This window comes from Clinocottus analis, unplaced genomic scaffold, assembly GCF_023055335.1.
Source record: "Clinocottus analis isolate CAN_PGR_092001 unplaced genomic scaffold, fCliAna1.0.p SCAF_23, whole genome shotgun sequence".
Taxonomy (NCBI): Eukaryota; Metazoa; Chordata; class Actinopteri; order Perciformes; family Cottidae; genus Clinocottus; species Clinocottus analis.
The window spans coordinates 5,601,717-5,723,612 of record NW_027175965.1 but is presented as its reverse complement, the minus strand read 5'-3'; the positions used below and the strand labels follow the sequence as shown (position 1 = coordinate 5,723,612).

General features: G+C 41.1%; 2 protein-coding genes and 1 long non-coding RNA gene across 4 annotated transcripts in view; all 3 read right to left on the bottom strand.

The window, feature by feature from the left end:
* Positions 1-355: 355 nt before the first annotated feature.
* Positions 356-26,225, bottom strand: znhit6 (zinc finger HIT-type containing 6). The gene is made up of 10 exons (XM_068589481.1): positions 26,041-26,225; positions 25,590-25,655; positions 23,995-24,101; positions 23,795-23,880; positions 22,273-22,376; positions 13,269-13,337; positions 12,972-13,052; positions 9,280-9,360; positions 4,112-4,236; positions 356-2,030 (listed from the first exon to the last, which is right to left on the bottom strand). Exons 1-10 carry the CDS (start codon positions 26,199-26,201, stop codon positions 1,660-1,662), a joined length of 1,251 nt encoding a protein of 416 aa, XP_068445582.1. The 5' UTR covers positions 26,202-26,225; the 3' UTR covers positions 356-1,659.
* Positions 26,226-26,864: 639 nt separating this feature from the next.
* On the bottom strand, positions 26,865-93,252 carry LOC137793784 (collagen alpha-1(XXIV) chain). The gene is made up of 60 exons (XM_068590140.1): positions 93,191-93,252; positions 92,971-93,041; positions 86,595-87,925; positions 83,510-83,563; positions 79,089-79,142; positions 75,115-75,168; positions 74,768-74,821; positions 72,054-72,098; positions 71,326-71,379; positions 70,825-70,869; positions 69,581-69,634; positions 69,342-69,386; positions 68,434-68,487; positions 67,908-67,952; positions 64,138-64,191; positions 63,780-63,824; positions 63,352-63,405; positions 62,981-63,034; positions 62,237-62,290; positions 60,100-60,153; positions 59,939-59,992; positions 59,087-59,131; positions 58,859-58,912; positions 57,914-57,958; positions 54,873-54,926; positions 53,267-53,320; positions 51,545-51,598; positions 50,463-50,516; positions 48,765-48,818; positions 48,472-48,516; positions 47,264-47,308; positions 44,957-45,010; positions 44,258-44,311; positions 44,060-44,113; positions 43,710-43,763; positions 43,022-43,075; positions 42,694-42,801; positions 41,969-42,022; positions 41,505-41,612; positions 40,231-40,284; positions 39,332-39,385; positions 39,136-39,192; positions 38,403-38,456; positions 37,571-37,624; positions 37,237-37,290; positions 36,965-37,018; positions 36,279-36,386; positions 34,300-34,407; positions 33,807-33,914; positions 32,229-32,282; positions 32,024-32,086; positions 31,693-31,746; positions 31,468-31,503; positions 30,823-30,858; positions 30,549-30,575; positions 29,636-29,701; positions 29,304-29,472; positions 29,057-29,166; positions 28,446-28,682; positions 26,865-28,305 (listed from the first exon to the last, which is right to left on the bottom strand). Exons 1-60 carry the CDS (start codon positions 93,250-93,252, stop codon positions 28,159-28,161), a joined length of 5,139 nt encoding a protein of 1,712 aa, XP_068446241.1. The 3' UTR covers positions 26,865-28,158.
* Positions 93,253-119,405: 26,153 nt separating this feature from the next.
* Positions 119,406-121,896, bottom strand: part of LOC137793685 (uncharacterized) — a 2,558-nt gene continuing 67 nt past the window's right edge. The window contains exons 1-3 of one of the 2 annotated variants that reach the window (XR_011078236.1): positions 121,793-121,896; positions 120,078-120,721; positions 119,406-119,969 (exon numbers count right to left, since the gene is read on the bottom strand). The exon at positions 121,793-121,896 is cut by the window's right edge and continues 67 nt beyond it. This is a non-coding gene — a long non-coding RNA (uncharacterized lncRNA). Of the gene's footprint in view, positions 120,722-121,792 lie in introns of both variants that reach the window. The other variant, XR_011078235.1, reaches the window with a different exon arrangement.

Here is a 121,896-nt window from a genome sequence, read left to right as displayed (position 1 = left end):
AGCACATGGTCTAAAACATATGGCAAAACCTGAACATGGATATTAAATTGACACAAAGAGGAAAAGAGTTCGGGGTCTGTGTGACCTCCCTTTGCCGAGGGATGCGCAGTCAGATGTGAGATCATTGCCTCTGACTGCAAAAGGATGGAAAATGCGTCATCACAGGCCAGACATCAAAGAGCGCCCGTCCATAGGGGTTAACATCCAAAAGAGGTTAGCAGAGGTTATAAAAACACACCTATAAACACAGGCCCCACCAATAAGCCGTACTGTCAGTTGTTACTGGCACTCTGTTGTTGTAATAAACTAACATTAGGTAAGAATACGGTACGTCGAGGCACCGCATGCGCAACAACATTCACACAGGGAGACACCCCAGAGGTGTCAGAAAAACGAGCATGTCAACATTAACTTTTATTAGCTGATGGAAAAATGAGACTAATGGTCTAACTGAAGCTTGACAGAAAGGAAAAATGAGTTGAACTTCAAAGGTGATGAGGCACAGCGAGGGGCTGCTTCAGCTTTCAATTAAAAATAGTCAAAAGAGGGACATATAACATAATGAGTGTAAAACACAAAGACTTCTCTTTAACTGCTGAGCTTTATAATTATAGTTTTTTTATAAAGCGTTTTTCAAGATGCCCCGACTCTTTACACAACCAGAAAAAAAAGAGATCTAGACAGCTAAAGACACACTGAAGGCACAAAGTAGCAGAAGACATTAAATCAAACATGAAATCAGTATAATTACATTAAATAGCAGTAGAGTACTTGAGCTTTCAATGACATCACTTGATCATCACCAGCAGATGGAGTTTGCCAACTCGGAAAAAAGTCGATGCGCACGCTGAACACGATAAAAATCTCATGAAAGTTGGCTTTAAATTGAGTTTCAAAGTGTACTACTGATCTTGGAAGCAATCCTGTCCATTTATTAGGTGTTCTGAAGCTTTCGATTATATCTCATAATGATTATGATGATTGAAAGTCCAAACGAGCTTATAAATGTACCTCAAGATAAGGATTATAGAGATCAGAAGATAGCTGCTATTTCCAAGGTAAAGAATGAACTTTGAAAGTTAACTAAAACATACAGATGAGATTACCCTAAAATTTTATTTTTGTTGCGCTTGGTAAGATACTAGTTTCAGCATCTGCCACACAAGAGCAGCAGTAATACACAAATGCCAAAAAAAGAAGAAAAAAAAACAAACATAAACATTAACAATGACTTGATTCGATCTACAATGATAAATTGGTACCAACCACTGTTTGTTTCTCAAAACAATCTCTTTAAAACAACTATAAACACTGTCAGGTTGCATCGGTCCACCATATACTGACACAAGATTGATGACTTCCTGTCGGGCATGGCTGCCTCCTCTTTCATTTCACTCTTCACATCTGGGCATTATCATTCCAGTCCACAGCCGAGAGCAGCCTGAGCTGACTCATTTTCATCATGACAGTGATGGATATGAACAAGCTGCGACTATTTCCCAGCATCATCCTTCGTCATGCTGACCTCAGCACATTTTTTCTTCTTCTTCCTGACAGCTCAATTGTCATCAGAAGGAACCAGAGACGTTCTCATGTATTCACTGGTCCCTGCTGCTGTCACTGTGTTAATGAACAGCCTCCACAACATTAACGTCCACACTATCTTTGAGTCACACTATCTTTGAGTTTGTCTTCATTTACCTCCATGTCGTTGGCAGGGCTTTTGGCATCGTCACAGCTCTTACCACATGGAGTATTTTCTTCAGCCTTTCCTTTCTCCGACTCTTCTTCATCACTACTGTCCATGAGCTCCCCCTCCTCTAGACCCCCCTTCCCTGCTTCGCTCTTGGTCATTTTCACTTGTGGACGTTGAGTTTCGGGGCTGGTCTCTGGGGTTCCTTCCCGGATGTCGGTTCCTCTGAGGTTGCAAGCTCCTTGTAGAGATGGTGAAACTCGGATGGCACCCTCCTTGTCTTGGTCCACCCCCTCCTTCTTTAATGCAAAACCTTTGCAGGCCGAGGCAGGTTCAGCTGAAACAATATGACCCGTTTGTGTATGAAAAGCGAAACGAGACACGATTCTTGCAACACAGTAAACTTCTACATGTCCAAACATATACACAAGAGCGGTCAGTTGCGCAAACATCGTTAGAGCACAGCTGGGGTCAGGCCGAAAGCGGAATGGAGAGGAAGAGTAAAGACAGTTGGGAGTGATGACGCTATGGTTTGGCTCCATGCTGGTTTTCAGGATGAGACAGCGTGCCAAGCAATTAGGTATGCAATAAAGTAGGGTGGACACATGTGAAAGAATGGATGCAGAATAAATGGCTGTCAGAACAATAACATTAATTATCAGCAATTACTCCCCAGTACGATCTCTCCACAGTCTGCAAATTTATAAAAACGCATGAGCCTATTTGCATGAAATTCACTTGAAAACGTGGACACTTTTGCCAACACATTTTGAAACGGTTATCCAGCTGAGCCTATAATATGAAAGATTAATGTCATTCAGCATTTATTCTTTGTGCTGCAACATGAGGCAATTAAAAGCCATGCCTGCATCCAATTAACCATTTATCGTCGACACGGACCATTACTTATAGAGTTTCAAGGTCCATCATTTTTTAAATCATCAATAAAAAAAACTGCTGATGTAAGCACATGTTTTTCAACATCAGAATTTTTCGCAAACTTAGGCTTAGGTGTTGTCTCGTGGAAATCTTTTTATTCTGCATCTGCATCCCATTTTCACAAAAGCGCTTACTCCGTCCCGCCACCCAGGTGGTTGGCAGTTGGGATGTCTTCGCTGTTACGCATGGCTATAAGACTGACACGGTGTCACGTGGTCTTCAAACGCCTCTTCCCGCTTCAGAAGCAAAGCCGATTGTTTTACCTAAAACAATAGTTAATATCTTTATCGTCCTAAGACTCAGGCATTGCTTTGTTGAGGTTCTGACTGCTTGCACTAAAGGTAGGTTTGACCCGTGACGTCTTTGCTTCATCGCTAGCATAAGTAGGTTTGCCTACACCTAGCATGCAAATAGTGAGAGAAGCATGCAGTCACCATTTTGTTCATAACTTATTACTTCAAACCTTTCTCTCCCTACAGAGCTACAAAATAGCAGCTACATTTGGAATGGTAATTTAAGGTGTGTCATCAAAGAGATGCTGTAAGAGCCAGCCTCGACTGCTTGAATGTAGTTTTAACCTGATTACTGACCCTCAACAGCACTGTAACCAAACGAGATGTGCCACTGCCTAGTGTCCAACTGCTGCTTATCACTTCCTGCCCACCTTTTCAGGCCACGGCAATTATCAGGACGTTTCTATACCTAACATTAAACCAAAACAGAGTGTCACCAAGGCCTTATCAGTGAAAACACTCACACACTGAGACTAAAATGACCTCATTCGTCATTCAGCTCGTCTGGGACTGACTGTGTAATGATACTGGGTTAGTGTGGTCTTTTGTGACCACACTAACCCGACAGATATACACAGTTTGACCACTGTGCACATTTGAATGTGACCAAACGGCGGTGTGGTGTCTTAATGATATGCAGTCCTATTTTGTCATGATTTCTCTTGCCCTGAACATCCGGCACTTAAAGAGACACACGGGTGAGAAAAGCCACATCTCCTGTTTTCATTCTCGACTGTCATTTCACAACTCATGAGATCACTGTTCAAAAGTAAGCCCCGTTTGATCCTCTCTTTGGCCACTGTGGCTGTTGAGGTGAAGTTCGTGTGTGTGATGCTGTGCAGAACACCCTTATTTCCGTTGGGGTAGCATGTTGCCATAGTGAAAAATAAGGGAGCGGGAAGTCTCAAAGTCTCAGCTGGAGAAACCAGGACATGATACAATGCTGTTGGAATTGGGGAAGTGCATAGGGGTTGACGTTTTGGGGCAGTGTCGGGCTTTGACTCAAGTCCACCCTTTTGTTTCGTTACAGGAAAAAAAGAAAGAAAAAAAGCATAAAGCTAAATATAGAGATGCCAAATTTATAATTTATTCTAATAAAGCATTAGTTGGTTAGTGCCGGTGCAGAAATTAGTATAGTGGCAGGACTGAAGAGATTTATGAAATAAGAAAAGATGGTGTTTTTTACCTTGTCCTTTTAGTGGAAACTCCTTCCAATGGTCTCCGAGTACAACATGCAGCACAGGATATTCAATTAGTGTTTTGTAGCTCAGGTTGTCCCTCAGGGTTTTGCGAATGTCCAACTCGTGGTACCTATTTCAAATAAAATTAAAGCACAAGAAGGAGTTACGCAGTTACATCATGCTGGGTAAATGATGTGATATTAGGGTCATTGTGGGTAATTTCACGATTGCTAAGTAGCCAGAAAAGACGAAATAACCAACAAATAACCACTGTTGTTGAAAATATTTAACTAGTAACTGCTGCTTTTCATTTCCAGCCACATGGGACATGTTAACGGCGGACAATTAATCCGGATTGATAGAGATTTGAGTCATGTATTGGCACATTGAAGATCCTGCTTGATGTTGGTCCCATGAGATGAAACTGACTAAACCAAAAATCAACAACATCTCTCACATAAAGAGGGTCTCTCACCCCTCCTTCAGCTCTTTGTGTGAGATGACATCAGTCTGGTCTTGTCTCTAAGTAGTCCTGTCATGCATTAGGGATGGTCATAAATAACCAGACTAAATAGTTAACTGGAGTCTTGGGAGACGAGGCTTGCCTCGACACCAAACCGATTCAGGACCATCCAGCTTGGGCTGTCATCACTAAAATACAAGGCATCATATATTTTGGATATATACGGTACCTGGCACCACCCAAAACAACTGTCAAACCTGTGCCAGACTGAAGATTGTTGAGCCATTGTTTGTTTTGCTGAAAGTATAAGCAGACTGTGAACCGCCCAGGTAGACACCCACTCCCAAAGGCAATCAAAGCACTCTGCCATAGTGTGACATTTACAGGTCGTTACTGGCGGGCTTCCAAGTAGCCCTCCCTCCTCAAAAAGAGTTTTCTCTTAGGTGGGCTGAAGATCATTTTTGCACAATCCCACAAATAAAAAGCAAAATGTGTTGGCACTTCCTGCAGGACAGGATAAAGGAAAAGAAGGATAGCCTGTGGGTCTCAACACACACACAGGACATTCCTTGCCACAGTGCACACTGCAACACATGGTCACAGGGTATTTCTGGCCAGTCTCCACATCAGAAGAGAAGAAATAGCCTATTTAAAGACGGATTCTTGCATGGAAAGAATAATGAACCGGCAATAGGGTCAAAAGTTAAGCATTGAACCCAGTCGGTGATGTGGCTGCTGTTTGCGCAAACTAATTAAAGAGAGCAGGATATGGACAAGGACTGCATCCATTAGCAGTGTGCATACCAGACATAACCATTTCCACTTAATTTGTTTTTGTGTGTAATAAAATGAATATGTGTAATAAATGTAATCTCCCTGATGTTTCTTTTATTTTCGTGGATACACAAACTAAACAAAAAACATAAGTGTTTGTAAACAACACTGAGCGGTACATGGCAGAGCATATTGTGGCTCCCTGTGGTGTTGATGCAATTGTTAAAGTTCTGGCCATTTCTAGAAACACGGCTGGATGGCTCAGCCAACAACACGCACACATCTGGTCTCTATATAGTGTTCTAGTGAATGAACTGAGCAGAGGGCAAGGCTGATGTTCTCTTCACAGAGGTTCCTTTTATTTCCCTTCCACTGCTGAGACCTATTAGCACGGATATAGCAGTGGTGAGTGGTGAAACGACAAAGAAACGCTGCAAATACCTTGATGCTAATAATAATAATTTAAAAATATTGAATTAATTAAGTTTGAAAACAAATTGAGCATGTCCATGGCTGCTAATTGGTACCAGCATTGCTTTGTGAAATTGCTGTTGCTTTGATCAAAAAGCCATTCACCACTATCCATAGCATTCACCTTTTTTAATATTTAGCAGGCATGTGTTTCCAATGTACACATGAGTGAACCACCAGGCCTTTAAAAAGGTGAATTTAAGATATTATGTAAAATCGAGAAAATTACCTTGAGAGTCCAAAGGGTTAATGAGAAACTGTGCTGAGTGTGAGCTATTATCTCCATATTCAACAAATTATCCCTTCTCCTCTTCACTTCACTTTGACCGCATGCTTTTCGCCTCAGTGTGTGGGCATTCAGAACACATGCATTCACATCCCCACAATCTCAAATATGGCACTGAGCAATTCCACAATTTATAATCTGCTTGCTATTTTAGTAAAAACTCCCAAAGCCAGTCCAGCATTGCAGGAGACTTGAGGAAGCATCTGCTGCACAAAAACAAACTTGAAAACATCGCTTTGGGGCGATCTGAGGGAGAGCAGATCGACAGGCTCTGGAGGGTTTGCCACAATTATGTGAGAAAAAGGAACGCTGGGACAGGACAGAAACATCACTGTCTGACGGGTGCACAACACTGATTAAAACAACTAAACGCATGCACACAACACACCCCTCCCCCCCCCCCACTTGTCCCCTCGCCCTCTCTACTTCTGACATGTCAACAGAGTGGCTGAGAGGAAGTATGAGATGGGAGGAAAGGGCATCCTCTTGATGCAAGTAGTGGGCAGAATAAAAAATAAACATAAAAAACCAACACAAACAAACATCCAGACGGGTGTGAATGGTTCTCTTGATGTTCCTTTCCAGTAAAAGAGTGTTGACTGGTTACACAGCTATGTTTATTTTAGCACAAGAGCTCCTTTATTGGAGTGGGTTGATATTCCAGTAGACGTTCAACAGCAAAAACATGCAGCCATGCCTTTTGTGTCCGACTTAGCAAACGGCCTCTAAGTAGCCATGGCTACCAGTGCCCATAACCTCATAACATTAATAACACGTTTGAAAATGAGGGTCTTTTTTTTTTTTTTTCTTCAACAACGTGAAGGCCCCTTTTGTGGTGGCAATGCTTTGACCTCGTATTGGACCCCTAATGTGACCTCTTCTTATTAAAGCTATAGTCTGAGGTCATGGTCCTGTTATGCAACTGTACTTATGCAAGATAATTGCTGTTGAACAAGCATCCTAATTTTACCCTATTCATCCGTCCTCAATATAATGTTGACAATAAATGCTTACCAAGAATTACGGACTTAAACGTCCTTCATTATATAAAGCCGCACTCTCGCTATTGAGGTATGACAGGTAAAGGATGGAGAGGGGGAGATTTATGCCACTGAATTACTCATTATCGCAGACTTGACAGAACACAGTCAAAATAGTCTTTCTCCAAAGTCTGATTTACGGCTGTGACTGTACATCACTAATAGATGTAAAGAGTAATTTTTCTCTGGCAAGTGGTAACAGGTGGAGAATAACAACTGTTATGACTCAATTATTACAACTTTCTGAGGAAATGTCTGTGCCTATGTACCACTCCACCTTGACACGTACTAGAAGCGGGACATGCTTGGCTATGAAAGCCTGAAGCTAGATGCAGACGGCATTTTGCCATTCTGGGGAGCGCCCATGATGATTTCAGTGGAGGATGACGTCACGTGCATACCGTGCATAAGGATGCTACTTTTAAAAAAACTTAGGCCAAGTTCAGATTGCTGTTATTTGGGCTCTCATTGGCTGTAACTGCCAGACAGTCTACAATATGACTGTGATGCCGACTACATCTTTTAACAGTTAAATTGCGTCTGTTTTCTTGTCAAGGAAGTCCAAATAAGGTCGGCGAGTGCAAACTCAGGGCTTGAATCCTGTTGTTACTACAATCATTGTCCATGCCATTATGATTGATAAATATGATATTAATATTGATGAAAGATCCCAGGGATAAGTTATCTACTGTCAAGCCAGTATTCATTGCGACGTTTCAACAAGAAAGAAAGAAAGGAAGGGCACGCAAGCTGGAATTCAAATGTGGTGTTCTGACAGAAAATGCAGTGACTTTAACATAGTAAGAGTAGACAAGCTATACGAGTACGGAGAAATCCACTAACTGGTCGGCTAATTTATGCAGTGTAAAATGCCAAAGGCTTAAGCTAATGGAGGTCGAGAGAGATTTAAACTACTCAAACGTTCATTACATTCACGTGATAGTTAAAGCTGGCAGTTTGACAGCTCATGCTACATCTTTGCGCGCATGTCACATCTTGACACTCGTCGATCAGTAATTCCTCTCCATTAGCGGCCATATAAAAAAATCTACAGCTTAGAAAGTGTGTGAGGCCCACCCCACTGGGCAGAACAAAGGGAGCATATGTGTGTTATAAAGATGAAGGATGGGAGGTTTCACCAAGGGGCAATGATTATGAGCCCTGAGGATAATCATTCACTCTATGACTAAGAGAGAATGGAGGACAGCTAAAGAATACAAAAGTAGGGGAGGCAAATGGGTGCCATCAACACCATCCCCTGACACCACACAAGAAAGAAACCACGGAAAAAGAGAAAGTGAGTAAGAGAGAAGGGAATGGAAGCAACGCTGGAGGATGTAGAAAGGAAGTTACGAAAACAAGAGTATTTTTTTGATCAATGGCATTTCTCAATGTTGGCATCAAAGTCAAAAGGGGAGGAAAAAGCCCTCCTAAGGCCTTCCTGACAAAATTCTAAGGAGCTCTGCAGGAATTTACAAGTCAGTGATGTCATGTTCCTAAACTAATTATTCCGATTAGATACCCGCTGAGTAAAACAGTCATGAATGGCAAGTCCAACAAAATGGTCACACAGACCGGATGCTTGAGCAATGAGAGGATTCTGGCAGTTTCCTTTTGTTTTCAAAACTCATCCACTCAGCTGACATGAATATGAACTGTGTCTATTTAAATTATGTACTGAAATATGTGCCAGTTGTACTACTATACATATCACCGGTTGATGTAGCTCAGATTGAACAGTATTAGGGTCTACTGATAGATTCCCAATATTACAGCTGTGCCAAAAGGGCTTCAACATAGAACAATTTATTTTTTAATTATACTATGTTACAAATGACAAAATATGTCTCATTCTGTGCAGATCTAATTCAAATAAAATTCATAGCACTTTTCAAAATGTATAGTATTTATGATACGTGTTAAGTTGAAACAAACCTTCACCGATATATCAGGTTATTTAAGACCCATGAATATTGGACTCAAATGTATTTATTTTTTAAATCAATTGAGTGTGAACAACAAGTGATGAACAGCTGATTTCAGCACATACAATGCAACAAATGGCCTAGAAATCAAACACACATCACATTATATTGATAAAAAGAAACAGACAGGTGACGAGAGGAAAGAGCATCTCACCTGACAGAGTTGGCTTTTCTCCCCTCCGCTTTCATGAAGACTTTCACGTGATCAAACGGAGTGCGTACATACACCTTCAACCTGGAACAGAGATCCACATCAACACAAGAGGTTAGAGTCTCAACTGCAACCGAAGAGAAGACACTTAAAAACATGTGTTTCTGAAGCTGGTTATCATAAAAGGTCAAAAAACAAAGAGCTCATTGAGTGTAGCACAGGCGAGACACAAATGTACACTCGTCTGGTATGCTGACTGATGTATGTATGGCATCTGACTGAGGCTTCTTGTATAAGGAACAATCCTTGATGCAGCTGACATCCACAGCACCTGAGCCTGCTGTTAACAGCCAGCCAATGAGCCATGGAGCGTTGAACCCCACACACTTGGATCTCGGCTAAGCACAGGTTCTGTCTAAATTGTTAGCACTGGACATTCAATGTTTATTTTTAAATGTTTCTCTGGAGAGCAATACGCTCCGGCTGTAGGTTTTACAGTAGACGGTTTACTGCTGACTGTTATCAGTACGTTGGGTCAGAGGAGTCAGATTGCAGATCCGCTAGAGGTTCCGATTAGAAATACTGAATGTTCTCCAATCAAAGAGGCTCTCTTGTTCAAAGACTGCAGTTCATGTTGGGAGAAACTTGAGCCTGGGAATTTAAAAAGAGAGTGACGCAAGAGCAAAATTACAAAGATAAATGCAGTGAAGTAAGATTGTGGTAATTAAAACAGAAGATGGAGAGACACCAGGCGATTGCTGGGTGACTGAAATTAGATCGAGTTGGGGTCACGACGTAAGATGACCTTTGAATAAGAGTTTTTAGGAATTCATAAACTTAAATTTCCTCTTTGGTTACATTGTCTTGGGATCATGACATCGCATATGAGCTTTTTGTTATGTCTAAAACTGTTTTCAATAAAAAAAATAATTGAACCTATTAAAAGTAGCTTATTCATCTGCTCTTTGGGAAACATTCACATTCAAATTGAGCACAAAGTGTGGCGGAACAGATCAGCTGTGTTTAATTCATTCATACATTGTGTTTTGGCTGCAAACATATAATATTTAAATAAATAAATAATATTACTGTACCGCGATAAAACACAAAATAGAAAATAGAAAACATCTTTGAAAGTTGCTTCTTATGTAGAACTCTTGTACATCAGGCTGATTGTACTCATTGTGTAACAGGCATAATCTCTCAACACACTGCTGCCAAACTCAAGTACACAGGTCTTCAACATCAAAGCTGTAGTCATGGCTACAAACACCCAATATTTTTAGATTACAAATAGGGAGGATAGTGAATAAATCTGGAATACAACAGTTCATTGTATTTTTGTGTTTTAACAGCTGATTCATGTCAGCAGCAGCGACGCTCAGGCGGCATCTTGACAACACACTTTTAGACAGAACAAAAAGCTCATATGCAATGTCATGATCCCAAGACAATACGAAGCATTAGCAAATGTGTGTAACCGCGTCACACTGGTGTAGGTTTAGGGGTTGTGTGCTTTTATGCTATGCTTCAATAGTGTAGCGATTTATCCGTATCTGCGTTTCAATAGCAATTATTGTGAGCAATTCAATTAGCTTCGTTTCCCCCCGTCTCATTCCAAGTTGGTATGAACATGAGAATCCAGTAACTGAACACAGCTCCACTGTTGCTGCCAAGAGCAGAACTGTTCTTTTGAACTTTTTAGGAGAAAACAATGGGCTGAGTAACAGTCATTACTCTTATTCTTAGAAGTCCTTCAAACTATATTTCAAACTGGTGTTGACTTCTGGGTCTATTATCACATTGTTAAGTTCCTTACTTCTCTCCATGAGCCCAGTTATTTCTTTGACTGAATGCAGCACGCTATACTGGGGTTTCTGGCTTTGCTTCAGCAGGAACTGTAGTTCAAGGCACTATATTAAATCAATATAACTAAACAGACATGGCAACAACGCTGCATACTGAGTACTGTCTATAATGCCCTTGGACTCGGACACTATGGAAACAGCTTTCACTTCAACTGCACACATCCTGTAGCGAAGCACCTCTCACCGAACATTATTCCCTCATTCATCAATGTGAATTAGCTGTGTGGTCGTACTATGCCATAAAACATGGACAGAGTGTGAGATGGAGGCACTTTCCAAACCGAGTGGGTAAATATTAACAACCACCACTGACCCACACAGCTGTTCCCTGCTGTTTGTACGGGCTGTCCATAATCACAACCCCTGTAATACTACAGCTACAACTGTGTGTGTGTTACATGGGAGGTATACCTATGGTATGCATGTTTTATACAAGAACATGATGGTGCGTCTACCTTTTAATGATGTAATGTATAAATCATCTGAACTAGAGCTCCACCGATTGCAGATTTCAAGGCTGATTTTTATTTCCGATTTTTTTAAAGTCTGATCTCCCAATTCCAATTTCTTTCCGAGAACTGTAATTTACTGCAAGGCTGTTCTTTTTCACCCCTTTGAGTCATCTACAGTGGTTGTTTGCCCACAATAAAAACACACATATTTTGAATGATTAGGAACTAATTATTGGATTTCATTTAAATATTTGTTTGGATTAAAAGAGCATTTTTGGCATTAGCAGTTTTAATTATGTATTATAAGCTGCTTGGATCGCAAATATCTTGAATAATTCAAATTTCTCACCAAAAACTACATTTGGTCATAGGGCCAGCATGATGGCGTGGCTGTAGTTCCTGCACAGCAAGCGGGACCCGGGCTACAGCGAACCGGATAAGTGGTTACAGATCATGGATTGATAATAGTTATAACTTACCTTCGCCTATTACTCAATTATACGGAGTAGAGCTTAAATGCATCATAAATGCATCAGTCAATACAGCTGTTTTAAACTGCGCCGCCGAGTGGGTCCCTAACTAGAAACAGCATGCATGAGAATGAATTAGAATATAATAACTGCTCGATTAAGTTCATTTTTTTCAAATGTTTTTAAGATGTTCCTCCGCAGCTTATTTTCGATTGCTTGCAGCTGTGACAAGTTGTGAGCTTTAGGTTTTCTTCACTCACTATGACGAACTTCCACACCAACGATGTGTGGCTGTGACGTTACAGTCCATGCCATTGGGGTACTACAAAACCAATAGGAAAACCGGCTTGATTCTTTACACTTGTCACCTTCACATATCACTTACATTCTACCTTAAAGTACTGCTGACATTGTACTTTATTTAAAGGTATTTTAACTTTAATTTTATATCTACTGCATACTTAAGATTTAATTGTAAATATTATTGCACTCCATTTAGTGTTAAATGTTTATTGTCTAAATATTGAACGTATGCACCTCCCACAAGGAAAAATTCCTTGTATGCGAAAGAATACATGGCAATAACTGGTTCTGATTCTGATTGATTAGCCGCTGCTGATTGTTCTTTATATCAATAACGGTTTTAAAAGACTCAAAAGTGTGTTGGTGAATACATATCTCCACTTATTGTCAAGAAGTGACCTGTAGTTACAAACTCACACAAGCCTACACGTAGCTGCAGGAGGTTTACAGATTTTTCATTCTGGAAAGGAAAAGAGTACTTGTATCAGATTGGTACTCTGCTAATGCCCCGAGTTTGGACATCTGTATCTGGTAAGAAGATGGATCTGTGTGCCGTGCAAACATATTACATGAAACTTAAGTGTTCATTTGAAAAGACTCACTTTTGGCGCGTCACAGGGTCCGACTCTGTAGGGTGGATATAAGGAGTCAAGATCTGCTCCACGGTTTGCCTGTCGGACACCCTAAAACAAGACAGAAATGTAAATGTGAGGGAAAATACGCTATTGTCAACATCCAAATCAAGTCAAATTATAATAAATAATGTCTCTGTGTGGCTGTGATAATCCTGAACAACCACATGCAGACATTTGTGACATGTGCTTTTATTGATAAGTGTTGATAACTTGCTCTTAGATAGGTGTATTATTCAGGGAATTGAATGTTGTTGCGTAACTCACCTCCTCTGACTGAACTCTGTGCTGCTCTGAGGAAAGATGACCTTCAGGTGCCACAGGAACATTTTTTCTCTAAATGAGACGGAGAAAAACTCATTTAGTTTGAGCTTGTAAAACGCAGTATTGCTTGATTCCTGTTTTTCACAGACAGATGATGTCACCGGTGCTCTCACAGTATTCCCTTCAGAGTCAAACACAAATGCTCTTGTTTTAATTCACGGCATGAAACGGATTCAGCCGTAATCCGTCCAAGACAATATGCCTGGCTGCTTCCAAAATCTTGTCCATCTGTGTGACTGTGTGTGTGTGTGTGTTTGTGTACATGTGTAACTGAATAAACCAGAGTCACCATGGAGACCATGACATACACACTCAATACTAGGACACCAGCTGGTGGATATCACATAATGATCACTTCTTCTGGGGTAATGCTCTGGGCAGTAACTATTAAACGTGGTTGGGGTTTTTTAGGTTGCTGGGCGTGCTCTACAACCAAACATTTATCCCCTAAACAGCCACTGTGTTCATACCTACTAATGGCATCATGATTCAGAAAAAGCCAAGAAATGTTATATATCAAACAGTTTAGTAAATATGAAAAACAAGATGCATTTCCACCTTTATTTTTTTTTATAGTAAAGGTTGCATTACTAGTGATTTAGTTAGCCTAAACACCATTTTGACAAATTAAAATTAATCATGATTAAAGCATTATTAACTCAGACATTACAGATAATGATTCCAAGTCCAGAAGCCAGGAATCGAGTGAACTCCTGGGAACACCATGGAGTGTTTTGTCAAATTTGATGTAACTTGGACAAGCGACAAGTTCAATAGTGATGAAAGTTGAATAAACAAGCACACAGTGGTCTGTGCAGCAAAGCTCCATCGCTCAACAGATTTAAGTTCAGCATGTCACCCGCAGCGGGCAGAGCACATTTATTTACTGCAGTTCATTTTAGCTGCTTGCCTGAAAAAGAAACAGCACCATTATGCCTTTGTAACCGGTAACGTTTCTGTCAGGTTGAGTACTGTTTTCCCTGAACTAAAAACAAGCTGTTGGGGCCTTTTGGTTGGAGGCTGTGCTGTATTGAAGACCTGAAACTAGCGATTGAGACCATAAACTCATGTTGACTGAGATAATAAATCCAGTGAAAAGTAGGATCATTTTCTCAAAGACAATCAGACTTCTTTTTGCAATCGGAGGAACGGCTACTACTGGCCATTTGAAAGGATGTAAGTTTAACGCACTTCTGCATTGGCTTTCAGACCCAGAGGTTGCAGCCAGCTCAGGACCCAGGAAAGCGCAGTGTTGAGTGTGAAGATGTGTGTATGAGCGGTATTGAGAAAGCAAAAAGCAGCAATGCCACAGACCAAGCATCCGACCAGTTCTGAACAGGCATGTTTGAAGCGGGCACTGCACTAGTGTAGATAAAACCAAAAAAACATCAAAAGTATATTTTTTGCTGCCCCCGAGAAATAGGATATAGTCTACTGGCACAGGCATCAATAAGTCCTGCTCCCCAATAAACCCATGTACCCCCCCCCCCCCCCCCGCCCCCCGCCATACTGAGTTAAAACTTAACATCAAGGACTCGCATTGACCAAGACCACAGAATTTGCCATATACAGGGTGGAGCTGATTCATCAACCCATTCTCCATCAGGATAAAAAGACATGTTCTTGATGGATCTGAAGGATGAAGATGAAACGAAAAGCATAATTGTAAGGCACGTGTTGGAGAACGTGTTATTAGTGCTCACCAAAAGAGATCCAAAGCAAAACTTGGAGGTCTTTTGATATTTGTAATATTAAGATGTTTAGATATTTTTGGGGCTTTCTGCACAGTTACAAGGAGATAAGGTACAATCATTTGTGGAACGAATGTATGCCAATGTGGAGAGTGGTTCATCTGGGTTTTAAAAAGTGACTAACTGTAAAATATTTAAAGAAACTTCAACGTGTTTAACTCCAGAACAGAATTTGGTGGGGAAGTAGGTGGTTTATTTAGGTTATTTTCTTTTAAATGTTGCCAACATCTAGGATTATGCAATTAACTAATATCTCTCGTCATTCAGCATTATACAACAAAGGGCATGTTGTTTCCTTAAAAACAGGAACAGGATGGGTAGTAGGAGTTCAAAAAATGTAAAAGTATATGCAGTACTGGCACAACACCCAATAAAAGGTGGTTATGAGTTTCCACTTGGCTGTAAGGAGAGGGTGAAGGGGTAAATCTGTAGGTAGTGAAGGCAGCTGCAGGCATGTTGGGAGTGTAAAAAAGGTGCTGGGAGGTAATTCCCTCAAACTGTAGACGTACCTAACACCTATAACCCCTTAGTCAGAGGAATTTATGCGCTTGCTCCCTTTTGGCGAAGTTTCTCTTTTAGTGCAACAGTGTGTGTGTGTGTGTGTGTGTGTGTGTGTGTGTGTGTGTGTGTGTGTGTGTGTGTATGTGTACAGGTATGCATGCGTTTGTACGTGCAAGAAAATGAAGGTGGAGCACCAGGTGTGATGCCGTTATTCTGTCATGACAGCAAATGGAAAATATGTCTTCCAATGGAAAAAGGGCTTGCCCAAAGATGCATGCAATCACTTCAGGCAAGGCCAGCAAGCATACCTGGGGTAAGTGCCATCATTCATTGTCGGGGAGAAAAGAGGAGAGAGCAGCATAAAAAAGTCAAAACAGAAGCATCGCTGGGAGAGGACGACTGCTTTGAATACCAGAACCGTCTAACAGATATGGGGACGCATGGCCAAGTCCTTCAATTTATTACATGCCCGTTTAAAAAGATTAAGCGCTTAATGCACACATACACTTTAAAAGCGTTATCTGCTCCATGGACTGCATTAAAAGGTATTTTTTCCTTCGTAATTATTCATCAAACGGCAATATAATTGGTACATGACCAGACAAGAGTGGAGAAATTGTTCTATAATTAATTGTGTTTGCCTACAGGCTATACAAAGTGCTCCATTTTACTAATGGTAGGCACAAGTCAGTATATATTTTTTTTTATCAGCTTTAAAAGTAATTTGGTGAAATTGTTTTGTTTTATTATAAAAACACGGTGTCCTGAGTCAAAAAAACCTTGAGGTTTCAAATCATTTTCTTGAGTTGCTTAAAGCGGATGGATGTAATCATCTCTGCTTCCCAAGCTGTTGTTTCATCTTTCTTATATTGGTAGCAGAATACTTCAGTATTCACAATGCTACACAATGTTAACACAATAAAAAATAGCTGACATCGCTTGTCCGGAATTCTTACGAAACAAAAATACTTCCCAAAATATTCAGGACCAAGTTTTTACTTCCACATTAAAAAACGATCTTTGAGAGAAGAGGTCATTACAGCTAATGTTTAAATTTCTCATTGTTGCCCTGACGAGCTGGCGAACGCTGAGCATTTCAGGATGCAACTAGACCTCTATCTAAACTTAGGTCTGAGCAACTGTCAGCACTTTGCATCCGTGAAGGAGGCTGAGAAATAAAGCAGACGCAGAGTGGGATGGATGAATTCATGAACAAAAACACACGCACCCTGTTGATTAAGTAAGCGATTGGAGTCACTTTTGCCATCAACACTTGAGAGCAGGAAGCCTGACTGGCGGTCTGGCAGTCAGAGCAGATCCATCTGGCTGGATTAACAATTGGACAGATCCAACAAAAACGGTGCGGCAAAATGAACCATGTGTCTTGTGTATGTGCCTGTCAGTGATCGACGCCAGGATTTGGGTGGCAAGTGAGTGCCGGTGGACTGAGATGACAGGACTTTGGAGCCTCTCTACTGAGATGCAACAAATAAATCCACTATCCAAAGCCACGCACAACCTCAGAGGGTGGAGTGCAGAGAGGCTGAGGAACCAAAAAAGGAGAGAAGACACAAAGATTACAGGCAGCTGCATCAAAAGACTCAGTCTTTAAGTTCTGGCTTGAGCCTGAGTTGCTGGACAAATGCCGTCATGTTAAGTCACAAGTCTGCTTTCTCTGAAAAGCTTAGAACACATTTCTGAAAATAAGATATTAAAGTGTGGGTGAGGGTTTGAGTATCTATGTGTACGTAAATCTATCAAGACAAGTCTACAGTCAGCACACCATGAGGCTGTAATGATCATTACTTGGGTGAAAAAAAAGACAGTTGACAGGATGACAAATGGAGAGACATTTTTGCAAGCCTTACCACAAATGAGAAAATAACCAACACGGGTCTGATGTGGATAGTCATTAGCTTTCGGTATCCTGACACAAACTGACCTGTTGGACTAATGGAACGTTTGACCTGTGCTAGATGTAAAGTTAAAAGACACCCGAGGTTATTGAGATCAAACCTCAGGGTACCATGGAAATGTTCTTAAAGTTTGATTGAAATCCATCCAATCATATTTTTTTGCCAACATGGCCACCTGTAGATTCAAGTATTAGTGTGATTTAGAAAATACAGAGTTTCATGGCCAAAGTTTCAAGTCATTAACCTTAAGGTGCTGCTGTTATTAATGTACAGTTAATGTACTATGTATTACATTTCGGGCACCACATGAGAACCTAAGCATTACGATGTAATGCTTCCAATGTAATGCTTCCTAAGCATTACGATGTAATTACGATGTAATGCTTAGGAATTAAAAGTCTTCCACCAGCGCATCCTCGGCTTTCATTACGAAGCAGGCAAACGAATGGACTGTTTAAGGCTGGAACCTGCTTCTCCGGAAATGTATGTAGGACAAGATTATTTGACATGTCAATCAATCTCATTTGAAGGCAAAAGTGTGTCAATCTTTTCCCAATAGCCACACCGATAGGCAAAGTGGAGTGTTTCTAATGTACAACCCCCCCAAGCCCTAAGTGTGTCTGTTCACACCCGGAATTACAATGCATTGTAATTCGTGCCGCTGACACTGCTGTCAGACATTACAGCGGTGTACAGAGCCTCAGAGAGCCGGGGGATGAGAGTCAAAAGATGTGCAGCTTAAATTAATTGGTTGACCTAAACCGCCTGTAGGTGTGGATGCGAGCAAGAACGGTTGTCTGTCGATGCGTCAGCCCTGCAATAGTGTCGCGACCTGTCACGGGGTGCACCCTGCTTTTGTCTCAACGTCCGCTAGGATCAGTCAGCTGTTTAAATATCAATATTGCAGTCGTCATGTTCATTTAACGGTGGGAAGCCAGAATCGTGATAGCGATTAATATTGGAGCAGTAGTTAATGCCAGGTCTGAGAACATATCGGTTTCCTGTCACGCAACAAAGTGTTTGTGTGTGAAATGATTTCATGGATTGAGCATTATGTAGCTCCACGAGAAGCCGTTACAGCGGGACGTGCATAGTTTGACAACCGAACAGAAAACCAAAGAAAACGTTGACCATTCTTGGGCCAGAATTACATTCAATGAAAGATGCGGTGCAGAACGTGCATGAGAGGTTTGACTACCAAGAAGCCCTCAGAACCTTACATGACGCACAGCAACACACAGTGTTGCCTATGGACAACTCATATCAGTTCGCTAAGTCAGAAATCTAGTTGTAGGTGATTATAGCCACTCGATTTACAAAAGCAATAATTAGCACTTGATTTTTATCTGTTCCTCGTTTGTTCAACACCTGTATATATATATATCAGGGTACAAAAAGAGGTCACCTCAAACCCAGAGAGCTGGGTTAAGTGAGGCTGATAAACTGTAGGCTGACATACATGGCACAAATCCAAAGCTTCTAAAATTACTAATTATCTCAATTATAGAAATATGTGGTTATTATCCACAGTAACCGCCTCTGCAATGTGTTGTCTAGTCAACTCAAGCTGTTCTTGAGGAAAATGGCCTGCCATGCCAGGCTGAAGCTGTAGAAAACACAATTCCACCCGAACACAGCTACTCCCAATGTTCTGCCAAAGGCCAGCTAGTATATACTTACGCTCCAGGGGCTGGACTCAGAGGATGCCTGTGACTCTTTTTCATTTTTTTCAAGTATTTGTGTCTAATTTCATAAATTAGTCAACGGCAAAAGGTGGAAAGAAAGTAGTTACATGGCCATTATTTAACAAGCAAACATTCAATCAAAGAGATACATGCTCAAACTCCAACACATACATTCACACTTATACAAGCACACACACCATTGCCAGGCATGAAAGCTCCCTAGTCAGCTGTCTGCCAGTAATGATCCTTCTCTGGCAGCTTGAGTGCGTAGCATGAATATGTCGCTAACCAGCTGCAGTCAAACTGCTCACACATCTGCTTTTTATATTATGTACTTGGTACTTTCTGAAGCACATTCTCTCTCGCAATGTATTGTATACCTTTCATCCCATCCCTTGTGTCCATTCGCTGGTCTCTGAATGGGACACAGTTGCAGTGACATCTTCACAGTGAGACACGGTGATACTAACCAGACTAAACAAAGACATGCTGTGCAGCTGGCCAAAGATTCCTCTCCTGAAAGTGCAGCAGCAAATATATAAATATTCTTCTTGTGTATTTTGCTGGAGCAGTTGTGGGAATTTTGCACATTTCCAACATTGATGAACCGTTACAAAAAAACAAAAAAAAACTATTTAAAAGACATTCTGGTCTCATCCTGCAAAAAACATTCCGTCACCATCTGACAAGTGTTGAGTTGGGAGCGAGGACTTTGGAGCTGGAGGGTGGGCTGCTACAACCTGACATAATGTTGCTGCATACAGAGATGTGAGACGTGCACATTTAACTCACCAGCTGCAAAACACCACAGGCAGACGTGACAGACGAGGGGTAGACTTTAAGGACGGAAAAGAGGGTGGTGATGGGGAAGCGAACAACATCAAACCATCTGGAGAGACTGACAAAGGATTTTTTTTTTCTTCGTGGCAATCCTAATTTGGCACCCAATGTTGTCCCTGGGTATTTCAGACTTTAATATGCAGTTCAATAACCATTTTCCCCTCGCCCCTCTTCTATTCTTCCACAGAGGGATTAGAGTGGCGGAGTTCAGGCTAAAAAAAATGTAAATGGTAAAACGATTGGCGGTGGGTTGTTTAAGCAGAAATAAAAGATGTCAGATACGACAGGACCACCAGTTGAAGCAAGCAAATTGTAAAAGTGCCCAGGCAAAAGACTTACTTACGACTTCAGGTTGTAAAAGGAAGTGACACAGCTCAATTAAAAGTTTGCAGAGTTGATCATACTAAGTGTATTTCTCCCAAAACCATTAAACTGCAAACGGGGGAACAGTTAAATAACAATACCAGCCTTGTTGATGGTGTTATAATCTGTGTTAAGTGTAATTTAAATGATAAAATAATTAGAAAAAAAATACCATTGTACATTTTTCTACAGTTTGTTCATTGGCCACAAGGAGTCTTTGTCCATTAAACTTTATACATTTCTCAGTAAGTGAAAGTCTGATTTGGTGAAAGATCTTTCACAATAATTACTGGCTTCAGTCAACAACACTAGGGCTATTCGGCTCCAACACAGGGTAACATATTCAAACACCATTTCTGAAAATATCACACGTTTTAAGAGTGATGCAACTAGCAACCGACTAATTACAGATGAGGTCAACAGCGCATAAACAGCTGGAGACTGACCCTCTCCCTGCCAACTCTCTGAAAACTCGGGACGAGACTGTGCTCATGTACTTGTAAAAATACTCTGATACAACCGCACCCGATACCACTTTACAGCGGCGGTAACCTCTCGTCAGTTGATAATGAGTGGCCCAGCTGCAACGACAACCCCATGCACAAACCTGTTAAATCCATCATTTTTCGCCAGCTGCAGTGTATGTTCTTTGACCATTGGCCCTATACCGTCCAAGCTTGAAGATCAACATAAAGATGCTCAAATGCATTTTGAAACTGTAATAAAACAGCATGCCTTCAAAAGGTTTATTGACGAATGACTACAATGCGTTGAGTATTAGGACAGAATACAGTAGCCTAGATGTGTTTTTTATTCATCTAATCCTGCAATATTTTTGTGATTGTTCCTTAAAACTGGGGTAAGAAGAAGAAGATGCACTGCCGATGCCTCATGATGGTTTGGGGGCGGCTGTATAGCTCATGGTTAGAGTGGTCGGCCTGTAACCGCACAGTAGTCATTTCAATCTCTGGTCTTAATTCCTGGTCTCCCCAGAGTTTGCATGATGAAGTGTCCTTGAGCAAGACACTGAATACCCCTGTGGCTCCCTGAAAGCTTCACCGAAGCACACTCCAAGAATATTTTAAATGCAGAGGCCAAATGGCTTGTATGCATGTAAAAACATGCCTTATGACGAATGTAATAAAGTTTAGGTTTAAGTTTGTCTGCAACATAGAATATGGTGATTTTGCTCCTGAGCAACAAGAGTGCATGTGTGTGTCTGTGTGCTGGTTGGAAGCTCCAAACATACTAAAACTGACCCCATCTGACAAGGGCCAACATAATGGCAAGTTACAACTGCCGTACGAAAAGCTGAAGAGATCCAGTGCTAGATACAACTGCTGTTAGGGCTTAACAAGAGTGCCATCCTGTGGTTAAGTAAAACATCACTAATCAGAAGCTCATTTGCTCAAGACTCAGCAAGATTTAAGTTCACCGGAAAACTACGCAGCGTTATCTTTGACTGTGACTGAGTGCATCATTAACGGCCGCAAGATGTTTTGGTATAGTGGCACTGCTCCGATGGAAATCGTAGTACAAGTGAAGGATATTTAAGAAAATAATTATCTACTTCATCATGGTCACAATTTCCTCAAGACAGTAATAAGACGATAGAATAATAAGAATAAAAAGAACAAATAGTTTTTTAGTTAGAAAGTATATTCATCTGACTTTTAACAGGGAGAGCCAATGCTTTAGAGCCTAAAATAATTCATATAATACTAATAATAATATAATAATAATTACTCTGCAATATTGACTAAACGAAAAATATATTGTTCCAAAATATGTTTGCAGAGAGCAACAAACAACTACAGCTAAGGACAAGACAATTAACAATGCTCTGTTTAACGTAGAAAGATATTGTTTGTATGCGAGTTATTTCTCTTACTTGGTGAAGAAGACGGTCGAGTTTTCTTTGCTCTTAGTGAAGGTGATGGGGAGGAACCTCAATGTGAGATTCATCTTTCTGCCGTTGGCTGCCAATCTCTTTGCCTGTAAAACATAAAAGTAAAGACAGCACCGTACATTATCGAAGTGTTAGAATTTATATAAAAAGGATAAAAATCAAGGCAACAGACCATTGACAAAAATCTCACATCAGCATACTTCGGATAAAAAAACAGTGTTCTGCGACACAGCATGTCGCCGAAAGCTTCTATTCTTAGCCTTGAACAGATTTGTTGGGGCCACAGGCAGGTTGACATTCAGAGGAAAAGTCAGCAAGGTGTGGGGGTTGATCTTCTCTCACAACAACAACAACTCATTAACAATTAAACCAAAAAATACTTTTTACTTGGCTCAAAATTGTGAATGTCTTTCCATTGTTGCACTCTTGTAGTTCCTTTTAAATGTGAGCTATGAGGATATATTAGACATTAAGAGAGAGGTTTTAAAAAGGTATGGCTCTCCACAAGGCTACAAACAAATTACTGCACTTGAAATGTTCTGGAGGAAACAAATCCCAAAGCTTATCATGTGCCAAGCAGTTATCTCTCGCTGGGAATAAGCTCATTATCGTGATTGATTTGTGATCGCTGAAGCAGCCACTGCCTCAACAAATCCCATAAAAGAACATGCATTACTCGAAGCTATCAAATATTATGTTGTCATAAAGAAACGGTGCAGGTGAAAGCTGTCTGGAAAGGACACTGAATGTTACATAAATGAATGTCTGTGGTTTGGAGCAGCAGCAGTAAGCATTGCATAACCACTGACGCAAATTATACCAAGTAAAGCAATAAAAGCAGGAGAAAAACATTCAGATGAAGCTGTAAAGCTTGGTGAATTAGGTTTTTAGGAAAACATCTTTTCAAGAGTAATGTGTATTAGGTATTTAATTTCATAGAACACGTGCACCTCAACTTCTTATATAATCAGGTTCTCTCTTAAAAAGGAGCCATAATAAACAATCACAAATGAATTGCTTGTAAATAAATATATATATATATTAAAAATATATATATATATATATATATATATATATATATATATATATATATATATATATATATATATATATATATATATATATATATATATTTATATATATATATATGGATTTTAGACTCTCTCATTGTCTCAATATTGTATATTTTTTTCATTTTAGCCAACTTCATATGTTATTCCTGTTATTACTATACATCCTAAACAAAAAAAATGTCATTTGACTTCACACGGTATGGTCAGTGTCCCATCCGTGTGTTCTTGCTCTGCTCAAAAGTGAGTCAGTTTATGAAAATCTCTCAGCTTATGAATCAACTCTTCTGTCTTTGGTAAAGTCCATTGCTGCGTTTCTTGCCATGTAGCAGCCGCCTGTTAATCAGTTGTATCAAATGTGTGCAAAATAAACAATACAGGGACAGAACAAACTGTTCTCAACACAAAGCAAATACATTAAATCAAGGACGTACTCTTGAAGTGGAACGGGGAGTTTGGATAAGTTTGTCTCTGGTGGCCCCACCAGCAAATCGTCCTGTATCCTCCAGAAGCCTGTAGTCTACAGTGCAGGTAAAGAACACATCGTAAACAAAAATACAAGTAAAAGAGTACCATTAATTTTTCATTCACTATTCTTCAGTTTTTCAGTCATGAAAGTAAAGAAGACGCTCACCACTGAGAAGTGCCATTTCGTCAAAATCTTTGAGGGTCACAAAGGCGGTTTTATTTCTGACTCCGCTGCATCCCGTATCGTCTTTGTGTTTCTTCACACACAGCAAGCTGGAAAAAAAGAACAAACAGAATTTGTTAAGTAATGCTTCAGCCGTCTCAAGGAATTCAGTTTGGCTGCTGTCGTTCAGAGAGCTGCACAGAGCAAAAAGACCAGCCTCGGTCAAAGAGAGAAGGGAAACCAAATGTTTTTTTTTAAGGACTGCTGGTCTGCTGAACTGAGTCCTACAATTATAAACTATGGCATACACCTGAGACAAGGTGGACAACCACACCTAGATTAGCTAAAGCGGTTATGATCATTCCAGAAATATGTTTGTTTAAGACTCACATAAAACAAGCTGATGTTTTGTTGACTCATACTTGTGTGGACAAAATCCATCAACTGCTAGCTCAGACATAAACACAGCCCCAAAAAGAAGCTGACTTTATTCAGAATCCAAATCTTTCCGAAAACCAACTGATCTCTTCGGTCCTCACAAAGTTTTTACTCGAAGCAAATATGAAAGTGTGAAAGCAGGATCAGACAACACATTCAATGATAGTGATGATGAATCCGAAAATGGTTTTGGAAGAAGGATGAGATGTCCAACACAATTATGAATCAAGTAAACATGAATGTAAAACGATAGTACAGTAAGATTATTTAAATGGGAACATATGTCTACAATCATACTCACTAGTTACCAAGCGCGTGGACAAAAGGAACTAATGCAAGTTTTCGGGTGAATGTGCCAGTTAAGATAATTGTGTTTCTCGTCTACAGCTTGGTCGGACCTCACTCTTTGCGCTTGCTTTACTTCCACGATCCATCGCCTATATTATTTTAGAAATTGCATAGGCCACATATTTTTCTTGCATCTATTACATCATCTTTCCTTACATGTTGCATTACTTCAGACTTGCATGGAGATTGTTTGTGGCTTTTAATGAAGCTATGTTTTTCCAAGTAATACAAGTTTTGCAACAGGGTGTTTCTTTAATTAGTATACGCTTACACTTTACTAGACTGTGCTTTTTTCCATTTGAAAGAATAAAAAGAAACAGGCTGCAGGCTCATGGCGCAGTCAATATTCAATGTTAGAGTGCCAAGGTGCACTATAGAAAGGAAATGGGATTTTTATTTTTTAAGGAACGTTAACTTTTTTTTGTCACTTTCTGTACCCTCTGCAGTTCAATTGCTTCATTATTAAAAACAACAATGATTATCTAAGCGAGGTGTGCAAAACAATTGGCTGAAGAAATATAAAATTGTGCTGTATCATTAATTAGTGATTAACTACTCACGGAGACCATTTGCATCAATAAAACAGAGATTTTATGTTGATACTCACATTAGCTTTTGGCCAAAACAAACCCTGATATGAGTGCGACATATAGCAATATGATACAAGAACCAAAATTCAGGAATCATTGTTATGTAACACTGATCATTTTGTCTTAGTTTTTCGAGCTTGTGACGCTTCAGATTTGTTTAGGGACCCTTTGGCTTGTCATTTGTCAGTAAAACCACTCCATTACTTGTTCAATTAATCTCACCTGCAAGTATTCCCCAGACAGGCTGGACATCTGTACTTCGCCTCTTCTGAGCCACACACACCACAACTGCAGGACAGATAACAAGTTAGCACGGAGCACACATAATAAAACACAACTTCTCTGAAGAAACACATACACGTCAACACACAACACTCATTCAACGTTAGCAGTTATTATGTTATCAACGTTTAGGCGGCATAGCTCATAGGAACAGAACATGACAGGACGAACTCAAGGAAACATGATGTGTGGAAGCTAACTTACTAGCATACTTGCTAACTTTGTAGCTAAGCCAACTAGCACACGTCGTTAGTTGACGTTGTAACGCCTAACGTCACTGCTCTTTATATCTCTGTAACTTTTACAAAAACAGAGCTCGAGCTAATACGCTAATGTTAGCTCCCTTCAATTTGCGCTTAGCTCCCGACTTCCTGTCTGTTAAAACACTTACTTGGAAAGAGCCATCTTTCTTTTGGTCCCTTTCATCGCCTCCTCCGGACCGTTGTTTTCCATTTGGCTCTCCGCAGTTGACATTGAGTCCGTTGTCGGTACAATTACAGAGCACATGACAGGTGAAGAGAAGTCCACGTTGGACTTCAACGGTGGCGGCATCAAAACAAACCCTCTTCCGCCGGTGCACGCGCTTACCATAGCTGCACGTGGAGATGAGTTCCGGCTGGAAAGCTGCTCATTAGCGCCTCTCGGTGTCAGTGGAGGAGAACTACAGCGTCATCCAGTCGTGAGAACCAATGAAACGCTCAGCTGATAAGGATGGGGGAAATATGTGTCTGTAATAATGCAGGTGCTATTGGTAAATAATCACACAGATCGTATAAAATGCAGAGCTTTTGTTTGTCTGTAATTAAAAAGTGGGATTCTGTGCCCAGCTGCAGATTTGTGTAACTCTAAGTGTAGATAGTCTATGATCGATACAATAATTGAGGTGTTTATTTGCAAGTCTGGATCACTTGTTCACACAGTCATTAAATGTTTACACAACTTAAGCAGTCGGGTTAATGTCCTTTGCTGTTGGCCATCTTTGATGTGTTAATGAGGAAGGGACTCTTTCACGATCCCCTTCAAGATTAATCCAGCAGGTATCAAAGTGCTTCTCTACCTTCATGCCACCACACATCTAAAATAGATGAGGAAACATGATGTATATGTGATCATACAGACATTAAAAAGTAATTGTATGCCAACAGATTGTATGACTTTGACATTGTTTTACTGTCTTTGAAAAAGTACAAACCATTTGTGGATAAAATGCTCCATTTATTTGTTTGTCATCATATTATTATTATTTACACATTTGAATCCACATTTATCCTGCACATACTTATATAATTACACTTTGTTCAAGGTAACATAACTTAAGAATATGACTGTTTTCTGTGTATTCTGACTCTGGCCTCGTGTAGCTGCCAGTTCACCTAATCACCACTGAATTAACTCAAATAACAGTATGATAAACATACAGTCACAGGGATGAACACACAGACACACCTTTTAACATAAATACTTCTTTAGACTGAGCTGTGGTTGACCAAATAGTTCTCTGAGAGTATAACTTACTGTGTTTCAGTAATGTGAACAACAAAAACAAAAAGGATATAAATAAACATACAGTATGCTGTCAATATATACACAGGAAAGGTAACAACTCACTGATGACTCATTCTATGCTGCAGCACCAATGATAGGTTTCCCCTGAAGAACCTACCACTTAGAAGGAAAAGCTACAAAAATATGTAGTGTATCAAAAAATGGTTCATAAATTAGAAATGACCAAATCAACATAAGTACTTGGACAACAAAACAGCTCTTGATGTAACCGGTACATACAACAAAAAGGCAAAAAAAAAAAAAAGACTAACTTGACATGAGCAACTATTCTAGAAAGCAAATGAGCAGGTAGAGGTAGAGCACCATCTGTCAAGATGTACCGGTCCGACTGGGCAGGACCAAAGACAAAAATATCATGAAAACAACGTAAAATAAATCCTTTGATTGAATTGAAATATGTAAAGCAGTCACACATCATCCGCATGCTATTGCACTCATAAAAAAAAAACGTTTAGTTAGACAGTGCTCCTATGGAGAGGCCTGGCACGCTCCTTCGAGTTAGGCCTCTGCTTAGGATAGTCTGGGTGTGTTTGTGGAAGAGGGGGGAGAAGGAGGCGTGAGTTTTGGGGGTTTGGATAGGCTGCTACTTAGTGACATCCTACCCTGTGATCAGGGAGTAATATGGGTCCATATACAGCCGACCTAAGCACCGTTTGACTAACAATTATGAACAAAACAAAACTTTATACAATTTTTGATAAATATTGGTATACACTCTTATCCCTTGGCCTTCTTGGCCCGGATTTTCCATCAAGATTGAGTTCTTCCATGCAAGTCTGCCTTCGATTGGACATGGGGCAGTTGCTGCTCCGACAGGTCCCATTACCGGTATCCAACAAATGCAACAATCTCTTTGGTAGGCAGCCATGTTTTTTGTTTTTTTTGTAACAGCCTTGTATTTTAGTAGTTCATGTAAATAGGTTACAGGACGGTGATGTTGGTGTCAGAGGAAGCAGACCGGACTGATTTCTATATGGAGCTCACTATTGGACTGTGATGTGGGAAACTCCTGGATGTCTACAATAGGGAGCTGACGACTGTCCTGAGTATGGAAGAAGAAACGTGACTGGTGCCAGCTGCCATCTTGGACCTAAAAGAGAAAAAGAGAAGAAAAAAAAAAAAGAAGAAAAAGTGATTCATGTTCCAAATTGATATGACATATGTTTCATGAATATTCCAGACTATGCTTAAAAAGATATCGCTGAACCAGTTCTCTGTCCTGCTCATTACCTTGCACTCGTCTTGTAGCACATGTGGTTCAAGTACTGTGTCTTTCTCAAACATCTGTTTGTTCCAGCCACGAAACCGAAGTGTGGTGTTCTCTTGCGGTACGGATCCGGTGGTTCTGAAGCTGTCTGTGGTGCCGTGTGGAGGATCATTTAGGCAGTGGAGTGTGATGCTGTGACTGGCCTCAGTACTCAGTAAATGGAGAAACTTCATTTGGACTTTCCCGACATCAAACACCATCTGTGGGAGGGAGCGGAGTCAGTAGCGTGATGACTTTGCCATTACAAAACGATAAAGACTCACAATTCAAATGTTTAAAAAGTGTGTGATAGAGCCTCCTACAGGGACAATACAGAGGATTGTCACAGTTAAAGTTTTAAGTGAGTGCTCTATTGTTGTGGGAGACAATGTGAACAAGTTCATGGAATCTGCTGGCATGGATGGAGACATGAATGACAGATGACAAACTTGTGTCCAAGATCTTAAACATAACATAACCACTGTTTCTATGTATTCATATTCAAATGTTAATAGCAAAAACAACAAAGAGTCGTTGTTTTAACTAGCATCTTCAAATATTTTCATCTTTTTACCACTTTAAGAGGCCATTTTACCTTATTAGAGGCCACTGGGTGTAAACAGGTCTGCCCTCCTGCGGTAAAGTTGCAGAAGACCTTGAAAGCATCAGAAGTGCAGCCCAAGTTTGGATCAATCCAGAACCAACCTGAAAGTCCCCAATACCAAGGCAGGACAGGGACAGAGGGAAAGGAAGGGCAAGTATTTTATAAAGGCCCATCCAAACATCATCATGTGCCTTTTGATCCTGCATCTATTCAGTATCAGTCTCGATACGACTCTCACCATCTCTGAGCCTGTGATGACAGTCAAGCAGATCTTTACAGACACGAGCCGGGTTCTCCCTTGTGCCCAGAGGCTTTTTGATGCTCTCAATTACACTGCTTAGGTAACGTAGAGTCTTAAGTATCTCCGTGTTCTGATCTGGCAGGCTCATCTCTGTGTTCTGGAAACTCTGGTGAAGAAGACAGCGCTGTCAAACTCTAAACTGAATTGGGAAGAATGTTGCCCAAGAGTTTAAAACCACTTCCCAACTATCCATTAGACTTTCCATCCGCTTTTCGGTCACCCATGCTACAACCCGCCCATTGACCCCTTTCAGTGGATTAGTGCCTTACCTCTGTCCTGAGGGCAGCGTCAGAATCAGATAGACCATAGACTGCTGAGTCAACATAAATCTGCCTCTGTAGAATCAAAATCAACGTATTCAGTTTCATGAAAACATAACACATTCAGTGCCCTGTTCATTATTTAACTGAAATATTTTAATCCGTAGGCTTTTTTTATTGGTTATAGAAAACATGAATGTTTTAATACACACATGGTTTACAGAGAAATAATAAGAACACACTTTAATACCAGAAAAGCTGTAAAATGAGTCTTGCATCAATAAACTCTGACATTCCTGACTTCAGTAGAGGAAAGGATAACACATTCCACTCGGCACAAACACTACATTTTATCATATAATGTGTGTAAACATAAAAGGGATCTGATATAGTTGCTTTTCTGGGTTCTTAGAAATGTTCAAACAGGAAAAGGTCATTCAGATAGGAGAAAGCTCCACGTTATACACAACTTATGACAGATACTAGATGTGAAGAAGGCTTCTATCACACTGGAAGACAACTCTCTCACCACTGCCAATGCTACTGAACTAAAATGTTCATTTGGATTCAATGGAGCATCTTTAGTTTAACGACTATACGCAAACAAGACATGTTTGGCCATCGTGGCTTTGCTCTGTTGTCGTTTCTTTATTTCTCTGAAAAGCCTAATGAAGCTTGAGCAGTCACAAAGCTTGGGTTTAGGAACAAAGAGTGATGTCGCTGTGTTACTCTCCAGAGAGACTGAGATTACAGGGTTCAGTGAAATGTAAATTATAAATATATATTTGTGTTAGCCAATAGCTGGGCATTTTCTCCTGTGACTTCATGGGCCAAACCTTTCTTTTGCAAGTCTTTTGCACGACACTCAAAACATGACTCCTGCCTTGTAGTTGTATAGCAACATGTGACATGAGGCACTTACTGTTGGACCCGGAGCACCAGGAGGTCCCTGAGGTGGGAGGAAAGTAGAAGACAAAATGAGTCCCATTTTGGACTGACCAAATGTATTTGAGTTTGTTTTTTTTTATTTCATAGTATAAATATAAAATAAACCATTTGAAATATCATATAGCAAAACCACCAGTAATCTCACATTGTCCTGTTTCCTTTTTGTTTCATACATCCAGGCCACAAATGAATATGTGAGTCGATATGTGTACTGTAAGCTGAAATCTGATAGTGATGTCAGCACTTACGCTAGGTCCTGGACTTCCCTCTGGTCCTTGAGGCCCCTGAAAGTGTGAGAAAGAATATCAGTGTTGATCTGGATGAAATCATGCATTCAAAATGTATTCTGTTTGTCCTGTTTGCTCTGGAAATCATAAGAATTTAGCAGCCCATGTAAAAAAAAGGGGTTTCAGGTAGTTCATGTCCATGTGTGTGAGAGTATATGCACACATTCTACACATCATCAGTATTTGAGAAAAGGCTTGTATGAAGTGTGCACAGTCAGTGTGGTCGTGTTATAATGAATACGCAGACTGCACTGCGGTCTGCCATGCTAATATTTTGACAAGGCATTTCCTTAACAGTGTTTACACAAGAGGGTCTGAGAATACTGGAAGGCCCCACGGCGAGAGACTGAAATCAGCTACTTTGACGATGACGCAGCCCCACCGATCTGCTCTCACTTAAGGACCGGCCATATAAACACAGCCTTCGTCATCGTCAGTCGGTACTTTTTACACTCACAAACTTGCTTTGAGGTGGCACCATAATCACTGGCCCAGCAATGCTTATTCAGTCAGGAATTTCAGTAAACATGTAATCATACGTAATATAAATCAGTATCACATAATCAGTCTTTTCAGTGTTGGTTACTGGTTTGAATCAGATCGTACCATTTCACCGCTGCTCCCCTTCAGACCCCTTGGCCCCTGTGGAAAAGATGTACAGTATTGTTTTCCCCACTCTGTATTCTATATGAACTTGAATTAGCAAAACACAGTGAATATACAATACCAGTTAATGTACTGTTTTTTTTTATTTTTAAAAAAAGGTAATTGTCTTTTGATTTCCTTGTAATACAACTCGCATTGCACACAAACTCAAACACAGAAACCTACGGGTTTTCCCATCGGGCCAATCGTTCCTTCAGGGCCGACAGGTCCAGTGAATCCCTGAAACAAACAGCAGGGTTGAGGATTAAAACAATAAGTCTGACTGAATGTACACATTCTCACGAGTGAAAAAAAAGTGTGTCAAGAGTGTCATAAGTGATTACAACAGAAAGTGTGTGTTCTCTACAGAGGAGTTGAAGAGATCTGTATGAATATTTCAGAATATTGTATTATTTTGAATATTATTCCACGACTGGAATAATACGTTTGAATCCCTGCTGTGAAGAAGTACTTGGTGTGCTTTACTGTTTTTTTTTTCTTCTTCTGTTAAACTCACCAGAGTGCCCATTGGGCCTTTCGGGCCAGGGAAGCCTCTCAATCCCAAATCACCATTCGGCCCCTTGAAAGGGAAAAGAGGTTTGGGTACTCTGTGTGTCATTGTACGGGAACAATCTGATGCTTGCTTATTTCCTTCCTTCTGTTCTATTTTATCATCTTTCACACTCTAAATCTTGGTTGACTAATGTCTCTTAGTCTCTTACCATTGGCCCTGGGAAGCCCTGTAAACCAACCATCCCCAGATCTCCAGCTTGCCCCTGAAAGCACAAAAATAAAGTCACATCATAGCAACAGAGGAGCTTTGCATTTCACTCACTTGCCATTTAGTCTGCATTTGACAAACACATCATTATCATATTTTTTACATTTATTTGTTTATTTTACAGGGACAATGCACACTGATCAACAGTACAACTGTAAGTGAGCCAGAGTTAGCGAGAAGGCTAATTTTCATATGCTGTCCCTGTCCAATTTTTTTTATGGCAGCCTGAAAAACAAACACAAAACAAATTCACAAAACTAAGTCAAGATGGATATATAAAACACTAGAATATACAGGCAGGACAACCAGTACATTAATGCTTGCACATCTGATGGGCAACAAGCCATATCATGAGTATGATGCGTGTCTGTGCATGTGGTGTGCACGTGTGTAAGTGATTGTGTCATTCATACCCTTTTATAAGTGTTTTTTTTTTTTTTTAAATGTCCTTGTCCGTTTCAAAGGAAGACAAGGACACACACAGGGCTTTATGTCTGGATCTGCAGTGGCCCCGGCCCCTATACACACACCCTCCTCGAAAGTCTGGGGTTTGGTGTCTGGACCCTATTCTGTGTCTAAGCACTGTCTGTTGTCTAGAGTGGCAGACACACTATGTTTGTACAGCCAGTCGTCCACATCCTCTCTAGACAGCTCCACTTTCGGGCCAGTGACTTTGACCGAGAAACTCTATTGACTGAAAAGTGCAAAGGGATCTGACCCAAGGGCCCGAGTCTGCTCTCTGTTTCACGAGCATCAATGGAGAGAAGTAGTGGAGGGAGAGGAGAGCGAGGGATTGAATGTTGTTTCTTTTTTCTTCTCTTTGAGGAGTTACATAAGTAAAGTGGAGCACCTTATTGTCAGGTCTCTGGAGGGCGAGGAGCTTACATAACTTGGCCTGAACAGGCGGAATGTTTCCATTCCTGGCCTTGCCCAGATAATTTGTTACTCCACTCTGGGTGGAAAAGTGTCAGGCACACAGATTGTCTTCCTAACCCCCTGAAGCTATATTTAGAGAGGTATTAAATAATGTATATAAGCTTATAAAACCCTAAGGGGGGTATCAATTTAAAATGAGCAACGGGGTAACCTAAACTTTCTAAAGTCAAGAAAATATTTCATCTGTGAAAGACACATTTGTGACCAATAAAGAAAAAAATGATAAATTTGAGTTCCAAAGAAACATCAGGTGTAGAATAGAAGAAAAGAATAGAAGATGTTTCACATGAAATATTTACCTCAAAAGGAGGAAGTTCAGTCACATCTAGTTATATATACCTTGCTATGCAAACATGTTGGAATAACTAGTTTTTGTGCAAATAGCTTACTTTTACTTTTACTTATTTACAAGTTTAGTTATTACTGTATATGTTAATGCTCCTGGCAGATCTGAACCTAAACATGAGCCAATATCCCTAAAAATTAACATGCCACAATATCGAATACACTATTATTGCTACGGAAATGAACTTATCCTACTTTAGGATAGATTTTCTTTTCTTTAAAGCCACCATATACTCACTGGTTGTCCTTTGGGTCCCAGGTCACCTTCCCTGCCCTGGTCCCCTGTCACTCCCTCTCTGCCTTTGGTTCCTGAGGCTCCCCTGTCCCCGGGCAGTCCCAGGTCGCCCTGATCCAACAAATCAAATATATTTTGCACATTTTGCACACTGTTTACATTTGATTTAATGTAATGTCCTTAATACTCCACAGTTAGTTGTATTCCATTGTGTGTGTGTGTGTGTGTATATATATATATGTATGTATATATATATATATATATATATATATATATATATATATATATATATATATATATATATATATATATATATATGTAAATGTATTTTGTGTGTTAAGTTTATTTAGTTTATTCCATTTGGTGTCTGTAAAGTGTGTTTGGCGCTGCTACTATGACAACAAATTTCCCCTTGGGGATTAAAAGAGAACATATGCATCTATCTATCTATCTTTAATTTATAATGAATTATTTCAATATTTATTATCATTTTCACCTTCTGACCAGGCGGTCCTCTTTCACCAGATGGTCCAGGAAGTCCAATCTCTCCCCTGGGACCCGGACGTCCAACAGATCCCTCCTGTCCCACCGAGCTTCTTTGACCCTGAAAGAAATTTGGCCAATGTCAAATCAAAGGAATAGAGTTTTGTCTTACGATGATAAATAAATAATTCTTATTATTTTTAGAACCTGCGTCGTTTACATCCATGTCTACAGCAAGCATTCCTCTTTTTCCCAGCCTTTGCTGGAACAGCAATAAAATAGCATGAAACCATGGACAGTTTGTGTGAGCGTCCTTCATAAGATACGCGCAAAACCCAAACCCGCTCATCAAAGTCTTTCTCCATAGCGAACAAATCCCTCAACATGGTACCTGAAGGATTCATTGGAGGTTGAAGACGCATAATGGTGCTTAACAAAAAAACACAAATTGATGGACAATTCTTGCATTTCAAGTTCGCAGTTGACACTCATACTTCTAATGTCGGAGCGTCCTTAAATGCACCAACAAGGAAACGCTTTAAACAGTCAATGGTTAGGGTAAACATAGGCCAAAAAACAGCTGTCGAAGCTGTAATGAAAACCAATTCATTTCTTCAATCATGTTTCAATTTCAATGTTCATTTCAATATATACAAACACATTTCTGAATTCTTTTTTTTTCTCACAGCTGCCACAGTAAAGTCTGCTGACCTCTCCTGGTTATATTTCTTGGCAGTTCTCTGAGCCTACCCATAAAACTGACTGCATGTCACTGAGTTGCTCTCACACACCACAAATCACAGCGGTTAGCTGCTCCATGAGCCGTGCGGTGAGGCCGAAGGAGCGAGTGATATTTGAAGTGAGCGGGTCGTCGCCTTACACATGGCTTCTGTTCCTGGATCTCTGTGCGGATAAATCCGGAACCAGATGTTCTGGGTGAACTCCCAACCTGCAGGTGCTATGAAGCTATCTATATATAAATACACATGGATTAAATCGCCATCAATGCAAAATCAAAAATAGGGACCGTTGAATAACGTTTTACATATTTGTTTTGACTTACTGATTTTACAGTTCAGGAATTCTTACACCTCCATATATATATGTATATATATAAGCCGTAAGTGTTTTCGAGAGTTGTTGATACAGATTAGTTACCCTCAGAGTTTTCTTATGTTATCGTATGCGTATGTGCATCCTTCTCATTTTAAATGGCTGACCCAAAAGCTGGAGCCTCCAGCAAAAACACCTGTCTAGTTCCTGAGTCGCTAGTGAAACGTTGTCAGTTGAATTTCCTCTCCTGCCAACAGAGGAGATCTCCTGCTGAGACTACTGAAGCAGACTGGCTTAGAGAACCTGCTATTTTTAAAACTGGTCACTCATAAGAAAAGCTCTCTGTGAATAAAACATATATTTCAAATGTACAGTATTTTGTGTGATTTAAGGGCGGTATAGTGATGGGGCTCACTCTACCATAGCATGTCAGTTAAGGTGAAAAACTACAGTAACCAAAATTAGGCTTATTACACATTTAAACAACGGCATTATATAAATGAACGCCAGACAGAGAAACTGTGTCTTTCTAACTCTTGGCTGAAAAGGCCACTCATGCTAGCTACTGCAAAACTTAGGCATACAGTACGCTCTGTAATATAATCAACATATGTAAGGAATCACAAAGAATCCCCCTTTTTCCATTTTCTAGCAGCATTTTCTATAATGCTAATTGCCCATAAGCAGTCTGAAGGGCCATGAACAAGATATTGTGAGGACTTTAACACACACTGTGTGTTAAAAACCAGATGAAAAAAAAGAGGTTGCAGCTATAAAACAGGATGTGCTTGTAAGATATTACCTTGAATAAATGTGGTAAATGGACGAGTATCCATTAATTTACTCATAACTTTTTTTTTAAATCCCAGTTTACTTTGGAATAAGTCTAAATGTGTACGCCATTGAAATGACATTCAATTATGTGCCGTTATTGATTACCTGGCGTCCACGTTTTCCTGGAAATCCTGATAAGCCGGTAAGTCCTGGAGGACCATCCATTCCTGGGTAGCCCCTCAGTCCCACGAGTCCAGGTGCACCAAATGGCCCCTGGAAAATGTCCAGAACAATCTCAGAGGGGCATTTACAGACAACTCATGAGCCCCATATCACCACATCTACCAGACCAGGTTTCTACAATCAAACTCTACCTCTAAATTTCGAAATAAAGAGATACATTCTTGAAAAATCCTTTTTTTCTAGCACCTAATTATGTAAACATTGAACTATTTAGACACTTGAAACTGACACTTATGCAATACTGTGGCCACTGATATTTTCTTGCAAACACTTGATCCATTATATTATCTAACAATGGAAAGCAGCACAGCATTTTTTAAGTCACATGATCTAATTGCCTTCTCTCTTATATTTTAAATGGAGTAGTGTTAACCAACTGGTAAACAAGCGATACTTTGATAACACCGACACAACGGTACTCAGCTGTTTCCCTCTACCCAAATGTATCCTCATCACACAGCCAATGACGGTGGAAAGTGCTCTTAATGAAGTACTTTCCTCTGCTGTCCCACATATAGTATGGTACATATGTGACATATAGTGAAATTGTGATGCCACTGCTGTCTCTCTCTGAGCCATGCATTTTGTTGAGGTGACGTCATACTCACTTCAATGCCAGGAGCTCCACTTAGCCCTCTTGCTCCCTTTTTTCCTCTCGTGCCCTGGATGAACGCACACATGAAGAATAAAATAAAACATACTACATATATACATACATACATACATAATCAGCATTCACCTAAACAAAGACTATGTACAACATGAGTCTTATGGAGGACCCAAGATCGGGCTTTGTTTATCTCGCTCAATATCTTTGCTTGATAAATGAGAGAAATGTTGTTCATAGATTTTCCTTCCATCGGCATTTGCATTGACTCACCACAGCGCCGATGTCTCCTTTTGGGCCTGATTCTCCAGGGATGCCTGGTGATCCCTAAACCAGACAAAGACAAACACACGCACACACACACACACACACACACACACACACACACACACACACAAATAATACTACTAAGGTGTTGTAGGAATCCATACTATGTTCAGTTGCTCTGACAAAACATTATTGTGGTTGGCAAATTTGGCAAATTACACTTTATCTTCACTGCTGTACAAACCACTGGCATGGTGATTTGAACGCATGTACTCAAAACATTTAAAATTTCCATTGTGCTTCACTCTAACTACAGTGCTACACATATTCACTGACTTACCGGTGGGCCTTGCGGTCCAACAGCTCCACGAAATCCAATGGTACCAACATGGCCCTGAAACACAGATGAATATAAAATGATAAGTTTTCTCTCTGATTCTCTGTCATTCTCGCTTTCTTTTCCTAAAGGAAGAACATCTTGCCCGCAACAATGTGTCATCTCATGAGCACCATGAAAAAGGATGATTGGGACAAACTGCGTCCTTGGGAGTTTCCTTAATAATTCATTGTTGGAAGAAAAACGTATTTACGCTTAAAGAGTTACTGTTTCACTGTTATATTCAGACTTTTCATCCTACTCTCTCTGTTTAAATCATACACACAGGCTTGGCGTGTCTCCTGATAGCAATGAGACTGTTTCTGTCTGAAAGAACGTGCAATTCCATTATTATCATGCCGAGGTCAATCTAAAGACGTCATAAGGGAATAAAGCAATGAAGACGTCATGGTGGCCTTTGGCTTTTGCTGTAGTTACAGATTACTCTGTTCAAATTTAAAGTAACCCACATACCGACTTGCACTGTGAGTGTGTGCATGTTTATTTTCATTAGAGCAAATAATCCTGAAGCTGAGAGGCATGAAAAACACCACATTTTTGCAGGATTATTGCTGGGAATGTGATAATCCTCTCCAAACATGTGTGGTCTGCCCTTACGGTACCTGAGCAGAGCAGCAATTGTTGGAGCCAAGAGTATGAACAACAATCAAGTGGACACACACAGACACACACGCACACACACACACACACACACACACACACACACACACACACACACACACACACAGCGGGGACTGTCTGATATGTCTGATGTTGATTTAACGGTTTCGTCTACCTGATATCCTTCATCCCCTGGCTCTCCGCGTTCTCCTCGTTCTCCTAAGCGCCCCTGTGTAGACACAGATGCAAACACATGAACACACGTACTGTCCTGTACAGTCATGCCTTCATTTATACACACACACAAAGCCTCGATTGAGCCGGAGAGCTACTTCAAGACAGAGTCACTTGTCGGGCCAACGCACATGAAACACATTGTATAGATGTGATCTGTAAGTCTGGATCTTTACTGGAGTCAAATGGAACGGCGTAATTTCACCTCGAACCTTGCTTTCAGCCAATCTTGGTTGGGGATGCAACGAGACACAGGCTACCATTGTGTTGGTCACGCTACAGTATGTGCTGTAATACTGTGCCAACTTGATAATCGAATACTACTGATGTGGTAGGTCGACATCTCGACCCCTGGAGACTTTCACTGACTCGATTGTTAATGCTATGTAGGCCTGTCTCGCTGGTGACGTCCTATGCTGTGAAATGTGTCTCAAAGTGTCACGATAGTCATGACACTGTAACACTGTGCTGTCCCGAGCTGCTGAGACTCATTGATGCGCCTTGATCCTCTTGATATTAGTGAAGGACTGATTCTGGCCCTCGCTGACACACTTGCGCTTGACAAAGACGCAAATGTTTTGTATGAAAAGTGTCAATGGGATATTTAAATGGCTTGAACTAAACAGAGTGTGTTAGAGATCAGAAAGGAGAGTTTAAAGGAAAGCAAAACCTACTGGTTCACCTAAGGGCCCTGGGAGTCCTGGGGTCTTATTGTCCTCGCCTGGATAACCCTGGAATGCAGCAACAAACACACAATTACACATGCAGACATAAGATGTTGCAGACAGTACACTGAAGTAAATTTCACCTAACACCCCCAAAACACTGAAATAATTACATTTCAAACACCAGTTGAGGGTATCATATTACCTTTTCCCCTTTAGGCCCTGGTGGTCCAATGGGCCCAGGCTTGCCAGAGTGACCCTACAAAGAAGAAAACTGATTATTGTAGCAAACAAAGCCACCACACTTTGACTGGCTACAGCATGTTTTCTTGGAGAAACATGAGATAGGCTGTCGGCGTATTCATCAAAGGTGTTTGATATAAGAAAGCCTCTTTGTAGAGATGCTGTTACATTCTACATTCTCACTTCAGGATTTGTGTTTTGGTACAAACTCAAAAATCACTCAGCAACCTGAGTCAAGTGTGACAATGTCTAAGAGCCTGTATAAATTGCCATAATGAACTTGAGGACCCTGTTCAAATTACGCAACCTTAACCCATTGACGTTGGCATTGTGGAAAAATTAGCTTGATTCTACCATGTTCGATTCCACCTCTTGTTATTACTCTTGTGGTTATTTGTGGAGGTTCCCCCCTTGTATTTTGTGTTTATTGGATAATTCACAATAAAGCTAAATGTGAAATAGAAGAATGATAAGGGTGATGTGTCTTCAGTAGATGGGATTAAGGCACGAGGCTCCCGTGGGAGGTGGGAAAGCTTCATTGAAAACATGTTGAGTTAAGATCTATATTATCAGCATGTATGAAGTTCCTTTGAAGCAGGGTTACTTTTTATGAGATAATCCTTAAAAAGCTACTTTTTACTTGTTGCAGATTGTTGGGGATTCCGGAGTTTTGACAAAAGGTCATCTAAACTTTGCAATCCTCCTTTGCACGAAAGGTCCCCAATGTATGTAAGCAGAGTGGGATGTGCGTGCCGAAGCTCAGACCAGTCAGGGATTAAACTAGCCAGTAAAATCTGTACTGTAATGCATGTGTACATTGGCAAATGGATCTCGTAAAACCACAAATTGGAGAAAACTTACTGTATATCCTGCCAGCCCTGGTTGCCCTTGTATCCCCATGACTCCAGGTCGACCCTGGAAGCAATGCAGGAAATGCACACAAAATAAGACAGTGAATCTTTTCTCGCGCTGTTGTTTTTGCTTATTTTTGCTCTGCTGGTCCAGCTCAGTATAACCATGGCTTGGCCTCAAACACAAATGCGGGACTGAATCTTGTGCCTGGATCTGTGCTTTGATGGGGATATAAATCTCTTCTCCACAGCAATCACAACAAGTCTGAGTGGTTCTACTGGGAAGAGAGCTGCCTTTCCCCTGTAAAGAAAACAAGAAGAAGATGCCTTCCTCTTGATTTCTTCCTGCTCTATCTCCAGCTTGGAACAAAGAAGGGCATTGCATACTTTTCTCTTACATTTAGCTCCTTTTATGTGGATGTCCAATCAGTGTTCATGGTAAATATAGTCAATCTAATTAATACATTCCGCAGCTTGAGATGCTCTAGCTAGCCAGATGAAATGATGATGCTCAAACACAGAACACCCTTGTTCTCTTCGCTTGTATTGCAATTTGCGAAAACGGTCAGCGGGGCCCTCCAGAACCTAAACAGCGACTGATTGTTGTAAAAGTAGCGAAGCTCATTTTAAGAAAAGCAGAGCTGTGTGTGTGCAGTGTGTAGTGTGTATGTGTGTAGGTGCCTAGGGAGTGTGCGGTAGAGTGAGGGAAAGAGTGACATGAATGGAGTGTGATCGGAGAAGAGGAAAGTTGAGGTTTTCGCAGTAAATATATCAAGTGTATGTGTGATAGAGTTTGTCTTTTGTACACAAATAAATGCAAAAAAGCTCTTCACGACCAGCAGAAGTTTCCTATGTCTTGTTCCCCCGGCTGCTGAGTGGAGTGACGAGACACATAGAGGCGACGTTGAACACGAGCTTGCACTCAATGTGTCTTGGAACATGCGGGCACCGACTGCATGGCTCAGCTTTCTTTATGCGTAGTGTAGTATACACGGAGGAATGTGTCGCTAATGACCGGCTTAGATGCATCACATTACTTGTAAAAGTACCTGCATGTCACTGCAGTCCTGTTTGATGCTGGTGTGGTCCTTTCTATCCACTAACAACACACACTGTCAGCCCATAACATGTAAACTACACGTTTCTTTGCATAATCTTGTTCTCTACAGTGTTACACCAGCACTGCCAGTGGGACTTCACCATGGCTCATCTTTGTCCAAAAGTTTCAGTCCGACTCTGAGACAGGATTAAGTGAGAGGAAATACAGGAAGTGTGGGAACTCACTGGGGTGCCTCGCGTTCCTCTGGCACCTTTCAGCCCCAGCTCGCCTGGCTGGCCGATGTCTCCTCGCCCGCCGATCTCACCAACAAGCCCCGGAGGACCTCTCTCTCCCTGGAAAGACACCGATTGTCAATGGGGCATGAAAAACAGCAACGTGCCAATGTGGAGGAAACCCTTTGAAGTTGAATGAAGCATTCATCCTGTCGCATTGTACTTCAGCAAGAAAATAAAGCCATACTGGCGCTGAGGGATATTTGTCTTGAATGCTGGTTGCAGTTAGTTCTCAGAACTCCAGTCGAACACTTTGCATTTGAACCAAATGATGGGTCAGGCAGCTGAAAGGGATGTTCTAGTTCTCTGCAACCACCTGAACGCCAAAGGAGCTTGGACTAAGTCCTCTTAGTTCCTGCTGTATCCTACTGAGAAACATAATGTAGGACACAAGTGGTGGTGAACGACGTCCTTACCTTCTTTCCGTGCCGTCCTCTGTTCCCTAGTGGGCCTAGTTTTCCTTCTGGCCCCTGTAGGAGACACATAAATTAAGCTAATTGCTTGTACCCTACCATGCCATTCGAAACATTTACCAGCTTTATCGGCTCACATGTTTGTTCTTACAGTTCCCTCACAGAGCTTTCTATGTGTGCCCTGAATCTGTCTTCCTTCCTGACACTTGTGACCTTCCTGCCCCTAAACACCTAAATCAGATAAATCTGGATCTCATTACAGACAAGCACTGAGACTGAGAGGACTTTGACTGGCATGTGTCATGAAGTGATTAACATCCACAATCCATGACATTGTGACTTTTGCGGAGTAAAGAGGCTTTGTAAAAGAGAAGGCTGACCCCTGCTGGGACATGAGAGCATTGTTTGCTTCAGAGCACTTCAGTAATCTGCTCAGTCAGTTGCAGGAATTTAAAATACTAAGGGTGTGATTTACTTTTGCCCTGTCTCATCAGCTGTATGCTTATGATCCATCAATCTCTTATTGGCTCTCACATAAATGACCATGATTAAAACAAAACAGAGGGAACCAGCGAGTATTCAAGTCTCGTTTGTACTTTAGCTGGATGCTAAGTGTGTCTTTTCTGAGTCAATCAGAAAGTCAGTACAGGCAACAATTTCTATGACAAAAATAGGTGTTTTATTGAAATTGTTGTATCTGGCAGTTTGTAAACATCAAATAAACTTACCCGAAAGCCCTGTTTTCCAGGCCCTCCGGGTAGTCCTAGGGGCCCAGGGTCTCCTTCTGTTCCTTTGTCCCCAGGCTCTCCGATTGGCCCACGCTCTCCGGGCTCACCCTGGTAGGCACAGAGAAAGAGAGGCCAGCGAAAGCAGAGTGAAATGATCATTTTCACGTTACATGCAGAGACAGGTCAAGAGGTCAGACAACCTGTGGTGCTCAGAAGATTTTTTTTTTAAAAGAGACTTTTTTGGAATTTCTTTCTTTCTTCCTTTTGCTCCAGGCTTTATTTTTTCCCAAGAAAGGAGTGAAGTTAATTTAACAAAGACTGTCTTTACCTTGGTTCCATCTTTTCCTTGAGTGCCATCTTCACCAGGGGGACCAGGAAGACCCTACAACAACAACAACAACAACAACAACAACAACAACGACAACAACATCAGAACTGTGACATTGTTATTGTCTCTGTGATGGAAGATAAAATGTGCAAATGATGCACAATTAAAGACACTGAAGCCCCAGAGCTTCACAGCAGCACAAAGATCCTTAATTACTAAAGATGGGTCAAATGCAGAGAATAATTCACCAACTGTGGGATTAATAAAGGATTCTTAAAAAAAAATAAAAATAGGAATCTACATCTCCCCGTGCGCCCCACCTGTAATACCTCTGCATCCACTAGAGGGTCGCGCCCCACAGTTTGAGAACCACTGGGCTACACAAATAGCCAATCAGAAAAACGTATCTTTTGTATTTGTTGTATCTGGGTAAGATGTAATGACAGAAAGACTGGAGCTGTATCACATCCACAAACATGATAAAGTAGGTTGACTCTAATTATGTGGACAGAATAGTAAGATGAGACTCAGGCACTGCTGTATATATATAGTCCATTGTTCTGCTTTCTTCGGGCCGGCGGGATTAGACGTCGTCGTCAAAAAGAGGGGAGAAGTAAATATACGACCGGGTTTGATTTACCCAAACACAAGGAAGGAAGGGATTAGTGGGATGTTTGCAGTTACTCACACTCGTTCCCTCCTGTCCCAGCTCCCCTTCAGCTCCTGGAGGCCCAAGCTCACCCTGCAGCGACACAAAACAAACCGAGGGGCTGTCTGGAGGTCAAACACACACTCCTACGTGCACGCACACTCCCAGACTCCAACCAACCACTGATACTTGAAACTGGGGCCATGCTAGACTTGACAATGAGCTGTTGTTTCACCCAAGGTTACGGTTATGTCACATTCACTGAGCAAGGTCACATATTTCCACATTGCTGGAGGGGGGGAAGGGACAGAAGCCCCACATGACAAATGTGTTCTAAGATGCAGAGGTGGGAGGAGTGGTTGCGAAAAACATGACGGGGTCGTACTGACTTTTGACCCCGGCTCTCCGATGGCACCCAGTTCCCCCTCAGCACCAGGCCCACCCTGAAAAGAAGAAAAACAAACGGGAATGAGTCATGTTTGATTTGTAATCGACACATGGGAATGTCAACTATAAAAAATGTAATTGAAAAAAAAAAAATGTAATAATGAATTGAATTATGTGAATTAATTCTTAATGAAAAGTACTTCGGGTCCTTGCTCTCCATCAGGTCCAGCTTCTCCGGAAGGTCCTTTGGGTCCCTGCAAGAAAATGAACCATCATAAAATGCCTTAAGCAGCTTAAGCAGTTAAATTATACAATCATCGCATTATTGGACTTGCTAGATACAGTCAATAGGGTAATAAAACACCAGTACAACATAATATACAAGTCCAGCATGTAATGGACAAACAAAAACATGCAGTTGAACGTTTCAGTCTGTAGAGAAAGGAAAGCTGAGAGGGCCCGGAGTTAAATTGAAGAGCAGCCAAAGGCAAGATGAGACCCATAGCATAACATAAACCATGCCTCCGCTGTTATTGGAACGTCCTACCCTAATAAATATTTGTATCAGATTGTTTGACATTCTTTATATTCCTAAGGGGTTGGCCGATTTCCAGGAAAATCAAGTAGTTGAACACTCATCCAAGAAGGGATGCCCAAGGTGTCGTGCTTATAGGTGAGTGGAAAGTAGAGAAAAAAAAGCAATAAACAAAGTCTCAATAACTTATTTTCCCTCTCAAACGGGTCAATTTTGAATTGAAGTAATGCCTTTCTCCTGAAACTTTTGCAAGAATGAAGTGTGTCACAGATTCCAGGCAAGTCAGCTTTCAAACTGTAGCGTTTTGTCTGTAGTTTCCTGAAACAACCACATCAATTGAAGCGCTGGACGACGGCGCACTCACTGGTTCACCGTGGGGTCCCCTCTCCCCGCTGCTGCCTGGAACACCTGGTTTACCCTGGAAACACACACACAGACAAGTATGAAGCTGCAATCATTTGTGTTCATCACGGAAAAGAAGCAAGCGGTTCCTCTTCCCATCGTTATCATAAACCATCAGACGCAACGTCGCCACAAACATGATAACGTAGTCTAATGTTCCAGTGTTGCCTGCAATGCCTCGATACACGACACAGGAAGTCCTTGATGCGATACAAAATGATTGGCTTTCCTGCAGTGTCGGATGTTTTTGTAGCGCAAGCAGTGTGTGACCAAGTGTAGACAAGACACGCTCATTTGAAGCAGTGTTTTAGTCCGGCATCAACAGAGCACGCCGATGCCTGTGAGTGTGACTGACAGCTGGTTGTTCCAAGCAGAGACATATATGCTCTAAATGTCATGAGATAGAAATATATTCAGTAGCATCGACCATTAGCTGAAGAACACATGTGTTTACAAACTCTATCGTAAAAAAAAATTACAACCTATCTCATGACAATAAAGCTCAAAATGCAAGTTTATATGTGTGTATCCATCTTAAATGTCTCAAGCTGTGTGAATATGGTATTTCAACAGTGAGTCTGAGTCAATTGAAAACAAGGCAAAATTTTAAAAAAAATTAAAAAAAGAAATCTTCTCACAGCTCACGTAGCATGTACAGAGCTAGCGAGCGCAATGGTCAAAGGTATTCATTTTAGGGAGACAAAATAAATAATATTTATTATTTATAAATAATAAAATTGCATTATAATACAGTGCTTAGTGACAACAACTACATTCACAATCACTGACAACTGCGTTGACTACAAAATGTCATTCAGCACTAAACCTAATGGCCTTGGACATCACAGATGACACAATCATTTTGTGACACAATCATTTTTAACTATAGAGCACAGAAATTGTGAGGAACAATCCATAATAGATTTCGATGGAGATGTCTTGAGCAAACACAAGATGGCGCTATGAGTCCAGAGGTGGAGAACGTAAACGCCGTTCCCTTCTCTAGATACAGTATGTGTTGGGCAACCTTTGAAGAGGGTTGGATCATTGAACATCGAGCAGCATGCGCTCAGGAGGACAGGTCACAACGAGTCACAGCTATGTCCAGATGGCTAATTTGAGAGCGAGCGCATACACCTGCATGTGTGTATTTGTGTGTCTGCTCAGAGTGATTACAAACAACCCTGAAATGTCAAATGTTAAGCCAACACATGATTACAGAACGTGGGGAGCCGTTCATTTGTCAGTGGAAAAGGCCAAACAAGTGAATCCCATGCAGGGTTAGGCATGCAGGTGAAGAAGCTTTTCTCTGACTGGGAGTCATCGTTGTAAGTCCGACCATAAATGGATGAAACACACGGAAACATACTGTGGATATCATGATCACCATTTGACAATTAGACAAGCCACTTGAATCAGCTTTTGAATCTGTTTTTGATTGCTTTTTGGTTTGTTTGCATGTTTCTACCATCTGTGAGACATCAGTTATTTCATCCTTTCGCAGTTAAAAAGCATATAAAATGAACCATCCACCATTTTCTTCATGTTAAAAATAGAAAAATATAACGAGAGTCTGCTGGCAAAATGGTGCTTCAAACGTGCCAAAAGTCTGTCTGTTATGCGGTACTAGAACAAGACATTATCGTCAATGTGTGTCCTCTGAGTTTGATGAAGAATATAAGTATATATATATATATGTTTGTGGGTGTATAGAAACAGTTTTGCCATTACAGGATTTGTCCACCAGAGAGCACTGACACGTTTATTTTTCGACTGTACAATGTCCTCTGCTCCATACTGCACACATCTTGGTCACAATTATTTCAAAAATACAACCCAAGTCAATGGCTTGTCTAAACTTTAGGCATTGTGTTAAATTCCCACATGAAATATATGAAGAATTTCTCATCATTTCTTGAATTCAGAGGCAGGAAATGCTACTTCAGTTACGTTTCAATGATGTGCTCAACAATAACTTCACACCGGTTGAATGAGGGGGAATATATGCACGTGTGTTTTGATTGTGCTTGGAAAAAAATACATAGTACCTTCTTTTAACTACAACTAACTGACAACTTCCACTTTAGTGACTTTATAGGTCCACACTCTTAAAGCTATAATTACACGCATCGCCGGTCAAAAGAGGATGTGGAAATGTTTTACAAGTAAGTGGTGCCTCCTGTAATCATAGTGATACTTCTTGATAAAGGGAAGAGGGATAATTAAAGCTTTGAAGAAGACAGTCAGCATTCAGTTAAACATTACTTACATTCTTCCCTGGAGGGCCTCTCGCTCCTGGACTGCCAGCCTTGCCCTTCAGAGGAGAAATCATTATTTGAATGATTGCCAAGCAGTTTAAATCAACCCAACTGATTTGAATATATACTGAGAAACATATTGGAAATCTTCCATGTCTGCGGAAGCACCGCTTCAAATAATGTGTTTCCCAGAGATGTGCTCATTAGTTTCTTGGAAATAGAAAATGAAAAGCATAAAACATGATTGAACCTACTGTCATCAGCTCATCCATTTTCCCACAAAATAAACCATTGTACACCATGTTTTGTTTAAAGTGCAATGTTATGAAGCCCTTTAAAGATTCATTTTTTCCCGGGCTTATTATATGATAATTGAGCAATATTGTCTGTCAGGCCAAATAGTTCCTTTGATAATTCCTTGTGAAATATTGACACGACAACCCTTTGTGACACATAGTATTAGCACCACTTTTAAATCAGTAACAACGGTCGTCAATTTCAAATATATTTTTCTGTCACCTATCAATGACCAGCAGCTAAAGAGCATATAGTATGCATGAACATGACATGCCCACATTTGGAGTGGCTGTGCTGATATTCTTGATGTTCAATTGTGGGAAAAGTACTTCAAATCGTTGCATTAAAACGAGGCATTAAAGGCAAATCTAAAGTTGGGTTGCATTTCACTGAACTAGATCTGTTAAAGACAAAGTGTATGTCCGTGCTGCTCGGCAGATAAAGCTCAGGCTTCTTGCCTTAAAGCTAGCAGCAGTATATAATAACTGCATTTGTAAATAACCTGATACAGCAGTGAAAGGACAACGGTTCATTGCAAATAAAAAATGATTAAAGGCTCACCAAGCTTTCACAGAGGCCCGAGGGTTTTACTGGATGTGGTAATGTCTTTTCCATGAGGTGTGTGTGTGCATCTTCAAAAGTGATGTGCATGTTAACCTAAAGGCTTCAGCATGATGCCTTTTTATAATGTGAGTAAATACAAATTAGCCTTCTCATTTCTTCAGAGCCTTGAAGTCTTCATCCGGAAATGTTACGCATACAATTTACAATATCAAAACCATTCAGGAGGTACCTTACAAGTATTTTTAATACTTCCGAGCATACACTTTTCGGCATGTGATTTGATGTGCTCTTTTCCTGTCTTTCTCTAACATAAACTAGACAAAAATAAATGATTCATATTCATTGAAAGACTACTTACTATGAATCCTGGCTCTCCTTTTTGTCCAATGTCGCCCCTTTCGCCCTGTAAAGAGAAAAAAAGTGTGACACATTTTGAAGAAATTCGGGTGGAATAAAGAAAAAAATCATCCATATGATGTGACAAGTCAGTTCACAGAAGCGATGTTCCCACGTTGAGGAACACATTTCAGCTGTAACACTGTGGCTAAAATATAGGAGGATAGACATCTTTCTTACAAAAAAGTACTACTTTCATCCAATCTTCACATGTACTTAGTGATGGTTCACACACGGGGGGGTGTGCATGTTTACCTTGATGCCCTCAGGGCCTGGTTCTCCCAGTGGGCCATCTGGACCAACGGGGCCCTATGTGAAAGCAACACGAGACACACATTTCATCACTCAAAGAAGAATGAGTTGTACAGGCATACATACATCAAAGCATCAGACATATGTTGAAATATATATATGTGTATATATATATATATATATATATATATATATATATATATATAGATAGATAGATAGATAGATAGATAGATATAGATAGATAGAATGTAGCACTACCAGTCACTTTCAGGACTTTTGTTGGGTCCATCTTGTCTCCCCTATTGTATACATCTCTATTCTGTCTTCAGTCAGACTTTTCAACAGTTTGTCTACAGCAACAGTTCTGCAGCAGGTGAGGTGCATTACACTGTGAGTGGTCATTCAAATGGCGAAGAGGAATCAGAGATAGATTGATTCGATATGACGGTAGCAACTCATATTACAGAGGAGGCAGTAACTGTTTTCCCGCGACGACCAAAAACTTGAGAACTCGTGCATGTGTGGGCCAATTGGTGCTCACCAATTGACTCAGCTCCAGACTAGGACTTGTTCTTTTCTGGCTCAGAGGCTAAACTGATGTGATAAGCTGCGCGGCGGTTTCATTTTGCTTCTTTTATGTTGCATTCTGAGGTCAATCTCTTTCCGACATACCGCAGTGTTGACAAAGGAATGGTGTTTATTCATTTTCCAAAAACCAAAGCGAGCAGGGGAATAGATTGTGACTTTGGTTCAAATGATTAACCTTCACAATTTTCACTGGTCCACGATGGATCAAACGCCTCGACAATGGAGACGAACCACAGACGAGGAGGAGGAGGGGGCGGGATGAGGGTAACTATATCTCATCTCGACCAGACAGGAAATCCAACCACAGACTGACACATGTATGGATTACAGTAAACAACACAAGTCGGGGCATGTTAAGTGCTGCCATGTGTTTTGCTCGGCAGAAATGGAAGTGAATTATAGATAAGTGATGTTGTGTAGGGTGTTGTGTGTGATTAGGTAGAACTCCAGTGCAGTGTTAGTGTTCCTTGTTCATTTTCTTGTTTTAGCTTCTGTCATGTCGCATTGTGACGCAAAATATATATTTATAGCTGTATGTACATTGTTTCTTAGTCATGTGCTTCGGCCACTGTTTGGGAAGTATAATATATTTCTATAGCATATAGATCAATATTATATCGTATTAGTCAATAAGTGTCAATGATGAAACCAAACTTGGATTGAGCATTTGCATTCCAGAAAGTACACACACACACACGCACACACACACACACACACACACACACACACACACACACACACACACACACACACACACACACACACACACACACACACACGATGTAGTCTCTATGAGTTGTGTCTAATTTAAGATGATCTTTACCTCCTTACATGAAGGTGTCATTCATCTCTCAGCCACACGATGTCTCACCAGTATTATCTCTAAAAACCAATTTGACGATGGGGAATTATCAATTCACCTATAAAAAGCTTTGAGTAAAGCGGGACAAACCCATGTCTTAAACTGCTTTACACTTTTGGTTCCGGGAACTTAAATTGTGATGCAAAACAGTGCCGAGGGGGTTTGATGAGAGAAGTTTAAGGTGAGCTCACATACATACACATTACACAAAAGGACACAACTAATACCACACAGGTAAAGGTTGCTCTTACCCTCCTGCCCTTCGGCCCAGCAACGCCTGCACTACCCATCTGCCCTTGTGGACCCTGTGAGAAAAAAACAAGACAGACACATGTTGGATCAGAGGGAGAGAATAAAGAATGGGAAATGGCAGTTTATTTGGAATAGTGCAGTAAGACAAGCTATAAAATACAGTGTGGATATTTCCTCAGACTTTAAACCCCCTTAATGTGTCTTTCAGCCCATATCAACACTAATGGAGGCATTACGACGACTTCAGCTGAACTACTGAACAATCTGCCAGTTAAGCCATACTGTTTACATGGGTCAAACTTAATTGTATATAACAGGGAACTGAAATGGACAATATGCAAATGAGGAGATGTACAAGGTTGGGCGGAACTCATTCGTAACAAAAACACGAGTAACTGGATTAAAACAAATCCCTCTTCCCTTAACTCCCTCATCCACACCAACACCAGGTTTGCCACTTATCAATAGTCTGCATGCCTAAGTAACAAACATTGATTTACTTTATGATGCATTGAAGCCTAAAATCAGTATTGAGCGAAGGTAAAATGTTGTTTTTGGAAGGAAACTGAAATAAATCCAGTTGTGTAAAGGATGTATTTTCACATGAATATCAAATATATATTAGAGACGGGATTATGAAATTCCTAAAACAAATTTTGTTTATGAATTGAATTGTTTGGATACCAACAACAAGGAAAAAAACAAATATTCTTCAGGATTTTTCCAGTACAGGTGAGAAAAAAGTTTGTCTTGAGCCTTAAAATACAGAATGTAATATGCACCATTTTAGGCAAAATAAATGTAGCTTTTTCTAAAAAGTAAAAACAATTAATTGGTCAGTCTTCTATTCTCTTTTGTTTGTTGTTTCTCAATAAAGCAAAATACATTTATATCCAATTATTCGATAATTTGATAAAATAACCGGTGAAAAAAATAATGGAAAGCTACTGCCCTAGTGCAAGGAGTACAAACGCTTTCCATTTTAATAATGCGACAATGAACTATATTATATTTATGTGTGAACATATGCAAACAATCACCGTATGGTGTCACACAGTGTTGACGAGACGAGGACACTTACTGCTGCACCTTGCAGGCCGATGTCTCCTGGACCTCCTGGTAACCCTGGATAGCCCTTACACCAAAACACAAAGAACAAACATTATAGAAAGGGAGACAAGGTGTAGTGGCGTGTTGGTTACCATTATATTATTATATTATTCAAACTACGCTGCATTAGTGCAGCAAAAACCCAACAGCAGAAAATGTTGATACATCTGTAACATCTGTGGACAAATCTGTGGAAAAATACATAAATCTTTATGTTCTGTAGACATGTTTTAAGTCTTAAAATATGTCCAAGACCCACTGGCAAAGGGGGACAGCTGGGTCTGTGGTTCTCGTCACAGCTCTGTCATCCATTCTCATGTTCTAATAATCGGTTTAGGAATAATGCCACAATATCAAACCGTCAGGAAAGACCAAATGGCGTTGCCAAGAAATGCTAATCCCTGCAAATTGCCTTTAAAGAAAAACAGAACTTCATGAAATGATGATTATCATCTGCGGTGATACAGCCCAAAGTCAAACTGACACTCCTCGCTAATGTGGCTTCATTATAGCACAAACTGGTTCACACAAATCCCCATACCTCCTTGAATATGTAACACAGCTCTCTCTCTCTCTCTCTCTCTCTCTCTCTCTCTCTCTCTCTCTCTCTCTCTCTCTCTCTCTCTCTCTCTCTCTCTCAATCGAACATGCACACACACCAACAGTGATTCAATCATCAAACTATTCCACCAGGCAGCCACTAAATTAGTCATCCTCTTTTTCAGCCAGCCAATCAGTCAGGCTGCTAGCCTTCCAGGTCAGGACTGGAGCCCAAAGCCACAGACATTGAGTTAATCCAAGGTCCCGGGACAGTAAGGAGTGAAGAACAACTTCTCCCGAGCAGCAGTATGGGAGACATGAAACACACAAATGCACTGGACTGCATGCAGGATGAGGCTTTAGGGAATCAATACTATCAAAATAATCTTTATGAAAACATATTTACTCGCTATTAACCTACCTGCAAATATAGAAATATTTAACAAACCCAACTTGAACAGGAAGTTTGGATGTAGGGCAAAAAAAAACAAACGACAATCCTTCAATCAGACACAAGAGTACTCGCTTTAAGATTGGACAAATGTGTTTTTCCTTTTCCACTTGCCATCCAAAATCTACAACTCAATGTGTCATTCTGTCGAAGATGAGAGAAACCTGTTTGCCGCTGGAGCCTTTTACTGTCACAATGAGGTACTGACCGCCGCTTATTCACACGCAGAAACCAAACGGTATTGTTTCAGGTCTATCACAGGTCTCATCTTAGCAGTGGATTCACAAATAATTTAATGTAATCTCCAGATTGAGCGATTCCAAAATAGTCACAGTGCTTTTCGTACCTATTTTCCGCATTACATTACCATGGGAAAAACAATTAGACACAGCAGAATTGTAGAGATTTGTATCTGCAAAAGTTGCAACATTGAGTAATTTGAAACCTGTGAGTCTGCTTTCATTTCCATGAAATAAACATTGTAGCTAAACATCATCTGGCAAAGATTACAGCCCAAATTGTTCAGTGGTTCAGCTTCATACTATTCATCCTCAGCTGAACAGTGCATTAAAGCTTGGGTAGGCAGTTATAGCTTTGCTGATTTATTGGAAACGCTTTTCCACTTTCTATAGTATGACTCTGGAGTTCACCCCCTCTCAGACAGGCAGGGCCCTGCAGTGCATCCTGTGTGACTGCACTTACCCGTGGCCCCTTCTCCCCGACTGGACCTGTTGGACCCGCTGGTCCTCGGTCGCCCTAGGGAGGAAGGAAAAAAAAAAACAACACAAAAAGAGAGCTGATTCTTAAACTTTGACCTGAAAGTTAACCACACACACACACAAAATTCCAAATAAAAAACCATGAAACTGGAGAGCAGCTTCCTAAATACAGAAGGTTAGATTGACACCTGGTTGAGTGAAGTTTAAAGCCAGCAGGTACTTTGAAACCCAGTTGGTGGCATACTGCGTTAAAAGGAAAGGTAACCTCGGGTGAGCAGTAAAGCTGCCTATAGGTCTCCAGTCTAACAACACTTGTGTCAGTCATGCGTTAATCCTTCTTGAACTGAGTAACGTACATGACTGTACAAGTATATGTCTGGTTGTTGCGCTTCTATCAAATGGTGGGAAAAGTAGCTTTAAGCCTCTATATTGGAAAAGAAAAATCTAATCCAGAGATTGTTGTTATACAATATACAATGTGAAAGGAATTTGGGGGCTGTCAGGGTATGGCTGGTGCTGACAGATTGAACCAGGAGAGCGATTGTGCATAAGAGGGGGGTGGAGGACAAGCAAGAGTCTGACAGGCAGACGGCTTCCCATCACCAGAACGTGTTCTGACACACAGCTTCTAGATAGGAAGCAACGAGGAACAGGTTTAGATTCAGACAGGAACAATGCAGGAAGTAGGGGAGTTATTTTGGAGGACTTCTTTTAAAAAAGTGTCACTCGAGCAGGAAGGCTGCAGAGACACTTAAACTATTTTTATTTTAAGCTGAGAGCGAAGCAATAGGAGCCGGACATGGATAAAGTCTCGGGCTCCTCTAGATTGCATAATGAGTATTTTAATAAGACTTATGTTGGCTGTTTGGTGCTTTTTCATATGTTTTATGACTGCATATGCAGTAGTATAGACGAGTGGTTTTCAACCTTTTTGAGCCGCGGCATATTTTCGACAATAAAAAAAAATCCTGCGGCACACCAACAACCCAAAAAGTTCCAAAATGTCACATTGTAGCACAATACAGCACATATTGTAGGTAATTATTGCGCTACCTACTGGCATGGAAGAGTATTTCATTACGAGGCCAGCCACTATATTGCAAGCTCAGACGCTCAACAATGGAAAAATTATTTGCAGCAACTACGATTTTTTTGGACCGATTAAGTGAAATTGGACATTTTCCCATGGGACACCTGACTATCTTCCACAACACACCAGTGTGCCGTGCACAATGGTTGAAAATCACTGCTATAGACTGAATAGATGTCAGCGCAGCACATGTCTAATGGCACCAATCTGGAACAAATACACTTTTCTGCCATGGTGACAAAGCTGAATATCCTAAATTAACCTTGACATTAGAAGCAGGGGGTTTGGAAGGATGAGGGGCCTTAATGGTGACATGGCTTTGACTTTATTATTATTGATGTGGATGTGAGAGTGTTGAGTATTTATCAAAGCATGTGTGCTGGGCCCTCTGGGGCCTTAAGCCATTGCTACTTAACAGCCCAAATTACAGGGGTCGACCACTGACAAGCAACCAACTGATGCTGACTGACAGCCTAATGACAGAAAACACACTCCTTACCTTTTCACCAGAAACTCCCATCACCCCAGCTATCCCGATGATGCCTAGTGGACCCTGGAGAGGAGAGGAGAGGAGAGAAGAGGAGAGGAGAGAGTATATCAGTGTGAGGGCCTTGCTCTTTTATTAAATGGTTATTTTGCAACAACAACAAACCTGCAGCTTTAATTTGATCTAAAATTTAGATTTATTCACAATATAATTTTACAGATGCCTAAATGAAGCACAAAAAGAAGCATTGCAGACAAAACAAAGCAAAAGCAGATGACACATCAATATTTACGAGTGTTATTGGTTCAAAAACTGTTTTACAATCCATGTGGAATTAATACTAAAGATTTAATCAGCAAAGATAGCAACACAAAAGGTTCCAATCAAAGCGAAGATAACATATTTCTTGTGCACAAAATGGCCCCCAATAGACCCAGACTACTTAGTTAAGGAGTCCTCGTGGGGAAAAGACCAGCTAATGTACATAAGAGAGAGATTGGAGGAGCTTAAGCACTTCCAGATCAGTCGTCTGGAGCAGTGCCAGCCTCTCCAACTGTAAGACTTTATTCGGCTGGGTCGATATTCAGCCAGAAATGGCAGCTGTACGGTAGTTTTTCAAAGTCCTGTCATTGTGTTTACATTTTTTTCTGTCAAAGTAAAACAAAACGTAGCATAACTTATTGTGAAAATAGTAAAAGTTTGAGGAATGCCCAATTAACGGAGTAACATGCACTTCTCACAAGCCAGACCAAGTACACCGCACCACAGCGTGTGCACTAAAGCCACCGGGACAGTGCGAGCTCCCACAACATCTGAACCTAACGGAATTACACTGTTACTATAATTATAATTTATATGTCTCACTTCTGGCCAACCACAAAAGCCAGCATGGTCAGACTGCGGCTCACTCTGGTTTGCGAGGGACAAACTTTCCTTGTAGCATGATATATTCCCATAATTAAAAGGTTAAGCACTTATAAACTGGCTGCTAATCTTCCTTCTGTCACGTGATAATACAGTGTATGTTCTTGTTATTTACTTTTATTCTTTTCTTTTGTGTTTGTTTAGAGAACGAGAGGGAAAGCGAAAGCCGGGGAGTAAAAGACGGACGAAAAGAAACCAAGAGAAACAAAACAGACGGATAAAGAGAGAGAAAAGAAACAGACCACTAAGATAAACAGTGAGACTTTGTTCCATTTGTTATTCCATAACTCAGCTAGAGATGCTGAAAGCCTCGACGTGTTACTCATGTATCATCTCCCAAACAGTATTATTGGATGCAAGTTAAGCAGTTGAGCAACGGATTAGTAGCTGAGTGTCTGTGAAGAGATGCAGCCTGCGGGCCTGGGAACAGGAGCTCGAAATTCACCTCAAAGCCCTTAATTGGGAGATGAAGTGGGACAATGTGGTACGCTGTATCATTTAACAGAGGGAAGTTGTTTTAAAGGGGTTTCCATGTTCCAGGGCCTTGACGTTGGAGCTTTTACAATACTGTTTGAAGGCGATCGGGTTTCTCAGACACAGCTTGGGTTACAAGAGTACTGGTTTAACCATTAACCTTACAGTTAGAGAAGCAAGACAGCGCGAGTCACTTGAAGTTAAGAGTATTAAGGATATCCGTCCCACGTGCCTCTCTCCTGTGCACACATGCAAGCACACACTTGCATGCCAATCAAAGCACAGAGGTTAATATGCCAACCATATTTCTAAGCACACCTGTGGTTGCCTTTGGTAATTGTGGACTGATTTGTTTTATATATATATATATAACATTTTTATTAGCTGTTGACAGGAGGTTGAGTTCCAATAAAACACTCCTTAGTCCATCCAAATTGGCTAAGATACACTAAACTGTAAAAACCTCCAGTAAAATTTCACTTGAAACTGTTCATGAGAGGCCTCGTGGTGATGCGGGGGTATTGGATAAAGACAGACGGCCTACAGCCTCCTTGCATCAACCCTGGATTAACCTGCACTATCCAAAAAACAGTCTTTCTCAGTTTCTCACACATCTCATTTATTTGGAAAGTGATGTAATGACATTCATTAGAACCTCCATATGTCTTTGAGGTTGTTTTTTTTCCTTCTCTCTCTGCATCACCCCATGTCTCCTCTTTGGCTTCAAAGGCCCCTGCACTCAGTAAGTGCTTAATCCCTCTCATATGTGCACTGCAGCAACACAGTCCAACATGGCCCACTTGGTTGCCTCCACTATGAACAGAATGCAAATATTAACATTAAGGGGCCTCCGGGAAAGACGGACATACTTTGGATGTCCAGAACAGTTGTGTACTTTAACAAAGAGGATACATGCCCCAACAATTCTCTGGAGTGTTTGCGCTGGGTATAAAACATCAACTGAAGCAGAAAAATATACACATGGAACTGGGATTTTGCAGTTAATTGATACGACCATCCTAACACAGATGTTTTGGGACACTTGCAAAGCCATTTCATAGACAAAGACCAACATCTTTTTGACACAATGTTTTCAACTTAAATTATTTTAGTATATGAAAATGTACACCATAAGTGTGATTCTTTGGCAAGAGCAGGTGTCAAACGCTCTTTGGCAGGATTTGAGCCATAAACATGTTTGAGGTGACTTCCCCAGAGGATCTCTAATTGATGTTTTGTTTGTTTGTGTGTTTTATTCAGTCAATCATTATAATACAATATTATTCTATATAATATACAATATCAGAGACTAAAAAGGTATAATTTTCCTTTTGTTCTACTGTGGAAGAGGCTCCAAATGTCTCTAAATGTTTAAAGTGGGTCAGAAAAACAGCGAGACACATGAGAAAAAACTACTTCCTCCACACTTCCGCCACACTGGAAGCTTTAATTCACTTGGGGAAGCACTCCATCATTATCTCAATAAAACATGGACAACTATTCAAATGTTTAAGGACAGGAACTCAAGCTAATAAAAGCCACAGACTCCACAATGACACTCTCGAAAAAGGGTTTAATGAGAAGCTGCTGATCGACAGCAGAAGGGCTGTTGATTAATGTCAGTCCTGTACATTTCAACTGCTAAAGCAACTTACTTGTGGTCCAATTTTCCCAACATTTCCCATGTCCCCTTTCTCTCCCTGAAAGCAGAAAACATCAAACAGTGTGCTGGTTAGCTTCCTGTAATTAAAGATAGTTTTGTCACCATCCTGCTACTGACACGGGACTCTGAGTATTACAATAGTAAAAAGGAGCAAACACCATCATCATTTTGAGTTGCTTCTCTTTGTGGTTTGCCAATGTGAATGATGATAGCCATGAAGAAATCATTTTCCCTCCTAATTAAAAGCATGTTTACAACACAGTAAGTCTCAGGATAAATGGTTACAAACAGGGTGAAAATGGCACTTAGTGGCAAGCACTAGAGAAAATAATAAAATCTTGAAGCACACGATACCGTGATGATGGCACTGCATGTGTGGTGTGTACAAAAGCCAATTTCAGCACATACAAAATAGTGAGGATCAAGTCTGGAATGCTGTGGTTTCTAGAGTAAAAAACTGCAAACTAACTAACTAACTATCAGCCAAAAGACTGTCAGTGTCTGCCTTTTTTAGATGAAGGCTGTGCTGGTAAAGATGTGAATGGCAGGAAGCTACCAAGTAGCAAAAATAGGCTTAGCACAATCTACACATGCACAGGCATTCTTTTCATTTTTCTCAGTTTCTCAATGTCGAACAATTTGTCATGGCAAGTGCTGTCGTCAAAAATAACATTATTATAATTCTAATATAATAATATTTGTTGAAGTTCAACTGTAATGTGACCATGAAAAAAAGAGAGCCAATCTAAACACAGTGTGAAATACCTTCTTTGCTTGTTCATTCTCTAGCAAAATAAATCTAAATTAAGACTTTAAACATGAAATGGATCAGAGGTTGATTCTGCAACCCATTTTTTTCAAGTCCACGATGCATATTAACACATTTTTGTGATCCACAATGTTGTGGCGTGATATATTGTGACAGATCGAGACTCACCGCTAAACCGTTCGGGCCAGGTTCGCCTGTGTATCCTTTCCTTCCCGGTCTCCCCTTTAAAAACAGAGGCAGAGAGACAAAGAGACACACACACACACACAAATAATGATTCAAAGATATCAAAGCTTATAATCCATTTATTTCATTCAAACCACCTGCAAACGGCTAATTTTGCTTCTTTTTTTTGTATTAGTGTATGTAACGTTTTGTGCTTCTTGGAGTTCTTACATTCGGGCCGGCGCTGCCAGGTGGGCCGAGTGGTCCTTCATCACCCTGCAGAAACATAGTATAGTTCCATCATACACAAATATTTGCAAACATAAACACACACACACACACACACACACACACACACACACACACACACACACGCTCACGTATACACGGCAGAATTCAACAGACAAGTAAATACAGCTGGCACACTAAAACACACAAAGAAATGCACACACAGTAAAGTTGCCATTCCATTTGCGTGACTGCGCTCCCCCCCAGCTTCTGAAACCAAACCTGTGCCACTGGTTACAGCTGCAGTTGGACACATGTCAGTTACTTTTACATTCCACTTCTATACTTTCAGGTATCAAAGCGCTGACTGAGATGCTGTGACCCGTACCAGGAAAGTGTGTGTGTGTGTGTGTGTGTGTGAGGAGAGTACATTGGCCAACTACCAGGTTTGGTTGTATCATTCAGAACAATAAAAAAGTGTGTGTCTGTGTGTGTTGTACACCTTCTAAGGGCTTCTGTTCCTTTTTTTTTTTTTTTTTTTTCCAGAGCTGGAAACGTTTCACCCTTGTTTTTTTAAGCACCCAATGATGAATCATGACTTCACCAAGTGGAACATGCCCCGAGAGTTAAGGTTTCGGAAAAAAAAACAACTCCCACCAGGATCTAAGCTTCAACTGTTTTGAGATATGACCATGAACGAAACGAGAAGTATTGTGTGGGTTAATGCCTCAAGTTAATCTTGACTAATGGGCCAATGGAAATCTCTTGAGGAGACACATTTTCCACTTTTCTGTATCAGCGAGTCACGAACCGAGCAGACGTGTGGGATTAAGTACGACATTTGAATCGTCTCACCTGTGTTCCCTGTGGTCCTGGTGGGCCTTGAGGACCTCTGGCACCCTGCAAACCCTGATACACAGCCACAGGCATGAATTCAGTCAGATGGCTTTAACGAATGGATGGATGGATGAATGGATGGATGGACAGAGAGAAAAGAGTGAGAGATGCTCTTGTACCTTTGGTCCAGGTGGACCGTTGGGCCCTGGCACTCCAATGTCCCCAGGAAATCCCTTTTAAAAACAAGCAATATATCATTATATGTTTTTATTTAATCTGTCATGATAAGTCACATGACTTATTGGCGGAGTTTGATCCCACACAGTGAATTGACTCATTGTGTATTGTTGGAATTAAAGTACATTTATAAAGGCAGGTATGAAGTCAGTGTATTTATTGGCCTATATTGATGAACCACAGAAGCTCCCCTTTGCAAATCACTGAAGGCATCCTGCATAAATCTAAATGCGACAGACACAGAGGTGAGGCCTTTCTCAAGCGTATAGGCAGACTCATTGCAAACCAATATAAATATGGTGATGGATTGCTACTGAGCGTATAGCGGCTGAATACCTTCAGGCACTGCTGCCATAACGCAATTACTCACTTCTGAAAATTATACCTGTTAGCTGTGGCCTACGTGACTTATGGTCATGTTGCCCTGCTGACCGCAGTGTGTCTTTGGCATTTTCCATGCTTTCCACATATGTGAGCATCAATGATGACCTCTTTGACAAAAGGTGAGGTATTCCACATCCAACGCATAGACATGCTGGAGGGAGATGCCAGAACAGGAAAAGCACAAGATTCATCTTGTCGTACATCAAGTATTGCAGCATGTGTTAGGGTAGTGAGACAGGTTGGTTGATGTCTCCATTGACCACACTCAGGTTTTATCAGGTAAAGCATGAATGATTTAGCTGTATTCCAGTGTGTTTAAGTAAGATATGTTTGTTTCCTAAAGTTGTTATTATTGTAAACAGCATAGAATACTGTAACATTAAATTATAAGTACTAAAAGTATAAATAATAACTAGTAGCTCTCATATGCCTCAAACATCACACCATACAACACAATGTTGGATGGAATACTTACTGATGCATTACATTTTCTTACATTATATTTCATTTAGCTGACGCTTTTGTCCAAAGTGAGTACAATAAGTGCATTCAACCATAAGTGTAAACTCAAAACAACAAGAATCAGGAAAGTACAAGTTCTTCAAGAAAGCCAAAGTATGAAGTGCCACGGGTGTACCGTGCAGACGCTTCACACACTACACATGCATACTTTGCATTTTTGCACCCTCTATTGTTTAAGTTCAATGTAATTTATTTTTTTCTAAATCAAGCTGTACATATCTTTCATCCCAGCTATTTTTATTTGTATATATCTTTCATAACTGTTGTTTCTTTATGTTGTTTTTATATTTTATTTTGTGCCTAAGGTGCTACTCGACAACAAATTTGCCCTCAGGGATTAACAAAGTGTATATTCATTCATTCATACGCACGATACTCATTTAGTGTCCTTGGAGCCTTCTCGTTCCAACACATGTAATGGACTAGGATCACATCAAACGCCATGGTAAGTAAATGGCTATGTTCAGCAAATGTCATGGCAATGACCTGGTTGAGCAATTGGCCGGTTTGATAACCCCTTATCATACGAGAGGAACTTTTGACGTAAAGGTGGCAAGTGAAGGAAATATCATAAGGTCATCAAAAGGTCATCTAATGACCAAAATGAAGGAAATAATCTTGTTTTGTGATGTTTATTGTTATTTGCCCAATACATTTGAAAGAGTTCCAGAGCAAATGTTGGCCTAGAACTGTCAAAAGAGTAAAAAGGTCATGAAGTCAGATTAATAGTCCATGAAAAGCCAAAGATAATACATTATTAGGCAATTATGCAATATCTTGTGAATAAAGTTTACAAATTGACACGATGGTAAATGTAACGTTACTTATTTGGGGAGTATGAACGTGCTTATTATGATGCAAGATGTTGTATATTTATTGAGGCAAGAGGAGAAAGTTGGAAAATCATCCAAATCAATTGGGTCATTCTCTGTCCACCATTATAATAACAGAAAACGTTGTGTAACCCTTGGATCAACCATTGGCTATCGGTCTCATGATGGATGAGCCTCTGGGGACAACGGGGCTACATTTCAGGGGTACCGGTGTAGCCAGCAAATATCTGGGCCAAGACTGTGATTGCCTTGCTTGCACCACAGAATGTGTACCTGCATTTAACCAAACCATTGACACTTTTGATATACAAAATACTGTTGTTGTTGATGTTTGTCCTACCTCTGGTCCTGGAGGCCCATGTGGTCCCTGTGGCCCCACCTCACCAATTCTACCCTGTTATAAATACAGTGAAAACAGCTTCATTATTTTGTGTTTTGTGTCACCATGTAGGTATTGTATTCTGTTAATATGTCTTCATCATGAAATTGAGTATAGATGTGAATAATGTGTTGCCACATTGTGTGATTATAGCAATTTCATCTAATGGTTATTGACACTGATGTAGAGCAACAAGAAACTAAGCCCTGATCAGTCACAGCATGACACTAACAAGTAAGTAGCAAGTGCACAATAAAGGAGACGTGTCGTGAATGTGACAGTTTACACGCAACAAGAACAGATTCCCGATCTCATTGTGGAACACAGTGTGTACTTGGCTTTATATATAAAACCTGTACTACATGTCAAACGCGTACACACACTCACACATCCATACAAATTATAATAATAAGGGTTTGATTTTATACAGCACTTTTCTGAATACTCAAAGACGCTTTGCATAGGAATCATTCACCCAGTGATGAGAGGAGCTACCATGCGAGGTGCCACGTCAGGACTGTCTAACTTCCATGTACTATAGTCGCAGCTACGGGAGCAATTTTGCAGGTGCAAAAATAACAAAATAGAATAAAAAATATAAAATATAAACATACAAACACACAGTGCACAGATAAATACACCTTCCATAATGTCTACACATGCACCTTTGGCTGCAGAGACACATTCACACTCACACTCACGTACCGGTGGTCCAGGTTTCCCTCTCGGCCCAGTAAGACCAGGTCCACCAGCAACACCCTGAAAGAAACAGATTCAACACTTTCAAACTAATCTTACACATTGTGCTTGTGTGTGTGTGTGTGTGTGTTATTGTGTTTGTTGTCATCCATTACACTATAACTGAGTGCATTGCTTTATTTGTGTGCTAACTTCCCACTTCTGGGATCAAGAACAGCAACAAAAAAAAATCCACAAACTGTAAAAGTATTTCCAAGTGACATGTTCTCGAGTATTTTTTACTCGTGATGTCATGTTCGATAATGGATTCGAATAAAATATATTTTCATAAATTACTGGTAACAACAGTTGCATGCACATGATGACGGCAGACTCACCTTATCACCTTGGTCCCCCATCTCTCCTGGTTCGCCCATCTGTCCCACTTCATCCTGAATGTCACAGTATTATACAGAGATATAACACAACACTACTGTGATCACAATACAGCCATACTGTAGATACCTTTAACTAAAACATATACTGTATATGTAAGAACATCATGTAGCAACACTTCAAGGTAACTTACTATAAAAATGCAGTTTGATGATCACAAAAAAAACAAATGACAACACTATAAAGAACCAATATACATATGGAGCAATATACATGTATTAAAGGATTACTAACACGCTCTGGCTACTATCATGTTATTCAATTTGAGTTCATAGTGGCTGCATTATCCGAACGTTAACAGGATGTGAGCTGAGCGACTACTGACACATTACACACAAATACACAGCAATAATATAAATATTTAGATCACCTTATCACCTTTCAATCCAGGCAGGCCGGCTGGTCCTGCTGGACCCTGCCACGGGAAGAGGAATGAAGGAGAATCAGTCCATTAGTGAGAAGAGAGGAAAGGGGAAATGTTTGCAAGGAATCAGTGACTTCAATGACAGAATATGTTGTAAATGGAGGATAAAGCTGATGGGTAATACAAATTGACATTGTGGAAAGTGTTTTGAAACATATTTCTTTATATAGTTTGACAGTAGGGTGGTACATGATGCATGATGTGGTGTTACATACAGCGCATACAGATATCTTAATGATTTGACTTGACTTCACAGTATATTCCTGACATTTTGAGCATTTGCAGTAGCCAATGTCTAACTTACCTGCGGCCCCACCAAACCAGGCAGTCCTCGCAGTCCCTCAGGCCCTGGGTCCCCCTGTGGAGGGAAGGAGGTACACAATGGCATTTAAGTCTCACAAAAACACACACACACACACTTCTACACTGTCCCACGGTTGTTACCTGACACTCGATGGCATATTTCACACTAAATGTTTCCGGTTTCTTCTTGGCAGAGATGTTATTTTGACACGCATATGGTCTGAGGTTTTCACACAAAGCATTCCTTTTTGTCACAACCTTACAACAGGACTAAGCGGTGTTGACAGTGTATCCAGTTGTTTTGTGTGGGTCTGGGCTTGGCCTCGCTCACCACTTCCAGTCAACAACAGCCACTCTAATTGACAGAGGTGAGTGGAGAGTGGTCAGAATGTGTGGCCGGACAGAAAAAAATACCCTTTATAAGCAGGCAGGCTTTCCACTATGACCGCTGATACCATGTCGTCGGCAGTTTTGTTGCTGGCAATGAATCAATGACAAACAACAATCTGCCAGCAAAGTAAAAAAAAAAAAGTACATATATTTAGCTTTTCTATTTTTCTGTTTTTTAGGTTGTCTTGATGTGCCATCTGAGGTGTGGCAACACTGTAGAGGCTGGAGGGGGTTAATAAAAGCCCATTGTCGAGCAGTTGAGGAATCTCACAACAAACGTGGACAAAAAAGAATTGTATATGGAATATGTATATGTAGGTGGAGGCAAATGATTTGCTGTTATACTCATCTCACCGAGAACTTTGTCCCCCAAAAAACATATACAAAAGAATCACAAGTGCGAGGCGAGTGACAGGACAAGGTTTGATTATATATATCATCAAGGACACGAGGGCTCAAGCCAGGAAATCATCTGGCTCCTGTCAGGCTGGTGTTTGATGCGGCGGCTCCCCTGTGGCACTGCGACAGGACAGCCCCAAATCAAAAGCACTCCATCAAAAGAAACGTTCACCGGTGAACGCATGAAACATGTCATAGTGAGCAAGGGAGCGATAACCACCAGCCCAGCTGAATTGATCAACATCCCCACACGGCCGTCAAGCTGCAGCCTGAACGCCAGATGGTTTGACATCATCCAAATCATTATCTCCCAGCCGCACCGAAGACAAGTGAGTTAAGACTTGACAGAATCCAGATTGGAGCATTCCATCACCTCCTGTTTTCACACAACCACTGCAGCCTCAGAAACACAAAATGTTTCAGCACCCAGTGTATCATACACGTGATCGTATCCTATACTTGACACAACCTACAAGTGGGGAAAGCACAATTAAATGATTTCCAGGCCTCACCAAACCACTTGCCAATGATACAAACAAAAAATGTGTTGAAGTCGAAGTGGAAATTAGTAACACACACACACACACAAATAAAAAGTCGATAACTATATTTTGTCTCCAATGTGTTTCTCATTAAGGTTGTGAACGAGTGTCTGGCTGTATCACATTTTGCTGAGTCACACACTGGCAAAGACATCGACTGCATACCAGAAGGAACGCTTGCTGCTCTGCTTCTGCTCTCCCTCAGATTACTGGAATAAAGGTCTAACTAATAGACGAGTGAGCGCAACTGGAACCACGGGGGTGTGATTGACACTGTGAAGTGAAAATGAGTTTTAGATGTCAAATCAAAGGTCTTTGTGAGCAATATCCTGTGTCAAAATCACTCGGCCGGAAAATTGACTAAATATGAATTACATCAAAGCCAGGATTAAGGAGGTGAAAGTATTTTGGCTCTCTGGTATGATTACTCAAGAGAACCTCAAGGCAGTGATTTGTTGGTATAAAGACAAGCGACCACAACATCAGCTTCAATTATTAATGATTAATTCACCTGCTAATGATGAGAAATGTTGTCGTCTTTCAAAATATATACATAGATACACGTTTACGAGCATTTTCTGCTCACTAAAAATGTCCGTCAAAATATTTTTCACTACATGCATAGTATGATTATACAGTCTACAATCAAGACTGTGAATTCAACAATGATTGATGGTGTTTTGATTTGTTCCACAAAATCACTTGTGTAAGAACTGAATGTTTAAAAATAACTACACCCGGCAAAACACGTGTAAGAATAGATTCATTTTCAAAGATATTTTAGGCACCTTAACTGAACCTGAATATAGTCAGACCTGTAGTGCACAACTTTTTCTTAGCAAGACCTGCATATAAAAATAAAAAAAACACAATGTTTTAAAGATCAATAGGGTTATTAATACTATGGCAATCAAAAGAAACAAGAGATTAGCATTATTATGTTAATATGGCCGTCAACAAGGGCACTGATTCTGTCTTTCTTTATGGGGGAAATGGATTGACATGCAAAGGCAGGCAATAAATCAGAACGCTCACGACCTCATAATATTTTTTTTTTAGGATAACAGAGAAGTGGGTCATATTCTTGTAGGCATGTTTACACGGTGATTTATAGTGTCAGGTCTGACGGAGACTTGAGACATGGGGGTGAACTCTGGAGCGGAAAAACACATGAAAGATTTTCAACCAATTTCTTTTTCAGTTGACAATGACAATGATTTACTTTGGTAAATGTTCCTATTGAGTTTTACAACGGCACGTAGTGCCATAGCACATGACATGAACTAGGTCATGTTAGTCTGCAACTCTGAAGTGAAACACTGAATAAATGGAAAATGTCAGATTGGCTTACAGTAGTCCAGACCTGTGGTATGTCTCTTGTTTGCACTTTCCTGTATGCTGCTGTAATCCTCTAAATTTCTCAGCTGCAGGACTAATAAAGAATTGTTTTATCTTATCTTATTCTCTGTATTGTGATTGCTCTACATGTCCAACCTTCTTTTTGCTTGTATCCTTGTTTATGTAAAAACAAAAGAAAGCGTCTGCATGTCGTACGTCTGCAGTAAAGATGACTTACACTCAGTAGCCGAGGTGAAGGTTAAAGAAACACTGAGGGATCCTTCGAGCGCCTCAATAAATCCTCACGCAATGAGGACCAGCGTAAATGAATCTTGAAGGGATGGCACAGGACCGGTGCCATATACAGTCGTATCTATTTTTCTGGCATGAACAGGAGGGTGTTTAAGAGACCCTCTGTGAACTCAGACGTTTTAACAGTTCTCCGTAAGGTCTGTGACAGTCTAGATGTTTGTCTTACTGCTATATTAAGACAGAGCCACCCAAGTGTTTGCGCTTGAAACATTTAAACCTTTGGCAGCAAGCCAGCTTTTCATGATTGACATTTGCCATGCTTCCCTCAAACTGTATGTCTTCAATGTGTCCAATCATGAACAATTGTGTTCGCACCTCTCCGTCACAATGCATGCAGGGAATTCTGCCCTTTTTTTTTGGCATTATCGTGCCCATAGACCTCGTAGTGCAGCCAAAACAGTTTGATTCTGAATCCTGCCCTATTTCTATTATATTCCTTAGAGTTCATGTAGATTACTTAGATTTCAGTATCATTTTCAGTAAGAAATGAGCTACTGCCATGAAAAACAAGCACTCAACAAGTCTAACCGAAACATAGATGGCAGCATGACAATTCATATCGATCGCGCATGAAGAAACACAGCACATCCTGCAGTCCATCATCGTAACCACAATCTAACCACTAGAGATGTAGAAAATATGATGGACGGACTAGCAATCTTGGTAACAAGTACGAGAGGCAGAAGCCAAACTGTGAGCCAATTGATTGACAGAACAAACTTTGTACCGATTCTCCATGGGAAATGTAACACATTCATACAAATTATAATATTGCAAAAGTGATACTCACCCTCAGACCAGGAAATCCACAAATGCCAATCCCACCAACAGGCCCCTGTGAAACATCACAGCAACAGCATAAGTACACAGGACAGGACACTTACACTATTACATATTCCTCATCCCAAAGGCTTCATTGGAAATACAATAAAATCAATTTACATGTCTTCACGTGCAAACATCTGAGATGAAAAAGCATCTCAACATATTTATGTGCGAAGCCAGAAAACTAAATCATCATGGCTGCTCAGTCATTCCTATAATTGACAGCTTATGACTAATTATGTCGATCCTTCTGTAGACACACTTCAATAAACTTTAGGCTGCATTTCAGAAGTGTATGAAATGATTTACACATATTCATTTGAATACGTCTCTGTCACGAATGAACAAGGACAGGTAACAATCAGAGATAACCAGACTTCCCAGATGGAGGACAGACGGGTGAAATAACAGACAGAGATAGATGTAAAGTGCAGGATTTAAAAAAAAAAGAGGATGACTAAATTCACCAGAAGGCCGACAGGAGTTCTCACCTCATTGCCATCAGGACCAGGAGGCCCCCTCTCCCCCACATCTCCCACCACACCCTGTGGGAAAAGTGCATCCACACTCAATTGACGGTGCCAATTACACCCTCAACTGTGTCAAGTATAAAGCTCCTCCCTAAAGGTGAATGAACAGCAGTCCGTTCAGCTTTCTCAGCTTTCACACCATTACTTAATACCGTGACAACTTTTACTTCATATATAACATTTGAAATGCAATTTCCCCAAGTGATTGATTAGGATCCAATGTGCATTAACATGGTGTGAAAATAATATGTAATGAGGCAAGATAAGCCTGTTTATTGGTGAGCTCGTGGACAGGTTTACAACAGCCTGAGACCACAGACTTTGATGCAGTTAGCCAAACATCGCTAAACATTTCAGAAAAAAAAGCCTCTTGAATCAAACACACTGGGCTCACTGCCCGCTTGGCAACTCCAACAGACAAGCTAAGGCTTGTTTTTAAAACATTAACTTTTCACAGTGTGAGGTTCCGACCTTGACATTCCCTTTGTATCCATCTCAATCTGTATTTATGTTTAATGCCACCCAGGAACAAACTTGGCATTGCAGGACCAATGCAAAAAAAAAAAACAGGCATTCAACATGTTGTCACATCTTGTTACATCAGCTAAAGGAGTTAGCTTTAGCACATTAACACCAGATGCAGCATACACAATCTTTAAATTGCCCCTCGGACTTTTGTGGATGTTATTTTAAGAGGCGACACTATAAATTATCAGCTGGATAACAATTTAACCTGATTTTTCACATAAAATAACACAGATGCATGTAACTGTCTCCTCTGACTTATTGATAGATAACAAATATATGTATTTGTTTTGTCTGGAGGCTACTATGACCAATAGCAGGAATAAAAATGAATGAATTATTACGTGTCTTCCTTTGAGGCCAGGTTTTCCAACAGGACCACGAATGCCCTGGAAAAGAAAAATAAGTGGATAAATTACAATCCGGGTCATGTATGTATGTATATATATATATATATATATATATGTAAATAAATAAACTAAGCATCAGAAAAAGTAGGGGATAAAAAATGCAGAACAAAAATGGGAAGACATGAAATGGATTATATTATTAGAGATGAATGTGATTAATAAGACCGACTCACTTTCTCCCCCTCGGGCCCCAGTGGCCCAGCAACGCCTGGAGGCCCGATGAAACCCTGGAAATCAGAAATATTTAAATATTAAAATATTGTCTGAACCTTACTTTGAGTATCTCAACAAAACATTCCAACTTCTATTTTGCATAAACACTGCACATTGCTCATAAACCTTGCTGTAGTTTTGATTTGACTGATACAGAGCAGTGTTCTTCTTCCTCCCTTTGCTCGCACATTGCTGCATATCGTGTGTGTTACAGCTTCCTGTCGATGGTAAATGCTGTGAAACTATTGGATAAAAGTGTGTGAACCTGGATGTGTGTCCTTGTGCAACCACTAATACCTTGGCTGTAGTGTATCATTAGATGTAGTCAGTGTGTGTGATAAATGTGCACCCTGTCTCCTTTGTCTCTTTTACACACTCTCACATTCAAATCTTATCGTAATGTCTGTCTTTGTGGCTCTTTTTCACGTTGCTTCACTCTGGCATATTCATCCTACTATCTTGTTTCTATGAGCTGCAACGCTCCACTTAAGTCTCTTATCTCACTCACTAATTTATAATAATAATAATAACTTTATTTACATAGCACTTTTAAAAACAGAGTTTACAAAGTGCTTTAACAGATTTGCAAAGCATAGACACGACTCGAATGGCGGCAAACATAAAAGACCATACATTAAAAGCGTTTAACACAACCAAACCAAACCAAACAGCCAAAAAGAGCAGTAGAAAACAAACAAATATATAACTTATACAAACAAATCCATCGGAGCATAAGAACTGCACATAAAAACATAAAAGGACGACATCACTCAAAAGCAATTCTATAAAAATAGCTTTTAAGAAGGGATTTAAATGAATCTATTGAATTCTGCCAGCCTTGTCTCCTCCGGCAGATTTCAACCCCTTTCGTTTGCTTCCATATTTTCTCCCATCTGTTTGTATTCCATCCTCTTTTCATTTTTCTTTTCTCCTGTTTGGGGACGTTCTTGCTTACTGAGAAATAACCCATATAGTAAGACAAACCAGTCTGCCGTTATAGCGACAACCCAGGGCCCAGACCAGCCCTCTCAAGCCGCCTCACATCAGCTAGTATGTCAGAAATAACACTCAGATTCAGATCAGTCTCTCTGGAACAAGGCTGCCGGCCGGACACTGTCCAAATCCTTTCAGGAAATGAAGAGTTCCATCCAGCGCTATTAAAGAAAAGTGGGCAGAATGAGAGCAAAGAGCCACTTGTACTTACGCGGACACCTTTAGGCCCTGGGTTACCTTGTGGCCCGGCTAAGCCCTGCAAAAAAAAAAAAAAAAAAAAAAGGACTCAGCTGAGGTTAGTGGTTTCACATGGTGAGAGAAGCATGAACACATCAGACTCTAATTGGCCTGAAAGACAGCGAAAAGAATGCATATGTTTTTTATACTTTAAATTGGACTTGGACCACACTGCACGTGGTTTAAGTCCACAGACTGCAAAGACGAAAATACATCAGGAATCAATTGCTTTGATTAATGCCTTTCATCGCAAACGATATTTTCCAATAAACCCGTAGGACAAACAGTATTTTACTGCTGACTGCAGAATCCAAAATGGGTAAGAAACATGCATAGGAAAGCAGAAGGAAAGGTGCAATATGCAGTTATCATTATCATTGCTGTGTATTTTCAGTAGAGTTCTTGATAGAGCAACGAAGAATCGAAGAGGATCGATGGAGGAACTGGAAGCGTATTTTTGTATTTTTCACTGCACCTGCCTGCCAGGGTAACCTGCAGCTCCGGCTTCCCCTGAAAGTCCTGGAATGCCCTGCAGCAGAGAGAGAGAGAGAGAGAGAGAGAGAGAGAGAGAGAGAGAGAGAGAGAGAGAGAGAGAGAGAGAGAGAGAGAGAGAGATGAATGAACGGTGAATAGGGAGATTAGATGGATGGATAAAGTGAAAGAGGAGACACACAGACCTCTAACAGCATTGCCAACTGAGGAATAAAACAAGCACTGTTCATTCCGGACAGCCTCCACCAAGACAACCCTGTCTATTAACTGTACCTTTCTGCAGCCCTCCAACCCACTCCTCCCTGCCCGGCTCAGTCTGCTGTTTTTCCACTCAGTGTTAAAATAACACTTTGCATTTTAAACATTAAGCGGATTTAAAACAATCATCAGCTGCTGTAATACCTATTGCTATAGATGTTGCATGAATCATAGACCTTGAACATATGAACATTATAATAGTCTTCATATTCCGCTGAAATTTACTCTTATTGTCTGACAGGACCAGAACAAATATGAAATATGTGATGGTTTTATAATGTTGTTAATCAATGCTTAATATTATTTCACCAGGAGCTCAGATTTGACACAGTCAGGCCACGGCTGTTGCCGGCGCGGAGACATAATACAACTCTTTCTCTTGATTACACACACACACACACACACACACACACACACACACACACACACACACACACAGACATCACAACTTACTTGTTCTCCTCGCAGTCCGGCTGATCCCGGATAACCTTTAAGACCCTTGAAAGTGGAATAAAACAAAATGATGTTGAATAAGTTTCACCCCAAAACACTAGACCCATTAACAAGTTGAATCTTCAGCCATGCTCAAAATGACGACGCTAACACGCTAAGGCTTAGCGAGTATAATGTTTAGCATGTTAGCAGGCGAACATCTTGGTCTGAAACTTGCTCTCTGCAACTGGTTGCTAAACTTTCTCTCAGGCAGACAACAATCAGTCAGAGTTGGCAACCGCACAACTGACACAATAACTGCGAGCACAGGGACCCCACAGCGCTGTGTACTGAGTCCCCTGCTGTACACCCTCTTCACATACGACCGTGTAGCCTGCCAGGAAAACACCAGCATCAACAAGTTTGCGGATGATGCAACGGTCATTGGAATGATCACCGGTGGGGCTGAGATGGCGTACAGAAGAGAGGTGGAGGAACTTGTGGCCTGGTGTCGGGACAATAATAGACCAAGGAGATGATTATCGACCCAAGGAGGAAGAGGGTGCAGCACTTTGTATAGGTGGGACAGAGGTGGAAAGGGTGAAAACCTTTAAATTCCTCGGAACGCATTAAAAAGGCCCAGCAGCAACTTTATTTCCTAAGAAGGCTGAGGGAATTTGGCATGCCAAAATTCCCAGCAACTTCTACAGAACAGGTCATTCTGACTGCAAATTCCCATGCATGCAGACTGACATTTAAAATGTGATTTGATTATCAGTGTTATAATCCATTAGGCTTGCACTCTCTGGGAAAAAGATAGACAGCAGGAAGTTTGGTGGAAATACAATAAATCTGTTTCGATGTTTCATTTGCTATGTTTTTTTAAATAGAAACTATATTTATTTGTCCTGTCTTGTGTTTTCAGGACACAGTTAATGACCATTTCTGGTTTCTGCCTGAATGGTTGCAAAGTACAGTGCGTTGAAAAAAGTAACCGACACAACTAAAACCTCAAAAAAATCGATCCAATAAAGTGATTGCTCATTCTAATCGAGAAGTCACTTTTGTGCTGGCGCCAAATGTTGCTCCTTTGTTAACCAGACACTTCGTTTTAGACTAAATGAGATGTATTGTTCAGTAAGTCCAAGCTTCTCTTAAGTCCTTTTATTTTTCCATTGAAATGTATTATCAACAACAGATGTTAACAGTTCCCAAACACAAAGTCTGAGTCAGGTCATAATCTTTTTAGGGAAGCAAGAGACCTTCTTGCATTGACTCCATCGTGTGCTTCCAACAGATGAACCTTCACACTCTACAAGGCCAACTTTGGGGTAAATAGTAAAGGACCCGAGCCATTCATTTCCTCTGGAAATACTTGTGAGGGCATAGTTCATGTGCTGGGTATATTAAGTTCAGCTCCTGCAAACACCGGGATGGCCTCCTGGGAGGCAAGGTGAAGGCCAGCTATGTGGAGACAAGACTCAAAGCTTCAAAAAGAGGCAACGAGGACAACTGTGTAGATAAAGCCAAGTGTGATCTCCTACAACAGGTTAAGTCTGTTCTGTAAAGCCACAAGCTCAGTTCTAGTCACAGCTCAAACAAAACAAATCTGAGTTATCAGATAAAGGGCAGAAGGAGTGTGCCTGTGACTATGGGCACACTGGTGGATACAGGACGAGTGGCTGTGTCCTTTATTTTAGTGATAGCAACATCCCTGCAACACTCTGTCTTAGGCGTCACAATTGCTGACCTCAGGAGACCTCACACCTCAGGAGGCATGAGATACTGTGCGTTTCATCGACCTCATAACCTCGGGCAGTGTGCTTTTCCTCTTTTGGAAGACCTTTGACCTTGACCTCAGAGCATATCAAGTTTAAGGGAGGCAGCTCTGACGCTCTGAGAGAGAGGCAATAACGCAGAGGTTTCTGCAAAGACAGGCATGCAAAGATAGTGAAGAAGAAAAGAAAGTGTCGGGAAAAAAGTTTATTGATTAAAAATGTTTCTTTCTGTTGAGATAAACTGGAATGAAGACAGGTAGGAAGCAGGGTGGTCTGTAGACTGCCTCTGACAGGGTAACCCAATACAGACCACATTAGACCACAAGAGGCCTGAGCTACCGTATGTGGCTCACACTTAGGGGAGAACTCAGTGGGAACACTGATACAGTCAGTGTGTGTGTGTGTGTGTGTGTGTGTGTGTGTGTGTGTGTGTGTGTGTGTGTGTGTGTGTGTGTGTGTGTGTGTGTGTGAGTGTGTGTGTAAATGCATGGTCTTAACCCTTGAACTTCCTCTCAAGCCAACCTTTAACGTGCATGAGTGCGATTAACAGACAGAGCTGCTGTTATAAAAGTCAATCAAATTCAATGCTCGTTTTGAATAGATTTTTGGTTTGATGTCTGAAATAACTGTGTCAAATGTTTAACTTCAATTAAATAAATGAAATAACTAACTAAGCTTTTAAATGCCTAAATAAAAGACAGCTGCTAAAAAGTGGCTAACTGAGACTTCATCGGTCCATCAGGCAAAAAAGACTAAAATCAGGCAATGACATCAATGCAAGCATTACAAATAACAATATATAGGTGAACGCACCCTTACAATCTAATAGATTTCTTAATAATTATCAAACTGCGCTACTTGGACACATCAAACAAAAATAGTTCCTGACAGTAAGCATTCCTCTATCTCCGGCATCAGCTGCTGCTTTAAACACAATAAGATCAAATAAAATCCTACCGTTGGACCTGGAAATCCATCTTGCCCAGGCAGACCAGGTGCACCTCTCTCCCCCTGTTGGTACAAATGAAAAAGAGAGAATACACACCGCCATTACAGAGACGATATTGTGAAAGCATCGTGACAATGAATACTTGTAGAATAGTATGTTTTGAAAAGAAAGCATTTTAAAGGAAGTTGCTGAATGAACAACCTAAGAAAACAGTTATTTAGATCAACTTCAAAAAGTTGTTCATCATCCACATCACAGCGTTGAGTGATTCATCATATAGACAAGAATCATTGCTAACCGAGGGAAGGCTTTGTGACAAGAGGGCCAGAGGAGAGGCCGGAGGACGATGTCTTACCTTCTCTCCTGGTGGAGCCTGGCCTGGAGACAGCCCCGGGTCTCCCTTTGAGCCCTAGAATGGAAACAGGGTAAATAAGTTCAGATGAGTTTGCATGTTTTCTCTGTCCCATAATTTGGACTGCTTCCCATATTATCTCTTTGTTTGTGTTCTGCTGGTGCAACATCTGTGGCATTGTGCAAACTCCAACGTGTCGACGTCTTGAGATGCAGCTCCTCTGATGGCAGCAAGATGTTAGCGCCACAAACATAGTTAACTTTATTGACGTCAATAAACTTCCTAAACTTTTCTAAAAATAGAGGTATAGTTAAGTGCCTGGCTGTGCACTACACTGTGGTTCAGATTAGGATATTGTGGCTTGAAACAGCTGAAACAATAAAAAATAAAACCTTTTAGGAAGCTATGGGTTAGGTCAAGGATGTTATATTTGTATTTTTGGATGATTTTCGGATGGTTTCAACAGTTTGTAGCTCAGTTCTGTACATGACACACCAGGCGTTATGGAGGGAGGTGTGTGCGCTGCAATACTGGTGAGTATGTGTGCATGTTTGTGCCTTTGAAGAGACCACTCTGTGTACGTTTCTGTTGTAAATGCAAACTTGGAGGTGTCCCAGTTTTGAAGCCAGTCTATGAAAGGTTTTCAATCAACCATGACAATAACCTGCAGTAAGGAGGATTCATTTAAGTCGAATTACCCTAAATAAAAGTGGCTTTTTTTAAAGAACAAGCATGTTAAAAAAAAAAAGCCCCAAAAAAGAATTCATCAATTTCAGTCGCACTCTGAATACACTGCAGCTTCTCGAGGACCCTTGATCTGTCAGTGTGAGACCTAAACGCACATTTAATTCTTTATATATAAAGGACAGATCTAGACTCGCCGTCCACATTTCTGCACAGTGACTAAGCAAGTAACACTTTGAGGAGCCTTTGAGGATCCAGACCGCACTCAGTTTCTCTGTCATCCCAGACCACATGTGTTATTCCCACAAGGCAGAAGACAAGTCAGAGTCTGCCAGAATGGAGCTGATGTTGCATGAAGTGCTTTTCCACAGGACAGCAATATTACATTTCAAAAGCCAGAGATCTTGTGGCTCGCTTCCTAAACTGATGACATATTTTATATTGTCAGATGTCTAAAAATGTACTTCAAACTCAAACAATATTACAGAGAGAGCTGTATCCCTACAGAGGTGTTATGACATGCCAGAGCAGCTGTCTTTGGACCTCTCCACATCATTTCAGATCAATTACTTAACAGGCTGAGTTATGGACCAAAGACCACGTCTCAATTTCTCATCTCACAATATATATCTCGGTATTTCTACTACCTCAATGTTTAGTTGAAAGTCAAAGCCACGTGTGGCTTTCATTAAAACAGAGCTTTTGAGAACTACTTTAATTCAATAAATGTAGAAAAGATTATTGTGCTTATTTTAAAAAAACGTGTTGTTCTAGACTCATCAAAGGAGTTATTGTGAGAATAATGTTGTTTTTTTTTAAACAGACCAGACCTAGCCTAAGTTGCATCCCAAGAGAATTATGAACATGGCTACATCCTCAAATGTTGGCTTTGACAACAATGCTTATTCATATACAAACTGAAATATACACTGAAAATCAAACCAACACAATCACTAGTCTCTCTCTCTCTCTCTCTCTCTCTCTCTCTCTCTCTCTCTTTCTCTCTCTCTCTCTCTCTCGCTCAACCACACAGTTATGCTCACACATAGCTCATACATAAGGTGACTGTGGCTCAGTGTTTAGCAAAAATGGAAGTCGCTTTGGATAAACCGACTGCACCGATCCGCCTGTCGATCTCCCGCTCCGCCTTTACCCTCACTCGTAAGCAAGACCCCGAGATACTTGAACTCTCCCGCGCTTGGGGTAAGCATTTTGTCCCCACCTGGAGGGAGCAATCCACCAGTTTCCGGCAGAGCACCATGGCCTCAGATCTGGAGGCGCTAACTCTCATCCCTGCAGCTTCACGCCCCAGTGGATGCTGGAGGTCACGATCCGAGGAGGCAAACAGGACCATATCATCCGCAAACACCAGAGAGATGATCCCGAAGCCCCCAAACCGGATCGCACCCCTATACTATAATCGTAATAATAATATAGAATAATATAGAATATCTTCTTTGATTGTTCAAAAAAAAGAAAAAGAAATGTGCACCATACACTTCTGAATATACAATGTAAATCATTCACTTTCAGCTGGTTCTGGTGTGGAGTGCTTAGGCATTGCTTGACACCTTAGATCCTATATTTTCCTGAGTAGATCTTGAGCATCATGTTTTCATAGCTTTGACTGACAGCCAGTGAGGCAGCTTGGGATGGGAGAGCAGAAGTTATAGCACAGCGTAATACCACAGCTCCTTTCTGTTTGAAAGAGTCAGCAGTGCATGAAGCAGACTCAAAATATCGTTTTAGTCCTGCAAGCTTATTGTCATAACATTTCAGACCGTGAACACGTCAAGTAGGCTCAGCTTTCTGGACTATATACACCTTCGTATTCATCCTAGTAACCAAACACATTTCAACAAGAGATATTTTTCCTAACTGAGACAAAGAGTCTCTCAATTTGTCCTCCGCCTCCACAATGGGGTTGGGGATGTGGGGATGACTCAGTGACAGGTCACAACGGTATTAGATAAGCGGATTTCGGTACAAACGAATGTGGTCTGAAAGCTGAAGGGACCGTGAGCGAGCAGGTGGCCTCATAATTTACCAATCAGACGCCCTCGGACCTTGCTGGGACACAAGGTCAAGGGTGACAGAGAACAAATACATCTATGTTGCTGTGCTGTGTTTGACTAATCAGGGAGGAAAACAGAACATTCCTCTCTTTATGTGTGCGAGGTGAGGGAGACGAAGAGATCGTAATTCATTAAGAGTACTTCCGTATATTTGTCTTCTTTTTGGAAATGTTACAATTCCAAATGGGGAGTTATCATCTAATAAGCAAAATGATTCACATAAAAAGAAAAAGGTGAGGCGGGTGGACTATCCACTTGTTCTTTGTTTCAGCTATAGCGGGACCATCCTTCACTAACTGCATGCTGTATGCAGCCACTCTGTGGTAGCCCGTCGGGATCACAGTCACCACAAGCATCTGCGTGGAGCTGCCCACATCCTTGCTCAGTTGTTTCAAAGTAGCCTTTACATCTGGTCTGAAGTGGGAAAACACTTACCAGAGATTTAAAAAGGCTCATTTTCTCTCGTTTTCTCTTCATAAGCAGTCAGCGTCATGGCTAATGAGCCGGGACTAGCCCGATTACGCCATGGTGAAAGCCTTAAAGCTATATCTGCTACGGAGGGGGATGTCAATCTGGTCAGCGACCATCGTTGTCTCCTCCAGCCATTCCTGCTACACTGTGAGAACACAATGGCTCATTATTATCATATTACCCATGTGGCTGTGTCTGGTTGAATCCAACTCCCGTTCTCAGCAACTGAGATTGGCTCTGGAGGTAAACACGTGGCATTAACTGCTAATTAATGCCCTTTAATAACACACTTTTACTTTGACTTGACTTAGTGTCATGGGTCAAAAAGATAACAAAAAAAAGCAACATGAGCAGCAGAGATTTCCTGGTGACGTCTGAAAAACAAGCCGAGACGAGCAAGCCTTGAGAAATTCAGCCAAGAGTCGTGCACGTGTGTTCAGGCCTAAAATAAAAGTACTAATTCAATACATTAGGTGTTAGTGACAATCAAGATTCAACTTAAAGGGTCATTTTGTCACACACGTACCACTCTGCACGTGACAACTTTTGCCCCGCCTCCTCCCGAAAAACTTGTACCTCAGTCCTGTTACACATTTTTCTCTGAGCAGAATCCTTTGTCACTGCACAGATTCTGTGAGAGTTCCCTCAAACGGCAGAGCCTTTTCTGCCTAATTTAACTGCATACCCATGTGCTATGAATGTGTGTTGGCTGTGTAAGTCTCCCTCCCATGGGAGAAGGGCACTCACCTTGGGCCCAGGTGGTCCAGGCTGTCCGGGGCTTCCATGTGGACCGGTGGGACCCTGAAGACAGACAGAGAAAGAGCACAACACTCAATCACAGTGCATTGTCGAAAGCAACAGCTCAGTATTGACTTGGAGCTCTTCCCATTTCTCATTTGTGTTTGATTTAATTCTCTGTCCTTCATCGTTCGTGTAGGTCTCGTAAGGTGCTGTTCTAACCGCAGTCCTGAAAGACGTTTCACCTTGATAATACGTGTGTTTTTATGGATGTACACATGTTTAACTCCACTGCTTTTATCGTGACATGATGCTTACAACTCTAAACTGCTGTTTGCGGCAAAATGTTGTATCAATAAACACTACCTTACTGCTCTATATTATCATATTTGATTGCTTTAAATACTACATACTTTACATTACATTATTATATAGTGCTTTGAAATGACAGAGTCAAGGATGCTCATTTTGTTGAACGTCTGTTGCCTGGACTTGCATATCTTCCTCGAGATGCAAGGAGAGGAGGCGTAGCTCCACTAACTAACCCCTTCATACATTGCACATCTTCTTCACTGTGAACCTTTGCACACTGACCCAATATTTTTTGCAGATTCAGCACAAAATTGTACAGCCGTCTCATTCTGAAATCGAGTTCCATTTTAAATATTTGTTATGGTATTTTCTATTCAACAATCATGTTCATGAGTCTTGAATACTTAGCCTGTAACATGCTTCCTCATTATGTTTATTGTGTTTTATCACTATTGTTAATTGTTTTATTGTACTGAGGCAAATTTAAAGTCTTTAAGACAAATCATATGTCAATTTCCAGCATCCATCTGGAATAAAGAGACATGAACTTGTGAAATAAAATAGTGTCTTTGGAATTAGTGTGGCTCTCTGTCATGCCTCGCTCAGATCTCTCAGTGGGAAGCACCTTCTTGATCAATCATGGAAGCTCCACTACCACCAGCTTATGGGACAGAATTCCTTAAACATCACAGGTATGAAATGAATGCACAACCACACATGCACGCCTATGCCTTGTGCATGTGTGCACATTGATATACACACACACACACACACACACACACTACATGCACTACATTCCTGCACATCTGTTATCCTGCTGCTTGCAGACCACGCTTTCTCTGCAGGAAATAGGCCCTCCTTTCTTTCTTTTTCTCTCTCTTAAATGTCATTTTTGAAGGTTCTCTTTAAAATATGCATAGCTTTAAAGTGCCATAAATTTGTTGTCTGTCCTGTTTGGTTCTGTTTAATTAAGTGTGGCTTCAGCCGCATGGGGTCATAGACCCCATGCTGCAAGCACACTTCATGTTCTCCTGCGGGCTTATTATTATTATTCTTCTTATAGTCAAACCACTACTCCTCCCAGAGCGTTGCCAGCACATGCGTAAAAAATACATCGAAACGTGCGGTTTGCGCGGGAATCGTGAGGTATGACTTTTCTAAGAGATTCGCCCGGCCGTTTTCCCGAAAAATGCAAAAAACGTCAAAAACTGTCAAAAAAATTTCACGAAATGTTCGTAGAGGGTGGCGCACCAATTAACAGAGTGAGAAGAAGCGACAGAAACTGCTAAAAAAATAAAACGTATTTTGTCTTTACTCGCACAATGTTCACTCTTCATACACCATTGTTGGATAGAAACGTTGGAAATCTTGTCTTCTGTCATAAACTGCGGTCGATAGGAATCCAACAGACTCAGACGTCTTGAAATCGGACTGAATGTGAGAGCAAGTCCACCTCGCTCTGCCATCCGCCGCCATGTTAAATCTCCCTCCAAAGCCACGTCTCCCCTGAAGCTCGTACCTGATTTGTAAATCGCCCGTACAGACACATGTTTTATCGTACAGACTCGCCAGTCACAGTATCTGTTCATCAGGTCTTCCTAACGCTCAATATGCGATATCGAAGCAATAGTGGCTTTTAAAGTACCATTTTTTTTAAATAGTTTGAAAGGAGTTCCACAGTATTTAGGTCTATTAAGCTCAGCGTAAGGAAGTCCCTTTGAAGTCATCACCATGGCAACCTTTGCTCTAGCGACCCACAGGTGTTCTCGTTAGGGCAGTTTAACAGACACACAGACACTTACACACGCACACACAACACAGATGACTTCTGTCTCTCTGTCTGTTTGTCTCACACACACACAGACACACATACACACATACACACACACAAACAAACAAACACATACACACACACAAACAAACAAACACATACACACACACACACAACACAGATGACTTCTGTCTCTCTGTCTGTTTGTCTCACACACACAGACACACATACACAGACACACATACATACACACACAAAGACGTTTACGTGTGTTTTATATTGTGTAGTTGTCAACACTGTGATCATTAATAAGGTCATATGATATTTCATATACGTTTGTGTGTGTTCAGGACGTTCAGTAGTTTATTTCCTTAAGTCCACAGTCCAGTCTGCCTCTAATCAGTCTGCTGGCGCTCACTTGGTCACCATGACGACGGCAGCACACAGGTGCTTCATATCAGCCAATCAGTTTAACACACAAACCAACTCAAGTGCTTTGGAGGAGAGACGGGCGTCAGAAACAAAAGCTATATATTGCGACGTCTTACGGCAGTAGTAGCCACACTTTCAAAATTTCTTGCGAAATTTTCTAGTTTAGTATTTCTAGGGAAAACCATACAATTGTGCTTCGAGTTTAGCAGTCTGAAGTATTGAAGTTGAAACTCTAATACATATTGAGCACCTTTGTTGCCTGTAAACTAAGCCTGGACAAGAGCACGTTGCCCATAAAACATATAAAGAAAGTAAACTCTTAAAGTCATCATTTGGTTTTGGTAAACTGAGATTAAGGAGTATTCAATGTCAACTTAAAAAAACATTTTGCTTATTTCTGCCTCAATATTAAAAACTATTTCTACGGTGTGATATTACACGATCGAAACCACAATTAATTGCAGCCCTTTCCTTCATAAGTTCTTGATCGCTGTATCAATCACCAACTGATTTTTTTTTTTAAGAAAAGAACTTCTGAAGTAAATGTGTCTGTTTTCATGACAAAGGGCCACACCAAATGTCATACCCTAACCCCATGATCACGTGCACGTAGTCTGATAACGTTTACAGTTGGAGGAAAGGCTGCTGCTCTGCGCTGACACAGCAAAGACACAACCACAGTACCGCACACAGCCCTCAGCGTCCCACCACATAATGATCCAGGGCCTCCTTCTGTCTCCACTTTATGACTTCGCTTATGGAGTTAAGAGTATGTTTTGTATCAGCTATGTGCTTTCTAAGCCTTTTACTGGGAGACATATTTTACTATCTGCCACCTCACCCTGTCTACCAGCCTGTCTATCTGCCTTCTGGTCTTGCCTGTCGTGCTCTCTTAAAATACGGCAGAACAGAAGTATGCTTTCACAATAATTTGAATGGAGCCAGACCGTTGATGCAGTGGGGATGCCAAAGCAGGGGGATCCAATAAATTGTTGAACCTGGCTCAACTGTTGCTGCAATGCAACATGACGTCATCTGGCAGATTGCTGCGTTGCATCACTTTGAAACGCTGGATTTCGACATTTAACTTCTGCAATTGTCTTGATAAAATAAAAGCTTCCGTGATCATTTTTTCAGAGTTGTAAAATTCGGTCATGCAAGCACGTAACACACACTGATCCGTTACTCTGACTTCCTGGATCATCATGCTGGATCAACATGCTCCCACATATGAAAGCAGAGCAAAAACAGCTGCAACCTCACTATGAAGGTGAGAGAAGCACAAGGGGAAATGCTGCATCTGTACGATACTTTGAACTAAAGGAGATAGTTAACTATTAATTATGTACACAATTGTCTTTTTTCCCATTTAGGACATTCCATAAGGTATTTATGTTCATATTATCTGAGATCAGACAACCCCAAATAATTCTAAAACTCAAATCAAGCAGTCTGATTGTTTCACAGCTGTGAATTAATACCCATAGACCACTGTTATGACGTTTAATGTCTTTGCATTTTCAGAATCACTCTCACCCCACAAATAAAAGGAAGTTATGATCCTTAGCACTTTGAAGTTCCTCCTATTTTACTGTACTATGTTATTTAAATGTATCATTTATTCATAAAAAACTATTCTATAATAAAAGCTTATAGTAGCTCACAACAGGCTGTAATATGTTATTGTATCACACCCAAGCGGCATTTTTGGCGTCCAATGCAAATGCGTGACGAGAAATAAAAGACATGTATCTGGTGGTGAAAAAACATCCTCTATTTATAATGTAACTTCTTTATTAAAGGCCACTATCACATAGAGTGGGATGGGCATACTGCCCCTCCTGAATTATAGATAACAGTTCATTTAAAGGATGTTCCTGTGTACCATCACCATGGCACATAAAAGGCTACTCACCCGAGGACCTCTTTTTCCTGGAGGACCAGGTAAACCAGGGGGACCAGAAGGACCCTAAATCAGAGAGACAGGAAGAGGGACAGATAGAAGGTAATGTTGTTGAGAGAGAGGGAGTAAAGAGGGGGGGAGAGAGATGAGAGTAGGTCAATGACAAGCAATAACATGCAGTAGTTCACTGTCCAGGCCCTGCCATGGTGAGTATGTGCTATATTTATGTAAGAGAGCTATGAAGTTCAAAGACAGGCGCCGAGTGTTTTCACCTAAAAAGCTTGATCTGTGAACAGAAGGGTCAGGTTACATTTTGGAGATGAGACTGACACCACCAGTCCGTGGGCAGTATGTGGCATTGACAAATCTTTCTTCATGGAAAAACTGCATTTCATCTTCTGGTAAGGAGACTCTTGCTAAACAATATCCAATGTGTTTGTATTATTTTGCTGGAAAAAGATATAATAATTTCAAATACATCTATTGTTGTTTTTTTTAATCTGACAATATCCGGTAATTTCATAACAATGGGACTCTATTAAGGGACAATTACCAATAAAATAAATGATCAACCAGCTCTAATTACTGACATTTGAAACAGAACAATGCAAAAAAATACTCAGTGTGATCTTGTACATCAGTCCTGTTACACATTTGACTTCTTCTTACTAGATGGCTTTGAAGTCGTTGACGCTAAAGAGAAAAAGTGTAGAGATTAAAAATATGAACACGTGGTGGAGGGCATGTCCGCTGAATGGATTTGAGGTGTAAATTGAGTGAGAGATTTACATTATCTCCTATATCTTTGAAACCAAATCAAGCTGAGCATTCGAGCAGATGAGTGCACTTGTTATATTGTGTTTTCATATTGTTGAAAGGTGTGCAAATACATTTAGGTTATTAGTTGCCGATTGAAACGTAGGATATTCACCTTCACTGGGACACGTAAACACTGCCTTTGGGGGTAAAGGAGAGTTTTGTAATGGATATTCTTTGCTACTTCAATCAATAGAAATCGCTGCCAGCAAAAAGATGAACCGGCGTGTCAGTTCTGCTCTACAGTGGAAACATTTCTCCGTTACTTGCTTGGTCTACGCCAAAAATGAATTATGACGAGACAATCCGAGAATTTTAAGGAGGCCGTCGTATTCAAACACTAAAAGGGTGCAAGAATAAACAAAGCAAACGCATAGATAGATCACTCTCGAAAGATAAACAGCTGAGTTCACTTGAATATGTTATACATTGCTTAAGGGAATTTAGAAATAGCAGGACAAATCAATCTATTGTGAAAATAGAGTACATTTTCAGTCAAAGGTGAATTGATTCACTTGATTGGAGAGATTTATTGACAATTACACACTTGAACAACAATTTCCGATACTGAATAAGCAGGAAATCTCCTTCTGAGCCAGGAAACTATTCATTCCTCAGGTTGTTCGTTTACCCCCAAAGGTAAGGTTTACACTTTAAAATGAAAAACAGACATTATTAGACTATTTAATTTACTATTATTTACTTTTGTGAATTGTTGCTAAAGCCAGAGATCACGACAGGGTGCATCCCTCACTCCTGTCAGAGCAGATGAGCACAGAGGGAGACTTGAATAAAGAAACAGCCGTTTGTTCTGCCACACTCCCACACAGAGACACATGGAAACTGTGAGCACACGACTTCGCCACAACAACAAGGCCGAAAGAAAGAGACGCACTCATTCAGTAAAATGATAATATTCATATCTTTCGTACTATCTGCCAAGGCAAGGGTCAAATTTTCTCTCGATGGAGTCCATGCAAGAAATCGAATGTCTGTAAAGTTGAAGGATAGAATGAATCATCTTGTGAACTTGTTGTGTTGTGTGACCTTAACTTGAGCTGAATAGGCCCCCGCATTGTAACCCAACATGTGGTAAAAAAAAAAAAAAAAAAAAAACGCAAGCCGTCAGCTGTAGGTAGCTTAATAACAAACTATGCTGAGACACACCGGGAAATGCATTAAGGACGTGATGACTATTATATATAATCCATATTGTATTGTTGTTCATGATATAATCAGCTGTATTGTCAAACTTGATCCAAAGAAAAAACCCAATTGAAAAAATCCTATTCACAGCGATCAGGCTAGAAAAGGGTTAACCAGCCTGACGTTCGCCCTGCACATGCCACTGTGCTTGTCTAGTTATGTGGCTGCAAAACTATGAAATACTTCCCCTGAGGATGTAAACCAGCTTTTTTTTTTCTTTTCAAGTTCAAACGGAGAGCCAATGACACAGAGTGAGCCACTGACCTTCAGCTGACCCAGAATTCAAAACATGCCTGGTCAGAGTAGTCAAGAAATAGGCTGATGACGACTATAAAAAAAACAACAATATTCATGCAGAATCCCCACTGAAAAAGGACCTGGATTTGATTGTATCTTGCTCATAATACTGCAGGACAGTGTAGTCACGCTCTGAGACGTTAAGATATGTTGCAACAGCTCAGTGCTGGCAAAGCTGTGTCGCACCTACAGACCTGCAGGCACTTAATAAAGGATCTATGGAAACTGGGAGGTGAGTTCTCTTACGTCATTACACAAACTCCTAAGCTTAAACAGATCAGATAGAAATTCCCGACACATCTCATTCATGGAAAGTCTGAGCTATAAAAGCGTGTTCAGCGTGCAAAGGTATCCTGACAGCCTGCTTACATCATAATGCTGATGTGCTGCAAATTGTTCTTTCCAGGGGTTTACCTCCAACCTTCAGACGAGCTATCCTCTCTAACATCAGAGCAAAAGTGGCTGCCAGTATTTCGGCAAGGGAATGACATGTTATTTTAACAACATGTAGATACAGGAAAACAGAACAGTGCTTGGACATGCCATCCCCTATAAATCACTGCACCACCCTGCCAAAATAGATTTCCATATTGCTGTATGTAACAAAGCCAAATTTTATGTAGTATTTTAAGTGTGAGGGCCATAAATTACCTTTGATTGCCTTGTATTGCTATTTTCCTCTCGAGCATGTGCAGCATTGCACCAACTTGTTTCTCAACTCTTTGAATAACGTTTCATAAACACTCACAGCTCGACTTGTCATTCATAAATTACTTACCGGAGAACCTGGCTCTCCTTTGGGGCCACGGAAACCATCTTCATAATCGTATAAATAGTCTGTATCCTCATACCCATAGTCATATCCTCCGACGTCTACATCCTCATAGCTGCCATCCAGATCATGCTGTTCGGAGGTGTCCACCTGATTATCTCGGTACAAAGTGGTGCTATTGGCTCTCAGGTGAATCTCCAGGTGCTGGTGAGTGTGTTGCGGACCCGAGTCAGAGTCCCTGGAGCTGTTGATGGTGCTGTTCCTGAGTCCTTCCTTCAGCTGGCTTTGCCTGACTGGGGAAATCAGGCCTGCGGTGGCATCTGGAGACTGCGGGCTCCCCGAGCTGATCGCTTCCTCTTTGCTGTTTTCGGAGTGCTCGTTGTTGATAGTTGCGCTACGGTCGAGATGAAGCGTTCGTCCCCTCGGCGTGGCGGCGGTAGGGCCGTCACGCTGAAGTGAAGATGGGGTGGAGTGAGCAAGGGGATCCAATTTGGACATGTGGCTCTGATCCCTCAGATGAGGTTGTACTGATGGGCTCAGTGTTGAATACTGCTTGACCAAATTACCAGAGGACACTTTGAAAGCTGCAGTAGCTTTTAAGGGAGTATGACGGGTAGCTGCTACTCCGACGAGGGACTCTGTCAGAGGGTTTGAAGGAGGGTCATTTGCCTCAAGATCCAAACTTGGATCTGGCAAAGGCAATCGGTGAGTGTCGGCCAGCCGGCACTGTGTTTTAAGGTAGTTGCAGTAGTGCGCGGCAGCTTCGGCGGAGGGATAGATATCTAGCTGGCAGACTCGACCATGAAATGCTGCCGCTTTAGAGTTCATCCTGCCAAGAGTGAAGAGACCCCCGGAGTCTCCCAGCGTGTGAGATCTCCCCAGGGTCTGCTCCCGCTGATGCACTGCGCCACAATCCGCGTAGAATGACACCGAGCGCGCGCGAACACCGACAGCAAAAGGGTGCTGGCGCCCATCCTGCCAGTTGTAGTTGAAGTAGATGGAGGCTTTCTCTGCGGTGTAAACCACCACTCTGCGTGGCAGCAGCTGAATGCCAAAACGCAGCCTGTCCCTGCCATCTTTGACGCTGAAAAGAAAAGCGTTGTTTGCTCGCCAGGAGCTAAGGCTAACCACAACCGAGAACTCCTCGCCGATCTCAGGTGGGAAGAGACTGCCCGCTGGAGCTTCATAGAGGGAGTTTGAGTCGAATAATACCCCATATCCAGAAACAGGAAGATTGAAAGGTGAGAGAGCAGTGGTGTGCGTCGTCGAAGGTGGACTCGTCCTCTTGTCTGTGCTGCTTCGAGCTGAAAGCCCCAGTCGGTAGAGGATATCCACTCCTGGAGGACAGAGGAGACAATGGTAAGTTTAGGAACAACTGGATCAGAGAGATGAGCTTTGGTTGAATAGTTTCTTCAACAACAAATATAAAAAGTGCTGGACTGCTCTTATGGTCGTCTCTTTTGTATAAAAATAAATATATGTGATTTATTTCAAGATAAAGTCACCAAAACAAGTTTGAACTGTTTTGGAATATGCATTTTTTGAGGTCATGTTAATGGATTCATCTGCAGTTGATTTGGAGAAATGCACAACAGTGAACAGAGGACGACACATCTATAAAACTCTACCGATCCAAAATAGCAATAATATTAAAAGAAAATAGATTTAGACAGGTAGATCAGCAGCCTATGAAACAGTCTAATTCCATGTAACATTACATCATTACACAAACTCCTAAGTTTAACAGATCAGATAGAAATTCCCGACACATCTCATTCATGGAAAGTCTGAGCTAGTCATACAGGGGACCATGTTTTCTCTCTCTATCTCTCTCTCTTCTACCACTTCTTTACTCTTATTTGAATTAGCTGATTCGTACAAGCATAGATAAAATAGATACAGACCAAGATCATGGCCAAAAAAAAATTGTAATTTCTTTTAATTAGCCTAACAAAATATAGCCAGATTAAGCATCTTGTAGTCACAACACAATTCCATTGCTATGTATAATGCCTATGTTTGCATTGTATTCAATGAAAGCCACAGTCACAACGTCAGCCATGATTTTCCACTCAGTGTTTTTGGATCTCACTGACAAAAGCTCCAGATCAGAGGCAAATCCATGTTGCCTCGAAAGTCACACGTCAACTCGCAAGCGCTGTCTGTGAAGGACGTGAGACAAGAGGCAGACACATTCCAGATATCTAGAATACTAAACATCTTATCCTGTGAGGGAGTCTGCCAAGAAGCCAACGCCAATGAGGGCGGGAGGGTTGAGGGGAAACCCGACAGAGGGGTTTCCTGTATCAATAAAAACGTTCAGCGTGTCCTGCATTTGCAGTGCCGTATGTCGTAGCGAGGGTGTCGGATGTTGGCATGAATCAACACACAACTCAGCACGGTGAATGATCCACATAGGGAAATGGTTAAGGCATGCTGACACACACGCTATTCTGTGAACCGACGCCAACATCAACAAGCAATTCGATGTCACCTCTCGCGTGTGATATCGGAACAAAACATGGTTTGGTGAGAGATCTCATCTGGGATTCCTCCTGGTGAAAGATTGCTGGTCATGTCGCATGACAACTACAACCACTTCAAGACTCAGAATTACAAGACAGCCAATTGTGTAGTATAGTGAACAGCACAGCGATATGACGACTTCAAAGGTCATGTAGTTTAAACTAGGCTCTAGATGTCTTTTGTGTCGGGTGAAACAGGGGCAATAACGCAGGACAAAGCTCACTAGACAAACTTATTTTAGTCATTACAGACCACCATAACACACACAATGTTGTAGATGTTGTTGCAGTTCTCACTGATCAAAACATAGGTTTAATAACTGCCCTTCTTCACTGATCACTGGTCTACGATGCAGGTGAAACCCTCCCAGTTGTTCTCCGAGAGCAGTTACCAGAAAGGCAGCTGTGGCCCAGATGAGAGGCAGGGGGCTCGAGAAGGATGGGGCCTAAACTAAGATAAAGGAAACCAGTCCACGCAGGCTTTCTGAATCAATCTTCCACCAGAGATTTATAAGATCGGCATTCCTCTTAATGGTCTTGTCATTCTTCTGCCATGCCTACAGGTAACAGATGTTGTCCGTTAAGTCAAACATTATTTGGAGGCAGAGGAGGTTCCGTGCAGTGTTGGCTTTAAATAAAAGAAATAGACATATGTGTCACACGTATCACATTATGTCAGCATGGAGCAGTAATGGTTCCAGAAAAACAAATGTAGATGTTAAGTGAATCACAAATGGATCGGTCATTTAAGAAGCTGCCCTGACCTGTGAGTCTGTGTTTATGTTCACAACGCCTCTTCTGTATTGAGGTATTGTATTATATATTTTACCTATAAACATAGATTAGAAAAGACTTTTGAGGTTGGTTTTAGTCTAAGAGCGTTAACAACCATTCAGACTGCAGACACCAAAAAAATACAAAAATATTACAAAAAGAAAACGTCAAACATAACATACCTATTTCTCATTCTTCATGATTGCACATGTAAAGGTTTCACCTTTAAACTTGTTCAGGGATTAAATCAAACTGCCAATAACTTCTGAATTTCTAAAATGTCAACCGCAGGAATGTTCAAACATTACATGTTTGAAGTTACCAGATGGTGACTTTGTGTAAAGGCCTGTACAAAAAAAGCTGCATGAATTGAAGCAGATTATCAGTTACTTAAGTTTTACCTTCAAGTTGTCAAAGATTCAGACATAAAGAAAAAATAGGAGCCATCTAAATGTTTGTGCCATAAGTTTTAAACGCTCACATTTATCAAGCGTGCCGCATGATAGTTTCTGCTTGACACACAGCGCAGCGATGCAACACACACACACACACACACACACACACAAAACTATTAATAGCAAAAAAAAATCCTTTTTGTTAAAGCAACTATTTAAATCCAAATGAATAATATATTTCTTAAACATTTGAACTTATGCATGACAACAGCAAAGTCAAATGTTAGTTATTGTATTGTTAACTCTGACTTTGGGCAGGTTACTATTATTTTTAGGACAGTTCCAGGACAGTGGTTACAAAATAAAACGTCTACTGTCAATTATAGTTCATTAAAAAAAGAAATCGGCAAAAAATCTGAATCAGTACGTAGACTTACTCTATCACTGGACAATCTCAAATGCAATCATATGAAACATAAACCAGGCTAATATATTCACTTCTGAAAGTTCCCATTTCGGAAATATTAGGTAATCTCACAAGCTCAACAGGTTCAAATTGTAATACAGCGACAGCAAGTATAGATGACTGCTGCAGAAGTTCACATTCTTAACAAAATTACATTTGAAATCACAGAAACAGCAATTTGCAACAAGGGTATAATATATTAATAGTATACAGTACATTTGCTGTTAAGATACAGAACTTCTCAGATAAATACTTTGGAAAAGTGGAGTCCACTAGTTTTCAACTAGTTTTTTTTACAGATGAGTTAAACACTTCCTTTTCTGTCTCAGCGCTTTGGAGGGAGGAAGGGAAAGAGTTCGAAACGGAGCGAAAAGGTGCGATAAACAGACATGCGGTGCATCATCCTGGATGTTGTTTTGCAGGGTTTATAGTCCTGCAGCCCTGCCATGGAAACTATATATCTGCAGCTGATCTAAGCATGCACTGAGATGTCCTTGACATTCTTAGCCCGAGGTAAAGTCAGCCCAGATTCCAATCAACCTGTCTCATATGTGAAGACAAGCTGCTCGAGCACTCTGTGTGCATTCCTCCTTCCCTCGTTATGATGGATTGATCCTGCTCGGAGTGTGCTCAAGACAATGATGAAATGAGGGGAGGGACCCTCAAAGCACTTTGTTTCCTCTATGCAACGGGTAATAAACAATGCACATGCATGTGGAGATGTGAGGAACATCGAGGATTCATTAAGAGGTCAACCTCTCAATGAATTTAATGAGGTAAGTTATGTGGTATTTCTGGCAGTGGCCCAGTGGGAGGGCACTCACAAAACCTCTGAACAAATTCACAGAGTGCAACCTGTGAATTTAAAACATATTTAAAGTTTTCTTTACAGTCTCTTGACAGCGTTCTTTCTTGCTGAGTGAAGTTATTTCAAGGGAGTCACATCCATAGTAATTTGCGGGATAATGTACAGCAGTAAAGAAACTTTCTTTAGATTTACTGACTCTAAACTGGTGGAAATACTCCGCATCCTATCATCAACGTCTGCCCTTCTAACCTTCAATTCCTCCCATCATTTTTTTCCTCTCTTTCTTTAACTGATTACTATTGCCTTCGGTCAGCTGAGGCAAAGTTGCCAATACTTTTGTGTTTCCCTCATTTTCATTCTGCAGCAGTTAGAAGCGCTGCTGTTAAAACATTCACACGATCATCAATATCTGCTGCTCTTGTGTTCCACGAGATATGTGAGGCCAAGCTCATACATTTTTATTTTAAAACGCAAACAGTGTCCTTGCACACAAGAGCCTTAAAGTGAGTCTTGAGGTAGGTTATAAGGCAACTAGCTCTTGTGTTTCACTATTTCATCTGACACCAGGTCATTGAAAGACTTAGCCTCCATTGCTAGCCGGTGGACGTAGAGAAATGAATGCATTTATATGCAGACTTTGGATAAACAGTGTTGGAATTATATGAATTAGGTATCAAAAGCAATGCACTGTAATTCGAAGGTAACCCCCAAAATGTTTTCCTACGTCATCCACGTAATCATGAACGAGGACGTATAAAGACTGCGAAAGGCCACACAGGGTGAGCGGGAGTTGATGGACGGGTCCAGCAAACCCGGATCTCTCAACCAGGAGACCACCGCTGGATCCCCATGTGAAGCAAGATGTCTATATTGATTTGTGTGTTACATAACGTGCGAGCTTCAGGAGCAGCATTTATTTCGTTATTTTTAACCCAAACGATTAACTGAACCTAATTAAGTAGTTTTGTTTCCTGTAAAGATAGAAGATCATTTTAAAAATACTATTTGCGTTGAACAAGCTCAAATGTGCACATGTCGCTGGCTTTTGTAGGAAAACTAAGAAATATGAGTAACTTTTCGCAGAATATTACGCAAACCAACGAGGATATGTTGTTGATGATGTCAGACCCCAGAATAACCATTTCACCTGATGTGACCTCAAGGATAATCACAGTGTCATGAAGCTGTATAACTGTACAAACTAAATGTGTAGGAGTCTCCGAGTAGTTTTCATAACAGCAGTGATAGCCATCCAACGGCCGCAAACATGCAATAGGGATTGCATGTTTGCGGCCGGATGAAGTTCTAAAAACTGACTTTGGATATGATTGAACGATGAAATGCCAGAAAAAAAGAAGTAAAGTGATAATCTGAATGCTGATGTTTAGTTCTGCATCAGGTCTCTGTTGTTTACCTTGAGCTAGGTAGTCTTCTTCTCCAGAGAGTACTGCTGAGCATACTGACAGGAGCAGGATAAAGTTCCACCTAGAGGGACACACAATCACAAAAAAAAACAACAGTTTAGCTCATTTTCATAGCAATCTAGTGAGACATAGAAATACTGGCAGATGTTCTGATCAGTAATTGTGCCAAGCTAATAAAGAACCATTCCGATCCAAATTCTGCTCTTTTACCTTTGAGCATTTTCATGTACGTATGTCCACTTGATCATTTCAGGAACAGGTTGCCGTTCCATCACGTGGCAAAAATACATGTAAACACACACATTTAAATGTCTGACTGATTAGTGTCAAAGTCGCCTTGTGTGTAGCAGTGTAGGATGAAAACTAGACCAGGACTGGAAACTTATGCCTTAAATTTTTTTATTTGCTGTGAGACAACAATGTGAACCTGTCCGCAAAGATGGTCCCCTTCTCCCAACCAATTACAATCCTGCTGATATAGTTCATACAAGGAATTGCTGTTCATCATGAATATGTATGCCATGAGCTTTCAGATCATTAGTCAAAGAATAAATCAACTCTACTAAGAACAACTGTCTCTTGTTGATGTTTTTACTCTGTCACAAGGATGGAGGACACAATTGTGATAATTCTGAAAACAGCACCACTGACTATGAATAGGCTATTTTTTCTATTCAGTCATTAGCTATTAAAGGTTTCTAAAGGGTAAGGCTTGAGTGGAAATCAGCAACACATCTCAGACTTTTTATATCTGGAATCATAGAGACAACTCATGCAGGAAGCATGTCTCTGTCATGCTTTATTGTTCACAGACAATCATGGATTTTGTCTCAAAGGCACATTTGGTTGATGACAATGAAAAGCTGTTCATGGAGGCATGCTTCAGCAAAGCTTTGACCACAAAGAGGGAAATCCCCAGCTGACATTTAGACAGAGAAGAGCAAAGCCTGCCTTTCATTGAACTTGTAACGAACACTTTTTCCTCAGCGATCTTCTTTTCCAAAGCTCTTCAAGGAGGTGTTTTTAATACAAACGAAGATAATGATCTGCTTATGTATTTGGGAAAGCCACACATACATGGATACGTGATAACATTTAAGTTTGATTCACAAACCATATTTACATAATACTTTGACTGCTTTTGAAAAATGTCATCATGGTAAAATACACTTTAATACACAAATGTATATTCACGCAATGAGATGTGTAACTCAAATACGGCTGCATATTGTAACTTTATACTTTCATCACTGTAACTGCAGTACTTTGACCCTCGCTGACCCCACCTCTAGATGGCACTGCCCCCCCTGTAGCTAGGAGGGCGGCTTATGCTGAGTACCATCAGTAAAAAAACAAAGAAATGTACAGGAACCCAGTGCAGTGTGCATTTACATGTCACATCCACATTAGTTTGCCTGATTCAGATGAGATTTTCACATACGTAGTACGGTAACACCAGTTTTAAATGGGGAGCATGTGCAATGTGTAGTCCAGAGGCCAGGGATTACACAGACCCCCCCCCATGCGTAAATGTCCCCCCACCTGTTTTCAGTCTTTACGCACAGTTTTAAGGTGAAATCTTTAACCTCTAAATGGCAGAACCTCTTATGTCCTCCTGGATATACACTCTCACCATCCTTGTTGTGGGTATCCTAACTATATAATGATAATATGTTGTATTTGTAGAGCTATAAAAAGGTATGCGAGGCACTAATGCAGTGGAACATTTACTGACATAGTCAACCAGTGCAGGGGTGTGCAAAAACAAAGCAAGAAATGGAGCCTTCAACCACTGAACATGTGCCAGTTTTAGTATTAAACAATACTTTACCCCTATGATAAAGGTTTGATATAAGGGTAACATATTAACTAAAATAATATCAACCTTAGCTTTACAAAAACTGATACCACAAGTGAGCATGAAAGTTTTTCTTGTTCATGTTTTCCACTGATGATCAGTCATATCGCATATCAAACTCCCAAATAAACAAAGCCATCTAACATAAAAAAAAATGGAATAACTTTTTTGTACATGTGGGGGAAACTAAACTAAACTAAAATAAGATCCGATTTGGAGATTTTGCTTCAACCTTCAGTCCTTCTCACTGACATGTCATCTCTTTTCTTCAAAAACAGAGCAATTACAAATTGCTTCAAAGCATACTCTGCAAATTTAAACCAAATCAATCACATCGACAGCCCTGGACATGGTAACAGCTGCTGACACAACTTGAAGGGGCTTTTGCCAACTAGTGAGATGATTGTCAACGGTTGTCGGGCAAAAGACAGGAGCAGACAGTAGTTCTGCTATTTTAATATGCTGTTATTTAGGAGCGCTATCAATCACAGGCTGCTGTCGCATTCAGGAAATATTATGCTAGTGTTATGGCTACGAACATCACGCTTGCTTGTCTCACCAATATCTCTCCTTCGTTGCCTTTGAGGACAAGATTAACCCGACAAAGAGGCTACCAGTAGTGTTTGTGTGGCCCTACTGGACGGACAGCCACAGACAGGCAGCCATGTTTGTCTTCCCAGAGCAATGTGGCCCTGCAGACTTGAGCCGAACAAAGAGAAACAGATGCAGGCCGAGGAAAGAACGAGAGAAACGGAAAAGGAACGAGACGGAGAGAGAAAGAGAGCAAGAGAAAACCGGAAGGAGAAAGATTGAGAGTAAGCAGAAACACTATTAGCAGCGTCAGTCACCTGTTCCCCATCGAGAAAGTGGTGCGACATTCCACTGCCGGGAACACAGATCCATCCCAGAAGCGGGAAAACGCAACAGAGGAAAACGAGACGGGAATATATGATAACAATCATTCATCTGTTGAGAGAGGATAAAACTGACATTTATGAAACCAATGAGACGCTGGTTCTGCATTCAAGTTGGCAGGGTTTTAAAGTAGACCAAAAAGAAAAAAAAACTAAATATAACATGTAGCATTCCCTTTTGGAGTGGGGCCATCTGATGCTGATTCAGACAGCTTTTCCTGCCTGTCTGTCACAGCTGTAGAGGGCTATTTAAGGCCTCGCTAAGACTCTGCAACCTAACGGACTCAGGTCATCGCTTCAGCTCATCTACAGCGGCGCCATTACCTTCACTCTCACATTGACCATCCTTCTGTGTCAGCGTCAGTTGGTGAACTTCTTGTGATCTTTCACACGAAGTTCTTTTTCAGTTACATGCAGACAAGGAGGAAGTGACAGAACTGAGAACTGATTGTTTAGCAGATTGGCTACAGGCAGGGCCGCCAGCTTCATCGTTTCTTTATCAAACCCAGTGGTAGGACCCAGTCTAAGTGACAGCACACTATGACATACTTTCCAGACCTTGCAGTTAATGGAAAAGACTGCTGAAAGAAAGACAAAGCTCCCCAAACACTGCTCTGTTGACTGAGGGAAATGCCACGACGTGGGGAGTGGGTGTCATGTCAAGACTATAAATAATCACAACTTAAAACTCCTCTCTGCAAATGAGTCCTTCCAGCAGTAACAGATCTTGCCTTTCTCCTCTCAAAATTAGCTTGGATCCCTCACAATGGTTCATTCAACTCAGGGAAAAGGCTGAGAGGCAAATAAAGAGGGGCAACGCTTCATCTGGATTGGCAAACCGAGCTATCGCTTACGTTCTGTTTACACTCCTCATAAGGAGAAGGAAACCATTTTCTTGCCTACATCACTGATGTCTGTCAGTGGGTGACTTTGTGAGCACTGACGTTCACAGCACAATGTTTACATGTCTAATTTGGCAGGCCACTTACTGAATCTATTAGTACAACAAAGTATGCAAAGCTGGTAATCTACCAAAACAACTCTAAAAGGTTTCACTTCTTGAGGGAATAAATACAAAGGACGCTGTACGCATAGAATCTGTGTTGGGGGTAAAAACTATGTACAACAGCAGCTCCTCTTTACTTTGCCTCTGGTTGAAAAGGTTCTCTGACATATTGGACCATCCAAACAAACAAGATGGGAGCCACCTTGAGTGACCCGTCTCATTTCATCCCCTCTGTTGACTTTCAAAAGGTTGTTTCAGAACATCACAAGATGTAGAAGAACCCCACATAATGTAGTCATCATTCAGATATTTGGGGTTTATAGAGCTTCATTTTAAAGCATTTGCCTAACCTCTGCTATTATGTGACCCTTCATGGCAAAATATGACTCAGTTGAGCCCAAGATTTAGATGGAGAAAGATTTAAAACAATGTTAGGGAATCAAATAACGCAGCGCTCTCAGTAGCTGTAATGAGTTTAATGACATAAGTCACTTATATAACTGTGAGAGAAATAAATCAGACAGCTGAAAAATGGCACCCATCATATAAAGTGTAGAGCGCTCGTGTAAATACCCAGCATTACACACAAACACACACACACACACAGAAACACACGATGTGCTAAGAGCAAGCGGGTATTTCTCTCGATGGAAACGTCCGAGTGTCTTGCTAATCAGGTGTTTTGTTACTGCATGCTTCGCTTCTCGGTCTCAGAACATTCTTGGACATGAGCAAGTAACTGATCCACAGCCAATATAAGTTCCTTTAACACCTGCATCCTGGTCATAATCACTTCATTATGGAGGCACTAAGAGGGCTTGTCTTCTTCTTGTGTCTAAACAGACGTGAGCGAAAAATTAGCAGGTCAACAAGTTTCCAGGTTCCAATTGGCCATTTGATGTTCTGTCTCTGGCGAAGGATTTAAATACTTTGTCTGCTGGTTTAACTGACAAAGACCCGAGCGTGGTGTGTGTTTGTGCTCACTCAGATGGGTGACTGGAGTCAAGAGGTCACTGCAGACCAGAGTAAAGATTGACTTAGTCCACAAGACAGCGAGCAGACAAAGGGCTGTGAGTAAACCTCCACTGGCCTTTAATGGTTTGCCCTTTTCCTGTTGCGGAGGGACCTGCAGATGTTTGAAGGGTTAAATACACTTACTCACACAGACAGGCCAAAATCCCTGCAGGCAATGGTGCAGAGAAGGTGACTATATGGCAGCCAGAGAAAAGGCACAAGCTGTGATTCCACCTTGCATTATTTTTGCTTATAGACTTCCGGGAGGGAATATACTCTGAAGTGACAAAAAGAAAAATAACAATTGTCCCAGCTCAGTGCTGCTTTTCCTATTAACAGTTCTTCCCTATAGGCAGAATTTAGGTCAGAATAGAAATGTTTATCCTGAGTAACAAAGACATTGTTTCTTCTAAGTGCCTTTGTTGTTGAGATTTTTGTGAAGTACAATACATGTTTCTCATGTCACAAGCAGCTTTTACTCACCTCCATTGTAATGTGGAGGTGCATATGTCTTAGCGTGAATGTAAAGGACCAGAAGTAAGCTAGCTGCATGGCTAAATCCCAATTGTTATGGGTGCACTGCTCTTTATCTTCAGCCTTGTGTTATACCACCCATATAGGATTCAACTGAGCTTACAACTCTTATTGGCCAAAGATTAGAGACTCTTTGGTTTAAAATACACGGAAAACAAAACAAAAGATCTGAGGCCATAATTACAGCGAGTGTGATGATAGCCCCACGGCCAGCTACAGTATCTGTACTTAACGACAGCAAGAGTTGGAGAGTCGTTCTTCACAGCGGACTTGTTGGTGGTCCAGTCAAATCAGAAAAGTGTGTATATTGATATGTGAATCCTCACACGGACAAAGTATACCTTCAGATGCCGATTGAGTGTTATGTCTCGTGTTAGGGCTTCTCAGTTCCCATTGATGTTCACAACAAAAGAGAAGCGCTGTATCCAACACCTGATCGACATACTGAACACACAGCTGCTCCACACAGTAGAGGAATCAATCACACTTAATGTACTTGTAAACGAACCACCTCATTAGGACATCATATACTGTACTTCGTTACATTCAACATGTTATCAGCCATTAGTCTAGATCCTCGCCACGGCTCATCTCCACTTCCTGAAAAACGTGCGCCATAAACTTATCATGAGAAGTGCCAGCCAGTGTTGAGGAGACAGCATGCTCTCAGTAAAGTGCACAGTATGTGAGTAGCTGTGAGTCTCTGCAGCTTTACAGTCCAACCAGCAGCAGCAATGGAGCAGATATGCTTGCAACAGTGGGTGATTGTGTAGAGCTCAGGAGCCAGTTTAACCACTGGTGCATACACACTAAACTCTCCCAGTGAATTCAAGGAAGGCCATGATTGTTCTCAGTTAGCCCAGGAAGGCTCTCATTTTCACTCTCAAGGAGAAGGAAGAAGGAAAAAAAAGCATCTCTCAGGATTTCAGGTCGACTTTGTTTTCCATTGAGCAAACACTATCAGCAGAGAAGAACAGAAAGCTTTGTGAGCTCAGCTCTCTTTAGATCGTATCTGGAAGGAACTCATAATAGAGTACAGACAACTTGGACTCACTTCTGATAGAAGAAAATGCATTTCCTGTTAAATAGCCTATGGAGGCTTGCACATTTCTGGAGCTCCACAGTGCCAGCTGAATGTAACAGGACAACAAAACCTGCATGCAGGATGTCAATAATAAACACTTCCATGAGGAATGTTCAGGTTTAAAGACACTAAATAGATGTTTTTTTTCCTCCCATTTAACGACAAACACTATGACAGAGTTTGATTCATTTGTTAGATCTTGAGTCCTTGTTTGTTAGATCTTGTGCTTCTCATCAGAGCACCACAGGGAATTATCACTGAAATGCTGAGTAAGCATCATTGCTTCCAAGCCATATGCAGTGTTTATTTATCGACTTATCATAGCTATGTCAGTGAAAGGGCGTTCAGCAGCAGACCACATGTTATCCAGATAATAATGGAGGAGATCCCAGGCTGCATGTTCATGAGGCTAGTTCAAAGCCAAGACGTGCACTCACAAAGATGTCAGCAACATTCATCAAGAGAAACTTCTTTTTTTTTTTTTTTAAAGAGAAGTTCTTGGTAAATATCCCAAACTTTCAAAGTGCACATGTGCAGCTGTGGCTTGTATGATTATTGTGAACAAAAAGTCAACAGAAAGAAAAGGCTCTAATTGAAAACATCCTAAAAAATATTCACAATATTAACTCACCAATCATTTCAATATTAAACTCTATGCGTATTTATTGGATTGACCGGATTGTATTGAATGAAAATACTGCATTGTCACGTTTTGGTGGCAAACACGGACTTCGTTACGTCAATTGATCATGCCTGCCAGCGGAACAAAAACTAAATCTGTCCTCGGAACAGTTTCAAATGCACATAGTTGGCCAAACATCTGCAGACTATTAAACCAAATGCCCACTTACGTTGCTGCCGCGGAAACGTGTCCACTCCTTGTCCGTTGAGCTCCTAAATGCATTTGTATGCATTTGTCCAGGCAGCAGAGATCTGGGTGAAAACAGAATCACACTCAAGAGGATACCTGCTCATGGGCTAACCCTTTTGGTAACAGCCAAAGGAAGCGTAAACTGCACGGGTGAGTTCTGCCACCTCAGAATGTCCTCATCGCATGGCAGTCCGGAGGAGAGATCTCTCCCACGTCTTCTCAGATCCTTTGCGCTCTGCGGCGCGCAGTGATCCGGCTATTTCTATCCAAAGTGGAGACGCGCAACAGTTGCATGGAAAGGTTGGCTTGGGAAGAGGCGAGTCGGACTGCAGGAGATTTAACTCGACTGCTGTGTGCGATGCGGAGAGTCAGAGCTCGACTGCTTCTCGCCGAGTGGGCTCCAACACAAACAAGCGGATCCAGCTCTGAGCGTCTTTACCCCCAGGCGCTGCTTTCTGCTATGTGCCTTGACTTGCACTGAGGCAAGGGGATCCGTATTCACCCCAACACAGCTCCTACCAGCCGGTGGTGTTGAATTTCACTAGTTATGGGCTCGTGACATCACGAATAGACTTTTGGCTTGTGTTCATCAATGGCCTTTGTCTAATTTGACTACGGTATGAGCACAGGGCAGACGATGCATTAACTCGCTGTATACTCTGCAGGGTAGAGGGAAGGTTGCACACATCTGCATAAACTTGCTTGCAACACACACACACAATTTACTGACACGTGTGTTAGCGCTTGTGTATGTCAACACATAGAGTAAGACTGAAATAATGCCAGGCAAAGTCAAAATAATGCTGACAAGCAAATCTGCCAGGTGCTGCGGCTCAAGGCACTGTTGTTCTGGCATAATGGCGAGATTATATGTTATCCATCATTAGGCAACTCATATCAGGTGGTGCAAAACCTCTTTGGACAACCGTCCTGAAAAGTGCACCCTTATCTAAGAGTGTGTTGTTTTTTTTAGCAGGGGAGTAGAGGGTGGACTACTATCAGAGAGCAACAGTTCATTTTAATAATGTCATAATGTTTGATAGTGTGAGGATAAACTAAATAAGTAAGTGATGAAGTATTCATTGCATGGTTGGTTAGTCACTACGGCAGGGTTAAAAAATGGTGCAACATTATCATATGAGAACGACGAGTTATAAATATGCAATATTTGCGCAGTGCCGAACAGACTGAATTTCTACTCAAATTTCTTCTCAAATTGTACACATCAACAGGGGACAGTATTCCGAGCAGGTGTGAAAAAATTTAATCTGAAGGTGGCTTCACACGTAAGGTAACATGGCATGGAGCTTCAGGGGCTTTGGTTTGCCATCAGCTTCATCTGCTGCATTGTTTTTAGTCCTGAAATGTAACACAAATGTATACATTGTATGAACTCCAGCAGTGGTTATCATGAAACATCTTCGCTCTCGCACCTAAACTAGTTAGAAATAGCCCTTCTTTGTTTCTCTGTCACCATGTCTGAGCTCAGCGTCGCTGTGTTTCCTCCTTGAGAAGGACCCCGTTTCTTTTCTTCGTCCCTCCCATCGTTTTTTTTTTTCCCAAAACAAACAGCCTCAAATACACTTCTATCTTTCCTGATCAAGGATAACCCATTAACCTAGAACAAACAGAGCACTGTGAATCCCTGCCCTCCCTATAGACACCCCTCCCCCAAAGCACCCCAGCATCCTCCTCCTGACGTCCGCAGCCTCCTTCAGCAGCTCAGCCTACGTAGAGGGAGTCCATATGGTTTGCAGTTTAGGGAACAGGGGGGACGCCGCGAGGAGACGGAGCGGTTCCTGCCTCTAATCCCACGTGGAACACATCGTGTTTCCTAACCTGAAAACAGCAAAAGGACAGTTACAGTGAACAGTCACAATGCCCAAACAAGGAGTAATATAAGAAAGGTCAAAGTGACATGGAAACTTAATGCGAGCCTGCCAGCCGCTATAAACGGCAAGGTTAATAAAGAGCGTTCATCTCTTTGTGCCTGCAAACATGCTATGGAGGTCTTTGTGTGTCTGCAGCAGTGACTCAAACCCTCTTCCCCCTCTTCATCAAAGACAGTTGTCGCTGAGCAGGAAGCACTTTGCCCTGGATGCTCTCCCTCTCTCTCTCTTGCTTTGCCATCAGCCAGCATGTCGGGATAGCAATGCTTCTACCAGATGTTTTCTTCCACTTCCAGGAAAACAAAAATGTTGAGATGCTGGTTCTCTGACAAGACTGTGAATCCACAGTATGAACACACAAAATACATGATGAGTTTGTAGCAAAACCCTGACGTTGCCACTTGAATAACATCTCTCAGAGAAGTAAAGCATGTGCTTGCTGGTGAACACTTGAAGTTTGAGTCCAGACGTGTGTAATAAAGATAAAACCTCGATGAAATAATTGCTTTCGGGCCTGAAACGCTGCGAAAAAGGTTGTGCAAAGCTTTTCACTGTATTGTGCTATGAAATTACTTCAGCCAAGTATGCAAGGACTTTTCAAGATGAATTTTCTCTTTTTTTCCACATGTCCAGATGTGTACTAATCAGTCCATCGTGCACTGAGCACCACAACGTTCAGCGGCCCACGGAAAGACTGCCGTCCAATAATCAGAATCAGATCACCTCTCCTTCTCTCTCTTGAGGAATGGGTCGACACAGATGAGTGTGCATTGACCCCCTCCTGAAACATGTGGTATTCCTCTCCTGCAGTTTCATAATGTATCCAACAAGACAGTCAATACATGTGTTGTCAGGAAGCCAGAATCACCATGGCAGTCAATGGACCCGTGTTTTCGGACAATTAGAGTTTTAGAAGTGTGGGAAGGCCAGGCGGGATTCTGACCAGAGCAGAATATGGTCCGAAAACAAAGTCCTTCCATATGATCAGATATTAAATAATACACAGAGAGCATGTGTCCATTATAGCTTTGATTCTTACTGAACCAAAATTGCTAAATATTTGAGAAGCAATGGACAGCATTCAGAATGACCTTTTCTTGTTCAATTTCTTCAGCACAAAACATAAAATAACGACCGATGGCGCGTTCTGGCCCTATGTTGAGTCTCTTTACCAAATTTGGACTCGGGGATGTCACTGATCCCGGTCACAGGGGCTCCATGTATGACTACCTGCACCCTGGTGTATTCACTGGGAGCCCTGAATTCCAAAACCATGTGCTTGTTGGAGAGCATATTGTCTTTCAGGTTAACGTTTCATAGTACAGTAACAGCTTGTAAATGTGGGGTGTGTGGAAACTTTAAGCCTCACGGGCCCAGAGCAAAGCCAAAGTCAACCGGAGTGGTTAAAGAGAAAAAGGAACAGGAAAGGAGGAAGAGGGAAGGCTCTACGGTTGGTGGAGCGTAAAACAAAATGTTGTCTCGTAAGCAGCCAGGAGACATCATAAAAATGTGCTTCTGAGTACCGACTCTAAGTGCCATCTTCTTGACATAACGCTGCAGACATGATTGGTTAAGTGTGCCTCATTAGGTAAACAGCTCATCAGTAACTATGTGCCATGAATCAGTCCGAGCGAGGGCAATAGGTCGTGCGCAACCAGGTTGACAGCCGACTCTACCTGCAGACGGACTCGACACTAAACCTTCCCCCCCGTCTCTAATTAGCAGACACGGCCCTATGTTATTTCTGTCCTGCGTGTGTGTCACCAGCGCGTAGGGCTGTTATTTTGTCGAGCGGGGAGAGAGTGGGTAACAGCTGGGAGAGTGCTCAACAGATGGCAGAATACAGAGCAGTCGATAGTTGGAAGCAATGCTTAATGTAAGAGCGAGCGTGTGTGTGTGTGTGTGTGTGTGTGTGTGTGTGTGTGTATGCAGCGAGGTGGTTTGTGGCGCTTCAGGGACCATGGGAAAGCAGGGAGAAGAGAGGGGCCAGGGGAGTCCAGGGCGAAGGGGGAGTTTGGGCTGTGAGGAAGCTTGGAAGTGTGCAGAGAAAGCGAAAGTCGCCTTCGCGGGTCGTGCGGGGCGGAGAGAGGGCACGGAGGGGGAACGCACACGCCGCACAGTGAGGTGTTGCCTCGTGTTTGGCTTTTTATTTTCGTCGTCAAACCCTGTGCGCACTCAGCACATTTTACAGCCACGGCCCTTGAAACCTTTGCATGGCTGATGGTTCATCTGAACAATTTCCCAGAGGTCTTTTGTCATTCATTATGTGTAAACCTCGTTTATATTGTAGCTCTATTGTCAGGAAGTCGCCAGAAAGTGCTCTTTCTTTCACTTCCGACTGTTTGCCTGCATAAACACAGGGGTTTGTGTGTGTAATTAGTTTCGCACATGTCGAGCAGAAGTCAACTAAACCTACAAAAACAAGTCCGTCTGTCTTTCAAATGCGGCCAAACTCACATCTTCCACGATCATAAATTACTCACGATCAACATGAATGTTAAATAATGGATGGTTTCCTCGACATCCTCAATCAACAGTGCTTGGGAAATGAGTGCAATGCCTGTACTGGAATCTGACTGGAGCCAAGAAAGAAACAAGATGCCTGGCAGGAAAAGGAGAACAGGAAAAGAAAAGAAAATGTGCTGAGTAAGATGTAAGAAATGTCTTCATACTGTGGATGTATGTCTCACTCCTGCTTCATCTCTAAAAACACCTGTTGTTAAATCAGAACTTCATCCCAAAGTATGCTGATGGGTTTCCTATCCATCTCACTGAAGGGGACAAAGGGAGACAGAGGACTTTGCAAATGAAACAGATACGTTCAGAGGAAATTTGAAGGGAAGTGACCCTTAAGCTTTCATTTTTTTAGGGGAGAATGCCCATGTCAGTGAGGGTGTTTAACTCTTTCTTAGTTATATTTAGAAACGGTTAACTGATTTTAAACAAAAAGCTGAAGCGTTTGCTTTCCAAAGGAGATACATATCACATCTGTTGCCGCAATGCAGCATGGTGACGCTGCAAACATGATGGATGTCTGTGGAGTGGTGGCAAGGCAACATTAACGTCGGCAAACTGACACCCAAAGGCAGATAAATCTTGCCGTGCTTCTCTGACCTTGTCCTGTGTGAACATGAAAAGATAGAGCACTGATTCTGTCGTGATTACAGAGCCTCTGGAGAAATAAGAAAGATGAGTTTGAAAACCATGTTTCTTAGAAGAAGAGTTCTAATGATAAGCCTGTCACAGTTATAGCTACAAGGGGATGACGAGACCGTCTTAGGAACCTGGTAGAAGAAATATTAAATATGTAAGGAAAAGTGCTTCAAGAGCTAATTCTCAATAAGTTCTATCTATTGAACAAACGGGAAGTCAATCCACTCAATTCACTAAATCTGAGCGACATGGTTAAAGGAATAGTTAGCGTTTTGCTTCACGCGAGTTGTTCTAAGAAGACATATATATATATATAAGCAGAGAGACAGAGAGAGAGAGATAGAGAGAGAGAGAGAGAGAGAGAGAGAGAGAGAGAGAGAGAGAGAGAGAGAGAGAGAGAGAGAGAGAGAGAGAGAGCCTGATTATATAATTTGAATTCTGTCTGCTCTCAGTTTGGGATGAAGGGAGAAGAGAGAAGAGGAGAAGCCTTGGGAGGAGGAGAAAAAAGCCACCTTGACCTCACTTTCATCTCTGGAGCTGATCCTCTGTCTGGCTTGAATTCTCTGAGGAGTTGGCTGTGGAACAGAGAGTGGCTTTATGCTTGCTTACTACAATGTTCCTCATACAAAAAAAAAAAAATCCCTTTTCATTTCTTGAGAGGGTTGAGAGAATGGCTTGAAAGGCATGTTCCTTCTTATCTCCAGTGATACCATTAGGCTGCGGGTAATTTAGACCTGATCCCATATATTTTCCATGTAAAGTGAAGCCAGCGTTGATGACGATAATCTTTACGCTGGGATAAAGTGTTGAACAGCCTTGCGAGAGATTCAGAAGATCACAAAGAAAATCATTGTTGTGTTTGGAAATCTCATGAATCCTCAAGCACGGCCTGTGTGTGCCGCAGATATCCTTTCATCTCTCCCGATGATTTCACTGTAACCATTAAAGCAACGAGGAATTACACCAAACACGAGTAATAAGCAGTATGAGCTCGTTGGATGAATGCATTCATTCCTTTTTATTTTATTGGCAAGAGTTAGATGAGAATTATTTGCTGTAATCTCATGCCTGTACAGAGCTGTGAGCAGAATCTGGCCAATTTATGTGTGTAATTTAATTTGCTTTGTTGTTTTTGTACAGATAAAACAAAGAAGATTTGACGTGTTCATGTGTGCTCTTTCAAAGGGGCTGGTCGTTGGATTTCATAACCTTTGGACACAACCAGGAAAAAGCTGTTCTGTCTTTATGCTAAGCTAGGTTAGCGAGGTAGTAACTTCCTATTTACGGTACAGAATTCACTCAATCTACTCATCTAATTACCAGCAAGGAAGAAACTGTTCCTTTAAGCTCAGTCTGGTTTTCAGGGCACGTGACAAGCACATGTGCTGCCCTAGCTAACAGGGAAAGTCTTACTCAGCATGGACTGAAATGGGTTTATGACTCGGGGAATGCTTCCTCAGCCAAATGGTTACTGTGACTAATTTGTGGGAACCGCACATTTCACAATATTTGGAAGTATTTGAAATGCAATGTACACTTCATATACTGAGATACTTGGAGAGCAGTGTGTAGTTCCAATAGAGCTCACACAGGTGCTAGGAGTGCAGACAGTAGTGACGTGCAGCTCAACTGAGACCCTGGTGGTAATGGCAGCCGAGACACAGGGCTTCAGTGTCCGACCCAGAAAAGACTTTACACCAGCTCACTGACGCCTCTCCGGGATATAAACATGTCACATGTCTGCTCTTACCACAAATGCAGTTAAAATGTTCAGGTCAACCCCCGCCCATCACTCTCAGTCGACCATCATTCTTCATTTAATTATGGCTTTTAGCAGAGGGTTCGTTCTGGAGAAGGTAAACTATCATTTCCCCCTCCCTTTTTCCACTGAAAAACAACGTTCATGGGACAAGTGGAGTTGTCATATCTGTCTTATCAGTGCATGGATTCAAAAGGAGAGATTAGGATGTTTTTGAAGGTGCTAAGGAGCCGTATCGCAGGCACCTGTCACAACACCGGACTTGAGCATGGTGGCTCTGTGAAAATGGACCACCAGGTTTTTTTCCCACGTGAGCTTGGAAAACAGAGGCATCCCTGGCCTCTTGAACTCCTCTTTCTTGGCTTTAGAAAGTCTCTTGAGTTTCGACTTAGCCTACTTAGCCATAATGCCAGTGTAAGGGCCAAAAAAGTTCAGATTATCATGGGAAAGAAAGCTATTTTTAATACAGTTTTCGCTGAGTGCACAATCCACATCTGCTACTCCAAATGGATTCAAACTAACATTCTGAATGTTTAAAATACTATCTGGCACATGTTTTTAGAGTGGAGTGCTCCGAGAAAGAGGACATTGGAAAACATCCAGATTGTTTTTTTCCTGAGACTGGGTTTATGCCTTTTACATGTGTGCATGTTTTGAAGATTAATATCTGCAGACAGCCCCTGTGAGGCCATTTAAGTGAAACGCAAGCTCTTCCTCCTCTCTTTAGACTTCCTGCACTCTTCTCCTTACCTGTGCATCAAACTGCTGCTGTGCAGACGCATTGAGAAGGCCAAGTGTATTCACTCAAAACTTCAAACGCACAACAAATGAAAAACAGATTTACTAGTTATTTCTTGGGAGAGCCAACACACAAACACAATGTGTTCTGCTGAAGATGAGAAACAACTGCACGGAAAATTGTTGCCAGTTTCAGAGGTTGATAACAGGCCTTTACTGCTGCAGGAGAAGAGGACCCACTGTGCTCCCTGGTTCCCACAGTAACAACCCAAAGGAGGAAAAGAAGAAGACACGAACAAGAAGCAGACAGCGTTCAACATCAGAGCCAAAAAGTGTGACGACTTACTGGCTGGCTTGGCCATACAACTTTTTTTTTAAATGGTTCATCCTTTCAAATAATGTACTGTATCACTTTTATCTGCTGCGTGTCTCAAACTCATAAAAGAAGGCACATTTTACATACAAAATACTCACGAGATTGTTACGTTGACATGCATATTCAGCATATTCGGAGCCACATTATTTATGTAGATGATGTTTTTTGTTTTGTCTCCACCAACTCCAGCCCTTAAATCCTTCACTTTTTTCTTCAGCTAGTTGCTAAGTTGACTGCTCATTGTTTGGTAATGCATTGATAGTGAAGAGCGCCTTTTATAATAAACAAACTCAAAACAACAAGAAAGTACTGAAAGGTGCTAAACTGCCTTGTAGCGCTCAGGGGAACGACAGTGATACTTATCTGTTAGTTTGTCAGAACAACACCACCTTTCACATGCACATGCCATCAAGAATATTGATTATAGCTTCTATAAAGGGATAGGAAAAAAAGGAAAGCAATGAGGTCATGTTTCAGTAAGTTTCCACTCTGCGTTTCTTTTACCAGCAACCCATGGGTGGCATTGCCCTTTTGTCCCCTGCATGTCAGGACTAGTTTATGCTCAGACACTTCCCTATCCATCAGCTGCCTCGTGTCACCAAGGCGAAAAATAGCCATGACTTCCTGCCCTGCAGCCCTTCCGTCCACTGGAGCAAAGCAATGTCACCTGTTAGCCAGAACACAGAGCCTCGACACAGATGGGCAATCACCACTACCTCATGTGTTCACTATCAGGGCTACAAGCCGCCTTTAATGTGTCTGGCTCGCAGCAAAGGACTTCATCGTCATTACCTCATATGTGCATGCTGTCCAGGCTACAAGCAGTATGACATAGACATTACAGAGCAAAGTCTTAGGTCATTTATTGGATTAAAAAAGACATGAGATTAAGAACCCAAAGGTTTAACAGTGTGAGTTAAGTGGCTGAAAGAACTCCATTCATATGTTTTTCATGTTTTCTCAATGACCCATATCAGAGACATCCAGTGGGAAAGCCTGACCATGTTAAAGTACTCTAGTAAAAGTCCTGCTTTAAAAGCCCTACTAAGAGGGGAAATGTACTATTTTATGTTAATATCAAATCATTGTTAATGGTAAATTGAAGTCCTTTCTGCGTGCAATGTCGAGCTTAAAAGCAGAGCCTACTTGTACCAGAATGAATCAATTCTGGTACAAGTGACTAATTTAGAAATGTATACTTAAAAGTATTGAAATACAAAATGTGTATAAAATGTAAATACTCAAGCAACGTACAAATCCTTTGAAAAGACAAAAATACAAAAAAAACAACTGATCTAACTAAAATGTATTAATGTACTGATAATCACTTCAATGATCAAAAAACTACTAAAAACAGGTCACTCTGTTGCACTGGGTGACATGTTTCTTCATTGCCATCGTACCATCATAGTATAGTTTATTTTAAGTCACATCCACAGTTCTGCTGCCGTAAATACTCACTACTAGAGCATCAGATATGTAAAAATATAAATAGTTCTCAACAAATGCTCCTGTTTCAGTTTTGTTTGCTAAGGATTCGCAGCTGTTTTAACTCACGGTAAAAAACAAAAAAGGAAACAATATATTCAGGACATCATTTTCACTTCTTCAGTCACGAATTGGCTTCGAGCTGAGAGCCTACAGGTATTGTGTTTCTATTATTACATGTCTGAAAATCTGAATTATTACGCTTCTTTTTTTTTTAAAATATGAAGACTTAACTGGAGCATGTTAGTTTGGTCTTGTAGTTTTTAGTTATTGACAGAAACAAAGACCAGACTGGGATCCCTAGTGGTTCTGATTTAATTTTGATTTTACCCCAAAATGTTTGCCAATGAGACGCAGCGGTGATATTAACTTGTTAATAGATTGCTCAGCGCTTGTGGCCCAGTAGGACACCCGACAACGTGTCTTTATCCGTTACATGGAAAGATGAATAGATGTTTTGTACAAGAGTGATTAAAACAGCATGAATATCTGGGAACGTGTCCTGTTGCTAACCTGAAATTAAAAGATGTATCCAAGCAGTCTAGACGGAGATAGCCCTGAGGTCATCACATCATGACTACCAGACTGTTTTGAGTTGACTAGCTCTGCTGGACACAGGACTTCATGGAAACCCAAACATTACACTGGCCAAGACTGTGGCTGTGTCAGCTGTGGTTGTATTATGTAATAAAGTCTATAAACAGATGGAATACATGTCCCCAAAATAACTTCTAATTATCCTTATCATCATCTTATCTTCTGCTTATGGAACTGAGCACTTTTGATATGAACAACATCCAGCTAATCTTATCTAATAAAATGTGTGAATCGTGTCAAAAATAACTTCAGTAATATGTTTTACTTTTGGCTTGATAACAACACATTTTTCAGGTTACCCAACTGGTTTTGAAAGAACTTTTACAGGAACAGCTGGATACTTTGGGCAATATGCTTATTTGAATACGGTGAGAATATCACTAGCAATATTCTTACTTTTAGAGAAAAATGTTAAGGAAAGTTAGGCTCTTTTTAAAAATGTGGCCTTCAGAACATTGATATAGTAGCAAATAGCTATTTGTTATGTAGCGATATATTGGAGTAATTGTTGCTCTCTATGTGCGTGTTGTAATCAAAGCTTCTCTTTGCTTTGTTTACATGACCGGGTCAATCGCGCGTACATTTTAGTGCATGAATCCTGCGTATGGATAACTAATGACCGTCGCTCTGCAACCAACAATGGTGAATCCTGTTGGAAACGCATTGTCCACGTTTGGTTCTCCCCCAGGTTAACACTGTTAGCTCTGTCAGCACTGTTGCTCTTGTTTGTTTCGCTGTTAGCACAATTAGCGTCCGGCCCCCGACGCCATGTTGAGAGCTGTGTGGACGCAATAGATATTAGAGAGATAATGGTGTACCCGTTAAAGTAAAAGCAAAAAGAAAATCAACAGCAAAATTGGAAGATTTTCAATCACAACACTGGCATCCAGTCACAATCACGTGCATGTTTAAACTGAAAGCCAAACAACACGAAGACAGTGACCAAGTCCAAACGTGAATTAAATAGAAAGAAGATCTGGAAATTGATCAATTTAAGATCTGTGAACACTTTTCTCTCAATGAGTAGCCTGTGGTTTGAGTAAAAGAAAAGAAAAAAGCAACACTGGATAAAGGCTTCCAGCTATTATCTGTGCCCCGCATGTTCTGTGAAGTGCCTTCTGGTGGATTTACACACTGACTGCATTCTTCTCTGGACAACACAAAGGAAAATGAATGCTAAATTGTAGGAAATTAACTTAAATGAAACAAGATGGCTCTTTCTGAAGTTATGAAACGCAAATGGGAGGAAAAAAGCGATAGTTTTTATGATCTTTGTCTGTTTTATGCTCATTTTTTTTTCCTGTGTGAGTTTTGTGTCACTACTAGTGTTTCAGGACTAACCATGTTGTCATTCAAGAGGCTGCTTGTCAATTCTAATTCCTCGACATTTATTTACAGCATAGACACAAAGACACTTGAGCTTTCCCTTTCACACGGTTATTTCTGTACAAGCCCTGTTGTTTGCCTGTTTTATTTCTCAAAGACAAAAAGGACTCTCGAACCAAGATAAATAAGACCCACATTTGTGAGCGGCGTGTGAGACGATAGACCAGAAATAGGTCAAACAAATCAGGAATCTGGTAATCATTCCCATTGGGAGAAAGAGATTTCACAACAACGTGGCCCATTTATCTCATTAATCCTGCAATTTAAATTCTAGTGGTCAAATTGAAAAAGCAGAGCTTTGTAGTTAATTCATTAAATCTGTGTGTAATCGAATACAGCAGCTCAAATACTTACAACCAACTCATCACCTACTTGCTACACAGTAGATCTGCTGAGCTGCGAGATTTGACATGTGCGGTAACGCGGGTGCTGGACGATGTCTTCTCGTAACAGGGAGCGTCCGACCGAGCTCTTCCTGTAAATGTCCAACAGAGGGACCCTGTGAATCTCCCGACCAGACAGAGGTGTGTGATTGACCTCTGGCCTCTTCCAGCCTTAAAATACATCATCCCCAGAAGCCCGAGAATACACATTTTAGATCATGAATGGAAAATAATAACACAGAAAGATCCAAACTGGTTTTGCTTCCACTCAGATAATATCCTATATTGTCTTGTAAGGTGGCTCTGAAATATATAAAGCTCGTATCAACAATTGGATTACCTTGAATTACAAATAGTTACAATTGATTCCAATAATGACCCAAACACTCTTACCATGTAGAGACCACTCAAACCACTCATGCAGACATGACTTATCATGTGTTCAATACCATCTATATGTAGGTTAACTTGACAAGTACCTCTTGTGGTCATGTGATCTTGATTGGCTCACAGGGGCAAAGTAGTGTAATAATGTTACTCTTTCACTAACCTTAACCAAGTAGTTTTAGTTAAATAAACCGAATCGAACCTACAAATCAATATCAATGGTTTAAGAATGTAAAAAATGATGTGAACGATGTGAATGGGAAACAAAAAGCTCAGATTGACCCAACTAATGATGTAATTATGTATACTGTAGTCTAGATTGCTATTCTTTTAAAGCCGTCTTGGGAGAAGATGTCAGGTAGTGATGAGACACACATTCTTGTTTCTTCAGCAACAATGAACCTTGCAACTCTTTTCAGATACATCCTCCAAACAAAAAAAAAGAACAATGTTCAAATGTCAGTGAACATGTGACATGAGCAGCCATCATTCTTTTAACAGTTGGGGTCGTTGGTAAACCTTTGGAGAATGTTGGTGTGAAAAGGTGTTCCCCTTCTTTCCATTTGGTTCTGTGCTGGATGTATTGCTTCAAACAGACCAGGTCAACAGGACACCGTCTGCACATTAGACCCAGGGTCAAAGAGACACCTGCTGCCAAGAGGAGCACTCATATAACTGACAGGCGTTAACACTCCCGTAACTACACTGCTAAGCTGCGTTAAATACGCTGCACTGAGTTAAGGTGTGGTGCTGCCCCGCTGCCCGCATCCCACTGCATCAAACCCCGTCTGCAGGCCTTGATTAGCGCTCCAATCTTCTGTACTCACGCTCCTCCTTGTCCCCCTCCTCCTCATCTCATTTCACACTAAACAAAGTCTCAGCGGGGTCCCATGGCTGGAGCCCTCTCTCTCTTATCACCTCACAGTCGGAGCCGCTGGCTGGGTTGATGAACTTGGCTGGATGGAATCTGCAGGCTTCTCCACTTGACTAAGCAGAGCTAATGAGTCGGAAAATCCCACAGCCAGAGCTTCAGGGTTCAAAATGGGCATCAGGGGAAACAGGTAGTTCAAGCATGGGGAGGGGTGGCTGAGGTGAGATTCATAGAGAGCATTTTGCAAGTTGTTGGAGAAGCAGAGCAAGTGGCCGAGAATAAGGAGTCTGGGAGATGAAGCACTACAAGGAGGAGAGGGAGTAGGAGGAGGAGGAGTGTGGGACTGGATGAAGCAGGGATTACCCTGCTTTGATCTGTAAACCTTGTCTGTACCAGGGAGGCTGGGGGACCTCAACTGTCAGCCAGGTGCACTCTGTTCATCAAGACGCTGCCAACCCCCCCACCAAGCTGCCCCCAAGGTGTGAAATGTGCCCCCAATCCTTTTCCATCATGCCCCATCACACAGCAACCTACAGCAGGAGAAGGACTGGCACAGGAACAGACCGTTGTCATACGGTTAGTATTCGGCAGTAGAATTATTGATTCATGTTGAAAGGAATAGTTAGACATTTGGGGGATTATGTCTATTCTTGCTGAGGATGATAGATGAGAAGATTTAAACTGAATTAAGGTGTTTTGTCTTTAGCTGAAGTTTTAAAATAACACGTTCTGGGTTTCAGGGGTTTACGAGCTGGACACTCTTTGCACTGTTTTTGTGAATGAAGCATGATTTTCCCCTGAAGCATGTTTTTCGTTTAACATGCTAAGTCATGCATTATTTCCTTATATAGTGGTGCAAACAACTCACAAAGCCAGAGCATAATAATCTGCAAGATGGACCCAGGACTTCTGAAACAAGCTGTCAAAAAGAAAATATTTTGGACAGTAATTCGTTAGATTTGACAGTTCAGTTCTGACTTGAGGGATATAGATTAGTTTTGCCTTTAGCTAGAAACAAATGACAAAAAAAAACATTGGTGTTCTCCTTGACAGACTGTCAAGTCTGAGAATGTTTCTGATGTTACGTAAGATCTTATGTAAGTCTTATGTAAAGCTTGAAAAGCATCAGGCACTGTCTAATTCACTTTTAAAATGTGGAATAACGTTCAATATAGGAGATAGAAGTGCAACCATATGAGGTGGAAAGGCTATGTTGTCTGTTTCAGATCTTCTCTTGCTGGTGTTTATTTACGACCTGGCTCTCAACTCCTAAATCCACGTCTTCTGCAACTGTTTGTGACAAGAGATTATTGGCGGACATAAGTGACAAATTTTATTTGAATTATGCATCTGAAAAGTGGATGTAGCTGGCCGGATCAAAGCATTCTTCTGTAAAACGTGCAGCACATGCAGACAAGGGGGCTTTTCCGCGGAGTGACCAATCTGTTTCGCGGTCAGCCTTAAATCTTATCCGCAAGATCATAGAGGCACCGTTACCTCGCTATATATTTCCGTGACCCTTCAGGTTCTGTCTCTCTTTTGTCTGTTGAGAATAGCCAAGCTGGGATTCGACAACTATTTGATGAAGTATTAAAGCAAATGTTAGTTTTTAAGGAGGGACCGCCAAAGAGCAAAACCATTTGGTTGCAGGGTTAAATTCTATATTTCAGTGGAGCTTTTGAGGAAACATCCTCAGACTGTTAAAGAATATCTGTGAGAGAAACTGAAACATTTCATGTTTTCAAGAGAACTTGGGACCAAACAATGGGTCAATCCCTAAGAGCCGAAACATGTTAATCTGAATGACCACCGACTGATCATCTGACAATGAGTGTTCACCAGTGGTGGGCCGTCAGGGCCTGCTAAGCCTTCACTGCAGGCCTAAACAGAATCAAAAGGCCTTTGCAGATTAAAGTACACTGAGAGAGGACGTTGTGTCTGATTGTCATGGTCTTCAACAAATCAGATCTTTAGTTTGACGAGCTGGGCGGATTCTTTGACGTGCAGGGCCTGCGAAATGGTGTGGATGTATGTGATTGGTAAGTGGTCATTAACATGCGCTGTGATTGGTCTGATAGAGTGATTGGGTTTTACAGGTGTAGAGACACATTGAAGGTGGAGGTAGGAAATGCACGGCTCGCCACCAGTGTTAACAAGTTGGGAATAGCTTAAATGTTTCACATTTAGGAGAGCAGGAGGTTTAGCTGCGGTTAGCTGTTTTCCCTTGCATCTTTTAACGTATTTAAACATGAATACTATGAAGACCCATAATTAAAATCTGACAGTGTAGTTACCTCATCCAGTAAGCACTTATCGTTCTAACAATCCATCATAAACTGTGTAAAGCAGTTAAGAAAAATGTCCTGCCACTCACAAACTCCTTCACTACCTCTCGTTAACGTGTACGTTTGTATGAATGGGTCTGAGTATAGTCGAGAGATCTCAAGGTGTGTGTGTGTGTGCGTGTGTGTGATGTCTGTATGGGCATGTAGAGGGGAGAGAGAGCGGTGCAAATCAAAGCATCAGGAAGGGCATGGGGTTGAGTGTGCTGTGTGTGCTTAGCCCACAGCCTTCCACGCTGCAGGACACCGTGGAACATGTGATGGGGATGATCGCCCCCCCAGCACCTACCCCTGCCCCACACCACATCCCACTCGCCCCCCAAACTGTCCTTTTGACCCAGATATCCCACACCTTCTCCCCGCAGCCCCCTCGTCTCTTCTCTTTCTCATTTTTTTGTCTCTCACTTTCTCTCTTCTTGCCACATCAGTTGGATCCCGTTACGGCCTCCAGCCACGAGCCCCAACAGGCCGCAGTGCAAACAGAGCCCTGAGTTAATGTAACAAGCACAAAAATGTCACCTCCCAGGTTTGGAATCGAGTGTTAAGTGACCAGAGAAAACACAGTGGCGGAGATAAATAGAGAGCAGAAGTAGAGGATGGGAATGAAAAGAGAAGTACAGAAAGCGAGGAACATGAGGGATGGACAGCAAACGTCTTGAAGAATGAAAATGCAGTGAGGTGGTGAATATGCACACTTTTTAAATGCATGCACACGCGCCGTGGATGAATATAAAAATGCATGTTTTAACATGAATGTCGCCTCTTGGCTTCAGCTGAGTCTTTTTCTGTGGAAAAAAAAGCAGTGAAAAAAAGACCTGTCATGACACCACATGTTATTTCCACCTCAACCATTTTCCAGTTAATCATATCATTATTGGATTGAAATGGAAAAAAAAGAGATGGAAGAAGATAAAAGGAGTGATTACGTTTATATCGGGTAATGCTGGAAGAAAAAGAGAGCATAAATATTTGATTTCCACAGGTGTTGATTTGACAATTATATGGGTTGACTCCTTTTTTATGTGTTGCTGCATGTTGCACAAGACTATGAATGGTATATCAAAGAAAATGAATTAAATGTGATAGTTATTCCTATTATATTTCAAATGATACATGATATGTATGATAACGATAACGTATATCACTTGGACAATATCAGACTGAATCAATTTCTAATGCCAATTTTCACAGAATAAAACTGATGTCTGTACATGGAGCTCGTAAATCCGACAATGATGTGAAGAATAACTTAAATTCTGTTTAACTGGTATGATGACAAGTCCAGGAAGTGCAATTGTGTTGTGGCTTTCACAATATGGATGCCTGATGTGCATGTGATCACCTATAAACTTTTCGAAATATGGAACCATATCACATCAGGCACTCAGAGGCCACATTCAAAATGTTTTTCATTAAAAAGGTGCAAATAAAGTGATGAGTTTAAGGTTTGTTTTACTGAGTTTTATATGTTGTCATACCACCATATTATAGTTTATCAATAAAGACAATAATTTATCTTTAACTAGGTCTGTACTTGTGTGAGTTGGGCAGCTCAAGGGTGTCACAGACTAATATATTAATATATAGAAATTGCATGTATATTAATGCTGGTTGGGACAAAATGTATAGGGAAGGCCATGTTCACAACCGTTGAAAATGACAGTCAGCTTGACATCCGCTACAGTTCTCCTCATTAACCTTTTTACGGGCACTGTTCTACCTCCTGTGTCATCCCACTACATCAACAAAACTGTAGGTCAAAGGTCACCTCAGTGGCTTTAGCCAGAGGTTGCAACTACTTTGGTTGGCTATTTTAACTCGCATAAGGTGATTAAATATACAAATATTAAAGGGAATGTCCCCTACAACTAATCACAAACAATGACATTCGGATACAAAACAGATCGGCCCTCGAGAAAACAGCTTGATTATGCCAAAGAAGGCTGCAACACAAAACCACAAAGATGTCCGGCCTACAGTTAAATTAAAAAAAAAAAAAAAGACTGAAAACCATCTGGGTTGAACAAGCACATCAAAACCCTATTTATTTATTTTTTATTCTCCAGGTGTTCCTTGGCAAATTCAAAATGAGCTGTGGGTTTAATTATCTATAACATTAACATGATTTTCACAATGAAGATGCTCACAATCCCCCCAATGTGTTATAGAACATATTAGGGGGTGCGGCAGGAAAAGGTCCTCGCCAGCGGAAATTAGTCGGCTCTCTCTCTCCTAATTGTAGTAAGATCAGAAGAGAAAAAGACAGGAAAAACATCTGCCCACTGCTGTATTTGCAAACAGTAAACTACCCACTGCTGTCACAGATGTGTCCTGACCTAAGCTAAGCCGATAGATAAAATAAAGACGTTCAAGATATTATGAATGGCTAGATTAAACAGAGACATGAAGAGGTGTGGCTTTTCACCTCCATGGGGAATTTCTCATATCATGGGCAGTCTCTTTGGAGATTGGAGAGAAAAACGTCAGCCAAAGTAAGGGCCACTTGTCCCCACTATAGGACAGTATCCTCCCTACTGAATAAAAATGGTTGAAAACCAGCAATTAACAACAAATATGATCAGATAAAACCAACTATATGATCAGAAAAACAAAACAACTAAGAGGGAAAACATGGTAAACAGGGAATTTGGAATGGCCAATACAGTGACTAGTTATTTCAAATGATTTCAAGTTGCATTATTTGATACACAATCTGCACACATCTGGTCTCCATTCAATCTTCTCATTTGAAGCGACTGTGTCGAGCATGGAGAGGAGGGGCAGGAAGAGACCAGGGAATGGAGAGAGGAATTGTGAGCAGTATATCATTTATATGAACTTGTCTATACTGTGCATTTTAGTTGTCGTTTGACCTGTGAAAGGGCAAAGACTGGCCCCTCTAAGTCTAGCAGACTTCCAAAAACCTAAGACAAATTGTTTAGGTTCTCTGAACTGCTCTAAATCATCAGGAGCAGAGACGTGACCCTCTGAATTCTTGAGTGTTTTGAAGGCGGCGGTCCAAGTAATGGGAGCCGACAATTCATCTTTACTGGATGAGCATCTAAGCATGACGCGGGAGAGATTATGTATTTGTTGTGAAAGGCCATGCGTCTATCGCCAATATTTAATATAAATGTATAGTTGCAAACCAGCGTGAACAATGATCAGGCCAGTACTGGGTTAGGTGTATGGTGTTCACTTCCTGTCACTTTTTCTGCTTTGTTTTTTGGGTGGGTCATTAGTGAGACTGTACTGCACTCTAGTGGTCAAACAGTGTTAATGCCATTGCTGATCACGCTGTCACACTGACTGCTGATTGAAAGTTGTGTTTTCCAAAAAATCTTTACTGATTGCTTTGGGGTTCAAATGAAAGAAAAAAAAAAAAAAAATCACTGGGACTGTTTTTTTCTGTTATTTATTATTATTATTATTATCTGTTATTTAATCTGTGTTGATATGGGGTGTATGTGTGTGTGTATGCGTTTCAGGCCAGTGTGCTTCCTCTCTCAGGTTTACATGTCCAACGCGTATATCTTCTCAGACCTCATGAATATGCGAGGAGGCTTTAAACCTGGATTGATTTAAAGAAAGATCTGTTCTTTGCTCTACAAGTCATCCAGATGACTCAGTGTACATGTTGGTGGAAGAAGTTCGAGCAGCATTGTAGCCTCTGTCGCCATTTTTACAACACCTGTGACTGATTCACTGTTTTAAAACTCATTCATCACATTAACTCCACACCACTAAAGATACAATAAAGATCACAATACAAATGTTCCACTTTAGACATTGAAGTGTTTTATTGAATGAAACACAAAAGTTGAGAAAGAGTAATTTCTGAATTATTAAAAGAAGTATTACTAATATTAGCAGGAAACAGCCAGTCGTCTGTGGGTCCGATGTGAGCTTTTCTTTTATGTCATCAAGGTAAACCTGGATGTCTGGAGGCGGATAGCTCAGGAGGAGTAAAAGGAGAAAAGGATCAATAATGGAGACAGAAAATATTTAATTTCACCGACTAAACAACATCACATGGAGAACAAGCGTTTGGCGGCAGATTATTTAATCGCTTTATTGTTTAAAATAAGGATAAGCATGCTATATGGACGTATATTGAAAATTTAATAAGACACATTTCCAACTTTGTTTTTACATTAAAGCAATATTTAAGTCACTGTTTCCACGTCAGAAGCTCTAACTTACATTCTTCGTCCACAGTGAACAGCAGCAGCTCAGGTGGTGCATGAGGAAGAAAGTATGATCATGGTTAGTAAAACTATTTATTTTTATATTATTGAATAAGTACAAGACAAAATTGCAAAACAGAAGCTCATACTTACTTTTTTCATCCAGAGTACGAGATGAGGGGAACAAAATGGTTAGTAGGGCAAATAATCTTTGACGTATTGAATATTACAATTTATAATTTCTTTTATAGACTACCTACCTTTTTTTGCCAGTTGAAGCAGTTGAAAATTTTCTCGTGGCACATCTAAGAATTAAATAGACAAACATAAAACATATAAGATTTGCTCAAGCAAGAACAGCACGTCAACAAAAAATGAGGACCAGCAGCATGAGCAGGAGGAGCAGGAGGAGCAGCAGCAGCAGCAGGACGGGGAGCAGCAGCAGCAGCAGGAGGAGCAGCAACAGCAGCAGGACGGGGAGCAGCAGGAGGAGGACCAGCAGCAGCAGGACGGGGAGCAGCAGGAGGAGCAGCAGCAGGAGGAGCAGCAGCAGCAGCAAGACTGGGAGCAGCAGGAGGAGTAGCAGCAGCAGCAGAAGGACGAGGAGCAGCAGCAGCAGGACGGGGAGCTGCATGAAAACGAGGAGCAGCAGTTAGGTAAGGAAGAGGAGCAAAAGGAGTACAAAAATAAGGGGTACAGGAAGGAGGAGGAGTAGTAGCAGGAGGAGGAGCAGCGAAGGTAACATAGGGAAAAGGAGCAGCACAGGCTTGTTCCCCCCAATGTGGAGGGAACTGCTGCTCGCTATTTCCCGTACCTGTAGAAGGTGGAACCTCCTGAAGCCAGTCCCCACCGCCAGTGCCAACCGGGTAGTAGTAGGGAAGCATCTCGGCAGTGCGCTCAGTGGCTGAGGAGGATAACATGCATTAGAAAAAGTCACAGTCTCCACTTCAATGAAATTGACTTCAACCAGAGGCTTAAACCCTTTAACCCTTGTTTGCACAACACAATTACACATAACAACCTTGTCTCGTTTCATCTTCTTCACACAAAAAAAACAGGCTAAAATCATAGTCAGAAGAACAATGGGCCAACATGCTGTCATGTTTCAACTTATTTCAAGGTTTAAGATGTTTTTACGGTCATATGCACAGATAACTGACAGTTATTCTATATTTTGCCGTGTCCTCCTAACACACATAATTACAATAAACTTAAGGTAAAAAAAATAAAATAAAATAAGCCACAAAAAAGATATAACAGTATTGCACAACAATATGCTAGTAGTATTGCACAGTGTATTCAATGATATAGCAACATAATCTTGCAGCTGTTTAGTACCTAACGCTCCAGTCTGCACAAGACCGCAAACACTTTACTTCTTGACACACTTTTTGAACATTTCCTCCCCTCTTCCCGTTTTTCCATTGACAATAAAAGTCCCAGACACATACACCACCCCAACACTGCTAGCTAGCAAGCCGTATAAGTACTCAATATAAAAGCTTACATTAATTAAGTAAATACTATGAACCGTGTTGTTCATGTCTGCATGAAGCAACACTGTAAGAACACGGACGAAGTATATATGCGTTATTTTGTAGTCTATCTTTGGAAAATTGTAGTTTCTCGCTGCAAACTGTGACGTCACGGACAGAAATGGCACGGCGGCCATCTTTTTTCTACTTTTTCGACGGCAAATTTGGAAAAAACAGGACTCACAAACAAAACTAACTGCATTTCTCTATCACAATACAAATGTGAACAAATTCCTCACATTTTGCGCTAAATATGTTCCATTTTTACTGTATAATTATTAAGTTACACCGAAAAAACGTCAAGTGAAAAATCAGCCCAACATTCCATTCATGATAATGCATTTTTTAAAAATGTAACATTATTTTACTGATTTTATACCACTTTAAGCATGTAAGAAAAATTAATAAACACATTTCACATGAAATTAAAATAGTCTTACCTTTAAAAGTTGAAAAGCTACTGTGAAACTCTGATTAGCAGGTGGTCCTGAGCAAGTTTCTCGGTCAGCAGGTGTCTTCTTCAACTCGGTTTGCTAAAGCTTGG

Excerpts from the sequence above, each read along its gene's own strand:
- znhit6 (XM_068589481.1), bottom strand. The coding sequence starts at position 26,201 with ATGCCGCCACCGTTGAAGTCCAACGTGGACTTCTCTTCACCTGTCATG. Across the intron at positions 13,053-13,268 it reads ACAGAGTTCAGTCAGAGGAG|GGTGTCCGACAGGCAAACCG; the intron begins GTGAGTTACGCA and ends GTCTTGTTTTAG. Across the intron at positions 2,031-4,111 it reads GTTTCCACTAAAAGGACAAG|CTGAACCTGCCTCGGCCTGC; the intron begins GTAAAAAACACC and ends ATATTGTTTCAG.
- LOC137793784 (XM_068590140.1), bottom strand. The coding sequence starts at position 93,252 with ATGGAACGGCAACCTGTTCCTGAAATGATCAAGTGGACATACGTACAT. Across the intron at positions 47,309-48,471 it reads AAGGAGAGCCAGGATTCATA|GGCAAGGCTGGCAGTCCAGG; the intron begins GTAAGTAGTCTT and ends TCTCCTCTGAAG. Across the intron at positions 29,702-30,548 it reads CTGGTGCTCCGGGTCCAACA|AGGCAGATTTATGTTGACTC; the intron begins GTAAGTGCCTCA and ends TTGATTCTACAG.